The following is a 109,630-nucleotide window of genomic DNA, read 5'->3' as shown; positions in this document are numbered from 1 at the left end:
CTCCGTGGCTCAGGTGTTTTTCCACCTCCTCCTTTCACCCCTGATCCCCAGCTCTGAAATCCCTTTTTCATCCCTCTTTGTCCCTCGTTGCCTTCATAATCTCCCAGCTGATTCAAAACTTCTCCGTGGCAGATTTTTTTTCCCTTTTCTTGTGAAAAATGAGGAATATTTTTGTAGGGATGAGAGGATTTAAAACCTTTATCCCTGAACTCCGAGCCGTATTCAGGGAGAAGAGACAACCCTGGAGTCTGGAGGTGGCAATCATTTCATCCAGAGCCATAAATTATTCCAAAGGAATCTCAGACAAATCGCTGAGTCTCCTTGACCGCAGAAGGGGAGAAAATAAGATTTCGGGATGGAAATTTTTTCCTGGGGAGGAATTTTTTCGATAACAAACCCCTGATGTGATGGAAAAAGCAACCCCCGAGGTGAATCACCACCAATTCCCTGCCTGCTCCCTCTCCTTCCCACTCCCTCCTGCCTCTTCCCGGCCTTTCTCCTCGTTTCCCAAGGGATTGAAGCACTCGGGCTCCTGTTATCACCTGGGTTTATTTCGGGTCCTTATCAGAGCTGATAAGAGATTAAGCATTCTGAGGGTTTTTTGTTTTGGTTTAGGGTTTTTTTGGTGGGTTTGTTTGGTTTTTTGTTTGTTTGGGGTTTTGTTTGGGGTAATTTGTTTGTTTGTTTGGGGTTTTTTGTTTGGATTTTTTTTTTTGTTGTTTTGGTTTAGGGTTTTTTTGTGGGTTTATTTGTTTGTTTGTTTGTTTGTGGTTTTGTTTTGGGGTATTTTGTTTGTTTGTTTGGGGGTTTGTTTGGATTTTTTGTTCGGTTTTTGTTTGGTTTTTTTCTTTTTTTTTAATCACTTATAAAGAAATTCTCTTTATTCTCTAAATTCTCTTTATTCTTAATTCCCAATAAATTGCGGATCCCTAAACGCACAGGACACAGCGGGAGCAGTTGGGATCTGGGAGCATTCACTAGCGGCAGGTTTTGGTTTAGGATTAGGGAAGGGCCATGGAAACACCGGATAAACAGGAAAACGTGGAAGGATTCAGGGAAAGCTGGGACCAGCTCTCCCGGGAAAAAGCTGCTCCCGCTTGGGAAGTGACGAATTACAGCTTAAACTTGGGAATCTCGGCTAAGTGATGGAATCCTGGAATGGTTTGTGTTGGGAGGGACCTTAAGGATCATCCCATTCCGTGGGCAGGGACACCTCCCGTTATCCCAGGCTGCTCCAAGCCCCAGTGTCCAACCTGGCCTTGGACATTTCCAGGGATCCAGGGGCAGCCACGGCTTCTCTGGGAATTCCATACCAGCCCCTCCCTACCTTCCCAGCCAGGAATCCCATCCCAAAATCCCACCCATCCCTTTCCTCTGGCAGCGGGAAGCCATTCCCCCATTTCTCCGTATCCTAAGGAGATTCCAAGCGAAGGGCAAGGACCGTGGTTCCTAACCCACCAATGCTGGGAAGATGTGGCCATCCAGGGAAACTGAGGCAGCTGGGAAAAAAATAAAAAGAAAGGATTCATCCCAGGGATCCAAACACCACCTGAGGGTGAGATGGATCAACGGAAAATCCTGACAGGTTCCCACGGTGACTGACAGTGTCCAGAACATTCCTTGGAAAATTAAATCCGCGGCTTAGACCACGACAGGAAGGTGAAATCCCAACTCCAGTCAATCCTTGGACATTCCCACAGTGCGGGAGGAAAATGTTGGATGGGAGCGTAAGGACGTTGTAGGTAACAACTGGAACGGGAAATTTATGGGAATTGTGGAATTGATTTCTTGGAACTGCCCAGAGAAGCTGTGGCTGCCCCTGGATCCCTGGAAGTGGCCAAGGCCGGGTTGGACACTGGGGGCCTGGAGGAACCTGGGATAGTGGGAGCTGTCCCTGCCCATGGAATGGGATGATCCTTAAGGTCCAACCAAAACCATTCCAGGATTCCATCACCGACATTCCCAAGTTTAGGCTGTTATTTATCAGCCCATCCAAGAGGTGCCACTGGATGAGCTTAAAGTTCCTTCCAACTCCGAGAATTCCACGATTTTCCCCTGCAGGAATAAGCTGCCCGAAGAGCAGAGCACCACCTTCTCCTCAAGGACACCCGTGGGATTTGATCCATGCGAAAGATCCCTTTCCATCCTTTCCTGGAAATTCCAGGTGCCCTCAAGCCCATCTCCCAGGAGCCCAGGGAATGTGGGAATGAGGGCCCAAGCTTTTCCAGGGAATGTGGGGTTTGTAGGGAGCAGGCAGTGGAGCAGGCGATGGGAGAGGAAGAGGAATCTCGTTATGGAATCCAGAGCCACCGATGGAAGGAGAAGGGAACGTCGGGAAGAAAAAAAAATAAATAAAATAAATAAAAAACGGAGGTGGGGGGGTGGAAAAAAAAAAAAATAATCAAAAGGCCCAAACATCTCCGGGTTTGGCGGAGAAACTCGGCACAAAGAGAGCCTTTTTGGGAAAGAAAGACAAAGCGCTGCCTTTGCTGGAATTCAGGGACACAGACGCCTCTTTTTTGGGAATTGTTTACACCTGGACACCAGGGAGGGAACGGAACAGCCAAAAAAGACTGAGGGAACGTTGGGGGGGAAAAAAAAAAAGAAAAAAAAAAATCCGTGTCGGGCCTGTGGGTTTTGTTTTATATGATTTGTTTATTTAAATGGGGTTTTATTTTTTTTTTTTTCCCCCCCGATGAAGCAGCCACTGTTTGAAGAGCTGGAGCGTGGCGGGATCAAGGAACATTTTTAGGTCAGTGGTAGCTCTATTTATCATTTTTAAGACAAATTTGATTATCCCGGTGGGAATTCAGGTCTTCAGGGAAAGCTGCCCAGTTGTCATATTAATCATTGCTTTTAGTGTTTTCCTTAGGCTTTGGGGTTTGGGTTTAATAGGGAATATTCATTTTTTTTTCCCCTTTTAATTTAGCTTTCAGTTGCCCCAGGGCTTTGGCCTGGGAACCTTTGGCAGAGTGTTTTTCCCTTCAGTTCCAGCCCTGGAATTCTGGGAAAGCCGTTCATTCCCTTGCTGTGGGTCCATCCTTCCTCCCGCTGGTGGGGAACTGGGATCCAGGGAATTCTTTCTGGGAAGGAGAAGAAGAAATAAAGAGGGGGGAAAAAAATAAAATATTTTTTTTAAAAAAAAAAAAAAAGGTCAGATTGAAAAGAAACATTTTACAGTTCCAAGTGCGGATCACACCACGTCGTCGTCCTTCCAGTGGTTTTGTGGGACACTGTTCCCTTTTTTTTGTGTTATCCTGGAATCCTGGAAAGGTTTGGGTGGGAAGGGAGAGTAAAACCCACCCATGGGCAGGGACAACTCCCGCTATCCCAGCTCCAAGCCCCGTCCGACCTGGCCTTGGAGATTCCAGGGGGAAGTGGGATTGGATTGAGGGAGGAGGAGAGCGGAGGCCACCAACACTTTCATCCTTACCCAGCGCATCCCAGCGCTCTGTGCAGGGACACTGGGAATGAAAGAAACCTTTGGAAAAGTGGGAATCACCATCTTTGGAAGAGCTGGATCCTCAACAGCAGCAGAGGAGTTTGGTTTAAGGATGCTTCTGGCTCAGGGATCTCCGCAGAGTGGAAAACCAGGAGAGGAAAATCCAGCTGCGGCAGCGCCGCCGTTCCCGCTCCCTGGAATGAGAACAGGAAAAGAGTCGGGAAAACAGTCCGTAAAACTTAACTAGCGGCCATACTTAGGAGAAATTAGAGGAAACAGCCCCACATCCTGTGGAATTCGCCGTTGCCAAAGCCTGCGGAGCCCAGCCCCAGGGCCGGATTTAGAAAGGGAGCGGAGAACTTCAACGGCCGAAAAGCGTCGGGCAGGAAAAACGCTCCGTGGCCGCAGGAGTGAAGCCTCTGCTCGGGCTGGGATCGGGGCGGGAACGCCCCAGGGATCCCACGGAAATGTCTCCGTTACAATTTCGGACGTGGAGATGTCATCAGCGCTACGATTACAGCGCCAGCAGCGCCCGGGGGATGCGGGGCGGGAGGCGCATCCCAGGTTTCGGAGGCAAAATCCATCAGCCCTCAGCTAAAGCCGCCTAAAGTTGAGCTTGGAATAATCCAGGTTTTAAGCTCAGCCCCGTTCGCTGCGCGAGAGGTCACAGGGGAGAAATTCAGGAATTTTTTTGCCCCTTTGGAATGAAATGGCGCCGCAAGGGATGGGGTGGGAACATCCAACTCGTGGTTGCAGCACATCCCGCAGCAGTTTTGGGTGCTGCTCCCAATTTCCTAAATGTTTTCCATGGATTCCCTTCACGGTCCAGGTGCTGCCGTGTCTGATGGTTCCCACCACGAGCAGAAGTTCCAATTCAGCTCCCGCAGAACGGTGCTGGAATCGGCCCAGGGATTTAGGAGGCAGCAAAGCCACGAGCTGAGGAAAACAGCAAGCCAGAATTCCCAATGTCCTCTTCCCAAGCATCTCTCCCAGTTTTTTGGACCTGCCCCGTCACGGCTTCATCCCTCTTTTCCCTCACTCAAGGTTAAAGCCATGGGAAACACGTTGCAGGCATATAAAGAGGTTTAGGCTCAATTTTAGGGATTTTTTTTTTTTTCACGGAAAGGGGGGTGAATCATTGGAACAGCCTGCTCAGGGCAGTGGTGGGATCGCCATCCCTGGAAATGTCCCAGAAAGTGTGGATGTGGCGCTCGAGGACGCGCTGCGACGGTGAACGTGGTGGCGGTGCTGGGTTGATGGTTGGGCTTGGTTTTAAAGCCCTTTTCCAACCTTAACAACCCCAGAATTCCATGATTTGCTGTCTGTGGGATGCGCAGGCCCTTTTTCCTGGCTTGCATGAAGTCTAAAGACAATCTTCCTTTCTTCCCTTTTTTCCCTTTTCTCCCTTTTCCCCCTTTTTCCCTTCTTTCCTTCTTCCTCTCTTCCATTCTTCTTTTCTTCCCTTTTTCCCTTTTTTCCCTTTTTTCCTTTTTTCCTTCTTCCCTTCTTTCCTTCTTCCCCTCTTCCCTTTGTCCCTTTTTTCTTTTTTCCTTCTTCCTTTTTTCCATTCTTTCCTTCTTCCCTTTTTCCATTCTTTCCTTCTTCCTCTCTTTCCCTCTTCCTTTTGTCCCTTTTTCCCTTCTGCACTTCTTCCCTTTTTTCCTCCTTCTTCCCTTCATCCATTCTTCCCTTCTTCCCTTCTCCCTCTCCTCCATTCTTTCTTTCTTCCCTTTTTCCCTTTTTTCCTTTTTTCCTTCTTTCCTTCTTTCCTTTTTTCCTTTTTTCCTTTTTTCCACCTTCTTCCCTTCTTCCACTCTTTCCTTCTTCCTTTCTTCCATTTTTTCCTTCTTCTTCCCTCCTTCCCTTCTTCCCTTCTTCCATTCTTCCTTTCTTCCCTTCTTCCCTTTTTCCCTTTTTTCTTTTTTTCCTTTTTCCCTTTTTCCATTCTTTCCTTCTTCCTCTCTTCCCCTCTTCCTTTCTTCCCTTTTTTCACTTCTGCACTTCTTCCCTTTTTTCCTCCTTCTTCCCTTCTTCCATTCTTCCATTTTTCCTTCTTCCTTTCTTCCCTCCTTCCCTTCTTCCCTTCTTCCCATCTCCAGAGGTTCTCCTCACACAAACAGAACCTTTGTGTCTCCAGAAGTCCCTGTGGCCCCCACAGGAAAATCCCCATTAATTGGGATAACGGGTGATTGCTAAATCCATGAAAACATCCTGCCCTCGGTTCTTCCCGGTGTTCCGAGCGGGACCATGAGGATGGTGAGTGGGGCAAAGCAGATCCCAGACGGGGAAGGATTTTCCCTCTTCATTCCATGAAAATGGGGGTTTATAAGAGGCACTAAAACGTCCGAATAATCCCGGTGGTGTGGACGGAGCGGCTGCTCTTTGTCTCTCTTCCAGGACAAGCCATTATCCCAGCGCTTCCCTATTTTTAGGAAGGGAGAACTCATTTAGGATGGAGCTCTCAGTGGAAGACCTGGAATGACAGAAGGCCGGAGCCCCTGAGGTTGGAAAAGCCCTCCAAGATCGCGTCGAACCCTTCCCACCGCTGACCATGTTCCCAAGTGTCCGTCCAGAGGGACAGCAAATCCCTGCAGGAATGGGGACTCCTCCTGGATTCCACCAGTCGGCACCAGCCTGGAATTTGACTCACCACAGATCCCGGACATGATCCCTCTTGCCCAACAATGGGATCAGGAGATAAAAGCCGGATCTCCCGGGCTATTCCACACAGATTTCCAAGAAAACCTTCGTGACTCTGCTTGCAGGATCCAGCACACATCAGAGCAGGGACAGAGATTATCCAACCATGGAAAACATTCCCCATTTCCAGAATATAAAACGCCGTTCAGACCAAGGCCCAATCGTTTAAAAACAGTTTTTCCAATGCAGAGGCTTCTCCCAAGATCCAGGTCCTGCCCGGATCTCCTTCGGGTGCAATTTAGATGATCCATGCGTTTCATCTCCCGAAATCCCTGGAGAAGCGACCGCGTGCGCCGCCGCGCTCCGTGTCCGATACCCAGGCTATTTTTTATGAGTTCCATGCTCGTGGAAGCGAGATCCGAAATTGGAATGTCGTCTGCTATTTGATCCCGCTTCCCAACTTTCTGACATCTCTTTTCCCCCTGATGTATTCCAGATGACTACGACGAATCCCGGGAAAACATCCGCGGTTTATTTAACAAACCGAAGGGGATTTGTTATTTTCATTTTCCTGAGGGCTGAGGGAGGCCTCTGGCCAGAGTTTTTCCATGTTTTTCCTTCCAAACTCCTGGCACTTTGTTGGTATCAAGATGTCCGGATGCCTTTTTTTTCCCCCTTCCCTGGATCCGCCCGCTGAGACTCCTCACTCCGTGGTGTTGATGTGCACACGAACTCCAAAATTCCCCGGATTTTACAGCTCCCGTGGCGTTGCGGTGTTGGGTTTCATAAATCGCGCATCACCTCGCCTCGTATTCCCGGCTTTTGGAGTGATTCAGAGTCGCGGGGAGCGGGAATTCAGGATCTGGGAAGATGCTGACAGGACCACTCAGAGCCTGAGCCCCGCTGAGGCTGTTCCCGAACCGTCCGGGGAATCTCCTGTCCTGCTGGAGACGGGATACAGCAGGAATGTGCATCCGGAATGTCCCCACAGCACCAGGAGGCTGAGAACGCGCAGTCGTCGCGCTCGAGTTGGGCCAGAGGAGTTTGGGCTGGATTTGGGGAAAAATTTCTTCCTGGAATGAGGTGGAGTCCCCATTCCTGGAGGGATTTAAATCCGTGTGGATGCGGCACTTGGGGACAAGGTCGGTGGTGGCCTCGGCTGTGCTGGGGACAGTTGGACTCGATACTGGAGATCTTTCCCAGACGTAACGATTCCGGGATTCTATCAAGGATCCAAAGAGCTCCACCACACCAAAAATGGGGGGAAGCTGGATCCTGCTCGATCCCAGTCTGGATCTTGGGCGTGGCCCCTCGGCATCCTGAGCATCCCAATCAGAAATCCTGCCACGGAGCACATCCGGGTGCTGAGGCTGGATAAGGGGGAAGAGTTAAACACCTCATTCCAAAGCTGATTCCCGCCTCGGGCTCCTGCTCAGAGCCAGAGGGGATCACACAGGGATTCCCTTCCCAAAGGTGGGATGTGACCCTCTCCGGCTCTCCCAGCTCTTCCCAAGGGGCTGAGCTTGGAGCTCGTCCCCTTCCCACTGCTGCTCCCAAAAGCCGCCGACGGAAAGGAGCCAAGGCTGAGCAAGAGAGGAGAAAGGATCCAGGGATGATTCCGAGCCCCAGAGAATCCCTAAGGAAAAAAGGAAGTTGGAAAGGAGACATCAATATAATAATAGTAGTAGTAATATTAATATTAATATTGATAATATTGATAATATTAATATTAATATTAATGTTATGTTAATGTTAATGTTAATATCAATTATTATTGATTGATATAAAGTCTATATTTTATTATATTATTTATTTTATTATTTATTATATTATTTATTATATGATATATATTATTGATTGATTAATTATATTTATTAATATTAATATTAGTAGTAGTAATAATAGTAATAGTAATAGTAATAGTAATAGTAATAATAGTAATAATAATAATAATAATAATAATAATAAATGATAAAATTTCTTTGGTCCCCTGTGGATGTTTTTAAAGCACGGCCAAACCAACCATCGAAGATTTTCAGAGCCCTGAGTGAAAAGATAACTCACAAGACACAGAAATGGAGAAGTTAAATATTCCGACGGCAAATCCCGGGATTTCATTCCGGCCAAAGGACTCTCCCAGAGTGTCCGTGTTATCCAAGCAATGCCAAGAGAGCAACGAGGAATGAGGTTTCTTGGGAAGAGTCTGGTTACAAGGCCATGGAGGGGCAGGACACAGGGAATGGGTTTGAGCTGAAAGAAGGAGATTTATATGGGATTTTGGGAAGGAATTCCTGGCTGGGAGCGGGAGGAGGGGCTGGGATGGAATTCCCAGAGAAGCCGTGGCTGCCCCTGGATCCCTGGAAATATCCAAGGCCAGGTTGGACGTTGGAGCTTGGGATGGTGGGAGGTGTCCCTGCCGTGGCAGAGGCAGGGTGGGATGATCCCTGAATCCCCTTCCATCCCAAACCATTCCAGGGTTCTGTAAACGCACCCATCCCACTCAAAACCCCTGATTTCCTGCAGCTGAGCCTCCACCGACGAAAGCCAAGAAAAATCACCCAGAATTTGGGCCAGCATCAGGAAAAAAGAAACCAAGAAACATTTGAAGCTCACGAGTCCCTGTCATCCCCGCGCATTACGAGAAACAGAGATCAGCTTGGTTTCATTCATCCGACAGCTGGAACTTTTCTTCTTTTTTTTTTCCAAATGGATGAGTTTCAAACAGCTGCCACAAGCCCAAATTAACTCCCAATGCGTGATCCATGAGAGCGGGTGGATAAATCACCCAGGAATGATGACGGCCACGTTCTCAATGGGAAGAGAAATGGGTCCACGGCGTTTTTTTTCAGGGATGAATCCCGAGATTTGGCGAGAGGAGAGGTGGCCAAAAAAATCCACTGCTCCGACAGCTCCAGAAATGAGCTGCTCCTTTCCCAGTCACCAAAACTCGGCTGGGGTTTTGTTTGCCATCGTAACCTTTCTCCATTCACCCCGAAATGTCTCCGCCAACCAGGGAAACGTTGTGCAGAGCCCAAATCCTGCCTGGATTTGAAAGGATCCCAAAATCGGAGTCATTTGCCATGTTCTGGAAGGAATCCCAACGGAGCAAAGTGAAAAGAAAAGGGTTCGCGAACGGGGTTTTGCTGCTTTGAGGAGCACGGGGCTGGTGGGAGCATGGAATGCTGTGGATCTTCTCCTGCTCCTCGGTTATTCCTGGATGGATGTGATTCCAGGAGATTGTTGGAACCCTGGGCTCTGAGAATTCCAGGATTTCCGTGCTGCCAGGCTCTGACCCCCCAGCAAACCCTGCACTGACCTGAGGCCGTGGAACAGCTCCCAAAATGGAGTGACAGCGCTGGGATTGTGGCTGTGGAGTTCAGTAGAAGTGTGTGACAGCACAGGGTGCAAAACTCAGAGCCGGAGGGTTCGGAATGCAGGAACAGAGATAAAGCAGGATGCAGGATTTAGGGCAGGGGCTGAGTCCTTCTTTTTCACCTCCTTCTCCACGGCTCTGGGTGGGATTTTGGAACTGGGCAGAAAAATCCGCACTGCGGGCCGGGGGTGGTTGGAGATTGGGTTAAAAGTGAAAATAATTCAGGTGCCATCTCGTAATTGGACAGTTTGTGCTTAAAAGTCCTTGTGCAGAGTTAGAGACAGAGCCATTTTCACTTTGTGAGCCAGAACTCACAGCTCGTGAGACTGTGACAGAGATAAGAATTAATAAACTGAGTCCAAACACAAAAACTGCGTCTCCCGAGCGTTTAATCCCGGCTCTAACAACAGAAAAAGGAGATAACAAGACCCATAGCACAGCATCTCCCTGAGTGTGGCCCTAAATCCCAGCTGGAGAATGTGGGAGAAATTGAGAGATAAAGAGAAAACTGTAGGAAAAGCCGAACTGGCCAAATGTCCCCTTTACCCTTCCCACAGCACCGAGTCCTCCAGCCCAGTTCCTCCCTTTTGAAGGAAGCTCCTTTGATTCCTGAGCTGGAACAGAGACTGGACAGAACACAGCTCGTGAGACTGTGACAGAGACAAGAATTAATAAACTGAGTCCAAACACAAAAACTGCATCTCCCGAGCGTTTAATCCCGGCTCTGACAGAGGAAAGAAGACAAAAAACCCCACAGGAGATGGGATGAGAGGTCCCAGTTTTGCTTTTCTCAGGATCCCCTCCAAGTCCTCTCCCTGTTATCAAACTGGGCCGAGGGGGTGGTTGGCGTCTCCCAGACTGGTCTCCCTGAGCAGGTGGCCACAGAAATCCCACAGGAGGCCAAATTCCCTCCTTGCCATGCCTGTTCCTGTCTCGACAGGAGGAGAAGTTGGAATATTGGATTTTTCCACTCCAAAATTCCTGCCAAGACATCGGAGCAGCGTCGTTTTGAGGGGAAAAACTGGAATTACCTGGATCAGCCTGAACTCCTGGTGTGGAGGAGGAACCCCACACTTCCCAAATCCCCGGAGCTGTTGTTTCCCTCAGGGACAAGAGAGATCAGGTTTGGCTTTTTTGTCTTTGTCATTCCAGCCATGAATTCCAGGGAAGAGGCCACAGTCCATCCCTGATGACGTCATGGAGCCAGGGCCCTTCCAAAAGAACACGGGATGAGCCATGGAAATGGCAGCTCCAAAAGGGATCGGTGCAAATGGACCCAAAAATGTATCCTGGAAAGGATTTGGAAAGAGAGAGGGGATTTGGGGGAAACTGTGTTTCATCCACATGTGTTTGGAGAGAAAATCCCTGGTGTTTGTGTACAATGGGAAGCATCCATGAAATCCCAGGATTGCCCCAGGCACTGGTCCCAGGGTTGGGATGAGACGTTGGAGCTCCAGAGCTTTGGTTCTGACGTTCCCAAAAACCGGGGCCAACAATCAGATCCATCCCCGGTCACTTCGCTGTGCTACGGTCACGGAAAAATCAGCCGGGAATTTAAGGGGGAGCGGGAAAAACTCTGGTTTGGGTGGGAAGGGATGGTAAGGATCATTCCATTCCATGGCCACGGACACCTTCCGCTATCCCAGGCTGCTCCAAGCCCTGTCCAACCTGGCCTTGGGCACTTCCATGGATCCAGGGACAGCCACAGCTTCTCTGGGCATCCCGGTGATGGTGTTCCATCACCTTCCTTATCTGCTGTCCAGGAATTTTCCAGAGCTCCTCCTCAGCCGGAGCATCAGCCCAAGGGATTGGTTCGGTCGTGGTTCCCACACACGGATCTCAAAGTGCTTTAGTCACCTTCGGGATCCACCTCCAAGCTTTTGGGAGCGTTAAACGAGGAGCAGCCGCTTCCCAAAGCTCCCTCAGGATCCGTGTGGAATCTCCAGCGGTTCCCCGGGGAGGCCAAATTAAAGCCGGACCTAATTAAACACAACCACGGAATCATAAACTCACCGAGTTGAGCGGCCGGGCTGGAATGACCTTGAGGATCATCTGCTCCCAACCCCTCTGCCGTGGGCAGAATTCCCATTATCCAGCCAAGCTGGAGCAGGGCCTGGTGCGAGGATTTTATCTTCTTTCCTTCTCCGTGCTAGAGCCGGGCTCAAGACACGGGAGCCGCGGTTTGTGCTGGGATCCGGTGTTTGTTAATCCCTGCCTGCGTCACAGCCTCGCCGCCCCGAGCTCAGCCCAGCGAGGGGGAGAGGGGAGGTAAAACCTCCACCAGGTCTTTCCAAGACTGTCCAGCTGCGGAATTCCGCCCAAAATTGTTCTCGCTGCAAACCCAGCAACCAAGCACTTGACGCGGAATTTACCGGCCAACCACAGAAAACCAAAACCATCCCAAGTGTTGGGGGTTAGGTTCAGGTTTGGGTTTTTTTTTTTTCTTTTCTTTCTTTCCTTATAGAATTTTTCCTCCCCATAAGTTGCTAAGAGACCAAATACCGATGATTCAAGGGAGCTTGACCCACACAAAAGAAGTGGCGAGGGTGGTTGATTCCTTAAGTTCGGAGGAGGGAAAAGCTCGGGGAAATCCGGGAGCTGAGGGTGCTTCCTTCCTGCTCTCGGCATCGGAGAGGACGGTCGGGCGAGTGCTGGCTGCACGGAGCCCGCCGTTAACGGAGCCTGGGAATTCTATCATCTCCCGGAGCTCGCAGGGATTCGGAGTTTTTCGCCTGCCCTGCTGGATTTTGGGTCAGCCCCATCCAGCCGTGGCGGTTTCTCCAGCACTGCTCACTTTTCCTGCCGGGACATTTCCCTGCCGGGACATTTCCCTGCCGGGACATTTCCCTGCCGGGACATCCCCCTGCCGGGACATCCCACCGTTTCCAGCCATCAACCCCGGAGTTTTCCACCGTTTCGGCTCGGTGCTCTCGGGATCCCAAGGGATCAGACTGCCCGGGATTTGTGAGACAAAGCCCCTCGAGGTCCTCGGTTCCGTGTTATTGTTATTATAATTGCTGTCATTGTTTGTTTGCCCTGTTATATTTACTAGTAAAGGACTGTTATTCCTTTCCCCATAGCTCAGACCGAAAAACCTCTTTAATCTTCCAAATCATAATAACTTGGAGGGAAGGGATTGGAATTCCCAATTCCTAGAGAGGCCCCGCCCCTTCCTAGCAGATACCTGTCTTTTCAAACCAAGACTCAAAGCCACAAAGAAGGAAGAAGAAGATGAAGAAGAAGGAAGGAGGAGAAGAAGAAGGACTCAGACAATGTGCAAAATCCTCCCTCTTTGCCCCACGAAATTCCCAAATTCCAGTTTTCCACCCCGTGACGTCACATCCAAACCACACACCCACAGCCCCCCGTGCCTTCACTGGATTTCGGGATCCCGTTCCACTGCCTCCAGTCGGATTTGGTGCCTGCCTGAGCATCGTGAAACCTGAAATTTCCATCCTCCGGAGCTCCGGCAGCCCGGGGTCCTGCAGGGAGGGAGAGCTCACAGCCACGGAACGTCCGTGATCCCAATCCAAGGGCTGGGATGCTGCCGACGTTCCCTCCAGCCGTGGCAGCATCTCCTTGGGCACATTTTTGGCCCCAAATACTCCGGAGGCCGAGGAAGAGGGAAGGGCTTTGCTCGTCTTCCACCGGTTCACGGCGGGAATTGTCGGGACCGGGTGGAATTCCTTTGTCATCCCTGCAGGGAGATTCCCTGCGAAGGGACCAACTTCCCTGGGCTTCCCGCCTCTTTCCCGCCAGCACAAATGGCAGGGAACAGGAGAGGGGGATAAATTTCGGAGCATCTGAAATCCAGGATTTGGTACCCCGGGCAAACAGAGCTCCTCGATCCCGAGCGGGAATGCAGGGGAGGGGAGGGAAGCTGAAGGAAAATAAATAATTTCTGGCCGCTCTGAATCAAAGCCTGTTACAACCAAAACAGTTCCCTGCTGCAGCGGGGCCCTGGGGGCTCGTTCCCAAAAAATTATGTGCGCGCTGGAAGCCACAGGGAAAAACTCTGGGATGGAGGAGACCTTCCCGGTGTCCGAGGGAGCCAGGGAATGCTTTGAATCCAATGTCTCTGTCCAGGCTCTCCCGGAGCTTGTGCAGCCTCTTTGTGCAGAGTCCAAGCCGGAGTGGGCTTAATCCCGCGGCTCCTGCTGCAGATCCTGCCCCTGGGAATGCCCGGAGGGGAAAAAACGGGAAAGGAAATGAGGATTTGGGGGGCTAAATTGAAATGGGAAGTGGACAAGAGAGCATTGAAGGAGGTTGGAGGGGAAAAAACCCTGGGCGCAAAGGGCAGCAAGGAGCCCCGATCCCGGTTTGTCCGAGAGCGTCCCCTGATTTCAGGGGAATTATTCCTGATTTACGGGAATTACTCCTGATTTTTGGGAATTATTCTGGATTTACAGGAATTACTCCTGATTTTCGGGAGCGGTAGGTGGACGTAGGCACGAGAACGCGGCAGTAAAAACGGGAATTCGGAAACCTCACGGTGAGGGATCTCATGAGGTTCAGCGAGGGCAAGGTCCCGGATCCAGGTCAGAGCAATCCCAATCCCAAACACGAGCGGGGTGGAGAACGGATGGAGAACCCCGAGGGGAAGGGTTTGGGATGATCAGGGATGAGGGGCCAGGCCAGAGACACCCCTGCCCCATGGCTGATCCCAAGGGTGGGACACAGGATTAGGGAATGGGGAATTCTGCCCCTCTGCTCCCTCAGGTGATTCCCAACCTGCAGAGCTGCTCCAGCCCTGGATCCCAACATCCTCAGGGCCTGGAGCTGCTGGAGAGATCCAGAGGAGACCCCGCAGCTGCTGCAGGGCTGGAGCCAGGCTGGGAGAGCTGGGAATGTTCCCCTGGAGAGGAGAAGGCTCCAGGGAGAGCTCCGAGCCCCTGGCAGGGCCTGAAGGGGCTCCAGGAGAGCTGCAGAGGGGCTGGGGACAAGGGCTGGAGGGACAGGACACAGGGAATGGCTCCCACTGCCAGAGGGCAGGGATGGATGGGAGACTGGGAAGGGATTCCTGGCTGGGCTGGAATTCCCAGAGAAGCCGTGGCTGCCCCTGGATCCTGGCAGTGCCCAAGGCCAGGTGGGATCACCGTGGGACAATGGGAGGTTTCCCTGCCCTGGCTGGGGTGGATTGGGATGATCCTGAAGATCCCTCCCAACCCAAACCATTCCAGGATTCCGTGGGAAGATGGAATGTCTGGGATCACCTCCCTAAGAGCCACGGATTGATGCAGAATATCCAGACTTTTTTCCAGGATAAAAGCTGGAAGCTGCGTTTTTCCTCTGAGTCCTTCAGCACCCCGGGGTCTGCGAGTGCCGAAGTGACAGCAGCGCCCGTCACAGGGATGGGATTTGGAGCAAGACCTGGATCCTGCTGATCCAGAGGATCCCAAGAGCAGATCCCACACCACCAATTCCCAGTCTGCGGGGAATCCACAGGAAAGATCAGGTCACCAGCAGGACAAAGTAGGAATTCCCCAAATTCTGGAGAACCCCCCAGGGCAACCTGCGCTCCAGAAATTCCAGGTAAAATCCCTGGGCACCTCGGATTTCCTGGGAGGATGGAGAGGAGAGAAAACAGGGATCAAACTCAGCCACCTGGGAACCCGATTTCCCTCTTTTTTTCCCTCTCATGGCACAAAATTCCTTTCATCCTGGACATATTCCGTGTCCTTTTTTGTGGATGTGGAGTTTGTTCTCCCTCTGTGACCTTTGGGATCAGGCAGTGCCTGATTTTTAACCCCAAAAAGAGGAGGGAATTCAGTCAGATCCCAAATTCTGATGGAGATGTCACTGAAAGCAAAGAACCGGGAGACAGCGATGGATCCGAGGATATCCAGAGGTTCCTTCCAAGCCCAGTCACTCTGATTTTCCAGCACAAATCCACGAAAGGAGGAAGAATCCTTCCAGACATAAATTTAAAAAAAAAAAAAAAAATTTAAAAAAAAAAATGTAACCAAACCTCATTTTCTGTTGGATTCTCCGGCAACGGGGACATTCCAATGGAGTGGAAGTGGAATGAAAGGAGAAGCCGGGAACCGGAGCTGAATAACCTCGGAGCGGTTACAATGGATCCTTGTCCCGCCGCTGGAATGCGGCCGGGAGGTGCCGAACAAGGAACCGCTCATTCCCTCGGTGACAGATAGGATTTCACGGCTTGGTTTTATGGGATGTGGCCATAAATCCATGGATTCTGCACGCCTGGAACGGGGCTGGGCTCCTGCTTATTCTTCCCCTGTGGTGAGGAGTGAGGAACCAGCTGTGGGCAGATGTGGCACCTTCCAGGGAAGAGACAGGCTCCAAGGGATGATCCGGCACGGATCACGTGGAATTCTGGCAGGACGGAGCTTTCCAAGGATTACAGAGAATCCCTGGAGCTGTTCTTGATTAAAAGGATGAGCTGGACTTAAGACAGGACGAGGAGTCTGGGCCAGCTTTGCCTCGGGCCCATCCTGGGAAAATCCAGCTTGTCCTGCCTTGCCCAGTCCTGAGAGCGGAGAAAATTCCTTGGGAAACGGGGAAGGAAACGGGATTTTTTTTCAGCCTGTAAAATTCCAATTCCAATCATCATCATCATCAATATTTATTTATTCAGGTGGAGGATTCAGGTTCCTTGCAATGTCCAACACCGATTTTCCTGGGATCTCCAAACTCGGCATCAATCCCGCTAAGGAGAGGTTGGAAAAACAGAATGTATTGGGACGAAACAACGTTCCCACCTGGAAAGGCTTTGGGATGGGCGTGAGGAATAACTGTGCGGCAAAACCCCGCAGCTCCTAAATCCAGCTGCAGAGCTGCCGGATCCAGCTTTTCCCTGAAAAACGGGGATTTGGGGGAGCTCCTGCCAGGGATGGATAAAAGGGGACGGGCTGGAGCTCATCCCAGTTTCCACAAGTTTTATGGATACTGCTGAGGAAGAGAACGGGCAGAGAGGAGCCTGGATTGGGATGGGGACACCGGAGGGCTCCTGCAGGTCCTTGGAACTGGATTCAAGAAGGAATTGAGGAGGAAAATTATCCCGGAGCACAAAGGTCGGACCCGTGATTTTTTGAGGGGTTTTCCTCGTTTTTTTTATGACGGATAACTTGGCCGTTGAGGATGGAATGAAACAAATCCAGTGGGAATCTGGTCTGGGAGTCAAAGGAGAGACCCGGGGCTTCCGAGCCTTTCATTCCCTGCCTTTATTCCCTTTTTCCCGCTCCGTTTGTGGTGGATTATGGGAACAGAGGCCCCGTCCTTTTGGAGCCCCCTCCTGCCAGCTGGAATTCCAGGGAGGCAGAGAAACCCTTCCAGGAATATCCGAGAAGGTGAGACGTGCTCAGACGTGATCCCCGTAACTCCAAAAACAACCCTTTCCTGCCAGTGGGACGGAGCCAAAATGTTGGATTCGGGAATTCCCACAGGATTTCAAGGACACCTGAGCCACCCTGGGCTTTCAGCTCCGGCAAATCCCAGATTTTCTCCTCGCCAAGAGGAGCTGGCACAATTCCTTGAGCTCCACATCCTTTTGTCCTGAAGGAATCGTTCCTGGCAGGAGTTTTGCCTTCCCTTTCCTGCTTTTCCAGGTGAAATTCAATCTCCAAGCTCCTGTTGATTTTCTGCAGGCGGCTCCCAACGTTTCCTTCGGGATACGATTCAGGAGCCGAGCCAAAAGGCAGGAAAAGCCACAATAAAAATTCCGATGGAAAATTTTACCAAGCTTGGAGTGAACCCGGGGATTTTAAGGAAAACCTCCGGGCGTTCCCGCAGCTTCCCAGCCACCAGGAACAGCCAGGTTTTCCCATTTTGGGAAGAGCAAAATGTCCTCCAGGAGCTTTCGAGCTTCCAGGGGACAGGAGAAGGAACCTTCCCTCGAAATTCCCAGCTCCAGACTCATCCCAGAAAGTTGGGAAGTTAAACTTTATAGTCTGGAACGATCCTTCCACTCTTCCCACTTTTCTTGCCGGGAGCCAGAGCTGCTTCCTTGGCCTCCCTCTGCTTTTCCTGGCCCTGATATTCCACGTCTGCAGCTCCGGGAAAGGGAAGCGTTTAAATAAATCCGATGATGGGATTGATCCTGCAGGAGCCGAAGATCCATCTTGAGGCAAACCCGAGTGCTTTTCCCCGGAGTTTCTTGGGAACGCTCCACGTCCCGGCAGTCTTTGACTCCGCCGGGATTTGGGTTGTGCTCCCTGTGTAAAACAAGCGCTAGGCAATCCCGGAATTCCAGGATTTGGGTTGGGAGGGATCTGGAGGATGATCCCATTCCCACTCCTGCCGTGGGCTGAGACACATCCCGTTATCCCAGGGTGATCCAGCCTGGCCTCGGACACTTCCAGGGATCCAGGGGCAGCCACGGCTTCTCTGGGAATTCCAGCCCAGCCAGGAATCCCTTCCCAATATCCCATCTAACCAGTGGGGAATCCATTCCCCGTGTCCTGTCCCTCCAGCCCTTGTCCCCAGCCTCTCTCCAGCTCCGAGTTTTCCCTGGATCGTTCTCTTCTCCAGGTTGAACATTCCCAGCTCTCATTCCCAGCCTGTCAATATTCCCAGCATTTCCAATTCTTCTACTGGAATGACTCCACCAGCAAAATCCCGGCTCCGGTTTTCCATAACTTCTGCCAGCAGGAAGAGGAATTTCTGAGGGAAACAAAGGTTTGACCCAGCCGTGGGATTGTGAGGATGGGAATGGGATCAGTGCTGGAGGAAAACGGGTTTTATTGGGAATTCTCAGCCTCTTGGCCAAGGAAGACCCTTTCCAAGTTGGGGGCTGCAACCTCTGGAACATCTGGAACCTCAAACGCAGAGCCAGCGAGAATTCCCAAAAAAGACGAGGGGAGAGATGAGGCCGGGAAATTTAAAAAAAAAAAAAATAAATAAAAAAAAAATTTCCTTTGGGAATTATCAGAGTTCCTGGATGACAAAACAACCCGAGGAATAAAAGAGAAACAATTAAAAAAAAAATATTTTAAAAAAAAAATAAAAAAAATCCCCAAAATTCCCAAAGTGGAGCCAAACCCAAGTAACAGCAGCAACTTTCCTGCTCCCGCCTTGAGTCTTGTTTTTTGGGACAAGGAGGGATGGAATCCCTCTTTTTCCTTGGAACGGGCTTCCCAGAGCTCCTGCTAAACCGAATCCCTGCTGTGGTTTGGAAAACGGGTCATAAAAACACCCAGGAGGGAATAAAAACACAACAGAGCCCCACAAATGCCTGGTTTTCCAAAGAAAAAAAAAACAAAAACACAAAATAAAACAAAACAAAACCTGCCCAGGATATTCCCTGCTCCAAGGGGAAGTGAGGCAGGGGAAAAAATTCCATCTTTTCCCGAGGGTTTGCAGAGGAGCGGGAAGGAGCTGAAGGGATCTGAGCTCCAGCCCCGGGATTCTCCACAGGAAGGGCAGAGATGCCCTCTCATGGGAGATCGTGGAATTATCCCTCTAAAATCCCCTCTTCCCAGATTTTTAAAGGAGTCTGTGCTCGTGGAAGTGGGAATCCGTATTTCCCGACTCTCCTTTGTAGGGTTTTGGGAAGGAAAAGCCGCCCTGGAATTTTCACTGCCCGGCCCGAAGCTGCAGATCCCGGTTTTCCTCTCAATCCTTTTGCTGGGAAAGGAGAAAGAAGGGAAATGTTGAGCCTGTGGAATGATAAAAGTCTTGGGAAGGACGGGAATTGTCCTTTAATAAACGATGGAGAGGAATCATGGGATGAGTCCTGCGGGTGCCACCGTGGAACCACCGATCCCGGTGAAACCAGGGAGAGTTTTCCATGCGGATGGAAAGAGCGGGAAGCGCCAGCTTCCTTCGGCTGCTCGGGATCGGGACACGCTCCACGAAGGAGGAATTTTATACCTGAGATGTTTTGGGACGTTAAACCAGCCGAAGGGGGTTCATGGGCTGGGAGGTTTTGGCTTCCCAGAAATTCCTCCAGGCTGGGAATCGACTTGGGAATAGGAGAATTCCGGAGTTAAGGGCATTCACGGCTCCACACTGCGCGGAAAGGATTGGATTGAAGCTGAAGGAGAGCAGGATGGATGGGATACTGGGAAGGAATTCCTGGCAGGGAGGGCAGGGAGGGACTGGGATGGATTTCCTGGAGAAGCTGGGGATTAATCATGGATTAATGCTGAATAATGGATTAATGAGTAACGATAGGAGAGAAACGGAGCAGCCTGGAGGGAAAACTTGAAAGAAAAAAAATTCAGCTTGGTCTTGGATGGAGGATTGGGAAAAGCTTCTGCTGCGTGGCTGAATCCCAGAATCCTGGAATGGTTTGGGAAGGAAAGGGCTGAAAGCTCATCCCATTCCCAGCTCCCACTGTCCCAGGCTGATCCAAGCCCCGGTGTCCAACCTGGCCTTGGGGACTGCCAGGGATCCAGGGGCAGCCACAGCTGCTCTGGGAATTCCAGCCCAGCCAGGAATCCCTTCCCAATCTCCCATCCAGCCCTGCCCTCTGGCACTGGGAGCCATCCCCTGTGTCCTGTCCCTCCAGCCCTTGTCCCCAGTCCCTCTGCAGCTCTCCTGGAGCCCCTCCAGGCCCTGCCAGGGGCTCGGAGCTCTCCCTTTGTTCTCCAGTCTGAAGGGACAAAGAAAGGGATAATCCCGACGGGATACCGGATTTTGGAGGGGTTTGGACAGCCTCTCCCTGTTCCTATCACTATTCCCATTCCTGTTTCTATTTCTATCTCTATTTCTATTTCTATCCCTATCCCTGTCCCTGTCCCCATCTGTATCCCTGTTCCTATCCCTGTTCCTATCCCTGTTCCTATCCCTGTTCCTATCCCTGTTCCGATCCCTATCCCTATCCCTACACCTATCCCTATCCCTATCCCTACACCTATCCCTATCCCTATCCCTATCCCTATCCCTACACCTATCCCTATCCCTATCCCTGTCCCTGTCCCTATCCCTATCCCTACACCTATCCCTGTCCCTATCCCTATCCCTATCCCTATCCCTATCCCTATCCCTATCCCTGTCCCTGTCCCTATCCCTATCCCTATCCCTGTTCCGATCCCTATCCCTATCCCTGTCCCTATCCCTGTCCCTGTCCCTGTCCCTGTCCCTGTTCCTATCCCTATCCCTATCCCTATCCCTATCCCTGTCCCTATCCCTATCCCTATCCCTATCCCTTCCCTATCCCTATCCCTATCCCTATCCCTACACCTATCCCTATCCCTATCCCTATCCCTATCCCCATCCTGTCCCTGTCCCTATCCCTGTCCCTGTCCCTGTCCCTGTCCCTATCCCTATCCCTATCCCTATCCCTGTCCCTATCCCTATCCCTATCCCTATCCCTATCCCTGTCCCTATCCCTATCCCTATCCCTGTCCCTATCCCTATCCCTACACCTATCCCTATCCCTGTCCCTATTCCTATCCCTATCCCTGTCCCTATCCCTGTCCCTGTCCCTGTCCCTGTCCCTGTCCCTGTCCCTGTTCCCATTCCTCTGGATTTTGCCTCGCTCATTCCCAGGGCTCTGCACCTTCCCGGGATCAGCCCTCCCCAGCCTTTCCATGTTTGTTCCCGCCCTGCTGTATCCCAGACCAGAATTCCACCGGGATGGTCTCTTCCTGACCCAATTCCAGCACTCCAAGGCCTCTTCCCACCCCCTCACCCATGGAAAAGTCTCTTTGCGGGGAGCTCCAGGAAAAGGGAGAGAGAAATCCTTGGAGCAGAAGGTCTGTGAGGGTTTTTCCCCCTCGCTCGTTCCAAATCCCGCTCTCCCTCCATCCCAGGAAATCCATCTTTTCCCTCTGCTCCGGAGATGGGAAGGAGCTCCTGGAGAACTTTTCTCCATAGGCAAAGCATTCAGAATTCCGACTTAACGAGGAGATTTTACAGGCTTCCAAACATTCCCTGGCTCCAGGCTCTCCCCCTGTGGTGGATCCCGAGGCCAACGCTTCCATGGGGGAATTATGATTTTGAAAAATTCCATTTGAAAGATCCCAAGGGAATTTATTAAGACTTCCTGTAAAAGGACAGGGAGTTTAATACAGAGGGGAGGGGGGGAAAAAAAAGAACAGGAATTTTGATTTCCAGCAGAACAGGGCTTGGCTTCATAAACGAAATTCCCTCACGGTCTCCCCCATCCTGTTCCCATCCCATTTTCCCCCCCCTCCTCATCCCATAAAACAGGGCCTGGGATCAATGCCCCGTGTGTATGGAAATAGAGAGGAATCCTGTCATTCCCAGGTTTTTCTGTGGGATGTGTCACGGAGCCGGGGCAGGGCTGGGAAGGGCACAAATCCTGGGCTGGCTGGAACGGGGAATTCTATATTTTTTTTTTTGCCTTGCAACCAAACTCTTCCGGGATTCTGGAATTCTGTGGGACACAGCCGGAACACTCCCGAAATCCAATGCGCTTTTCCTCACATCATTTATTTCCTCTTCTCCTTTCCGTTTTGTGTCGGGATTTCCAACCCCTCATTCCATAGGGAAGGGATCTCCCTCCATCCCGATCCACCCCAACAACCGGCGGCCGGTTTCCCTGCTGGATTCGATGGAATCCCAGGATTGCGCGAAGCAGGTTTTTTTTCCCAAAGGAATTCATTTACCTCCCCAAATCGATTCTCCCAATAAATCCCGCCTTTCCACAGCCAGGAATTTTTCCCCTCCACTCCAACCCCCAGCCCTTCGATCCCCTCATCCCTGGATTCCGAGGAGATCGGGATCCGACCTTCCCTTTTCCAAAGCAGCTCCTCAATAACTTGGGGAGTCCTGGCGCCTCCTCCTCGGCTGCTTCCAGGGCTCACTCCAAGATTCAGGAATCGTGTTTCACTCCATATTAATGCCTGAAATTTTATTATCCCGGGATCATAAAGAGCCCAGCTGCCGATGGCGGCCCCGGCCTCGGTAATTTCACCCCTCTGAATTCCCGGGATTGGATCCAGAGTTCCTCCGTGGGCGTGTGGAGGGAGCCCTCTGCAGATGGACGGATAAATTCACCCGCTCACAGGAAACATTCCCAGGAATCTGCTTTCCTCCCCACAGGCAGATCTCCGGGAAAGATGCTCTGGTGGGATACCAGGATCCTGGATCGGCCCTTCCCAAGGCCAGGTTAGCCTCCAAGGAAAAGTTTGGTTTATTCGGGATGTGGGATTCCCCCTTTTCCTGACCTTTTTCCTGCTCTCACAGAGGAGAGACCCGACAAGGCTCAGGAGCAAGAAGGGATCGGATCCAGGATTTCCTGAAGTTTTTCCTCATTTTGGCGAAGGATGCACCAGGATTTGGCAAACTGCTCCTTCCATCATTCCCTTCTCCCTAAAAACTTGGTTAGACACGGAATCGTAAAATCCTGGAATGGCTTGGAAGGGACCTCAAGGATGATTCCATTGAGCAGGGACACCTCCCACCATCCCAGCCTGCTCCAAGAGTCCAGCCTGGCCTTGGACACTTCCAGGGATCCAGGGGCAGCCACAGCTTCTCTGGGAATTCCATTCCAGTCCCTCCCCACATTCCCGGCCTGGAATTCCTTCCCCAAATCCCATCTAAGCCCCTGGAGAACAGGGAAGAGCCCCCGTGCTGGTTCAATCCCCAACAGCCCCTGGTTTTGGAGCAGGGATCAGAATTTCCCGGGACTGCAATCATGGGAGCAGGGAAATGCAGCCCTTTCCCCTCCCCTGAGGTGTTAATTCCCAATAAAACCCTCGATCCGGAGCTACCGGAATTCCTGCGCCTGCTGATGAGTTAATTAAACAAATTGTCCATGGAGCGGCGGCTGGAACAGAGTAGAACAGCGGGATAACGAGGGGACACCACGGGGACATCGGGAGAGGAGCCTCTGGAAGTGCCGGGCACCATTTGGGATTTCCAAGGACACCCGAGGACGGTTTAGGAATCTAAAATTCCCTTTCCACCTGAATTATTCCACTGGAATTTTTCTCCACTGGGCTTCTGAGCACCACCCGATGAGGGGCAACCGGAGATCCTGGATCTTGTGTCATCCCAAATTTCTCGAGCCTTGGGGGCACCTCCCTGTCACTGGACAGCAGGAAATCCGGGACACCCCGGAATTCCGGAGGTGTGGAGCAGGAAGAGATGACAGAGGTAAGGAGAGGATCCCGGAAAGGACAGGAACGACGAGGATGGCAGGGAGAAGCTCCAGCCAGGAGCAGGAAAGTGAGGAAGGAAGCCAGGAGCGGGAAAAAAATCAGAGGTTTCCTTGTGGAAAGATATCCAGAATATTGGAGAGGGTTTTCCGAAAGTCTGGGAGCAGCCTGAGCACATCCCAACCCTCTGGGTGCGGTTCCAGCTGAAAAAGCAAATCATGGAGAAGCCACCATTCCTCAAAGGCGCCCAAGAGGTGGGAGAGGGACAGCAGAGCAGGGGCCAGGGGATCCAGGTGGATTTTTCCTGGAGGCACTCGGCATCTCTGGGAACAGCAGGACCAACGCTTCCCGAACATTCCTTGGGGTGGAAAGGAATTCCCTGCTCTCCCGGCAAAAATTTCGGGAGGTTTTGGGCTTGATGGCGCACGAAAGAATTTGGGATTGATTGGGCTGGAGTAGGAGATGACCATGGAAGGGGATGATCCCGAAGGTCCCTTCCAACCCAAAGCATTCCATGATTTCGTGACGATTCCGGCACGGAAAAGGACGCTCTGCCTCGGAATTCTGCCGTAGCCGGGACCGAGGTGGAACAGAACTCGCCCCAGGACATTCCCAACTCCCATCTTCCTGCTGGGCCAAGGATAAACTCCAGCAAAATCCCGGCCCCTCGTCCCACCCCGCTTCACAGCTCCGTGGGGAATCCAGGGATAAAGCTCCCGTCCGTCCCAACACAATCCCGCCCTGGAATCTTCTGCTTCTCCAAACGCACACAACGGGACTGCGGGGAGGCGGCGAACGAGGCTGGAATAACTCCAGGGGAGCAGCGGGAGGGGCCCGGCATGCGGCTGGAATTAGCGGAGAGGGGAATTGTAAACAACCGGGGAAAACGTGCCTGAAATTAATTTTTAGGGCCGAATGGGATTTTGCTTGGAGCGGAGTCAGGAACGGGAATCTTTCCAGGGCAGGAGGAGGAGGAGGAGGAGGCGCTTTGCATAAATTTGCATCCTGACGTTGGCTGGATCTTCCCGGGGGGGTCGGAGCTGGGAGCGGGAGTGCGTCCCTGCAAGGAGGATTTGGGAATTGCGCGGCCGCAAGGAGGATTTGGGAATTGCTTTAGTCGTTATCCGCGGCTCCCCTCGGGAAGATTTAATGGGGACACAGGCACCTTGAAGCCTGGATTCTTGGAATGGCGTGGGGTGAAAGAGCGGGAAAGGGAAGGACGTTGGTGTTGTCATGTGTGAAGGGGAGGGGATTTTTAATTCCATAGGGATGGGAATTCTGATACCCCCCCCGCCCCAGGATGGATTGAAGGCTGTGGAAGAAGGGATGAGGTGTTTTGGGAAGAGAAATGATCACAGAATAGGATCAGGGAATGGTTTGGGATGGAAGTTCGGGATCATCCCGCTCCACCCCTGCCATGGGCAGGGACAACTTCCACAATCCCAGGCTGCTCCAAGCCCCGCCCAACCCAAACCATTCGGGTCCCTTCCACCCCAAACCAGTCTGGAATTCCATCATTCCATGATCCCGTGAGCAATCACAGCAGGAAATTCCTGCCAGATCCCCAAACCCCTCAGTTTTCCCTGATGCTCATCCCGGCTGATTTTGAGGAAAAGCCCGGGAATTAAATCATTCCCTATTGATTAGGCTGTGCTTTAATTTGCAATTATGTCCATTTACCTCCCATCCCGCTTCACGTCCTGCTTGGAAAATGGGATCCGCATGGATCTGGATCAAACTCACCAAAGTCAGCAGAAGTTTTTCCCTGGATTTCCAAAGGCTCCGGCTCTGCCTCTTTATCCCTTCGCAGGGAGGTGCCTGGTTGGAATCTCCACCTCCAAAACGCCAGCAGGGATCAAAGGAGCGTCGAGAAGGTCCAAATTCCTTCGCTCCATTATCCCCACAGGATGAGGAAGGATTTCCATCCTCACTGGAGGCAATAAAATCATCCCCATGGGATCACTGGGAGGTGGGAATGTTCGAACACGACTTCCTGACAAATTTGAAGGTTCTTCATCGTCCAGACTCAAAGGTCCTTCAACAGCCAGACTTCTCCTTCATCATCCAAACTCAAAGGTCCATCATCCAAACTTCTCCATCATCATCCAAATTCCTCCTTCATCATCCAAACTTCTCCTTCATCACCTAAACTCAAAGGTTCTTCATCATCCAAATTCCTCCTTCATCAGCCAAACTTCTCCATCATCAGCCAAATTCCTCCTTCATTGTCCAAATTCCTCCTTCATTGTCCAAACTTATCCTTCATCATCCAACTCAAAGGTCCTTCATCAGCCAAATTTCTCCATCATCAGCCAAATTCCTCCTTCATCTCCCAAACTTCCTCTTCACCTCCCAAACTCAAGGATCCTCCATCATCCAAATCCCTTCTTCATCATCCAAACTTCCTCTTCATCTCCCAAACTTGTCCTTCATCATCCAAACTTCTCCATCATCAGCCAAATTCCTCCTTCATCATCCAAACTTTTCCTTCGTCACCCAAACTCAAAGGTCCTTCATCAGCCAAATTCCTTCTTCATCTCCCAAACTTCTCCATCATCAGCCAAATTCCTCCTTCATCTCCCGAACTCGAGGATCCTTCATCATCCAAACTTCTCCTTCATCTCCCAAATTCAAAGGTCTCTCATCAGCCAAACTTGTCCTTCATCAGCCAAATTCCTCCTTCATCATCCAAACTTCTTCTTCATCTCCCAAACTCGTCCTTCATCATCCAAACTTCTCCATCATCAGCCAAACTCAAAAGTTCATCAGCCAAATTCGTCCTTTATCTCCCAAACTCAAGGATCCTCCATCACCCGAACTTCTCCTTCATCTCCCAAATTCAAATGTCCCTCATCAGCCAAACTTATCCTTCTTCATCCAAACTTCTCCGTCATCTCCCAAACTCGAGGATCCTTCATCATCCAAACTTCTCCATCATCAGCCAAATTCCTCCTTCATTGTCCAAACTTCTCCATCATTATCCAAACTTCCTCTTCATCTCCCAAACTCGAGGATCCTCCATCAGCCAAATTCCTCCTTCATCTCCCAAACTTCTCCTTCATCTCCCAAACTCGAGGTTCCTTCATCATCCAAACTTCTCCATCATTGTCCAAACTTCTCCTTCATCTCCCAAATTCAAAGGCCCCTCATCAGCCAAACTTCTCCTTCATCATCCAACTCAAAAGTCCTTCATCATCCAGACTTCTCCATCATCATCCAAACTTCTCCTTCATCTCCCAAACTCGAGGATCCTCCACCAGCCAAACCCCTCCTGACTTCCACAAGTTTTAGGCAGCGAAGGGACAAAGGAGAGCAGAATCCTCACGGGATTGAGGTGTGGAGTTACCTCCCAGCGGGACCTTCAGAGGAACCTTCCAGATCCTTCTAAACTCCACCCCACATCCCAAATACCTGTCCCAGCTTCCCAGCGGGGAGAACGTGGGAAGAAGAGGAGCTTCTCCTGTACTTCAGGCCTCCCCGAGACTTCCAGGCATTTCCACTAATAAACTTTCCAGGCCGTCTTTTTCTTTGGCACAATCCGACCCCAACTCCAAACGGAGACCAACTGGGAATTTTTTGTCTTCCCTGACTCCGAGCGTTGACAGGCACGGGAAGAGCCTCCTCCCTACATCCCCAACCGCCGGAGCGTTTTGGCGCTCCCGACTTTTGCTCCATGTGGAGACACGGACGGGTCCTTCAGGAATTCCACACTTCAGCTGCTCCTCAGCTTTCTGAAGGACACGATCCCAGTAGCTCCGGTGCCCCCAGGAAGCGTTTTGGAAAACATCAAGCCAGGACGACTCTGCCAAGTATTCCCGGGGCGAGAACCACCCTCAGCTTCCCAAACATCCATAATTCTCCGTTAAATGCAGAGGGAATGCCAAGCCCTTCCTTCTTTTCATGTCATTATTTTTGGGAACAATAGGTCAAAATCCCGCAGCCGGGCAGCTGGAAAGGAAACGCTCCCGGGAAAAACCATTCCTGGTGCTACCTGGGTGGGATGAGCTCATCCAACTTCCACTTTTCCTCAATCCCGCGGATGTCCCGGAGGGAAAAAAAAATCCTTAATAAAAGCAGGGAATTGTTATTTTTAGTTACATGTACAGTCTCCAAACGCCTCCAAGACGTTTTATTCCTTCCAGCTCCATCCGCCGCAGATGGAGCCCGGGAAGGGCCGTGGGAGGTTGGGCTCCCGTTGAAAATTCCTTTTTATTGGACGTTTTCTGCTCTCCAACAATCACGTCATAAATTCAGCAGGACTTTTATGGGAACTCCCGGGGTGTTTTTATTCCAAATATCATAATACGAGGGAGGGTGGGGGGGGGGGGGGAAAAAAACACTACAGAGCTGGAAGCAGCTCCTGGTTTTCTTGTTTTAACAGGGATTTTTTTTCTTTTTTAAAGGAAGAACCGCTCCGAACCAACGGCAAAAACTCTTCAGGAGCGGCCTCGCTGGGCCAAGGAAAGGGGTTGGGGTTCTGGAATTTTCTGCTGGAAAAGGGTGCCCAGGGATGGGATTCTGCCCCTCTGCCCCCTCAGGTGATTCCCGACCTGCAGAGCTGCTCCAGCCCTGGATCCCAACATCCACAGGGCCTGGAGCTGCTGGAGCGATCCAGAGCAGGGCACGGAGCTGCTGCAGGGCTGGAGCCAGGCTGGGAGAGCTGGGAATGTTCCCCTGGAGAGGAGAAGGCTCCAGGGAGAGCTCCGAGCCCCTGGCAGGGCCTGAAGGGGCTCCAGGAGAGCTGCAGAGGGGCTGGGGACAAGGGCTGGAGGGACAGGACACAGGGAATGGCTCCCACTGCCAGAGAGCAGGGATGGATGGGAGATTGGGAATTGGGATTCCTGGCTGGGATGGAATTCCCAGAGCAGCTGTGGCTGCCCCACAGTGGGATGAATGGGATGGGAAGGATGGAGGAATTGATTTCCATGGAATAATCAGCAGCTTGGTTGCCGTAGGGAATTCCGTCATTCCCACTTTTCCTGAGGGGAAAGCAGGACGTGAATTCCCAATAAACGCTGCCTGGTTTTTCTCCCCTTTGGAAAACAAGGGTAACAAAGGAAGAACTTCCCCGTTTTCCACTTGGATGGAAGCTGAATCCAGGGATGGTCAGACCATTGGATAATCCCGAGGGTTAGGAATTTGTAGGAATTCTTGAGAGGGATTTAGGGTTTGGTGCTTCTGGGGCAGGGAAGAGTGATTGGGAGAGATGGGAATTGGGAAGGAATTCCTGGCTGGAATTCCTAGGGAAGCTGTGGCTGCCCCTGGATCCCTGGAAGTGTCCAAGGAAAAGCTGGATCACCCTGGGACAGTGGGAGCTGTCCCTGCCATGGCAGGGGTGGCACCGGATGGGATTCAGGATCCCTTCCCACCCAAAGCATTCCATGATTCCATGAGCTTGCAATGGCCAAAGGGACACGAGTTCCACACTCCCCATCCATGAGGGATGGACATGGGATGAGGAGAGGAGAGGACAGAAGGAACCGGCTCCAAGTTTGGACTTCCTCTGAACTTCCTTGGAGCGACCAGAGGCAGAAAAGCAGCTGGAAGTGGGACATGGGCAGCAGGAGCGGCTCTCCATGCAGGAATTCCCTTTGGATGTGACAGACCCTGATCCCAGCAGGAATGTGCTCCTCCCTGCCCAGGGCTCCGGGAATTCGGAGCAGGTGCCGGAGCAAATCCCACGGGCTGTGTCCAGCAGAGGCTGCACCACCACGCTCCAACACCCAGATCTTCCATTCTTCCTGCCGCAGGCGTGGGCAAACTTCCCAAGGCAATTCCTGCAACGTTGGCTGGAAGAGCTGAACAACAAACAAACGGGGCAGGGGGATAGAAGGATGGAAAAGTCCCGGGATAATTATCCCGGTTGGAATTTCACTGGAGACACTGGCCAGGTGCCAGGGCAGGGGGCAGCTCTGCAGCAGGGGGAGGGTCTCATCCCTTTGGAAGGTGCCAAAGAATTCCAGGAGCTGCCCATCCCCACCCCCTCAGAGGCCATTTCCGCTCCCAATTCCCACATCCGAGTATCCTCTACGGCAGGGAACATCCCATGGGATCCCTACTGCCACGGAATTCCCAAACCCCAGCCATCAACCACCCCAGAGCATCTCAGGGAGCCCCCCGGAAACAGCCAAGCATTTTCCAAGCATCCCAAATGTTTGAGGAAAAGAAAAGCATTCCCAGCAGCTCTGCTCAGACATTCCAAAGGAAAAATACCCGGGAACCTGCTTTGGAAGCCTGGGACCCATAGAGTCCCAGGGACAGCAGAGGGATTTGATTCCAGAAGCAACAACGATCCCAAATCCCACCCCGGAGCTGAAATCCCACAAACCCTCGGTTTGGGCAGAGCCCGGCCGGGAACGCCACAAAAGGAATTTCAGCAGCTGTCAAAAAACTGGGAATTCCTTTCATGTCCCTGCAGCAGATGGACACTTGGAAGCCGGACCTCGGCCGTGGGTGTGACCACCCCGAAAGCACGGCCTGGAGGGCCCAGGGATGGGGATGAAGGCTCCTCTCCCGTCATCCCAGCAGGTTGGAGAATCCCAACCCCTCCAGCACTCCGGGGCCACTCCTGCTTCGTGTCACGGAGCCGTCAGAGGCTCCTCCAAATTCCAGCCCACCCTGGTGCCTTTTATCCCGGCCAAGAGCATCCCAGGGCCTGGTTTTTATAGGACAGAGGGATGTCAGAACTTGCAAGGCCGGAGCGCGGAGAACACAGGAGGGAATCCCATGGAAAGAGGCAGGAGGTGGCATTTCCAAGGAGGAGAGAAAGAAACATCCCAGTTTTTAAAAGGCCAGAATGTTGGCGGGGGATAATCCAGAGGGAAGGGCCGGGAGGATCCTGAGGGATGGATTCGACCCCGGTGTCGGTTTGGGGCCGTGCCGGTGCCGTCCACGTTTTCCCGACAAAAGGCAGCGAGATCAGGCTCCAAAACAGCCAGAGGAAAAGAGATTTTCCTATGGATGAAGGATTTTCCATACAGGGATCCCTGTCCCATTCCAGGATCATCGTCCCGTGCTGGGATCCCTGTCCCACACTGGGATTTTTGTCCCATGCCAGGATCCCTCTCCTGTACAGAGACCCCATTCCTATGCCAGGATCCCTGTCAGGATCCGTGTCCCTCACTGGGATCCCTGTTCCACACTGAAATCCCAGTCCCACTCCATGATCCCTGTCCTGTGCCAGCACCCCAATCCCATTCCAAGATCTGCGTCCCGTGCCAGGATCCCACTCCCATCCTTGGATCCCTGCCCTATGCAGTGATCCCAATCCTACACCAGGACATCAGTCCCACACCAGGATCCCACTCCCATGCCAGGATCCCAATCCCATAGAGGAATCCCACTCCCATGCCATGCTCCCAATCCCGTGCCATGCTCCCAATCCCATGATGAGTTCCCGTTCCCATGCTGGGATCCCATTCCCCTATCAGAATCCCAATCCCATGCCAGGATCCCATTCCCATGCCAGGATCCCATTCCCATGCCAGGATCCCATTCCCATACCATCATCACACTCCTATGCCAGGATCCCATTCCCATGCCAGGATCCCATTCCCATGCCAGGATCCCAATCCCATGCCAGGATCCCATTCCCATGCCAGGATCCCAATCCCATGATGGGTTCCAATTCCCATGCCGGGATCGCACTCTCATGCCAGGATCCCATTCCCATACCATGATCCCATTCCCATGCCAGGATCCCATTCCCATGCCAGAATCCCATTCCCATGCCAGGATCCCATTCCCATGCCAGGATCCCATTCCCATACCATGATCCCATTCCCATGCCAGGATCCCATTCCCATACCATGATCCCACTCCCATGCCAGAATCCCATTCCCATGCCAGGATCCCATTCCCATGCCAGGATCCCATTCCCATGCCAGGATCCCAATCCCATGCCAGGATCCCAATCCCATGCCAGGATCCCATTCCCATGCCAGGATCCCAATCCCATGCCAGGATCCCATTCCCATGCCAGGATCCCAATCCCATGATGGGTTCCAATTCCCATGCCGGGATCCCATTCCCACACCAGAACCCCAATCCCATGCCATGATCCCACTCCCATGCCAGAATCCCATTCCCATGCCAGGATCCCAATCCCATGCCAGGATCCCATTCCCATGCCATGATCCCACATCTGTCCAGGGCTCTGGGGTTGATCCTCGCCTCATTTCAGCCTGGGATAAAAGTGGAAAACACACGGGAAAGGGAAAATCCAGGATATTTCATTTGAGGTTTTGTCCTAAATCAAAACTGGGATTGTTCATTTCCAAGTCAGCTTTTCCGAAAATTATCCCTTCAGGAACTGGGAGAAGTCGTGCCCGGAACTGGAGCCAGTTTAAAGGGAATTTTTTCCCTTGAAAGTCAATGAGGGGAAAATCTTCTGCTTCCCACCTTTGGTCTGGCTTCAGCCAGGGATGGATGGATGATGGATGGATGGATGGATGGATGGATGGATGGATGGATGGATGGATGGATGATGGATGGATGGATGATGGATGGATGGATGGATGGATGGATGGATGGATGGATGATGGATGGATGGAGGAATGGATGATGGAGGGATGGATGATGGAGGGATGGATGGATGATGGATGATGGATGGATGGATGGATGGATGGATGATGGATGGATGGATGGATGATGGATGATGGATGGATGGATGGATGGATGGATGGATGGAGGGATGGATGGATGGATGGATGGAGAAAGGGATGGATGGAGGGAGAAAGGGATGGATGGAGGGATGGAGGGATGGATGGATGGATGGATGGATGGATGGATGGATGGATGGATGGAGGGATGATGGATGGATGGATGGATGGATGGAGGGAGGGATGGATGGATGGATGGATGGAGGGAGGGATGGATGGATGGAGGGAGGGATGGATGGATGGATGGATGGATGGATGGATGGATGGATGATGGATGGATGGATGGATGGAGGGATGGATGGATGGATGGATGGATGATGGATGGATGGATGGATGGATACATGGATGGATGGATGGATGGATGATGGATGGATGGATGATGGATGGATGGACGGATGGACGGATGGATGGAGGGATGGAGGGATGGATGGAGGGATGGATGGATGGATAAATGGATGGATGGATGGATGGATGGATGATGGATGGAGAAAGGGATGGAGGGATGGATGAATGATGGATGGAGGGATGGATGGAGGGATGGATGGATGATGGATGGAGGGATGGATGGATGGAGAAAGGGATGGATGGATGGATGGAGGGATGAGAATTCCAGCTGGCAGCATCCCAGTCAGGGACGCAAAGCCTGGCTTTATCCGGATTCCAGCTGTTGGGAACAGCCGGACACGGCACACTTTTGTGCATGGAGATCTGCTGACATCTACAGGGCATTCCAGAGACTCCACGGCTCCATGGAATCAGGGAATTCCAGAACGATTTGGGTTGCAAGGGAACCTCAGGATCATCCCATCCATCCCAATTCCATGGGCAGTGACACCTCCCACTATCCCAGGCCGCTCCAAGCCCGGTCCAACCTGTCTTGGACACTTCCAGGGATGGAGCAGACGCAGCATCCCCTGATGGAACCTTCCCACGGATTTTCCAGAAATATTTTGCCCCAGCACAAGGGTGAGGGGCACTTGGATGTCTCCCATCCAAGGAAAAATGGGGAAAAACACCAAACACACCCTATAGGGAGATGGTCGGGCTCCCAGCCCAGGGGTTTTCCAGTCAGAGAATCCGGAAGAAATCTAGAGGGAATCCGGAGGGAATCTGGAGGGTATCCAGAGGGAATCCGAGGGAATCCAGAGCCTGGCCCAGCTGGGGGCAGCTCTCCCGCTGCTCCATGGAATGTCCCCGTCCCTGTTGTCCCCACGCACCTGGAATGGCCTCAAACACCGGGAAAGGGAGAGCCAAGGAGAAGGAAGGAAGGAAGGAAGCTGGGAATGGAGGAGGAATCATGGAATTTTCCAGCTGCTCTTTGCTCCCAGGCATCCCCTGGAAGGAGGAATGGGGCTCTGGCAGTTGGGAAATCCGCATGGAGGAGCATGGAGCAGTGGGAAGCAGCAGATCCTGGCACAGGGACAAGGATCCATCGCCCTGGGAATGATCCACCGGGAAAAAAGCAGCAGGATGTGGGAATTACCAGGAGCAGCTCTTCTTATCCCAGCTGGAATCTTGTGTTGGCACCAGATGTTTCCCCTCGGGATGAAACTCTTCCGAATCACATCCAGAGGGTTCCGGCACCATCCTGCAAGGTCTCCCAGAGACACAATAAAGTTTTCCAGGGAAAACGCAGGATCAGCTTGGCAGATCCCACCCGCTCACCTTTTCCAGAGGCACAGGGTCGGGATCACCCCGGGAACCGGGATCACACAATAACTGGGATCAGCCCATCCCAGGAATTGTGCTGGACCTGCTGTAGCCACCTCCAATTTCCATGGATTCAATCCCACAGCTCCTCCTCCAATTTCCATAGCTTCAATCCCACCATTCCTCCAATTTCCATGGATTCAATCCCACTGCTCCTCCTCCAACTTCCATGGATTCAATCCCACTGCTCCTCCTCCAACTTCCATAGATTCAATCCCACCGTTCCTGCAATTTCCATGGATTCAATCCCACTGCTCCTCCTCCAACTTCCATGGACTCAATCCCACTGCTCCTCCTCCAACTTCCATGGACTCAATCCCACTGCTCCTCCTCCAACTTCCATGGACTCAATCCCACTGCTCCTCCAACTTCCATGGACTTAATCCCACTGCTCCTTCTCCAACTTCCATGGATTCAATCCCACTGCTTCTCCTGCAACTTCCATGGGTTCAATCCCACTGCTCCTCCTCCAACTTCCATGGATTCAATCCCACTGCTCCTTCTCCAACTTCCATGGGTTCAATCCCACTGCTTCTCCTGCAACTTCCATGGATTCAATCCCACTGCTTCTCCTGCAACTTCCATGGATTCAATCCCACTGCTCCTTCTTCAACTTCCATGGATTCAATCCCACTGCTTCTCCTGCAACTTCCATGGGTTCAATCCCACTGCTTCTCCTGCAACTTCCATGGGTTCAATCCCACTGCTTCTCCTGCAACTTCCATGGATTCAATCCCACTGCTCCTCCTCCAACTTCCATAGATTCAATCCCACTGTTCCTGCAATTTCCATGGATTCAAACCCACTGCTCCTTCTCCAACTTCCATGGATTCAATCCCACTGCTCCTCTTCCCATTCCTCTGCAGAACAAGTGACAACTTTTTCCACATGGAATTGTTTTATTAGGAAAAGATCCGTTAACAATAAAAAACCCCAAGAGGAGGAGCTCCTGGAGGGTCGGGAAATTCCGGGAGCAAAGCAAATCCCACGTGAAACAAACTGCTGGATGCAGAGCAGCCAACAGTTCCCGAGCCACATTCCCGCAGGAATTCCGCGGCTGGCCGTGCACATTCCCAAATACTCAGAGCCTCAAGGAGTCTCTGCACAGGAACAGGAGCACCAATCCCTGGGAAATGATCCTGCTTTTCCAAGGGCTGTTGGCATCTCCCTCCTTTCCCAACGAGCCTGGATTGACCTTTCCGGCCCCATCCCGGAGTTTTCCCATTTTTCCTTGCTCCAAGGAAGTTCCAGCTAACTTGGGGAGTCTTTCCTGCTCCCATCAACCCCCCACAATCCCAGGGAGCTTTTCCATGGAAGCTCCTCAGCAGCCGGCCAGGCTCCTTGGATCTGCCCCTCCTCCGGGCACGGCAGGATTCGGGAATTTCGGGAAAAGCGGTCCCAGACTGGGAAGGGATCTGAGGGACGCGGGGTGGGCGCGAGGCAGATCCGGAGCCCGTTCCCGATGGATTCTCCTCAGTCGGAGTCGCTTCCCTCCTGCTTTGCCGATCCCACCGCCGACGCCAGCTCCCCCTCCTGCCCTTTCAGGCGTTCTCCTGCCGGGAGAAAAGCCATGGAGAAGGGATGGAACGGCTGGATCGGGAGTGACCCGGTGCGCGACCCCGAAACCCTTCCCTTGGCACATCCCAGGTGCTCCTGGAGCCTTCCTTGGGAAGCTCCATGGGACCAACATCTTCCCACACGGATCGTGGAATCCGTGAGAGCTCCCAGCATGGATCACGGAATCCCTCTGGAACGATCCACCCCATTCCCACGGCTCCGGAACGCACGGATCAGCTCCGCGATGGCTCTCTGCGTCCTCTTCTCCAGCTTTTCCAGCTTCTTGGACACATCCCGCTTCAAATCCCTGGGAGGAGAGTGACAAGGTCGGGGACAATTCCGTGGCCAGGCAGACACCGCCTTTCCCGGTGGGAATTCCTTCCCTTTGCCGAGCGCCACCACTCCAAACCCAACCCACCCCTCGGTGACAAGCATTCCAAAGAATCGGCAGGAAAAGGGAATTGTGCCTGCCTCCACAGCCAGGCGGGTTTTCCGATTCCGTGGAATCACGGAATGCTTGGGGGTTGGAAGGGCCCTTAAAGATCCGCTCATTCCAACCTCCCACGGGATTTTCCTGGCATTTTTAACCCTCAAATCGGGTTTTCCTGGATATTCCCAGCACAGCCTCAAGGTGTTGGAACCCCTCCCCGCTGATTCCTGCACCCTTTTCCCGGGAGCAGCATTCCACAGGCACTCACCAGTCGGGTTTCCTGGGAGCCAAGTTTGCCAAATCCTAGGGAAGGAGAGGAGACATCAGTGAAAGCCAAAGGCAACATTCCAGCCTGGACCTGGCACGGAGCAGCTCCGGATTCCCAGATCCAGATTTCCAGCTCCGGATTCCCAGATCCAGATTTCCAGCTCCAGATTCCCAATATGGATTTCCAGCTCCAGATCTCCCAATCCAGGGTTCCAGTTCTGGATTTCCCAATCTGGACTTCCCAATCCGTATTTCCCAATCCAGTTATCCAGCTCTGGATTCTCAGATCCTGATTTCCAGCTCTGGAATCCCAATATGGTTTTTCAGCTCCAGATCTCCCAGTCCAGGGTTCCAGCTCTGGATTTCCCAATCCGGACTTCCCAATCCCGATTCCCATATCCGGATTCCCATATCCAGATCTCTCAATCCAAATTTCCAGCTCTGGATCCCCAGATCTGGATTTCCAGATCCAAGTTTCCCAATCTGGATTTCCCAATATGGACTTCCCAGATCCAGATTTCCAGCTCTGGATTTCCAGATCCGGATTTCCAGCTCCGGATTCTCAGATCCAGATTTCCAGCTCCGGATTCCCAATATGGATTTCCAGCTCCAAGTTTCCCAATCTGGATTTCCCAATATGGACTTCCCAGCTCCAGATTCCCAGATCCAGATTTCCAGCTCTGGATTCCCAGATCCTGATTTCCAGCTCTGGATCTCCCAATCTGGATTTCCGGTTCCGGATTTCCAGTTCTGGATTCCCATATCTGGATCTCTCAATCCAGATTCCCAGCTCCCAGTTCCCAGATCCTGATTTCCAGCTCTGGATCTCCCAATCTGGATTTCCAGCTCCAGATTTCCCAATCCAGATTTCCGGCTCTTAATTCCCACGTTTAGACTCCCACCAGACTTCCAGCTCCAGATTTCCCAGATCCTGATTTCCAGCTCTGGATCTCCCAATCTGGATTCCCAGATCCAGATTTCCAGCTCTGGATTCCCATATCCGGATTTCCCAGATCCTGATTTCCAGCTCCGGATTTCCCAAGAATTCCAGCTCCAGCTTTACCTACCACCTCATCAATGATGGGCTCCGGCTTGGCCGCTTCCAGCTGCTCCTTCACCGTGTCCTCCACTAGATGGGGAAACAGGATCAGTGTTGGAAAACCGGGAATTCCACCAGCGCTCCAGGCTCGGCTCCCAAAAGCTTCCCTAAAACCCCATTCCCACAGCTTTCCTCAAAAACCCGGCGCCCGCAGGTGAGAACATCCCTTCGGCATCCAAACCCTTCCGGAGACTCCTAAAAAAGATCTGGGAATGACGGAAATCCCACAAACAGCACCGGCAGCTGGAAGCTGGTTGGGATCAAGGCCTCTTTTCCCAACATCCAAAGGTCTGGAATTTTCCTCTCCCGGACTCACTTCCAGGCCTGGGACACTTTGGAGGAGTCAAGCTCCAGCCCAGGCCATGGGGAAAAGGTCTGGAGATATCCGGGATAATGGGAAAACACTCATGGAAAAAACCACCCACGGAGGGGCCGCGGCACCAGGGAGCACATCCCACTCCAGCACATGGATCTCGTGGAATCAAGGACAACTTCAGCTGGAAAATCCCTCCTGGATTGAATCCAAACATTCCCAGCATTGCCAAGGCCAGCAGCGCCCATGTGCCACATCCACGGGGATTTCAATCCCTCCAGGAATGGGGCTCCACCATCGTGGAACAGCCGGGATTTTCCCAGTATCCAACCTGGTTATTCCCTCTCTTCCCGTCCCTGTTCCCTGGGAGCAGATCCCGATTCCCGCCCGGCTCCCGTCAGGGAACTGTGCAGAGCCAGGTTCCTCCAGAGCCTCTTTCCTCCAGGATAACATTCCCAGCTCCCTCAGGAATTCCTCAGCTCCGTTCCCTTCCCTGGACACGCTCCAGCCTTTCCATATTTTTCCTTCCACATGGAAGCTTTAAGCTCCTACAAAAACACAAGGGAAGGGCAGTGCCAGAATTCCCAGCCATTCCCAACCATTCCCAGCCCTCCCTTTTTATTCAGGGCATTTTCCAAGGGATTTATGCCAGGAAAACTCCACATTTCAGGATCCAGGGAATTCCCCCACTTCTCCCTCAGGTGATTCACGGAAGTTCCGGGGTGAGGAAATTCCTGCCCCAAACGCCCTCGAATCCGGACTGAGATTTCCTTCAAGGTAAGTCCAACAAAAACCGGCCGGAATTTCCGGGAGGCTCTTCCCGGGCGGCTCCTCCGAGGGCGAATCCTTGGATTTAGTGTTCCCACCCCTCTTGTGCAATGCTGGGTGTGAGGGCGACGGGATCAGATATTCCAACCCCTCCGGGCTCCCTCATCCCGGCGGATCTCCCACCTTTCCCAAGCCCTCGCTTCCCTTCCCACATTCCCGGTTTTTCCCACCTGAGGCCGGTTTGGCCGGGGGCAGCTTCCTCTTCTTCAGCTCCTCATCCTCGGGATCGTAATTCCGCAGCTTGATCTCCCTGGGAAAAGCGGGAAGAGCAGTGAGAAAAGTCAGGGATGGCATTCGGGAAATCATGGAATTGTCGAGGCTGGAAAAGCCTCCGAGATCATCCAATCCACTGATCCAGCCAAAGCCACCACGGATCCGCATCCCCAAGTGCCACATCGATGGCTTTCAAATCCCACCAGGAATGGGGATTCCCATTCCCCATTCCATGAGGAATATTCCCAATATCCAGCTGAGCATTCCCTGGCACAGCCTGAGGCCATTCCCTCCTGTTCTGTCCCTGTTCCCCGGGAAAAGATCCCAAATCCCACCTGGCTCCGATCTTTTGGGTCTAAAATCTGGGAATCTCAGGATGGAAACACCAGGGAAGATCCAAAATCATGGGAAAAAAATTCCTTCAGGGAAAGATGGGGGAAAAAAAAAAAAGGATTATTTAGGATACAAGGCAGTTATCCAAGTGTTTCTGGAAGTGCTAAAATCAGGGAGCAAATCCCAGCTCCGGAATGAATGGATGGTGGAGCTGAGGGAATGAGGAACCCAAACATCACCTGGGAGTTTTTCCACGTTTTCATCTCCTCCGGGAAAGCTCCGGAGTCGGGATTGAGCCACAATTCCACGGTATTCCCATTTGGGCTATAATCGGACACCCTCATTCCCATGGGTGATTCCTCACCAGAGCCAAACCCCGTGAGCCTCAAGAGGAATTCCCAAAAAAGCCACGATCCTGGAAAATCCAGCTGGCAGGAGCTCGTCCCACCTCCAGGACGCTCCGGAGGCCGCGGGATCCATGGAACAGCTCAGCCCCCAGGGATAACGGAGGAGGCGAAGTTCATCAACCGCCGAGTATGGGAAAAATCGGGATAAACGCTCCGAGAGAAGCCGAGGAGGTCGGGAAGCAGAGGAGCAGGTTTTTATGGAAAATTCAACCTTGGAAGTCCGAGCGGAGAGCGGGTGGAGAATCCAACCCTTCCCGATCCACCCCACTCCTGCTGGAACGGGAATCTCCCGGCCAAGGATCTGAGCCAGAGTTCCCTGGGAGCGCTGGGAACACCGGGATGCGCTCCAGGACCTCGCTGAGGTGAATGATGGAATTCGAGAATGGAAGAGACCCTTGGGATCCGGGCCACGGGCTGGGACACCTTCCGTGATCCCAGGGTGCTCCAAACCCCACCCTTGGACATTCCCAGAGATCCAGGGGCAGCCACAGCTTCTCTGGGAATTCCAGCTCAGCCCCTGCCCACCCTCCCAGCCAGGAATTCCTTTCCCAAAAAGGAATCGGGAGGATTTGGGGAGTGCAGCATTCCAGAGGGAATCGATGCACCCTGCCGGGGGTTTGGGTCGGGAATATCCCAAATCCACGTTTCCCTCAGGCCCGGAGCTCCTGGCTGAGGGAGCAGGAGGGATCCCAGCTTTTTTTGGGACGAGGCCCTTGGCACCGGCACGCCGGGAATGTGCGGAATGCCCGGAGTGTTCCCGATGGAAACCAGGCCCCTCCGAGCCTGGCTTGTGCCTCACTGTTCCAGCCCCGAGGGTTTCACGGAACAAACAATTCCATGGATTTTTCCACGCCTCCCGGCTGGCCAAATCCTGCCAAAATCCAAAATCCTGCCAAAATCCTTGTGGCAGGAGCACCGGGAATGGCTCTGCCACGAAAAGCCGGAACGGGAATTTCGTCCTGTGTCACGGGCTCCTTGCTCCTGTCGTTATTCCCGAAAAGTCACCCGGGAGCTGCTTCAGGAGCAGCTTCCCAGCTCCCCGAGGATGAGGCAGGAAACCTCCATGAACAGCAGGGAAAATCTATGGAGGTGATGGAATCATCCTGGAACGGGCTGGGCTGGGAGGGATCTGAAGGGTGATCCCATTCCCACCACATTCCATGGGCAGGGACACCTCCCACTGTCCCAGGGTGATCCAAGTGTCCAGCCTGGCCTTGAACGATTCCAGGGATCCAGGGGCAGCCACAGCTTCCCTGGGAATTCCATCCCCACCCTCCCAGCCAGGAATTCCTTCCCAAGATCCCACCCAAATACCTCTTTTTCCAGCGGGAAGCCATTCCCTGTGTCCTGTCCGTCCATCCCGTGTCCCCAGTCCCTCTCCAGCTCTCCTGGAGCCTTGGAAGGGGCTCTGAGCTCTCCCTGGATCTTTCCCTTCTCCAGCTGAACATTCCCAGTTTTCCCAGAGCAGAGGGGCTCCAGCCACGGGAGCAGCTCCATGGGATTCTCTGGATTTACTCCAGCCACGGCACCGAAGGAGGAACAGGCAGAGATCCAGGAGAATCCACCCCGAAGGAAAAGCTCTTCCCTGGAAAATCTGCTCCTGCCCAAGCTCCCGAGCGTGTCCAAACCCGTCCTGCTCCCGGAGTGGCTCCAGAAGGAAGGAATCCCAAAAAATTCCCACCGAGCTGGCCAGGCCGGTTGGTTTTCCAGGATGTGCTCCCTGCTGGAGCAAAGGCTGGGAGACATCCAGGCGCTCCTGGAGAAGATCCCAGATCCAGCAGGATTCCCGTCGCTTCCCACAGGGTTTTCCCAAGCACCAGGTGGACACCGGGAATTTCAACCTCCATTAAAAATGAAAGGAAAGCGGGACAAGCCCCACATTCCACGCGGAGCACGGGATCCTGCTGGAGCTGGAGGATATTCCCAAAGCATTCCCAGCCCGGCCACGCCGGGAATCCCGACGTTGGAACGAGGACAAGCCTCGTCCAGGTTTTCCTGCCGCTCCTCCGGGTTGGGATGGATCCAAACCCAACTCCCAGCCTGGAGGTTCAACCCAAAGGAGCCCTGGAGGCACCTTGGGAGCACCGAGATGGCCGCGGGATAACCTCAGGAATTCCCAGGATCAGATCCACAATCCCAGCACGGAGCCAGCGCGAGGATTGGGAGCAGAAAGGTGCTCCGGACCCGCTGCCGTTCCCGGGAATTCTCCCCCAGGAAGTCTGAGCACCCAAAAATTCATTCCCAAAACGCCGGCGGTGAGGGGTGAATCCCCAGGAATGATTCCTGGAAAAAAAGCGGAGCGCCGGGAAGAGCCAAGGAATGCGGAGCCAAGGGCTGGAAGGAGCAGGGCGTCACCCCTGGAGGCTCCCGGGGAAATTCCAGGATCATCCGCAGCCTCTCCACAGGTCTGGGATCAAGGGAAGCTTCCCTAGGGATGGATCAGCTCCATCCAGAGGGAAAACCCACAGCGTCCTCCAGCTCCAGAGGCCCAAAACATGGATCAGAACCTTCGGGATGGAAGGAATTTTCCCAGCCCGGATCCCAGAGCTCCCAGCTTCCAGGGGGATTCAATCCCTGTTTTCCAGATTGGAGCAAAATGTGGCAGTTCCCAGCTTTGCCCACTCCCATTCCCATTTCCTGAGCACATTCCCGATGGGAAGGGACCCCTGGGATGCTCCATGTCCGTGTCCAAGCGGGAGCAGATCCCGGGAAGCGTCAATCAAATCAACTCCTCCTGAATTTCCTCCGGATTTTTTTTTTTTCCCGCCCCCATTCTTTTCCTCCTCCTAAACCCCTTCCCTGAGATTTCCAGGGAATGAAGGGAATCACGTCCTGGATTCTCCTGGCCAGCCCAACCCCCTGCCCTCCACCTCCGGAGCAGAATCCCGAGGGATTTGGAGGCAGGGATTAACAAACAAAAGCGCTGCGGACCTGCCGGGTGACATTCCAGAGGGAGGAATTCCTGAGGGAGATCAGGTTTCCCAACCCCCGCTCCTCCCCCGAGCCAGGAGCTGGAACTTCCAAGGATAACTCCGTGTCCAAGCCCAGGGCTGGCTGCGCATTCCCTTTTTCCTAAAGCTGGAAAACTGAGGAATATTTTTTTTTTTTTTTTTTAATCCCATCCCTCTCCAAGCTTTTCCTTGGATTTTTTAGCTCCGTTTTCTGACCAGCTCCGTTGGCACGAGGAGCCCAATTCCAAGGCTCGGCTCTGCGGGATGGGAATTCCAGGCTCCAGCAGGCCCCCGATTCCCAAATCCAGCGTTTTTTACCCCGCGGGAAGGAGGCGGAAAGGCCGAAATCCTCCCACACCCTTTTCCTGGGAAAGGCGGAGCAGCGGCTCCGCTTCCTGCTCCACGCAGAAATCCAAACGCTCCCAATCCAAAGTTTTTCACCGTTCCAGAGAGAATTCCCAGAGCGTGGATCAGGGGATCAGAGCTGGAATTCCTGGGGAGAAGAGCGGGGCTTGACGGGCTGGGAATTCGCGGGAAAACGAGGAGGGGAGAAACGGGATGGGGAGGTTGGAGCGGAGCGGGAACAAAGCGGGAAGCGGCCAAAAAAATGGGAAAAGCCTTGGGAAAAAGCAGAGCCGAGGGGAGCTTTGTCCTCCCTGCAGCCGCTGGAACAGGAAAGTTGGGAATCTCCATCCCTGTGGAAGCGTCCCAAGCCAGGCTGGACGGGAGCAGCCTGGGATAGAGGGAGCCGTCCCTGCCCACGGAATGGGATCATTCCTGAAGGTCCTTTCCCACCCAAACCATTCCAGGACTCCATGGAATGCCTCCCCCTGGGAATTTTTCCCTGCTCCAGCTTTCCTGGCAGCCCTGGGATGCCACGGGGAGCAGGGGGGGTGTGGGTGGGAATCTCCTGGAAAAACGAGCAGGAGGGGAAAAATGTGGAGGAGGGGGTCGGAGAATCCCAGAATTCCCGGATGGATTGCTGGGAAGGGATTTAGGGATGATCCCATTCCATGGGCAGGGACATTCCCGCTATCCCAAGCTGCTCCAGGCCCTGTCCAACCCGGCCTTGGACACTTCCAGGGATGGAATTTGATGGCATTTCCCCACATCCCAAATGGTTGAGAGGGAATTCCCCAAATCCATTGAAAACCAGAGGGAAAAGCAGGAAAAAAATATCCTTGGATAACTCCACGCCCTGGCAGGGACCTCCAGCTCCTTCTTCCCGGAGTTTTCCCTCTCCAGCCATTCCCAAGGCTGGAATTAGCCGGGAATATGGAGCCTGGGGAGAATCCTGGGGACCCAGAGAGCTTCCAAGCCAATCCATCCTGGAATTCCACACCTGGATGGGCTGGGATGGAGCTGAAGTGAAGCAGCCAGGAGAGAAAATCCCGGGATTTTGCTCCAAACAAACCACGGGATCGTTCCCTGAACCACCACATTCCCTATCCCACAGAATTCCTTCCGCCTGGAAAAGCCAGCCCAGCTCCTGGAAGCGCTTTGGAGGGAGATTCCAGCCAGCAGGATTCCTCCTTTCCCAAATCCAGCCGAAATTCCAGCAGATTTTTCCCCCTTTTCCCCAGGCCAGGAGTGCCCAGCAATTCCCTTTTCCACAGGGAGATCCTTGGGAAATCCAAATCCAAGAGGAAATCAAGGGATGGGCTCTTCCAGATGCAATTCCCACGGGAAAAAGCGGACATCCCACAAGAAAAGCAGAAGGAAATCAAAAGTTGGGAATTATCCAGGCAAAATTTGGGATTCAGACATTCCCATGGAGCAGATTTTGCTGGAATTTGCCTTGGGAAATTCCCTCGGCATCCCAACGAAACAGGCTGAGATGGGAAAGGTGGAAGAGCAGGAAAATCCACCGGGAAGCGAAGTTTTCCCAAAGGATCCCAAGGAATTCCCAAAAGAATTCCACGAATTTGAGGAGAAAGCCGGGATGGAATTTCCCCACTCCGCCTGCCACTTCCTCGGATTTTCCAGGAAATCACCCCGAGGCAGGGGAAGGATTTTTGTGTCTGGATCTGGCAACGGATGAAGGAAAAAATCCACGGAAAAATTTCATTCCCTGGCGCTGCTGAACACCGGGAATGAAACACCGGGAACGCCACAGATCCCTCCAGGCGATTCCCAGCAGCGATTCCCAGGATAAAATCAGCCCAAACCGGGAATTTTTTGGGGGGGGGGATTTGGAGGATGAATCCCTCTCGTTCCAGCCGGGCCTGGATCCGCAGGGGTTGGAAAACCAAGCCGGGTTCCGTCGGCTCCGGAATCCGAGAGCTCCCGATCCTTTTCATTATTCAGGAGCTTCCCGAGATGCCGAGCTCCGGTTTCACCCGGCGCAAATTCCAAGCACGGAAAAGTTCCCTCTCCACCGAGAAACTTGGAGCTTCCAGCCCCAAATCCGCGTGGGATTTTCTCCGCCGGGATTTGCTTTCTCCCCAAAAAAAAAAAAAAAAAAAAAAAAAGGGTTTTCCTCATTTTTTTTCCCCTGGTTCACTCCTCCCACAGAGGGATAAATTTTTTAAGGGATAAATCCACGGGAACAGGGCCGCATTCCACGTTTTCCACCCAAATTTGTGATCCCAAACAAAGACCTGGTGGGATTTTTTTTTTTCCCGGCCTTTGGAATCAGCCGGATCTGCCTCAGCTGGGATTTCCAGGGAAAACAGCCACAAAAATCCACGGAAAACCAGCAATCCCTGCAGGAATGGCTGGGAATTCAGGGAAGCTCCCAACATTTCCTGCTGCCTCAGCCTCAGGTTCTTCCTCCACCCCTCATCCCGAATTATTTCCACCGGATTCCTACGGAAAATTCCCGTTTTCCTATTTAATTTTAATTTCCTATTAGAGAGCCGAGGGAAAAATCCTCCCCGGGAAACACATTCCAGAGGGAAAAGCGGGAATGAAGAAGGAATCACCTGTGCTTGATTGGCTCCTCTTCCTCATCTTCTCTGGGAACTTTGGATTCAGGTTCTTCGCCCTCTTTGTTCTGGGGGGGAAAAAAAAAAAAAAAAATCCGGGATAATCCCTCAGATTTTGGCTTCTCTGGAAAACCGGGAGAACAAACAGCCCCAAAATCCTCCAGGATCGGGATATTTTTTGGGAATTAGAGAAGGGATAAGAAAGGATTTAGGAACGAGTGATGAGAAGCCATGAAAATCTGGGAATTCAAAGAGCGGGATTTCCCTTTTTTTTTGCCCTCCCGAATTTATGGTTTGGGATGGAAAACATGGAATTCCCACAGGGAGCAGGACGACAAAGGAATTCCAGCTCCAGGAAAAGGCTGGAGCGAAATCCAGTTTCTATGGAATAAGTGAAAGAGGCTCCGTTGGCAGCACCAGATCCCGGGAAAAGCAGCGGAATTCCCGCTTCCCTCCATTATCCAGGGCAGGAACAGGGATGGAATTGAGCCCAGGAGGAGCTGGGAATGAGCAGCCATGGAATTCTGGAATCCTGGACGGAAAGCAACTTCCCAAAAAAAGCAGGAGCAGCTCCGGATTTCCCAGGGATGGCAGCGGGGATGGACACGGCAAACTCTGCTCGGCTCCACTGATCCCGACTTTTATTTCCATGGGAAAATCGTTGGGAATGAGGAGATCTCAGCCCTCTGAATTCCCAACTTTTCCCAAAGGCACAAAAACCTCGGATGGGAAGGATGATCCCATTCCACAGGCAGGGAATTCCCATTATCCCAGGCTGCTCCAAGCTGGCCTTGGACGCTTCCAGGGATGAGGCAGCCAGGGAATTCCCTGGGAATTCCATCCCAGCCGGGAATTCCTTCCCAATATCCCACCTCTCGCTGCCCTCTGGTACTGGGATCCACTCCTACCCCTTATCCCAAATCCCTCTCCAGGATCCCGGAATTATCCAGGAATGTTTCCCAAACTGCTGACTCATTCCCCGGATCCCCCTCCATCCAAGCTCCGCTCCACAATCCGGGTTAAAAATTACATTCCCAACAAACAGGGAAGGGAGCCAGGGGCCGGAATTGTTCCGGTTCAGCTCCCGCTCCAAGGGCATGGAAAACGTTCCCAGTTTTTTTCACGGGGAAAACCAATAAGAATCATCCCTAAAATCCCGATTTCTGGTTTAATTCCCTGGGTTTAAGTCCGTTAAGACTTTGGGATAGTCCCAGGAATTCCCTGCTCCTTCAATTCAATAAAAACTGGGAAGAGCCCTCTGGAATTTTCTGCCGGAGCTCCGAGCTGGGTAATGTTTAGCTGCCCTTGAATCCATGGAATTCCAAATCCCTCCCCACATTCCTCTCCTCATGCTCCAGAGCCTGCATCCCCCTCGCTCCTGCTGGAATCTTATCCAGAGGCTTCCAAGATAAGGAAATACTTGGCAAAAATATTCCCAAGGAGCCCTGGCAGCTCCCACTCCTGCTTTTCCCTGGCTGCTGGAATTTTGGGATATTCCAAGCTTCTCCAAAATTCCCCATTCTGGCTTCTTTCCCATTAAATCCAAAGGTTTTTTAAATGCTTGGGGATATTCTTAGAAAATCAAGGGAAAAGTTTTCCAGGGAAGCTGTGGGGGGAAAAATGGCAGGAAAAGAAAATGGCAGGGAAAAAACAGAGGGAAAGAAAAATGGCGGGAAGGGGAAAAAAAGCGAGGAAAAAAGGGCGGGAAAAAAAGGGCGGGAAAGACAAAAAGGGCGGGAAGACAAAAGGTTGGAAAGGAAAAAGGGTGGGAAAGGAAAAAACGGTGGGAAGACGGAGCAGGGAAAAAACAGAGGGAAACAAAAATGGCGGGAAAAAAAAGGCGGGAAAGGGGAAAAGGCGGGAAAGGAAAAAACGGCGAGCACAGCTCTGGATTTCCCAGGGATGGACACAGCCAACGCTGCTCAGCTCCACTGATCCCAGTTTTTATTCCTATGGAGCGGGGCACAGGTGGGAGGAAGGAGATTGCGGCACTCCCGAATTCCCAGAGGGGAATTCCCAACACTTCCTAGGCACAAAAGGCTTGGATGGGAAGGGATCCTAGGGATCATCCCAATCCACGGGCAGGGACAGCTCCCACTGTCCCAGGGTGATCCAGCTTTTCCTTGGACACTTCCAGGGATCCAGGGGCAGCCACAGCTACCCTAGGAATTCCAGCCAGGAATTCCTTCCCAATTCCCATCTCTCCCAACCACTCTTCCCTGCCCCAGAAGCACCAAACCCTAAATCCCTCTCGAGAATTCCTACAAATTCCTAACCCTCGGGATTATCCAATGGTCTGACCATCCCTGGATTCAGCTTCCATCCAAGTGGAAAACGAGGAAGTTCTTCCTTTGTTACCCTTGTTTTCCAAAGGGGAGAAAAACCAGGCAGCGTTTATTGGGAATTCACGTCCTGCTTTCCCTCAGGAAAAGTGGGAATGACAGAATTCCCTACAGCAACCAAGCTGCTGATTATTCCATGGAAATCAATTCCCCAATCCTTCCCATCCCATTCATCCCACTGCGGGGCAGCCACAGCTGCTCTGGGAATTCCAGCCCAGCCAGGAATCCCAATTCCCAATCTCCCATCCATCCCTGCCCTCTGGCACTGGGAGCCATTCCCTGTGTCCTGTCCCTCCAGCCCTTGTCCCCAGTCCCTCTCCAGCTCTCCTGGAGCCCCTTCAGGCCCTGCCAGGGGCTCGGAGCTCTCCCTGGAGCCTTCTCCTCTCCAGGGGAACATTCCCAGCTTTCCCAGAGCGGAGGGGTTCCAGCCCCGGGAGCAGCTCCAGGATCTCCTCTGGATTTGCCCCAGCAGCTCCAGGCCCTTCCTGCCCTGAGGATCCCATCCCTGGATCCGTGGGATCCCACCTGAGCCGTTCCCCTCCTATCTCCAAATCAACGTTCCCGGGCTGGAATTGTTGGGAAGAACCTCCAGGAATGTTTTCCAAGGTGAAACATTTCCCGTGCTCCAACCCCGGGAGCCTTCCCCAAAAAAAAAACCCCAAAAAAAAACCACCCTGGATAGGGAACGGATCCTTCGGAGCCCTCCGGGTGTTTTATCCTGGCTGGAAAAACTTCTCCGGGCTCCGTTTCCACAGCAACACTTTTCCCAAGCCTTCGGCGCGCGATCACGAGGAGCTTTGCTCCGGAAAAACAAATCCCAGTATGGGAAAAAAAAAAAAAACAAACACAAAAAACAACGGGAGAAGCGAGGACGGAATTGCGGGGCCGCGGATTTTTGGGAAAGGGCGGAAAAGTGGGAAAAGCCTGTGGAAAGGAGCGGTGCCGGCCCTTCCTCCCGCTGGGAAGGTGTGGAGGAGCAGGGATGTGGCTCTGGAGCAAATCCAGCCGGGAACAAAAGCTTGGGAATTTGCCAAAAGGAATTTTTCCGGCTCGAGGAACAACGCAGGGATGAGGGAAGGAGCAATGGGAGACCCTTAATTCCCACAAAACCACGGGAAGGCTCCGGCTTTTCGAGGATTTGGGGATCAAATAGGACGAGAAGGAGCTGTGGAGTTCTTGGATTCGGAATTTTGGGATGGAAGAGGGAATCTGAGCCTGGAATTCCCACAGCGATCCCGCCTGGATTTTTGCTGAGGGAACCTTTGGGAATATCAGCAGCGTCCCCCACAGATCTTAAAAGGAGAGGAATTCCCGGGGATTTTCCTGGGAAATTCCCTCGGAGGGGAATTTGGAGCCATCCAATCCCAGAATTTCACAGCAAGGGCAAAAGGAAAAAGGGAAAAGCTGGAAAACCAGGATGTGCCCGACGGGAAATCCCAAGCATCGTCCCAGCAAGGAATTTTATCCTTAAATTACGGGAAAAATCTCTCATCCCCCACTTTCTACAGGAAGAAAGGAAAAGTGGGGATCCCAAAGCAGGAATTCCTAAATTCCCAGATTTTCCCTTAAATTCTCTGGATAATCCTGGAATATATTCCCACAAAAAGCTTTCCCACAGCTCAGCCTCTGCCAGATTCCCGAGGGAATCCGAGCACTGCAGACAAAAGAGGCTGCTGAAGCAGCTTCCCATTTTTCCATGGAATTTCTAAGCAGGAATCTCCTCATTCCATTGATTTATTCTCCTCTCCTGTATTTTTTTTTTTTTTCCACCTAAATTTTTTTGGAGATTTTTCCCTGAGGGAATCTGATCCAGAAACTGAGGGAGCAGACAGAAAAAAATTCCCTTTTTCCCTGTTTTTTGGTGCCTCCACCCCTGAGAAAATCCCAAAAAAAACCCTGGATTTTTCCACAGGCAAGACCCAATCCAGGTTTCTCCACGAACATTCCCATTGTCTTCAGTGGGAATAAGCCCAAATTCCATCCACAAGACATGGGAACGACAGAAAAACTCCAGGAAAAGCGGAATTCCTTAACATAAGGGATGCAAGAAACAGGGAGAATTGGGATATTTCCGGGATATTTTCCTTCTTTCAGCTTCTCCCTAATTTTTAGGAAGTCCTGGACTTCCAAGGATTTTTTTTTTTTTTTTTTTCCTTGAAATGTTTCCCAGAGATCTCAGGCTCGGGATCATTTGCTTTCCCTGGATTTCTGGAATTAGGGCTGGAAAACAAAGGGATGAGCTCTCAAAGGGAACGGAACCAACCAGGAATAAAGGAAAGGGATAAAAGCCAGGGAAAGCCTTTCACAGCTCCCAAAAAATAAAAGCAGGAAAAGCTTCCCAAGGACCTTGAGCTGCTCCACAATAATTGCTGGAATTTTCACCAGCTCGGGATCGTCCTGGGGTGGCTCCTCCTGAAATATCCAGCATTTATTCCCGTTAAAACCTGGAATTCCTGCCGGAATCCCAGCCTCAGCTTTGCTTCCCTATGGATTTCAGGCCTGGAACGTTCTGGGTTCCCTGCTCATGGAATTGATGAGCTTTAAAGCTCCTTCCCAAAAGAAACCCAGGATTTGGGAATTCTGCCAGTCTTTAATAAATGCAGGAATTTCAATCCAAACCTTTCTCACATCACAACAGAATTCCCAGATTTCTTTCTGAGGGTTGGGAATGGCTGAACACTCCCAGAATCTTCCAGGAGGATGGAAATTCTTCCTTCCCTCTGGAATGACACTGGATCCACCCAACTGGAAAAATTTCTTTCCCGCCATTTTATTTTCCTTTCCCGCCATTTTCTTTCCACCCTCCGCTTCCAATCCTTGGAAAATCAGAAATTCTCCATTAAAAACCAAACTTTTCCACAGGAGTTGATTGGAATTCCCTGCCCATGGAACTGGATGAGCTTTAAAGCTCCTTCCCAAAAGAAACCCAGGATTTGGGAATTCTGCCAGCTTTAATAAAGCAGGAATTTCAATCCGAACCTTTCTCACATCACAACAGAATTCCCAGATTTCTTTCTGAGGGCTGGGAATGGCTGAGCTCCCCCAGAATCTTCCAGGAGGATGGAAATCCTTCCTTCCCTCTGGAATGACACTGGATCCATGCAATTGGAAAAATTCCTTTCCCACCATTTTATTTTCCCTGCCATTTTCCTTTCCTGCCATTTCCTTCCCACCCTCAGCTTCCCATCCTTGGAAAATCAGAAATTCTCCGTTAAAAACCAAACTTTTCCACAGGAGTTAATTGGAATTCCCTGCTCATGGAATTGATGAGCTTTAAAGCTCCTTCCCAAAAGAAATCCACGATTTGGGAATTCTGCCAGCTTTAATAAAGCAGGAATTTCAATACGAACCTTTCTCACATCACAACAGAATTCCCAGATTTCTTTCTGAGGGCTGGGAATGGCTGAACACTCCCAGAATCTTCCAGGAGGATGGAAATCCTTCCTTCCCTCTGGAATGACGCTGGATCCACCCAGTTGGAAAAATTTCATTCCTGCCATTTTATTTTCCTTTCCTGCCATTTTCTTTCCACCCCCAGCTTCCAATCCTTGGAAAATCAGGAATTCTCCATTAAAAACCAAACTTTTCCACAGGAGTTGATTGGAATTCCCTGCCCAATGAGCTGGATGAGCTTTAAAGCTACTTCCCAAAAGAAACCCAGGATTTGGGAATTCTGCCAGCTTTAATAAAGCAGGAATTTCAATACGAACCTTTCTCACACCAAGACAGAATTCCCAAATTTCTTCCCTGAGGGCTGGGAATGGCTGAGCTCCCCCAGAATCTTCCAGGAGGATGGAAATCCTTCCTTCCCTCTGGAATGACGCTGGATCCACCCAGTTGGAAAAATTTCTTTCCTGCCACTTTATTTTCCTTTCCCGCCATTTTCTTTCCACCCTCAGCTTCCCATCCTTGGAAAACCAGGAATTCTCCATTAAAAACCAAACTTTTCCACAGGAGTTGATTGGAATTTCCTGCCCAATGAGCTGGATGAGCTTTAAAGCTACTTCCCAAAAGAAATCCAGGATTTGGGGATTCTCCCAGTCTTAGCAATGCAGTAATTCCAATCCAAATCTTCCCCACATCACAACAGAATTCCCAGATTTCTTTCTGAGAGCTGGAAATGACTGAACACTGAATCTTCCAGGAGGATGGAAATTCTTCCTTCCCTCTGCAATGACACTGGATCCATGCAATTGGAAAAATTCCTTTCCCGCCATTTTATTTTCCTTTCCTGCCATTTTCCTTTCCCGCCATTTTCTTTCCACCCTCAGCTTCCCACCCTTGGAAAACCAGGAATTCTCCATTAAAAACCAAACTTTTCCATAGGAGTTGATTGGAATTTCCTGCCCAACGAGCTGGATGAGCTTTAAAGCTACTTCCCAAAAGAAATCCAGGATTTGGGGATTCTCCCAGTCTTAGCAATGCAGTAATTCCAATCCAAATCTTCCCCACATCACAACAGAATTCCCAAAATTCTTCCCTGAGGGCTGGGAATGGCTGAGCTCCCCCAGAATCTTCCAGGAGGATGGAAATCCTTCCTTCCCTCTGGAATGACACTGGATCCACCCAATTGGAAAAATTCCTTTCCCACCATTTTATTTTCCCTGCCATTTTCCTTTCCCACCATTTTCTTTCCACCCCCAGCTTCCCATCCTTGGAAAATCAGAAATTCTCCGTTAAAAACCAAACTTTTCCACAGGAGTTGATTGGAATTCCCTGCTCATGGAATTGATGAGCTTTAAAGCTCCTTCCCAAAAGAAATCCAGGATTTGGGAATTCTGCCAGCTTTAATAAAGCAGGAATTTCAATACGAACCTTTCTCACATCACAACAGAATTCCCAGATTTCTTTCTGAGGGTTGGGAATGGCTGAACACTCCCAGAATCTTCCAGGAGGATGGAAATCCTTCCTTCCCTCTGGAATGACACTGGATCCACCCAGTTGGAAAAATTTCTTTCCTGCCATTTTATTTTCCTTTCCTGCCATTTTCTTTCCACCCTCAGCTTCCAATCCTTGGAAAATCAGGAATTCTCCATTAAAAACCAAACTTTTCCATAGGAGTTGATTGGAATTCCCTGCCCAATGAGCTGGATGAGCTCTAAAGCTACTTCCCAAAAGAAACCCAGGATTTGGGAATTCTGCCAGCTTTAATAAAGCAGAAATTTCAATCCAAATCTTTCCCACACCACGACAGAATTCCCAAATTTCTTCCCTGAGGGCTGGGAATGGCTGAGCTCCCCCAGAATCTTCCAGGAGGATGGAAATCCTTCCTTCTGGAATGACGCTGGATCCACCCAATTGGAAAAATTTCTTTCCCACCATTTTATTTCCCTTTCCCGCCATTTTCCTTCCCACCCTTGGAAAACCGGGAATTCCCCGTTAAAAACCAAAGAGCTGCTTGGAATTCCCTGCCCTAGGAATGGGACGACCTCTAAGGTCCTTCCCAACAAAGCATTCCAGGAAATAAGCGGGAGAAGCAGCCGAGAATTCCCAGCGGGAACGCCGGCACGGCACCCGTGTCTCCACCGCTCATCCCGCAGGGGCTCCGTGTCACTCCTCATTTCCACGGATCCCATCCCAAAGCTCCGGCAAAAAGGGCAAATCCAGCTGGAATTGCGGGAGATGAAAGGAGCCCGGGATGAGGTTTGGGATCCAAAGGAGCCTTTGATCCTTTTTTTAACGGAGAGGGATGAAAAGAGGAAATTACGGGGGAAAAAAAAAAATCTCTGTGTCCATTGCCATGGAGATGGGAATGGCAGGGGAGATTAAGGAGCAGCGGGAAAATCCGATCCCGGCAATTTTCTGCCGGTTTTTTTTTTTTGGGAATTAACCCTCCCGTGGAAAAATCCTGGCGGGAAACGGGGAGATCGTACTCAAGGAAAAGAAGGGGAATCGTTGGAGTGGTTTTCCCATGATTTTGCCTCCTATGGTGACGGGAAAAGTTATGGAATCCTGGGATTCTTGAGGTTGGAGAAGACTCGGAGATGGAGCCGACCGTTCCCAGCACTGATCCGGGTTCCAAGGGCCACATCCACAGGGATTTCAACCCCAACCGGAATTCCAGCCCTGCCCCGGGAGCAGCATCCCAAATATTCTATGGAGGGGGTGAGGGCTGGGAAATCCTCTGTCCCATTGTATCCCAAAGAACCGAGGATCCCAAATATCCCAAATAACTCAGGATCCACGTGGGACCTTCTGACTTCCCCAGCCCTATTCCTATTCCCCCCAAATCCTCAAATCCCATCCCACCACATCCCAAAAAACTCAGGACCTGTCTGGGATCTTCTGACACCCTCAGCCCCATTCCAGTTCCTCTGGGACCCCCAAAATCCCCAACTCCCACCCCATCACATCCCAAATAACTCAGGATCCACGTGGGACCTTCTGACTTCCCCAGCCCTATTCCTATTCCCCCCAAATCCTCAAATCCCGTTCCACCACATCCCAAATAACTCAGGATCCGTCTGGGATCTTCTGATGTGCCCAGCCCCATTCCAGCCCCTCAGGGACACCCAAAATCCTCAAATCCCGCCCCATCACATCCCAAAAAACTCAGGATCTGTCTGGGATCTTCTGACACCCTCAGCCCCATTCCAGTTCCTCTGGGACCCCCAAAATCCCCAACTCCCGCCCCACCACATCCCAGATAACTCAGGCTCCTCTGCCTCTCCACGGGCCCGCTCCAGCCCCTCCGGGCCCCCTCCGAACGCTGTCCCCGCCCTCGCAGCGCCCATCCCGGCCCGACCTGGAGCGTTCGCTGCCTCAGGGCCTTCAGCCGCTCCCGCCGCTTCAGCGCCTCCTCCTCCAGCCGCCCTAAAACCAATCCCTCGGCCTCCTCCCCGGCTTCCATGCCGCCGCCGGGCGCCGCCATCTTGTCGCCCGCGTCCCGCCTGCCGTACAGCGCGCGGCGCGCATGCGCGGCAGGCCGGGCGTGCCGAGCGCCGAGCGTATCGATGGGAGCAATCGATTGAAGGGGGGGTCGTGGTTTTTTTTGGGTGGGGGAGGAGGTAAAAAATGATCCATTAAATATTTGGAAATGCTTCAGAAGGAGAGTAAAAAGGGGAAAGAAGCCGAAACCGTCGAGTTTTGTTCGTTCAGGGTTTTCTCCTGAAGGGAGAGCAAGGCTCAGCCGCGTTAATTAGCGTTAATTATTTGGTGGGGGGGGGGGGGGGGGGGGGGGGCTTTGCCTTCCTCACCCCCTTTATGAACAGGGGAATGTGGGAATAGGAAGGAAAAGCAGACGGGGAACTGGGAACGGGCGCTTTCCCCGCTCCCCAGCAGGTGGAGGGGAGTCCCCGCCCCCCCCTACACCTGGGGGAGGTGCCAGGGCTGGGATTTTTTTTTGGGGGGGGGGGGAGGCGGAGCCGCCGCTCGTTCCCGGCCGGGCCGGCCCCGGGCATGGCTTCCCGGGAGCGGCTCTGCGAGCTCTGGATGCTCTACTTCGCCAAGGTGAGCCGGGCACCGGGCACCGCGCACCGCCACCCGCGGGCGGGCACTGGGGCGGGGACACCCCCCCCCGCGACCCCCTTTGGCTGCGCCCCCTCTGTCCCCGCTTCCCCCGAGCTGTGTCCCCCATCCCCTCTTGTCCCCCATTGTCGCGTCCCCCCCTTTCGCTGTGTCCCCACCCCCGCCCGGACTGCGCTGTCACATCCCGAGGGTCCCCAAACGCCCCCCACCCCCCTCCCCACGCGGGTCCCCAAACCCCCCCCCCCCCGTTGTCCCCTGCCCCCGCCGTTGTCACCTGCGGCGTGTCCCCAAACCCGCCGAGCCCCCCCCCCTCACCCCGCGGTGTCACTCGTGACCCCCCCACAAACCTCGTTTGGGGACCCCCCGCCCATCCCGCTCCTCCTTTCCCGCAGGGAATTTGGGGTCCCCTCGCCCCTCTCACGCTTCCCCGGGGGGGGTTTGGGGGGGGGTCCCTCGAGCCCCTCCCGGGAGGGTTTTTGGGGGGGTTCCGCGTGTCCCCTCCGCTCCCGGCGCCACCGCCCGGCGACAGGTGCGCGGTGACATTGGAGCGGCGACAGGGTGGGGACAGCGGGCTCTGAACGGGGGGGGGGGCGGTGTTTGGTTTTGGGGACCCCCCCCCACCCCGGGCAAGGTCTGGGCGATGTCCCCAAGGGGGTGGGGGACACCCCGCGCCCCCCCAAAAGCGCCTCGCGCGTCGTTTCGTCCTTAAACGCCCCGAGTGTCACCGACCGGTGTCACCCCCCCCCCCCCCCCCCGCCGTGACCCCCGTGGGACCCCCCCAAAAAACCCCGCGGTGTCCCAGGGAGGTGGCCGGGGACATCCCTGGGTTGGGGACATCCCTGCCGTGTCACCCGGGAGCCCCAAAACAGGGTGACCCCGCTTTTGGGGGGGGCTGGACGGGGACACGTGCTGGGACATCGGGGGACAGGTGACACGGGGACAGGTGGCACTGCGTGGGGGCGGCTGTGGCTGTGCGGGGACAGGTGCCACCACACCGGGGTGACCATGGCCGTGTGGGGACAGGTGTCACATTGTCAGGGTGTCCTTGGTCCCATGGGGACAGGTGCCACCACACTGAGGTGACCATGGTTGTACAGGGACAGGTGCCACCACACTGAGGTGACAGTGATCATCCAGGGACAGGTGTCACCCCGCTGAGGTGACCATGGCTGCACAGGGACAGGTGCCACCACACTGAGGTGACAGTGGTCCTTTGGGGACAGGTGTCACACTTTTGAGGTGACCATGGCCTTGTGGGGACAGGTGCCACCACACTGAGGTGACAGTGGTCCTTTGGGGACAGGTGTCACACTTTTGAGGTGACCATGGCCTTGTGGGGACAGGTGCCACCACACTGAGATGTCTGTGAGTGTGCAGGGACAGGTGTCACATTGTCAGGGTGTCCCTGGTCCCATGGGGACAGGTGCCACCACACTGAGGTGACCATGGCCTTGTGGGGACAGGTGTCACATTGCTGAGGTGTCCACAGTGACAGGTGCCACCACACTGAGGTGACAGTGGCTTTGTGGGACCAGGTGTCACATTGTTGAGGTGTCCACAGTGACATGGGGACAGGTGCCACCACACTGAGGTGACCATGGCTGTATGGGGACAGGTGTCACATTGTTGAGGTGTCCACAGTGACATGGGGACAGGTGCCACCACATTGAGGTGACCATGGTTGTACAGGGACAGGTGCCACCACACTGAGGTGTCCCTGGTCATCCAGGGACAGGTGTCACCCCGCTGAGGTGACCACGGCCTTGTGGGGACAGGTGTCACATTGTTGAGGTGACCACAGTGACATGGGGACAGGTGCCACCACACTGAGACATTTGTGGGTGTGCAGGGACAAGTGTCACATTGGCAGAGTGTCTCTGGTCCCATGGGGACAAGTGCCACCACACTGAGGTGACCATGGCCTTGTGGGGACAGGTGCCACATTGTTGAGGTGACCACAGTGGCATGGGGACAGGTGCCACCCTCCAGCCTGGGAGCTGGCTGGGGACAGGTGCCATCATCGGGCGGGTGTGTGGTGGCAGGGGACAACCGTGGGGACCCGTGCGGTGCCACCGGGCTCTGGTGGCCCTGCAGGGTCCCATCGCGCTGTCAGGGCGCTCGGAGGGGACCGGTGCCACCCACGGGTGTGTGGGGACAGGTGTCACCTGTCAGGGTGTCCCTGTGCCACACCGGGGACACGGCCGGAGCCCAGTGTCCCCTCCTCGGCCAGGCCACGGTAGCAAAACCCTGTGGCCTTTGTCACAGCGATGTCCCCAAGGGCCCGGCTGGGGCAAGGCAGGGGGGACATGGCCCGGGTGGTGGCGGTGGCCCCTCGGTGGCGGTGTCCCCTCGGTGGTGGCCCTGTCGCTGTCCCCCCGCCGGTGTCTCGGGGAATGGCCGCGTTATCTCGGGTGGCTTCCGACCAGGACAGAGCTCCTGTCACCGGCGCTGGCAGGGGACAGGGCTGTCCCCAGGGGTGGCCGCTGCTGTCCCCCGGGGGTGGCCGCTGCTGTCCCCAGGGCTGGCCGCCGCTGTCCCCCGGCGCTGGCCGCTGCTATCCCCAAGGGTGACCGTGCTGTCCCCAAGGGTGGCCACTGCTGTCCCCAAGGGTGACCGTGCTGTCCCCAAGGGTGACCGTGCTGTCCCCAAGGGTGGCCGCTGCTGTCCCCCGGGGGTGGCCGCTGCTGTCCCCCAAGGGTGGCCGCTGCTGTCCCCCGGGGGTGGCCGCTGCTGTCCCACCCCTCCAAAGGGGGCGGCGGGAGCGCGACCCCAGCGCCAGCACTCGCAGGGTCACTCGGTGTCACCGCGCAGGGGGTGACATCCCGCCGGATTGGTCACTGTCGCTTTTTGCGGGGCTCCCGGGCGATGGGCGGCGTTCCCGGTTCGGGGTTCCCGGTTCGGGGTTTCCCGGTTTGGCATCCCCGGCTCGGTTTTCTCGGCGTTCCCGGTTCGGGTTTCCCGGCTCGGCATTCCCGGTTCGGGGTTCCCGGCTCGGTTTTCTCGGCGTTCCCGGTTCGGGTTTCCCGGCTCGGCATTCCCGGTTTGGCGTTCCCGGCGCTCCCAGGCGGCTCCGCGCCGGCCGAGCCCAGAAGCCGCCGAACAGGCTCTGCCAGCCGGGAACCGCCTGCGACAGCCCCGGGGTGGCACCGGGAACACCGGGAACTCGCACCGGGAACACCGGGAACACACACCGGGAGCACCGGGATCACCGGCACCGGCCTCGGGAACACCGGGAATTCGCACCGGGAACACCGGGATCACCGGCACCGGCCTCGGGAACACCGGGAACACACCCCGGGAACACCGGGAATTCGCACCGGGAACACCGGGACAGCCGCTCCGCGTGGGCGCAGAGGGAATTTCGGGACCCCAACTCCGGGATCGGGATGCGGCTCCGAGTGGGAGCCCCGGGAATTTTGGAACAGCAGCTGCAGGTGGGAGCACCGGGAATTTCGGGGTGTAGCTGCAGGAGGGCCCACCGGGAATTTCGGGGTGCAGCTCCGGGTGAGAGTTCCGGGAATATCGGGGTGCAGCTCCGGGTGGAGTTATTGGGAATTTCGGGGTGCAGCTCCGGGTGGGCCCACCGGGAATTTCGGGGTGCAGCTCCAGGTGGGAGTTCCAGGAATATCGGGGTGCAGCTCCGAGAATATCGGGAAACCAGCTCCGGGAGGACCGACCAGGAATTTCGGGGTGCAGCTCCAAGAGGGAGCACCGGGAATATCAGGAAACCGACTCCAGGAGGGCCCACCGGGAATTTCGGGGTGCAGCTCCAGGTGGAGTCACCGGGAATTTCGGGGTGCAGCTCCGGGAATTTTGGGAAACCGGCTCCAAGAGGGCCGGCATTTCGAGGAATTTTGGGGTGCAGCTCCGGGTGGAGTTATTGGGAATTTTGGGGTGTAGCTCCGGGTGGGCCCACCGGGAATTTTGGGGTGTAGCTCCAAGAGGGAGCACCGGGAATATCGGGAAACCAACTCCAGGAGGGCCCACCAGGAATTTCGGGGTGCAGCTCCAGGTGGAGTCACCGGGAATATCAGGGTGCAGCTCCGGGAATATCAGGAAACCGGCTCTAGGAGGGCCCACCGGGAATTTCGGGGTTCAGCTCCGGGAATTTTGGGAAACCGGCTCCAGGAGGGCCGGCATTTCGAGGAATTTCGGGGTGCAGCTCCGGGTGGAGTTATTGGGAATTTCGGGGTGCAGCTCTGGGTGGAGTCATCAGGAATATCGAGGTGCAGCTCCGGGAATTTTGGGAAACCGACTCCAGGAAGGCCCACCGGGAATTTCGGGGTGCATCTCCGGGTGGGAGTTCCGGGAATTTCGGGGTGCAGCTCTGGGTGTGCCCACCAGGAACTTCAGGGTGCAGCTCCAGGTGGAGTCACCGGGAATTTCGGGGTGCAGCTCCAAGAGGGAGCACCGGGAATATCAGGAAACCGACTCCAGGAGGGCCCACCGGGAGTTTCGTGGTGCAGCTCCGGGAATTTTGGGAAACCGGCTCCAGGAGGTCCGGCATTTCGGGGTGCAGCTCTGGGTGGGCCCACCGGGAATTTCAGGGTGCAGCTCCAGGTGCAGTCACTGGGAATTTCGGGGTGCAACTCCAAGAGGGAGCACCGGGAATATCAGGAAACCGACTCCAGGAGGGCCCACCGGGAATTTCGGGGTGCAGCTCCGGGTGGAGTTATTGGGACCTTTGGGGTGTAGCTCCAGGTGGGCCCACCGGGAATTTTGGGGTGCAGCTCCAAGAGGGAGCACCGGGAATATCGGGAAACCAACTCCAGGAGGGCCCACCAGGAATTTCGGGGTGCAGCTCCAGGTGGAGTCACCGGGAATTTCGGGGTGCAGCTCCAGGTGGAGTCACTGGGAATTTCAGGGTGCAGCTCCGGGTGGGAGTTCCAGGAATATCAGGGTGCAGCTCCGGGAATATCAGGAAACCGACTCCAGGAGGGCCCACCGGGAATTTCGGGGTGCAGCTCCGGGAATTTTGGGAAACCGGCTCCAGGAGGGCCGGCATTTCGGGGTGCAGCTCCGGGTGGAGTTATTGGGAATTTCGGGGTGCAGCTCCGGGTGGAGTCATCAGGAATATCGAGGTGCAGCTCCGGGAATTTTGGGAAACCGACTCCAGGAAGGCCCACCGGGAATTTTGGGGTGCATCTCCGGGTGGGAGTTCCGGGAATTTCGGGGTGCAGCTCCGGGAATTTTGGGAAACCGGCTCCAGGAGGTCCGGCATTTCGGGGTGCAGCTCCGTGTGGGCCCACCGGGAATTTCAGGGTGCAGCTCCAGGTGCAGTCACCGGGAATTTCGGGGTGTAGCTCCAAGAGGGAGCACCGGGAATATCGGGAAACCGACTCCAGAAGGGCCCACCGGGAATTTCGGGCTGCACCTCCGGGTGGAGTTATTGGGAATTTCGGGCTGCACCTCCGGGTGGATACCCCGGGAATTTCGGGCTGCATCTCTGTGTGGATACCCCGGGAATTTCGGGCTGCACCTCCGTGTGGATACCCCGGGAATTCCGTCCCTCATCTCCGGGCCGGGTGGGCGCTGCCCCGCCGGGAATTTTCGGGGTGCTGTGACCCGCCGAACCCGACGCTCCCGGGACCGCGTTTTGGGGTGGGATTTTTCAGGGCACGCCGGGATCTCCTGATGCCGCCAGCTCGGGTCCATCCCCCGGGGGCGGGGGGCTCAGGGACCGGGGGAGGGGATGTCCCCGAAGCGTCCCCGGTGTCCCCGAAGCGTCCCCGGTGTCCCCGAAGCGGGGCCGGCAGCGGGGCAGGAAGCGCCGTTGGGGCCGCGGGGTGACTTGGCATTTCCTGAGCTCCGGGCTTGGTTTTTGCTTTTGGTGGCTTTGCACAAGCGACAAAAAAAAAGAGAAAAAAAAAGGGGGGGCCCCCCTCCTGAGCACCCCCTCACAGTCCCCACAGCCCGTTCCGGCCCCGCCGCGCTCCCACGGCTGGCGGGTGATGGATGGCCGGGGCCACCCGAGGGGACAGGTAGGGGATTTGGGGACCTGGGGACACCCCCGGCGGGTCCCGAGGGGTGCGGGAGCTCGGGGAGGTGGATTTTTGGGGTGTCCTCCCCCTCCCCGGCGTGGTGGCGGTGTCTGGAGGGGGGGGGGATCCCGGAAAAGGAAAGGGGGGTTTGGTCCTTGTGGGGTATCCTGGGATGGGGGTGACCCCAGGGTGCTGCGTCGGGGGGGGTGCACGGCGGCGGGGGTGACCCCAAATTGATGCATTGGGGTGCTCGGGGACTGGGGTGACCCCAAGGTGCCACCTCGGGGTGCTCGGGGACAGAGGTGACCCCAAGGTGTCTGATTGGGGTGCTCAGGGACGGGGGTGACCCCAAAGGTGCCACACTGGGGTGCTCAGGGCCTGAGGTGACCCCAAGGTGCCCGATTGGGGTGCTCAGGGACGGGGGTGACCCCAAAGGTGCCACCTCGGGGGGTTCAGGGGTGGGAGTGACCCCAAAGGTGCCACCTCGGGGTGCTCAGGGTTCCGGGTGACCCCAAGGTGTCCTGTTGGGGTGCGCAGTTCTCTGAGTGACCCCAAGGTGCCCTATTGGGATATTTAGGGACTGGGGTGACCCCAAAGGTGCCCTGTTGGGATATTTAGGGACTGGGGTGACCCCAAGGTGCCCTGTTGGGGTGCTCAGGGACCGCTGTGACCCCAAAGGTGCCACCTCGGGGGGTTCAGAGACTGGGGTGACCCCAAAGTTGCCTCACTGGGGTGCTCAGGGTCTGAGGTGACCCCAAGGTGTCCTGTTGGGGTGCTCAGAGGCTGGTGAGACCCCAAAGGTGCCACCTCGGGGTGCTCAGGGTTCCAGTGACCCCAAAGGTGCCACCTCGGGGTGTGTTGGGGTGCTCAGGGACTGGTGTGACCCCAAGGTGCCACCTCGGGGGGCACAGGGGTCGGAGTGACCCCAAAGGTGCCACCTCGGGGTGCCCAGGGACAGAGGTGACCCCAAAGGTGCCACCTCGGGGTGCTCAGGGACTGGTGTGACCCCAAAGTGCCACCTCGGGGTGCCCAGGGATGGGAGTGACCCCAGAGGTGCCACCTCGGGGTGCCCAGGGATGGGAGTGACCCCAAAGGTGCCACACTGGGGTGCTCAGGGACAGAGGTGACCCCAAGGTGCCCTATTGGGATATTCAGGGACTGGGGTGACCCCAAAGATGCCCCATGGGTGTCCTCAGGGACTGGTGTGACCCCAAGGTGCCACCTCGGGGGGCACAGGGACAGAGGTGACCCCAGGGTGCCCTATTGGGATATTTAGGGACTGGTGTGACCCCAGGGTGCCCTGTTGGGGTGCTCAGGGACTGGTGTGACCCCAAAGGTGCCACCTCGGGGGGCTCAGGGATGGGAGTGACCCCAAAGGTGCCACCTCGGGGTTTGTTGGGGTGCTCAGAGACTGGTGTGACCCCAAAGGTGCCATACTGGGGTGCTCAGGGACAGAGGTGACCCCAGGGTGCCCTGTTGGGATATTCAGGGACTGGAGTGACCCCAAAGATGCCCCATGGGGGGGCTCAGGGACTGGGGTGACCCCAGAGGTGCCACCTCGGGGTGCCCAGGGTTCCGTGTGACCCCCAAGGTGTCCCCTGTGGTGCCCAGGGACAGGGGACACCTGAAGGTGGCACCTCGGGGTGCCCAGGGCTGTGGGTGGGGGTGCCCGGCCTGGCTGAGTCCCTGTTGTCCCCCGCTGTCCCCCCCTGTCCCCATTGCACAACCCCGGCTGGGCCGGGCAGGGCCCGCTGCGCCCTGATTGGCTGCAGGGACAGGTGCTCTGCGAGCTGATTGGCCGGGGAGTTCCACAGGCTGGGCTCTGATTGGCTCAGCACCTCCGCAGCTTGCGCGGCTCCGGCTGCTGATTGGTCAGCAAGTGCGCAGGTAGTGCTGTGCTGGGCTCTGATTGGTCAGCGAGTGCGCAGGTAATGCTGTGCTGGGCTCTGATTGGTCAGCGAGTGCGCAGGTAGTGCTGTGCTGGGCTCTGATTGGTCAGCGAGTGCGCAGGTAGTGCCGTGCTGGGCTCTGATTGGTCAGCGAGTGCGCAGGTAGTGCCGTGCTGGGCTCGGATTCGTCAGCGAGTGCGCAGGTAGTGCCATGCTGGGCTCTGATTGGTCAGAGGCCTCACGGGTCGTGCGGTTCTGCGCTGTGATTGGCCGGCGGCTCCTGGGGGTGTGTCACACACCTGAGTGGGCGTGGCTGGTTCCTTTGGCTGTGATTGGCCGCTTCCTGTGAGGCAGTGGCCACAAAGGAACACGATTGGCTGCTCCCTGTGGGGGCGGGGGCCATGAAGGAACACGATTGGCCGCTCCCTGTGGGGCGGGGCCCGTGCAGGGCTGTGATTGGCTGCTGGCCCCAGCCCCGCCCTCTCTTGCAGAAGGACCTGTCCTACCTGCAGCAGTGGCTGGAGGCCTTCGTCACCAGCTTCGAGAGGGTCATCGCCCTGCCCTCGCTGGAGCCCCGCAGGTGGGACCCCAAAACCCGGGGGGACCCCGCTGAGTGACCCCAAACAGCCCTGAGTGACCCCACTGAGTGACCCCACCCATGGATGACCCCCCTGAGTGACCCCAAACACCCCTGAGTGACCCCAAACAGCCCTGAGTGACCCCACCCATGAATGACCCCACTGAGTGACCCCAAACACCCCTGAGTGACCCCAAACAGCCCTGAGTGACCCCACTGAGTGACCCCAAACACCCCTGAGTGACCCCAAACACCACTGAGTGACCCCCCTGAGTGACCCCAAACAGCCCTGAGTGACCCCACTGAGTGACCCCACCCATGGATGACCCTGCTGAGTGACCCCAAACAGCCCTGAGTGACCCCACCCAGTGACCCCAAGCACCCCTGCGTGTCCCCAAACCCCCCTGAGTGACCCCAAACACCGCTGAGTGACCCCACTGAGTGACCCCAAATGCCCCAGAGTGACCCCATCAAGTGACCCCAAACACCCCCGAGTGACCCCTGTAGGTGACCCCACCCCCAGCACCCCCAAATCCTGGGGTGTCCCCAAACCCCCCTGAGTGACCCCCAGCACCCCAGGCTGACCCCAACACCCCTGAGTGACCCCAAACACCGCTGAGTGACCCCGCTGAGTGACCCCACCCATGGATGACCCTGCTGAGTGACCCCGAACACCCCAGGATGACCCCACCCAGTGACCCCAAACACCCCTGCGTGTCCCCAAACCCCCCTGAATGACCCCCCCCCGAGTGACCCCTGTAGGTGAACCCCCCCCAGCACCCCCAAAAGCCTGGGGTGTCCCCAAACCCCCCGAGTGACCCCGAGCCCCTCCGAGTGACCCTCAAAATCCTGGGGTGTCCCCAAACCCCCCTGAATGACCCCCCGGCTGACCCTGAGCCCCTCCAAGTGACCCCCAAAATCCTCGGGTGTCCCCAAACCCCCCTGAATGACCCCCCTGAGTGACCCCCAGCACCCCTGAGTGACCCCAAACACCCCCGAGTGACCCCACTGAGTGACCCCCAACCCCCCAAGATGACCCCACCCAGTGACCCCAACCACCCCCGAGTGACCCCCCTGAGTGACCCCAACCACCCCTGAGTGACCCCAAACACCCCAGAGTGACCCCAAACACCCCTGAGTGACCCCACTGAGTGACCCCCAACCCCCCAAGATGACCCCACCCAGTGACCCCAAACCCCCCTGAATGACCCCACCGAGTGACACACCCCCCCCCCCGCAGCACCCCCAAAATCCTGGGGTGTCCCCAGACCCCTCTCGGGGCCCCCGAGCCGCGGGGTGCCGGGGGCGGCGGCGCCTCATCCGCTCCCCGCGGTCGGATCCATCCGGTGCCGCGGGCGGTTTGTTTTTTTGGGGGGGTGACATCCTGCACCCCGATCCCGCCCAGGCCGGAGGATCCGGGCTCGGAGATCCCGGCGCTGCCGCGGGAGGTGCTGCAGGTGCTGAGCCAGAGGCTGGGGCACAGCGTGGCCTTGGGGACGCGGGACGGGGACAGGGCCACCGGGCTGGGCCAGGCCCTGCTGCTGCTCAAGTTCTTCATCATCATCTGCAGGTGCGCCCCCAGAAACCCCACAAACCCCACAGACCCCACAAACCCCACAGACCCCACAAACCCCCCAAACCCCACAGACCCCACAGACCCCCCAAACCCCACAGACCTCACAGACCTCACAGACCCCACAGACCCCACAGACCCCACAGACCCCACAGACCCCAGAGACCCCAGAGACCCCACAAACCCCCCAAACCCCACAGACCCCACAGACCCCCCCAAACCCCACAGACCCCCCAAACCCCACAGACTCCACAAACCCCCCAAACCCCACAGACCCCACAGACCCCACAAACTCCACAGACCCCACAGACCCCACAGACCTCACAGACCCCACAGACCCCACAGACCCCCCAAACTCCACAGACCCCACAGACCCCCCAGACCCCACAAACCCCCCAGACCCCACAAACCCCACAAACCCCACAGACCCCACAGACCCCACAGACCCCACAAACCCCACAGACCCCCCCAAACCCCCCAAACCCCACAGACCCCACAAACCCCACAGACCCCACAAACCCCCCAAACCCCACAGACCCCCCAAACCCCACAGACCCCACAAACCCCACAGACCCCACAAACCCCCCAAACCCCACAGACCCCACAGACCCCACAGACCCCCCAAACCCCACAGACCCCACAGACCCCACAGACCCCACAAACCCCACAGACCCCACAGACCCCACAGACCCCACAGACCCCACAAACCGCTCCGTGCCCCCCGTTATCCGCCAGCTCCTGGTCCCGTGTTCCTGCCCCAGGTTTGTCCCAAAGTGTCGGGCGGCTTTGGGGACGTGCAGCCCCCACCCCAAAAAAAAAAACCCCACAGAATTTGGGATTCCCCCCACCCCAAATCGCAGCACCCCCTCTAAAGTGCGTCCCGCCTTTTAAAATAACTCATAATATTTTCATTAATATCTGTTAATTTCATATATTATACTGTATTCGTGTATACCCTATCTATTCATTGATTTTGTCAGTTAATAAATTTTATATTGATTAGTGGGTGTTAATTAATACGTATATATTAGGTTTTATGTGTATTCCTTTAATGTATATATACGTTAATTTTCATTAATATATTTTATATTTATTTAATGGGTGTTAATGTATTATATATACATTATATATATCATTATATGCATTATGTATATTTACATAATATCTATAATTATATACATTATATCCCATATTTTATATTTTATATATTCATTTAACATATATATACATTAAATGCTATTAATATCTTTTATATTGATTTAATGGGTCTTAATTAATTCATATTATATATATACACACATACATACATATATTATGTATTCATTTTGTGTATATATACATTAAATGCTATTAATATATTTTATATTGATTTAATGGGTGTTAATGCATTATATATCTATATATATAATTTTTATATCTTAATTTAATGTATATATACATTACGTTTTGATAATATCTTTTATATTGATTTAATAGGTGTCAATGCATTATATATCTATAGATACACAAATATATTAATTTTTAATATATATTCATTTAATGTGTAAACATACATTAAATTTTATTAATTATATATTCATTTATAATTGCAATGGTAATTGGTTTTAGTTTTTTAATAGTTGTTATGATGCTGCAAAAGAATAAACATTTTTTAAAATGTAAGAATAAAAAAAATAACGTTATTGCCCCCCCCAAAAATTCAGTCTTTCCACCCCAGTGCAGCGTCCCTGCAAAAGAGCGTCACATCTCTAAAAATAATAATTAGAAAATAATTATTTTTATTAATAATAATTATTGTTATATTAAATATAATAAATACAATCGCGTATAATAAAATAATATAAAAATATAAAAATTGGATAAATTTTTTTCCCCAAAAAATTCCATCGTTCCCCCCCCACAATTGCATCGCATCTCTAAAAATAACAATATTACATGTTATTTTTTAATTAATAACAAAAACTAATAATGTAAAGTAATACAATAAAAACCGTTTAAAATACAATAATAATGTTAAATAGCGTTTTGCCCGCCCCACGCACTTTATTCCCTCCCAAATTCCCTCCCTCCCCTTCCCAAATTTCCTCCCCCCAGCCGGTGCTGGATGAATTCCCGATGTTTTCCTTCCTTCCAGGAACCTGGAGAACATCCAGCCCGACAGGAGCCCCGGCTGCCTCCCGCACGTGCTGCGGCTGCTGCGGCTCTGCGGGAACCAGGTGGGAACGGGAACGGGAATGGGAACGGGAACGGGAACGGGGATGGGAATGGGAACGGGGATGGGAACGGGAATGGGAACGGGGATGGGAATGGGAACGGGAACGGGAACGGGGATGGGAACGGGAACGGGAATGGGAACGGGAACGGGGACGGGGATGGGAACAGTAATGGAAATGGACATGGGAATGGGAACGGGAATGGGAATGGGAACGGGAATGGGAGCGGGAATGGGAATGGGAACAGGCGTGGGAACGGGAACGGGAATGGGAACAGTAATGGAAACGGACATGGGAATGGGAAGTGGGAACGGGAATGGGAGTGGGAATGGGCATGGGAATGGTGACGGGAATGGAAACAGTAATGGAAATGGACACGGGAATGGGAACAGTAATGGGAGTGGGAATGGGAATGGGCATGGGAATGGGAACGGTAATGGGAGTGGGAACAGTAATGGGAACGGACACGGGAATGGGAACGGGAATGGACATGGAAATGGTCATGGGAATGGGAACAGTAAAGGGAGTGGGCAGAGGAATGGGAACGGGAATGGACACGGGAATGGGAACAGGAATGGGAATGGGAACAGTAATGGGAGTGGGAATGGGAACAGTAAAGGGAGTGGGCACAGGAATGGGAACGGGAATGGACACGGGAATGAGAACAGGAATGGGAATGGGAACAGTAATGGGAGTGGGAATGGGAACGGGTGTGGGAACGGGAATGGGAACGGTAATGGGAGTGGGCACAGTAATGGAAACGGACACGGGAATGGGAACGGGAATGGACATGGGAATGGTCATAGGAATGGGAACAGTAAAGGGAGTGGGAATGGGAACGGGAACAGGAATGGGAACGGGAATGGACACGGGAATGGAAGTGGGCACAGGAATGGGAACGGGAACAGGAATGGTCATGGGAATTGGAACAGTAATGGAAGTGGGCATGGGAATGGGAATGGGAACGGACACGGGAATGGGAATGGGAACGGACACGGGAATGGGAACAGGAATGGACACGGGAATGGGAAAAGGAATGGGCACAGGAATGGTCATGGGAATGGGAACAGTAATAGGAGTGGGAATGGGAACAGGAATAAGAATGGGAATGGGCATGGGAACGGTAACGGGAGTGGGCACGGGAATGGGCATGGACACGGGAACGGATGCAGGAATGGACACGGGAATGGTCATGGGCATGGGAACGGTAATGGGAGTGGGTACGGGAATGGGCATGGACACAGGAACGGACGCAGGAATGGACACGGGAACGGTAATGGGAGTGGGAACAGTAATGGAAATGGACACGGGAACGGGAACGGGAATGGGAACAGTAATGGAAGTGGGCACGGGAATGGGAACGGACACGGGAATGGGAACGGACACGGGAATGGGAACAGGAATGGGCACAGGAATGGTCATGGGAATGGGAACAGTAATGGGAGTGGGTACAGGAATAGGAATGGACACGGGAATGGGAATAGGAATGGGCACAGGAATGGGAGTGGGAATGGGAACAGGAATGGGAGTGGGCACGGGAATGGGCACGGACACAGGAACGGGAGCTGTCATAAAAATGGGAGCAGAAATGGGCGTGCAAATGGGGATGGGAACGGTCATGGAAATGGGAATGAGCATGAGAATGGGAGTAGGAGCTGTCATGGGAATGGGAACAGTAATGGGAATGGGAACGGGCATGGGAATGGGAACTGACACGGGAATGGTCATGGGAATGGACGCTGGAATGGGAATGAGCATGGGAATGGGAATGAGAATGGGAATGGTCATGAAAATGGGAGCAGAAAGGGTTACGGGAATGGGAATGGGAGCGGGTATGGTCATGGGAATGGGGACAGTCATAGAAATGGGAATGGTCATGGGAACAGGCACAGGAATGGTCATGGGAATGGGGACAGTAATGGGAGTGGGCACGGAAATGGGAACGGACACGGGAATGGGCACGGACACAGGAACGGGAACAGTCATAAAAATGGGAGCAGAAATGGGCGTGCGAATGGGAATGGGAATGGCCATGGAAATGGGAATGGGAATGAGCATGAGAATGGGAGTAGGAACAGTCATGGGAATGGGAGCGGGTATCGTCATGGGAATGTGAACAGGAATGGGAACGGACACAGGAATGGTCATGGGAATGGACACTGGAATGGGAATGAGCATGGGAACGGGAATAGGAACGGACATGGGAATGAGAATGGGAACGGTCATGGGAATGGGAGCAGAAACGGGCATGGGAATGGGAGTGGGAGCAGGTATGGTCATGGGAATGGGAACAGTCATAGAAATGGGAATGGTCGTGGGAACAGGAATGGGAATGGACACAGGAATGGGAATGGGAACAGTCATGGGAATAGGCACAGGAATGGTCATGGGAATGAGAACAGTCATAGAAATGGGAATGGTCATGGGAACAGGAATGGGAATGGGAGTGGTCATGGGAACAGGAATGGGAATGGGAGTGGTCATGGGAACAGGCACAGGAATGGTCACGGGAATGGGAGCAGGAATGGGGATGGGAGCAGTCATGGAAATGGGAATGCTCATGGAAACAGGCACAGGAATGGTCATGGGAATAGGAACAGTCATAGAAATGGGAATGGTCATGGGAACAGGAATGGGAATGGGAGCGGTCATGGGAGCAGGCACAGGAATGGTCACGGGAATGGGAGCAGGAATGGGGATGGGAGCAGTCATGGAAATGGGAATGGACACAGGAATGGGAATGGGAGCAGGAATGGGGATGGGAACCGGGACAGTCATGGGAATGGGAACGGTCATGGGAACAGTCATGGAAATGGGAATGGGTGGGGCCTGATTGGCTGGGGAGGGGCTCAGCACTGATTGGTCACTGAGTCCATACGTTATGTGAATCTGGGCCCTGATTGGTCGGGAGCCCTACGGGTTGTGCTGTGCTGGTATTTGATTGGTCTGTGAGTCCACAGGTTGTGGGACTGAGTTCTGATTGGCCAGCGTCTCTATAGGTTGTGTGATTCTGGATGCGGATTGGTTAGGGAATCCAGAGGTTGTGCTGCTCTGGGATCTGATTGGTCAGCACAACCATGGGCTGTGTGATTCTGGATTCTGATTGGTTGAGAGCTCTACAGGCTGTGCTGCTCTAGGATTTGATTGGCCAACAGGACTCTGGGTTGTGTGATTCTGGATGCCGATTGGTCCGTGAGTCCACAGCTTGTGTGATTCTTGATGTTGATTGGTTGAGAGCAGTACCGGTTGTGTTGCTCTGTAATTTGATTGTTTCGTGACTCCACAGCTTGTGCTACTCTAGTGCTGATTGGCCAAGAGCTTTGTGGTGCCAGGTGCTGATTGGTCAGTGCAGCTCTCAGTTCTGATTGGTCAGCAGCCCTACAGTTGTGTGGCTCTGGCTGCTGATTGGTCAGCGCATCCCAGCTTGTTCTGCTCTGGGCTCTGATTGGTTGATTGATTGATTGATTGATGATCCCATTCTCCCCCAAAAGCGGAGTTTTTCCCCCCAAAAAAAACTCATCCCATTTTCCGGAGCGTGTCGGGGATTAAAGCTCGGCTCTCCCGGCAGCTGCGGAGCATCCCGGGGGACGAGCAGAGCCGGGCACAGCTGGAGAAGGGGACACAGCTGGAGAAGGGGACACAGCGGGAAAATGGAACACAGCTGGAGAAGGGGACACAGCTGGAGAAGGGGACACAGCGGGAAAATGGAACACAGCTGGAGAAGGGGACACAGCTGGAGAGCCGGGAGAATGGGGCACAGCTGGAAAATGGGACACGGCCGGAGAAGGGGACACGGCCGGAGAGCCAGGCACAGCTGGAAAACCGGGCACAGCTGGAAAACGGGATGCTCCACGCCCTGCACCTCTGCGAGTGCTTCCTCGACCCCTACCAGACCTGGCGTCGGCAGCTGAGCGGGTGAGGGACGCCCCCGAGATCCCAAAATCCCTCCCCCATCCCGGATTTCCGCCCCCCCTCACCCCTCTCTTTCCAGGGAATCCGTCAGCGCCCAGGAGAAGAGCAAATACAAGTTCGCCCCCGCCCCGCTGCCCCCTGAGTTCGGTGCCTTCTTCCAAGGTAAAAGCGGGATTTGGGAAAGGGGAAGGTCGGTGTGGGATCTGTAAGTGTGGAGGGTGGGATCAGGGAATGTTTATAGGATCCCATGGAGGGATTCAGGGGTAGGTATTGATCCAAGGATCAAAAAGGATCCCACACCTGCTCCGGGTTATCCCACACTTATCCCACAGATCTGGGATCCCACACCTGCTCCGGGTTATCCCGTGCTTATCCCACAGATCTGGGATCCCACACCTGCTCCGGGTTATCCCATGCTTATCCCACAGATCTGGGATCCCACACCTGCTCCGGGTTATCCCGTGCTTATCCCACAGATCTGGGATCCCACAACTGCTCCAGGTTATCCCGTGCTTATCCCACAGATATGGGATCCCACACCTGCTCCGGGTTATCCCGTGTTTATCCCACAGATCTGGGATCCCACACCTGCTCCAGGTTATCCCGTACCTATCCCACAGATCTGGGATCCCACACCTGCTCCAGGTTATCCCGTGCTTATCCCAGAGATCTGGGATCCCACACCTGCTCCAGGTTATCCCGTGCTTATCCCAGAGATCTGGGATCCCACACCTGCTCCAGGTTATCCCGTGCTTATCCCACAGATATGGGATCCCACACCTGCTCCGGGTTATCCCGTGCTTATCCCACAGATCTGGGATCCCACACCTGCTCCAGGTTATCCCGTGCTTATCCCACAGATATGGGATCCCACACCTGCTCCAGGTTATCCCGTACCTATCCCACAGATAATGGGATCCCACACCTGCTCCGGGTTATCCTGTGCTTATCCCACAGATCTGGGATCCCACACCTGCTCCAGGTTATCCCGTGCTTATCCCACAGATATGGGATCCCTCACCTGCTCCAGGTTATCCCGTGCTTATCCCAGAGATCTGGGATCCCACACCTGCTCCAGGTTATCCCGTGCTTATCCCACAGATCTGGGATCCCACACCTGCTCCAGGTTATCCCGTACCTATCCCACAGATCTGGGATCCCACACCTGCTCCGGGTTATCCCGTGCTTATCCCACAGATCTGGGATCCCACACCTGCTCCAGGTTATCCCGTACCTATCCCACAGATCTGGGATCCCACACCTGCTCCGGGTTATCCCGTGCTTATCCCACAGATCTGGGATCCCACACCTGCTCCAGGTTATCCCGTACCTGTCCCACAGATATGGGATCCCACACCTGCTCCAGGTTATCCCGTGTTTATCCCACAGATCTGGGATCCCACACCTGCTCCTGTTATCCTGTACTTGTTTAAGGGTTATTATAGGATTCCAGGACAAATGTAGGATCCTGTTCCAGGTTTATCCTACACCTGCCCCAGGAATTTAGGATCCCGCAGCAGCTCCCATGTCCTGGGAAGAGGAGCAGGAGCCCAAAGCAGGAATTAAGCCCAGCAGGGACCCACAGAAATTAACCCAAAGGGGAATTTTTCACAGGGAAGCCCCAAAAATCCCCTTTTAGAGGCAGCGCCGTTACAAAAATCCCCTAAAACTCCATCCCGTAAATCCCCAGCTGACCCCGAGTTCGGCAGAAATCCCCTTTTTGGGGGAAAAATCCCCTTTTGGGGGGACAAATCCCCATTCTTGGCACAGCCAGAGCTGGAAAACCTGGAGCATCCTCATCCTCTCCATCACCGGCACCCCTGTGGGGTGGGTTTGATTGGAAAGGAGATTTTTCCCTATTTTTTGAGGTGGAAAAAGGATTTTTCCCTGTATTTAGCTAGAAAAGGGCCTTTTTCTGTTGTTGTGGGTTTGAGGGGGTGTTTTTTTTGCTGTTTGCTCCTCTGATGAAATCTTCCCTTCCTCATCCTCACAGAGAGTTTCCAAGCTGGGAAGCAGCTCCCGGAAACGATCCAGCTCCGGATTATCCATCTTTTTGGAGCCATCCTCTCCGGATCCAAGGTACCCTCGGGAATCGGCTGGGGAGGAGTCGAGCTCCTCACTCCAGGGATAAACCCCAAAGTTTTATCCATTCCAAGGCTGGAATTAAACCACTGAATTTTTCCAAGGCTTTTAAAAACCCTGTTTAACGTTCCAGCCTTAAAATCGGTGGGATCCGCTCATAAATGTTAAATTAAGTGATTAAATTGAAGAATTAAATTAAGGAAATTAAAATAAAATAAAATGAAACAAAAAAACATTTAAATTAAATAAATGTATCTATTCTTTTAAAAAATTAAAATTAATTAAGATTACTTAAATAGTTTATTAAATTAAGAATTAAACTATGAAATAAAACAATTAAAATAATAATGCAAAACTAAATAATTAATAAATAAATAATAAAAATAAATAAAATATAATAAAAAACTAAATAAAATAATTAAATAAAGTAATAAATACTCGACTAAAATAAATAATAAAATAAAGCAAAATATGTAAATTGTTGAAATAAATTATTAAATTATTGAATTAAAATGTTTTTAAATTATTGGATAATTGAATATAATGGTTAAATCAAATTAGTTAATTGAATTATATTCTTGAACTGTTCAATCGAATTGTTTAAATTAACTAAATAATTAAGTCATGGGAAGCTTTCAAACTGAAGCTGCTCCTTCCCTTCCAGTTCACCTCTGGGCTGGGAGCTGGAAAATCCTTGGATTTACAATTTGGAGCCGAAATCATCTTTGATTTCCACAGCGATTAAAAAAAAAAAAAGTTATAATAATAATCCACTTAATTAATAACCCCAAAATTGGGCTTGGAATCAATTCACCACCCAAATCCGCAGCGCCGGAGCTCTCGGGGTCGATAAACACCGGGATCAATACTGGGGTCGATAAACACCGGGATTGATAAACACCGGGATTGATACCGGGCTCGATAAACACCGGGATCAATACCGGGATCAATAAACACCATGATCGATACCGGGATCGATACCGGGCTCGATAAACACCATGCTCAATGCCAGGGTCGATAAACACCGGGATTGATAAACACCAGGATCGATACCGGGGTCAATAAACACCGGAATCGATACCAGGGTTGATAAACACCATGATCCATACCGAGGTCGATAAACACCATGATCCATACCGGCAGTTGATAAACACCATGATCCATACCGGGGTCGATAAACACCGGGATCGATACCGGGGTCGATAAACACCGGGATCGATACCGGGGTTGATAAACACCATGATCCATACCGGGATCGATAAATACCATGATCCATACCGGGGTTGATAAACACCGGGATCGATACCGGGGTCGATAAACACCAGGATCCATACCGGGGTTGATAAACACCGGGATCGATACCGGGGTTGATAAACACCAGGATCCATACCGGGCTCGATAAACACCGGGATCGATACTGGGATCGATAAACACCGGGATCGATACCGGGCTCGATAAACACCGGGATCGATACCTGGCTCGATTCCTGTCGCCACGGGCGGCGGAATTCCCGAGCGTTCCCCAAAATCCCGCAGCCCAACGCGCTCCAGGCCATCACCCCGGCGGCGCTGGAGGCGCTCCTGGGGGTTCTCCAGCGGGGCGGCAGCGGCGCTCCCCCGTCCCCGGCGCTGCTGGAGGCCGCGCTGCGCTCCGTGGTGGCCGCCGTCCACGTCCTGCACGGCTCCAGCCCCGGCGCCGGCCCCGTGTCCCTGCGGAGCCTCCTGGACGGATACTTCAGGGTGCTCAACTCCGACCTCCCCGCGGCGTCTCTGGCTCCCGAGGCGGCCGGCGGCCTCATCGCCCTGCGGGTGCTCATGTTGGGTAGGTTGGGAGCGGCGCCGGGGACTGGGGATGCGGGGACGGGGCTGAGCCGGGCTCTCTGTCCGCAGACGCCATCCCGGCCATGCTGAACTGCCAGGACCGGCCGGTGCTCCAGGCCGTGTTCCTCAGCAACAACTGCTTCGAGCACATCATCCGCCTGCTCCAGAACAGCAAGGTGCGTGGCAGCACCTCCCTGTGCCCGGCCTCATCCCCGTCCTCGTTCCCCGTCCTCGTTCCCCGTCCTCGTTCCCGTCCTCGTTCCCGTCCTCGTTCCCCATCCTCATTCCCCATCCTCGTTCCCCATCCTCATTCCCCATCCTCGTTCCCCATCCTCATTCCTCATCCTCGTTCCCCGTCCTCGTTCCCCATCCTCATTCCCCGTCCTCATTCCTCATGCTCGTTCCTCATCCTCGTTCCCCGTCCACGTTCCCCATCCTCATCCCCCATCCTCATTCCCCGTCCTCATTCCTCATGCTCGTTCCTCATCCTCATTCCCGTCCTCGTTCCCCATCCTCGTTCCCCATCCTCATTCTCCATCCTCATTCCCATCCTCATCCCCGTCCTCGTTCCCCGTCCTCGTTCCCCATCCTCGTTCCCCTCCTCATCCCCATCCTTATCCCTGTCCTCATCCCCGTTTTCATCCTCATCCTCATCCTCATCCTCATCCTCATCCTCATCCCCGTTTTCATCCTCATCCTCATCCCCATCCTCGTTTCCATCCTCACCCTTCCTGATGCTAAACAATCCTGAGATTGGGTGACATCAAGTTTGGACACCTTCATCTCCTTCCTTGCCATTTCCTTGCCATTTCCTTGCCATTTCCTTGCCATTTCCTTCCCATTTCCTCTTTAAGTGACCCTGGGACAGGCATTTTGCCCTTGGTGACACCAGGGTTGGGCATCTCCATCTCCATCCTCACCAATCCCAGCTCTAAATTATCATGGGACACGGTGGCGTGTCCCTTTTGGTGACACCAGGGTTGGGCATCTCCATCCCTTTCTCCATCATCTCCATCCTCACCATTCCCAGCTCTAAATGATCGTGGGACAGAGTGGCATTTCCCTTTTGGTGACACCAGGGTTGGGCATCTCCATCTCCACCATCATCTCCATCCTCACCTTTCCCAGCTCTAAATTGTCATGGGACATGATGGGGTGTCCTTTTTGGTGACATCAGGGTTGGGTATCTCCATCCTCACCTCTCCCAGCTCTAAATGATCATGGGACAGGGTGGCATTTCCCTTTTGGTGACACCAGGGTTGGGCATCTCCATCCCTTTCTCCATCATCTCCATCCTCACCATTCCCAGCTCTAAATGATTGTGGGACAGAGTGGCATTTCCCTTTTGGTGACATCACGGTTGGGTATCTCCATCATCTCCATCTCCACCCTCACCTTTCCCTAAATGATTGTGGGGCAGGGTGGCGTGTCCCTTTTGGTGACACCAGGATTGGGTATCCCCTCCCCATCTCCATCATCTCCATCCTCACCTTTCCCAGCTCTAAATTATCATGGGACATGATGGTGTGTCCTTTTTGGTGACATCAGGGTTGGGTATCTCCATGTCCATCCTCACCAATCCCAGCTCTAAATTATCATGGGACACGGTGGTGTGTCCCTTTTGGTAACACCATGGTTGGGCATCTCCATCTCCACCATCTCCATCTCCATCCTCACCTTTCTCTAAATGATCATGGGACAGGGTGGCATTTCCCTCTTGGTGACACCAGGGTTGGGCACCTCCATCCCCATCTCCATCTCCATCCTCACCTCTCCCACCTCTAAATGATCATGGGACATGGTGGCATTTCCCTTTTGGTGACACCAGGGTTGGGCATCTCCATCTCCATCCTCACCTCTCCCAGCTCTAAATGATTGTGGGACAGGGTGGCGTGTCCCTTTTGGTGACACAAGGGTTGGGCATCTCCATCATCTCCATCATCTCCATCATCTCCATCTCCATCCTCACCTTTCCTAGCTCTAAATGATCATGGGACAGGGTGGCATTTCCCTTTTGGTGACACCAGGGTTGGGCTCCTCCATCCCCATCCCCATCCTCACCATTCCTGGCTCTGAACGATCCTGGGACCCATCCCTGGGGTGGGTGGGGACCCTCCAGAAGCGCTTCCCCGTGTCCCACGCCCGCCCCGTTGTCCCGCAGCTCTACCTTGGCGGCTCTCGGGAGGCGGCCGACGCCGGGCGCGAGGCTCCCGCGCGGAACGGGGACGGAATCCCGCAGGTACCGTCCCCCCCGTGACCCGACCGCCGCCCGTGTCCCCTCGTCCCCGCCTCCCAGCAGCTCCCCGTGTCCCCGCAGGTCAGCGCCGGCGGCTCCGACGCCATCGCCGTGCACGCCCTCGGGGTGCTCGCGGCCATCATGAGCAACTCGCCCTCGGCCAAGGTGGGCGGGGGGCGTCCCCTGAAGGGGGGGGGGACGCGCCCCAAAAACAGAGGGATTTGGGTGTTTTCGCGGGGGCTGAGGCGGCCTCAGCCCGAGGAGGGGCTCAGCTGCTGTCCCCCGTGCCTCCAGGAGGTGTTCAAGGAGCGCATCGGCTACGCTCACCTCTACGAGGTGCTGAGGAGCCAGGGCCAGCCCACGCAGCGTCTGCTCCAGGAGCTCCTCAACATGGTGAGCGTCCCCACTTCTCCCGACGCTGGGAAAAGCTCTGGGTTCCTGTGGATCTCGAGCCCCGCCGTCCTCTCCGCTCCGCTGGTTCCTCAGCGGCTTCCTCCCCGAGGGGTCCTCTTGGGCTTGGAGTTGCGCTTGGGTTTGGGAGTTTTTGAGCCCTTTTGGAGGTGGAGCTGCTCGCTCCGGTGCTGCTGGACACGGGAGGGACTCCAAGGTGCTTCGTGCGTGAGGGTCTCCGAGATCCTTGGTTCCCGGAGGCCTCCAAGGCAATGCACAGGGATTCTCAGTGCTCCAAGATTCTGGATGCACAAGGATCTTCAGAACTCTTGGTGCATGAGGGGCCTCCGAGATCCTTGATGCATGGAGGTCTTCCAAGATGCTTGGGGTCCCCGAAATCCTGGATGCGCAGTGTCTCCAAAACCATTAATCCACAAGGATCTCCAAGATCCTTGATGCATGGAGTTCTCCAAGAAGCCTGGGGTCCCCGAAATCCTGGATGCACAGTGTCTCCGAAACCATTAATCCATGAGAATCTCCAAGATCCTTAATCCATGAGGATCTCCAAGATCCTTAATCCACGAGGATATCCAAGATCCTTGATGCATGGATGTCTCCAAGATGCTTGGGGTCCCCAAAATCCTGGATGCACAGTGACTCCAAAACCATTAATCCACGAGGATCTCCAAGATCCTTAATCCTCGAGGATCTCCAAGATCCTTGATGCATGGATGTCTCCAAGATGCTTGGGGTCCAGTGTCTCTAAAACCATTAATCCACGAGGATCTCCAAGATCCTTAATCCACAAGGATCTCCAAGATCCTTGATGCATGGAGGTACCCAAGATCCTCGATGCATGGAGTCTCCAGAATCCTCCATGCGCAGGATCTCCGAAAGGATTGATGTGTAAAGGTCTCCAAGATCTTTAATCCGTGAGGGTCTCCAAGACCCTTGATGCCTGGGGTCTCCAAATCCCGGGTGCCTGGGAATCTCCAAGGTTCTGGTCTGCACAAGGTCTCTGCCGCCAGCCCAGGGATGGATCCAGCCCTCTCCAAGCGCTGGATCTGCACCGACCCCGTCTCGTGTCCCCGCAGGCAGTGGAGGGTGACCACAGCTCCTTCCCGGTGCCCGCCATCCGCAACGAGCAGCCCCTGCTGATCCTGCTGGCCTGGCTGCCGGCGCTGGAATGCCGGGATCTCCAGGTGTTCCTGTCGGCCCGGCTGCGGCGGCTCTGCGACGCCTCCCTGCCCAGCCGCCTCACCTGCGTCGAGGCGGGCATGGTGGGCTCGCTGCTGGGCGCCCTGGCCGCCGAGCCGGCTCTTCCCGGCGCCTGCTCCCAGAACCTGCTGGAGCTGCTGCGCTCCCTGGGCAGCCTGTCCATCCGGCCCGGCGAGCTGCGGCAGCTCCTGCGGCTGCTGCGGCGGGAGCGGGGCCGGGGGCCGCACCCCTACGCGGCTCCGGTCATCCGGGCGCTGTCGGGCATGGCCAGGGGCGAGGGATCCCCGCGGGCGCTGCAGAGCTTCGACCTGAGCCCCGGCATGGCCGGAATCATGGTGCCCACCGTGCAGAAGTGGCCCGGCGGCGCCTTCGCCTTCCACGCCTGGCTGTGCCTGAGCCAGGAGGAGCCGGAGCCGCCGGCGAGGCCCAAGAGGAGGCAGCTCTACAGGTGACGCTCGCCGGGGAAGGGGCGGCACCGCCGTCCCCAACCGTGGGGTTTTTTTTTTTTTCCCACGTTTGTTTTTTTTCTTTTTCCCCCACGGTTTTCTCCACCAGCTTCTTCACGGCGGGCGGGACGGGCTTCGAGGCGTTCTTCACCGCGGGCGGCGTGCTGGTGGTGGCCGTGTGCACCAAGAAGGACTACATGACCGTGGCGCTGCCGGAGTTTGCCTTCAACGACTCGGCTTGGGTGGGGATCTCGTCCCTTTGTCCCTTGTCCCCGTCGGGGACACCACGGCACCCTGACGTCCCTCTCCGTCCCCTCCGTCCCCCCAGCACTGCGTCGACATCGTCCACGTCGCCGGCCGCCGGCCCTTCGGCCAGAACGTCGTCAGCATCTACGCCGACGGGCAGCTGCGGAAAACGGCGCAGCTCCGCTTCCCATCCCTGCACGAGGTTTGGGGGGGATCCTCCCGGCGCCCGCCCCGCGCCCCTCCGCGCGGCCTCGCCGCCGGCTGAGCGCCGTCCCTTCTCCCCGCCAGTCCTTCACCTCCTGCTGCATCGGCTCCGCGGGTCACCGCACCACCACCACCGCCGCCACAGCCGCCGCCGGCCACCCGCCGGCGTCCCACGGGCCGGAGCTGCTCTTCCCGCAGCACCCGGTGCTGGCACGCTCCCAGTCCGTCCCCGCCACCCTCGGTCCCCACTCCTGGACCCCCGCGCAGCTGCCCACGGAGGGGGTGGTGGCCACCATGGCGGCGGGAAGCCAGGACACGGAGTGGGGCAGCCCCACCTCGCTGGAGGGTCACCTGGGCTCCGTGGCCATCTTCTGCGAGGCCCTGCAGCAGGCGCAGGTCAAGGCTCTCTTCTGTGCGGGTACGTCGGGGTGGCGCAGGGAGGATGTTCCCCCGGGGGCGGTGGCCGGGATCTCCTGCTCCGTGTCCCAGCTCACCCCGGTGCTGTCCCCCAGGCCCGAATGTCACATCCCCGTTCACGCTGGAGGGCGACCTGGTGGAGCTCGGCAGTAAGCTCCTGCTGTACTACACGCCCCAGGTGAGGAGAGCCGCCCCGCGCTGGGGACAGGGACAGCAGGGACGTGTCCAGGAGCACCGGGGTGCTCCCAGGGTGTTCTCTTCCAGGCCTGCAGGAACAACATCTGCTTGGACCTCTCTCCCGGGCACGGCTTGGACGGCAGGCTGACGGGACACAAGGTGGTCAACTGGGACATCAAGGTAGGCTGGGGACAGGGTGACCTGTCCACCCCATGGCCTGGGGACAGGACCCCCTGGACCCTGCGGGGACTCTGCCCGTGCTGTTGGATCCACCATCTGTCCAGGGTGGGCACCGCGGGCGGTGCAGGGGAGCAGGTGACTTTTGGGGGGACCCCAGGTGCCACCAACCTCCTCCAGGCTGCTGTCACCACCCAGCAGAGCCTCTCCCCTCCCTCCCTCCCTGCCCCAGGACGTGGTGAACTGCGTGGGTGGGATGGGAGTGCTCCTGCCCCTGCTCGAGCAAGTGGTGTCCAAGACGGAGGAGCCCGAGGACGAGCAGGAGGCCAACGACCTGGTGGGGCCGGAGCTGACGTCCTCCAGGAACGCCCAGGGCATGCTCATCCCGCTGGGAAAGTCCTCAGGTGAGGAGCTCAGGGCGCGGGAAGCAGGAGCTGTCCCTCTTGGGTGGCTGGAGGTGACCACGGAGGCGTTCCTGGACCTGTCCACCACCACGGGCAGGAGGAGATTTCACCTGAGCCTCCAGGAGTTACGGGGTGACGGAGGAACCTCTCGGGATGTTGTTACGACCCAGCTGGTCACAAGCAAAGTTCTGGGGAGCTGAGGGTGGCTCCGGGAATGGTTGGAACGCGTCTTCTCCCCATGCCCAGCTGCTCATTCCCAAGCTCAAAGCAGCGAGGGGCTTCCACCTCCTTAAATCCGGAGAAAACAGGAGAACGGGTGAAAATCTGGGAGAGACGACAGCGTTGGGAGTTCCAGGAAGGGCTTAGGTTGTTCCCAGGGCTCACAGGTGCCCGGTGCCCTGCAGAGAGCCGGCTGGAGAGGAACAGCGTGGCCGCCTTCCTGCTGCTGCTGAAGAACTTCCTGCGGAACCACGCCGTGAACCAGGAGAGCCTGGTGCAGTGCCACGGGCCGGCCGTCATCGGAGCGCTGCTGCACAAGGTGCGCCGGAGGCTCCCGAGATCCCCCTTCCCACGGGCGCCCGGCCGCTCCCGAGCGTCACCCCGTCACCCGTGGCAGGTCCCCGGCACGCTGCTGGACATGAGCGTCCTGATGGCCTCGCAGATCCTCATGGAGCAGGTGGCTTCCGAGGGCAGCGGGCTCCTGCTGCACCTCCTCTACCAGCACCTCCTCTTCGACTTCCGCATCTGGAGCAACTGCGACTTCGCCGTGCGCTTAGGTGGGAGCCGGGAGCGCCGCGGAGCGTCGGTCCGGCGCGGCCCCGCCGGGGTCCTGACGGCTTCTGCCCGCAGGTCACATCCAGTACCTGGCCAGCGTGGTCAAGGACCACAAGCAGCGCGTCCGCAGGAAGTACGGGGTGCAGTTCGTCCTGGACTCCATCCGGACCTACTACGGGTGAGCTGCGGGGCCGGGATCCTGGAATGCCGGCGGAAGGGGGGTTCCACGCGGGGCTGGAATCTTGGAGCTCATGGGGGATTCCTCATGGGGCTGGAATCCTGGAGCTGTGGGGCTGGAATCCTGGAATGCTGGCGGAGGGGGTTCCACACGGGGCTGGAATCCTGGAGCTGTGGGGCTGGAATCCTGGAATGCTGGCGGGGGATTCCACATGGGGCTAGAATCCTGGAGCTGCAGGGGTTCCACGCGGGGCTGGAATCCTGGAGCTGCGGGAGTTCCACGCGGGGCTGGAATCCTGGAGCTGCAGGGCTGGAATCCTGGAATGCTATCGGGGGATTCCACACGGGGCTGGAATCCTGGAGCTGTGGGACTGGAATCCTGGAATGCTGGCAGGGGATTCCACGCGGGGCTGGAATCCTGGAGCTGCGGGGCTGGAATCCTGGTGCTGCAGGGCTGGAATCCTGGAATGCTATCGGGGGATTCCACACGGGGCTGGAATCCTGGAGGGGTGGGGCTGGAATCCTGGAATGCTATTGGGGGATTCCACGCGGGGCTGGAATCCTGGAGCTGCGGGGCTGGAATCCTGGAATGCTATCGGGGGATTCCACGTGGGGCTGGAATCCTGGAATGCTGGCGGAGGGGGTTCCACACGGGGCTGGAATCCTGGAGCTGCGGGGCTGGAATCCTGGAATGCTATCGGGGGATTCCACGTGGGGCTGGAATCCTGGAGCTGTGGGGCTGGAATCCTGGAATGCTGGCGGGGGATTCCACACGGGGCTGGAATCCTGGAGCTGCAGGGCTGGAATCCTGGAATGCCATCGGGGGATTCCACGTGGGGCTGGAATCCTGGAGCTGTGGGGCTGGAGTCCTGGAGTTGCAGGGGGTTCCACGTGGGGCTGGAATCCTGGAATGCTGGTAGGGGATTCCACACGGGGCTGGAATCCTGGAGTTGCAGGGCTGGAATCCTGAAATGCTATCGGGGGATTCCACACAGGGCTGGAATCCTGGAGTTGCAGGGGGTTCCACGTGGGGCTGGAATCCTGGAATGCTGGTAGGGGATTCCACACAGGGCTGGAATCCTGGAGTTGCAGGGGGTTCCACGTGGGGCTGGAATCCTGGAATGCTGGTAGGGGATTCCACATGGGGCTGGAATCCTGGAGCTGCAGGGGCTCCATGCGGGGCTGGAATCCTGGAATGCTGGCAGGGAGTTCCACACAGGGCTGGAATCCTGGAATACTGGCGGGGGGTTCCACGTGGGGCTGGAATCCTGGAGCTGTGGGGCTGGAATCCTGGAGCTGCAGGGCCGGAATCCTGGAATGCTGGTGGGAGGTTCCCCATGGGGCTGGAATCCTGGAATGTTGGCGGGGGATTCCACGTGGGGCTCTAATCCTGGAGCTGCAGGGCTGGAATCCTGCAGCTGCAGGAGGTTCCATGCGGGGTTGGAATCCTTGGGCTGCAGGGATTCCACACGGGGCTGGAATCCTGGAATGCTGGCAGGGGGTTCCATGCGGGGCTGGAATCCTGGAATGCCGGCAGGGTGGGCTTCACCCCTGGGTGCTGTGGCTTGGCTAAACCCCGTTTCTGTGGGATAATATCCCTCCTCCCAGAGCACGGGAGCGTTGCGTGTGGGGTGGGGGCGGTGCACCCTGCCCTATCCTCAAGCTCCAAAATCTGGCAACGCCCCGACCCGAACGCGCGGAGCGTGCCGAGGGGCCGAAGATCCCCGGAGCTCCTCAGGCTTCGGCGCTGGGATTTGGGAAGGGCGGCGAGGGACGCGTCCCCACCCCGCGCCCTGTCTGTCGCTCAGCACCTCCAGGGAGAAGACGGCGGCCGCCGAGGACATCAGGACGGTGCAGACGTCCCTCTTCGGCCTGGTGAAGGATTTCTTCTGCAGGAGCTTCTCCGGCGAGGAGATGCAGAGCTTGCTGAACTACCTGGCCGGGGCACAGGACGAGCAGCAGGTGCGTCCCCAAACCCCCTCGGCAAGGCCGTGGGCTGGGGACGGGAGGCTGGGAGCGCCGTGGGCAGCCCGTCCCCGTGTCCCGCAGGTGTGCGGGGCGCTGGAGGTGATCCACAGCCTGCTGAAGGGCTCGCCGGCCCAGGAGCAGCTCTTCGCCTTCCTCTTCGAGCCGGGCCACGTGGAGCTGCTCTTCTCCCTGCTGGTGCAGAGGAAGTTCTCGGATGAAGTGAGGGAAAGGGTCTTCAAGGTAGGGCGGTGTTGTGGTTTCAGGCAGATTTTTGTGATCGGGGCGCACAAAGCAATCACATGGAGACGAGAGGTTTGCAGGGCAGAGAGTTCCTCCAAGAGAGCCAAGGCCGAGAGACTCTCTGCCTGTTTATTTCTTACTTTTTATACATTTGTGGCTCTGGCTGTGGATTGGCTTCTGGAGTTTTCACCTCCCAGCCAAATGGCCAGACCAGCTGTCAGTTACAATTGTTTTCAGGTTAGAAATATGCAAACAAAAGACAGGGAATGAAAAACGAAGGATTTGTTTCTGTTACATCTGTGAGAAAAAGCAGAAACTGCTCCTAATATTGTACAGCAGCTAAAAAGTCTGACTCAATTTTATGAACAATCAAAAGGCTTTAAAAAAACTCAGAAAAACCAGGGTGACAGATTTTGGGAGAAAACCCTCCCACGGGGCCCCCCCGTCCCCTTCCCCAAGCAGTTTGGGAAAAAAATTCCTCAGAGAGAAGCGGAGAAAACCTGTTTATGAAACAGGCAAAGCACTCCCAGCACAACACCCGATGGCAAGAGCTTCGTGCCGCTTACGGAGGGAGAACAAAGTTAAAAAAGAGAAAGTCTCCTCTTGAAGATAGTCACTGTGCTCCATTGGGAGAAAAGGAGATGTGCAGGGCTGCTCTTGGTGGGGTGGGTCCCCTGTGGAGGCCCCCGGTGCTTCCCCAGGTCCTTAGTCCGGAGAGGTTGGAACAGTTCCGAGGAGAGGGGAAAAAAAGGGAAGAAAAAAAAGAGAAAAAAAAGCTTCAGCTATTCTACAGCGTCTAACTTCGCTAACTAACTGCCGGGGACAAAAAAACAAGAGAGCTTCTTTAATCCTGCAGTGTTCCGACTCCCCCTCTTCAAGGTCACTCCGAGGAGCAGAGTTCTCCTGGGATAAAACAAACGGCGCTTCCCCTCCCTTGCACCCAATAAACGATTGGGGGATACACAGTCACCCCAGGACACAAACTTAAAAAGAGAAAGTCTCCTCTTGAAGATAGTCACTGTGTTCCGCCGCTCCGTCTCCGCTGGCGCTGGGAGAAAAGGAGATGTGCAGGGCTGCTCTTGGTGGGGTGGGTCCCCTGTGGAGGCCCCCGGTGCTTCCCCAGGTCCTTAGTCCGGAGAGGGTGGAACAGTTCTGAGGAGAGGGCAAAAAAAAGGAGAAAAAAAAAAAAAAGAGAAAAAAACCTTTCCGCTATTCTACAGCGTCCAACTACACTAGCACTAAACTAACTAACTAACTCCCTGGGGAAAAAAAACAACAGAGCTTCTTTAATCCTGCCGTGTTCCAACTCCCCTGCTTCAAGGTCACTCCGAGGAGCAGAGTTCTCCTGGGATAAAACAAACGGCGCTTCCCCTCCCCTTTGCACCCAATAGACGATTGGGGGTACACAGTCACCCCAGGACAGGCGGGGTCCCCAGCGTCCCCGGCGCGGGTGTCACGGCCGGCTGGGCTCCTCTCGCTTGTCCCACCAGGTCCTCTACAAGATGCTCAAGTACGAGAAGGTCCCCGAGCGCAGCAAGAGCCGCCTGAAGCTGAAGGACGTCGGCTACCACGGGCTCATCTCCTACCTGAGCGACGTTCCCGGCTCCGTGCTGCTCTTCCGCTGCCTGTCGGAGCAGGTCCTGGGGGCAGGTACGGCATGCCAAAAGAACCGTCGCGATCGCGTACCAAAGAACCGTCGCGACCGCGTGCCAAAGAACCGTCGCGATCGCGTGCCAAAATAACCATCGCGATCGCGTGCCAACGAACCATCACGATCGCGTGCCAAAAGAACCGTCACGACCGCGTGCCAAAAGAACCGTCGCGATCGCGTGCCAAAAGAACCGTCGCGATCGCGTGCCAAAGAACCATCACGATTGCATGCCCAAAGAACCGTCGCGATCACGTGCCAAAGAACCGTCGTGACCGCGTGCCAAAAGAACCGTCGCGATCGCGTTCCAGCGCACCATCGCGACCGCGTGCCAATGAACCGTCGCGTCCACGTGCCAAAGAACCGTCGCGATCGCGTGCCAAAGAACCGTCGCGATCGCGTGCCAAAGAACCGTCGCGATCGTGTGCCAAAGAACCGTCGCGACCGCGTGCCAAAAGAACCGTCGTGATCGCGTGCCAAAAGAACCGTCGCGATCGCGTGCCAAAGAACCGTCGTGATCGCGTGCCAAAAGAACCGTCGCGATCGCGTGCCAAAAGAACCGTCGCGATCGCGTGCCAAAAGAACCGTCGCGATCGCGTGCCAAAAGAACCGTCGCGATCGCGTGCCAAAGAACCGTCGCGATTGCGTGCCAAAAGAACCGTCGCAATCGCGTGCCAAAGAACCGTCGCGATCGCGTGCCAAAAGAACCGTCGCGATCGCGTGCCAAAAGAACCATCGCGATCGTGTGCCGAAAGAACCGTCGCGATCGCGTGCCAAAGAACCGTCGCGATCGCGTGCCAAAAGAACCGTCACGATCGCGTGCCAAAAGAACCGTCGCGATCGCGTGCCAAAAGAACCGTCGCGATCGCGTGCCAAAGAACCGTCGCGATCGCGTGCCAAAAGAACCGTCGCGATCGCGTGCCAAAAGAACCGTCGCGATCGCGTGCCAAAAGAACCGTCGCGATCGCGTGCCAAAAGAACCGTCGCGATCGCGTGCCGAAAGAACTGTCGCGACTTAGTGCCAAAGAACCGTCGCGACCGGGTGCCAAAAGAACCGTCGCGATCGCGTGCCGAAAGAACCATCGCGATCGCGTGCCAAAAGAACGGTCGCGATTGCGTGCCAAAAGAACCGTCGCGATCGCGTGCCAAAAGAACCGTTGCGACCGCGTGCCAAAGAACCGTCGTGATTGCGTGCCAAAAGAACCGTCGCGATCGCGTGCCAGCGCACCATCGCGACCGCGTGCCAAAAGAACCGTCGCGATCGCGTGCCAAAGAACCGTCGCGATCGCGTGCCAAAAGAACCGTCGCGACCGCGTGCCAAAAGAACCGTCGCGACCGCGTGCCAAAGAACCGTCGCGATCGCGTGCCAAAAGAACCGTCGCGATCGCGTGCCAAAAGAACCGTCGCGATTGCGTGCCAAAAGAACCGTCGCGATCGTGTGCCAAAAGAACCGTCGCGATCGCGTGCCAAAGAACCGTCGCGATCGCGTGCCAAAGAACCATCGCGATCGCGTGCCAAAAGAACCATCACGATCGCGTGCCAAAGAACCGTCGCGACCGCGTGCCAAAGAACCGTCGCGATCGCGTGCCAATGAACCGTCGCGATCACGTGCCAAAAGAACCGTCGCGATCGCGTGCCAAAAGAACCGTCGCGATCGCGTGCCAAAAGAACCGTCGCGACCGCGTGCCAAAAGAACCGTCGTGTCCGCGTGCCAAAAGAACCGTCGCGATCGCGTGCCAAAGAACCATCGCGTCCGCGTGCCAAAAGAACCATCGCGATTGCATGCCAAAAGAACCGTCGCGATCGTGTGCCAAAAGAACCGTCGTGTCCACGTGTCAAAAGAACCGTCGCGACCGCGTGCCAAAAGAACCGTCACGATCGCGTGCCAAAAGAACCGTCGCGATCGCGTGCCAAAAGAACGGTCGCGATTGCGTGCCAAAAGAACCGTCGCGATCGCGTGCCAAAGAACCGTCGCGATCGCGTGCCAAAAGAACCGTCGCGATCGCGTGCCGAAGAACCGTCGCGATCGCGTGCCAAAGAACCGTCGCGATCGCGTGCCAAAGAACCGTCGCGATCGTGTGCCAAAGAACCGTCGCGATCGCGTGCCGAAGAACCGTCGCGATCGCGTGCCAAAAGAACCGTCACGATCGCGTGCCAAAGAGCCGTCGCGATCGCGTGCCAAAGAACCGTCGCGATCGCGTGCCAAAGAACCGTCGCGATCGCGTGCCAAAGAACCGTCGCGGTCGCGTGCCAAAGAACCGTCGCGATCGCGTGCCAAAAGAACGGTCGCGATCGCGTGCCAAAAGAACCGTCGCGATCGCGTGCCAAAGAACCGTCGCGATCGTGCGCCAAAAGAACCGTCGCGACCGCGTGCCAAAAGAACCGTCGCGATCGCGTGCCAAAGAACCGTCACGATCGCGTGCCAAAGAACCGTCGCGATCACGTGCCAAAGAACGGTCGCGATCGCGTGCCAAAGAACGGTCACAATCACGTGCCAAAGAACCGTCGCGATCGCGTGCCAAAGAACCGTCACGATCACGTGCCAAAAGAACCGTCGCGATCGAGTGCCAAAAGAACCGTCGCGACCGCGTGCCAAAGAACCGTCGCGACCGCGTGCCAAAGAAACGTCGCGATCGCGTGCCAATGAACCGTCGCGATCGCGTGCCAAAAGAACCGTCGCGATCGCGTGCCAAAAGAACCGTCGCGACCGCGTGCCAAAAGAACCGTCGTGTCCGCGTGCCAAAAGAACGGTCGCGATCGCGTGCCAAAGAACCATCGCGTCCGCGTGCCAAAAGAACCATCGCGATTGCATGCCAAAAGAACCGTCGCGATCGCGTGCCAAAAGAACCGTCGTGTCCACGTGTCAAAAGAACCGTCGCGACCGCGTGCCAAAAGAACCGTCACGATCGCGTGCCAAAAGAACCGTCGCGATCGCGTGCCAAAAGAACCATCACGATCGCGTGCCAAAAGAACCGTCGCGATCGCGTGCCAAAGAACCGTCGCGATCGCGTGCCAAAAGAACCGTCGCGATCGCGTGCCGAAGAACCGTCGCGATCGCGTGCCAAAGAACCGTCGCGATCGCGTGCCAAAGAACCGTCGCGATCGTGTGCCAAAGAACCGTCGCGATCGCGTGCCGAAGAACCGTCGCGATCGCGTGCCAAAAGAACCGTCACGATCGCGTGCCAAAGAACCGTCGCGACCGCGTGCCAAAGAACCGTCGCGATCACGTGCCAAAGAACCGTCGCGATCGCGTGCCAAAAGAACCGTCGCGATCGAGTGCCAAAAGAACCGTCGCGATCGCGTGCCAAAGAACCGTCACGATCACGTGCCAAAGAACCGTCGCGATCGCGTGCCAAAGAACCGTCACGATCACGTGCCAAAAGAACCGTCGCGATCACGTGCCAAAAGAACCGTCGCGATCGCGTGCCAAAGAACCGTCGCGATCGCGTGCCAAAAGAACCGTCGCGATCGCGTGCCAAAGAACCGTCGCGATCGCGTGCCAAAAGAACCGTCGCGATCGCGTGCCAAAGAACCGTCGCGATCGTGTGCCAAAGAACCGTCGCGATCGCGTGCCAAAAGAACCGTCGCGATCGCGTGCCAAAGAACCGTCGCGATCGCGTGCCAAAAGAACCGTCGCGATCGCGTGCCAAAGAACCGTCGCGATCGCGTGCCAAAAGAACCGTCGCGATCGCGTGCCAAAGAACCGTCGCGACCGCGTGCCATAAGAACCGTCACGATCGAGTGCCAAAAGAACCGTCGCGACCGCGTGCCAAAGAACCGTCGCGACCGCGTGCCAAAAGAACGGTCGCGACCGCGTGCCAAAAGAACGGTCGCGATCGCGTGCCAAAAGAACCGTCGCGACCGCGTGCCAAAGAACCGTCGCGACCGCGTGCCAAAAGAACCGTCGCGACCGCGTGCCAAAGAACCGTCGCGATCGCGTGCCAAAGAACCGTCGCGACCGCGTGCCAAAGAACCGTCGCGATCGCGTGCCAAAAGAACGGTCGCGATCGCGTGCCAAAAGAACCGTCGCGATCGCGTGCCAAAGAACCGTCGCGACCGCGTGCCAAAGAACCGTCGCGATCGCGTGCCAGGGGCGCTGCCGGCTTCCCGCCGGGATGGGCCGGGATGGGGCTCGGGTGGCTTTTGGGGACAGCGGGGAGATTCCCACCGCTCTCCCTGCTGGCTCTCCTCGTCCACAGACCCTCCCAACTACAAGGACCTGGTGGCCGTGGTGTCCCTGTCCCACCGGGCTGAGCTGAGCATCCGACTCGACATCTGCCGCAAGGTGAGCGGGGCTGGGCGTGGCGGGAGGTGACAGAGGTGACCCAATGGGAGGAGACAGAGGTGGCACGATGGGAGGAGACAGAGGTGGCACAGCAGGAAGTGACAGAGGTGGCACGATGGGAGGTGACAGAGGTGGCATGGCAGGAGGTGACAGAGGTGGCACAGTGGGAGGTGACAGTGGTGGCACGATGGGAGGTGACAGTGGTGACACAGCAGGAAGTGACAGAGGTGGCACGATGGGGGGTGACAGTGGTGGCACTGCAGAAAGTGACAGAGGTGGCACAGTGGGAGGTGACAGTGGTGACCCAATGAGAGGTGACAGAGGTGGCCCAGCGGGAGGTGACAGAGGTGACTCAATGGGAGGTGACAGAGGTGACCCAATGGGAGGTGACAGTGGTGGCACAGCGGGAGGTGACAGAGATGGCACAGCGGGAGGTGACAGAGGTGGCACAGCAGGAAGTGGCCCAGTGAGAGGTGACAGTGGTGGCACAGTGGGAGGTGACAGTGGTGACCCAGCAGGAAGTGACAGAGGTGGCACAGCGGGAGGTGACAGAGATGGCACGATGGTAGGTGACAGAGGTGGCACAGCAGGAGGTGACAGTGGTGGCACAGCGGCAGGTGACACAACAGGAGGTGACAGAGGTGACACCCCCGTGCTGAGCTCCATGGACACCCAGCCGTGCCCAAAAAGTGGTGGCCGTGGGGATGGTGGTGACACGGATCTGCCAGCATGGAAGTGGTGCAGCTCCAGCAACCCCTGATGGGTTTGGAGGATCTGGGGTGCTCCTGTTGCTGGGATGGGTCCATCCGTCAAGAGCTGGGGCAGCAGCAGCCAATGTCCTTCCTCCTCCTTTTCCTCCTCCTCCTTTTCCTCCTCCTCCTCCTTTTCCTCCTCCTCCTCCTTCTCCTCCTCCTTTTCCTCCTCCTCCTTTTCCTCCTCTTCCTTTTCCTCCTCCTCCTTTTCCTCCTCATCCTTTCCTCCTCCTCCTTTTCCTCCTCCTCCTTTTCCTCCTTTTCCTCCTTTTCCTCCTCTTCTCCTCCTTCTCCTCCTTCTCTTACTTCTCTCTTCCTTCTCTCTTCCTTCTCTCCTCCTTCTCTCCTCCTTTTCCTCCTCCTTTTCCTCCTCCTTGTCCTCCTCCTTTTCCTCCTCCTTGTCCTCCTCCTTCTCTCCACCTTTTCCTCCTCCTTCTCCTCCCGCTGCAGCTCTTCCACCTGATCTACGCGCAGCAGGACCTGGTGAAGCAGCTGGCCCGGTTGGCGGGCTGGCAGGACACGCTCACCAAGCTCTACGTGAAGGAATCCCGCGAGTGCCGCCGGCGCAGCCCGGAGCCTCGGCGCCTCTCCGAGCCCTCGGGCAAGGACAGGCTGAGCCCTGCTCCCGCCGACCTGCCGGAGCTCGACGTCTTCCTCCCGCTGGGCTACGAGCCCTCGGACCAGGAGCTCTCCGAGGGCTTCTCCGACCACTCCGTCTCCCCGAGCGGCCGCGCCAAGTCCTTCCGCTGCTACAACTTCAAGTCCTTCGACTCCTCGGACCGCGCCAGCCGCTCGTCCTCCAACCCCGGCGACGGGGCCGCCTTCGACGGCGTCTACCACCCGCTGTCCCCCTTCTCCACCTCGCCCTTCGACCTGGGGCTGGACCTGGCCAGCACCAGCTCGGCGGCCACGGCCGAGAGCGGCGCCCAGACCCCGGCCAGCGTCCCCGGCACGCCCTCGCCCCTGGAGAGCTTCAAGCCCTTCCCGGGAATGCGAGCGCGCAAGAGCTCCAGCCTGTCCAACGTCCTGGACGAGAGCAGCTGCCAGGACGCGCTGCCCAGCGACGACGTCTCCAACACCAGCAACCCCCAGGTGAGCCCCCCCCGAAACCCCGACGCCCGCCGTGGCGGGGCACCGCCGGCGCTGTTACCCTGTTTTTTTCTGAGGTTTTTTTTTATTAGCCTTTTGAATTTCACAAATGGAGTCGGATCTTTTAGTTACTGTGGAATATTAGAGCGGTTTTCTACCTTTTCCCGCAGGCGTAACGTAAACAAATCCTTTGTTTTTCATTCTCTGTCCTTTGTTTATTTTTCGCTTTTTATACATTTGTGGGTCCGGCAGAAGGTTGGCTTTTTGGGGTTTCCACCCCTCAGCCTCAGTGGCCAGACCAGCTGTCAGTTACAATTGTTTTCAGGTTAGAAACATGCAAACAAAGGACAGAGAATGAAAAACAAAGGATTTGTTTACTTTACATCTGCGGGGAAAAAGGCAGAAAACCGCTCTAACATTCCGCAGTAACCAAAAGATCCGACTCCATTCGTGAAATTCAAAAGGCTAACAAAAAAACTCAGAAAAACCAGGGTAACACCAGGCGCCTCTCACCTCCTTCCCCCCCGCCGGCAGCAAACCCCCGAGGAGGAGCTGTGCAACCTCCTGACCAACATCATCTTCTCGGTGACGTGGCGCGGCGTCGAGGGCTGGGACGAGGCGGCCTGGAGGGAGCGCGGCCAGGTCTTCTCGGTGCTCACCAAGCTGGGCGCCGCCTGCGAGCTGGTGCGGCCCCCGGACGAGATCAAGCGCAGGTGAGGCCCGGCCGCGGGTCCCGAGGGCGGGTCCCGAGGGAAGGGCGCGCTCCGGAGCTCCCGCTGTCCCCGCAGCCTGCTGGAGATGATGCTGGAGTCGGCGCTGACGGATCTGCGGGAGGCGGGCGCGGCGGCGCTGCCGGGGCTCACCCACAACGCGCTCAGGCTGCTGCGGCTGCTCCAGGATTTCCTCTTCTCCGAGGGGCACGGCAACCAGGCGCTGTGGAGCGAGAAGGTGGACGGGAGGGAGCGGGGGGGTGTTCCTGATCCCGAACCCCGGCTCTGCCGATCCCTCGTGGTGACCTTGGCCCTAAACCCAGCCCCGCCTGCAGAGCCTGAATGTAACCTCAGATTTAGTCCTAGACTGAAATCAAAGCCTAATCCCAACCTTGGGAACTAACCTCAGCCTCCATCCTAGATTGAAATCAAAGCCTAATCCTCATTTTAGATAAGGCAGAGGTTACTCCCTGTTATCTTAAATCAAACCACAATCCTAATCCTTAAACCTTAATCCTAAACTTTAATCTCAAACCCTTACCGTAAATACAACTCTTCGTCCTCTAAACCCTGAGCCTAAAGCCTAAGATTAACTCATAAACTCTAAACTTAACTGTACCTCCTAAACCACGATCCTAAACCTTAACCCCACATCTTTGTCATGAAGCCCAACCCTCAAACCCAATCTTAACCCTAACTCTTTCTCGACCCTGACTCTTTCCTAAACCTAAACCCTAACCTTGACTCCCAGCCTGCAATCCCACTGCACTTCCAACATCCTAATCCTAAACCTTTGTCCTAAAGCTCAACCCTCAAACCTTAACTGTAACTCTTAAACCTAAACCCTAACCTTGATTTGCAGCCTGTAATCCCACTGCACTTCCTACATCCTAATCCTTTGTCCTAAAACTCAGCCCTCAAACCTAACCTTAACTGTATGTCTTAAACATAAACCTAAACCCTTGACTCCCAGCCTGTAGTCTCACTGCACTTCCTGCATCCTAATCCTAAACCTTTGCCCTAAAGCTCAACCCTCAAACCTAATCTTAGCTGTAACTCTTAAACCTAAACCCTTGACTCCCAGCCTGTAATCTCACTGCACTTCCAACATCCTAAACCTCTGTCCTGAAGCTCAACCCTTAAACCTTACCTTAACTGTAACTCTTAAACCTAAACCCTTGACTCCCAGCCTGTAATCCCACTGCACTTCCAACATCCTAATCCTAAACCTTTGTCCTAAAGCTCAACCCTCAAACCTAATGTTAACTGTAACTCTTAAACCTAAACCCTTGACTCGCAGCCTGAAATCCCACTGCACTTCCTACACCCTAATCCTAAACCTTTGCCCTAAAGCTCAACCCTCAAACCTAATCTTAGCTGTAACTCTTAAACCTAAACCCTAAACCCTTCATTCCCAGCCTGTAATCCCACTGCACTTCCTGCATCCTAATCCTAAACCTTTGTCCTAAAGCTCAGCCCTCAAACCTAACCTTAAGTGTAACTCTTAAACCTAAACCCTAACTTCAACTCCCAGCCTGTAATCCCACTGCACTTCTTACATCCTAATCCTAAACCTTTGTCCTAAAGCTCAGCCCTCAAACCTAAACCCTTGACTCACTGCACTTCCTACATCCTAATCCTAAACCTTTGTCCTAAAACTCAACCCTCAGACCTATTTTAATGTAACTCTTAAACCTAAACCCTTGATTCCCAGCCTGTAGTCTCACTGCACTTCCAACATCCTTATCCTAAAACTTTGTCCTAAAGCTCTACCCTAACCTCAGCTGTAACTCTTAAACCTAAACCCTTGACTCACTGCACTTCCTACATCCTAATCCTAAACCTTTGTCCTAAATCTCAACCCTAACTCCAACCCTCTACCCCAGCCCTAATCCTGACCCCAGACCCTTCTCCCCATCCCCAACCTCGCGCCAAACCCTGACCGGTTCGTCACGCGCCGGGCTCCACCCTGACCCCAAACCCGACCCCGAGGAGTTTTAGGGATCCCCACTGACGGTGTCGCCCCCAGATCTACGAGGGGGTCAGCGGCCTGCTGGACAAGCTGGGCGCGTGGCACCGCCCGGCCGACGGCGCCCCGGAGCTGAAGGAGATGGCGCAGACGGGGCTGCGGGTGCTCCTGGGCTACATCCTGCTGCAGGACCCCCAGGTGGGCCGGATTGTCCTGAAAAAAATCCCAAATCCCACCCCAAAAACCCCAAATCTGTCAGTCAGGAGCTCCCGGAGTTCTCTGCGCAGCTCAGCCAAATTGAACTCTTTAAAAATCCTTAAAAAAACCCTTTAAAAATCCCAAATCCAACCCCAAAAACCCCAAATCCGTCAGTCAGGAGCTCCTGGAGTTCTCTGCGCAGCTCGGGCGCCTTTAACTCTTTAAAAAAAAAATCCTGAACTCGACCCCAAAAATCCCAAATCCGTCAGTCAGGAGCTCCCGGAGTTCTCTGCGCAGCTCAGCCAAATTGAACTCTTTAAAAATCCTTAAAAAAAACCTTTAAAAATCCCAAATCCAACCCCAAAAACCCCAAATCCGTCAGTCAGGAGCTCCCGGAGTTCTCTGCGCAGCTCGGGCGCCTTTAACTCTTTAAAAAAAAAATCCTGAACTCGACCCCAAAAATCCCAAATCCATCCCTGAGGAGCTCGCAGAGTTCTCAGTGCAGCTCAGCCAAATTGAACTCTTTAAAAATCCTTAAAAAAAAACCTTTAAAAATCCCAAATCCCACCCCCAAAACCCCAAATCCGTCAGTCAGGAGCTCCCAGTGTTCTCTGCGCAGCTTGGGCGCCTTTAACTCTTTAAAAAAAAAAATCCTGAACTCGACCCCAAAAATCCCAAATCCGTCCCTGAGGAGATCCCAGGTACCTCAGGCACTTTTAACTCTTTCCCCTCCTCCTAAAAAAGTCCTAAAAAAATCCTAAAATTCCCAAATCCATCCCCGAGGAGATCCCGGAGTTCTCGGTGCAGCTCAGCCCAATTGAACTCTTAAAAAATCCTGAAAAATCCCAAATTCAAGTCCAAAAATCCCAAATCCATCAGTCAGGAGCTCCCAGTGTTCTCTGTGCAGCTCAGGCACCTTTAACTCTTTAAAAAAAAATCCTAAATTCGACCCCAAAATTCCCAAATCCAAGCCCAAAAATCCCAATCCGTCAGTCAGGACCTCCCGGAGTTCTCTGTGCGGTTCAGCCAAATTGAAGTCTTTAAAAATCCTTAAAAAAAAAACTTTAAAAATCCTAAATCCACCCCCAAAAATCCCAAATCCATCCCTGAGGAGATGCCAGGTACCTCAGGCACCTTTAACTCTTTCCCCTCCTCCTAAAAAATCCTAAATCCAACCCCAAAAATCCCAAATCCATCCCTGAGGAGATCCCGGAGTTCTCTGTGCAGCTCAGCCAAATGGAACTCTTTAAAAATCCTTAAAAAAACCCTTTAGAAATCCCAAATCCAACCCCAAAAATCCCAAATCTGTCCCCGAGGAGATCCCGGAGTCCTCTGCACAGCTCAGCCAAATTTAGCTCTTTAAAAATCCTGAAAAATCCTTAAAAAAAAAAACTTTAAGAATCCTAAATCCACCCCCAAAAATCCCAAATCCGTCCCTGAGGAGATCCCAGGTACCTCAGGCACCTTTAACTCTTTTAAAAAAATCCTAAATTCGACCCCAAAATTCCCAAATCCAACCCCTAAATTCCCAAATCCATCCCCCGGGGAGATCCCGGAGCCCCTTTGTCCCCTTGACTTATTAAAGAAAATATGAGTATTGATCTATTATCGATACCCAACTGTGACGGACAAAAACTCTCTGACAGTTTAAAGTTAGAAAGTTTATGTTTATTTTTAAGTGCGAGATAGCTCCCAAATTCACACCGCAATTTACAGGTGATCGCAGAGCCCTTTTATTTACAAAAGCATTGAATGCCCAAAACACAAATGCGTGTTCACAACCCTGGTATGGTAATTAGCTCAAAAGCTATTAAGGATGCGTGGTTTGTCCTTTGAAATGGGTCAGTGGTCCTTTTCTTCAGGAGGGGTCCCCAAAATGAGGAAGTAAAGAAGTCTTCCTCGCTCTGACCTTTCTACAATTTCAGTGCAAATGCGATAAATGATAAAGGAACCTTTGGTAGGACTCCTGTTTCCTGTCTTCGTGACCGTTCAATGAGTTTCTGGGCAGAGGAGGCCAACAATTGTCTTCTGTTCCTAAAAGCTATTTATTAGTTTCTATACTCTTCATTATAAACACAGCTAACCAAACATAAAATTGATAAGTTATCAGTTGTTCTAATACAGAACCCAATTTCTCTCAGTTAATTACTAACTTTTAATCCCAGCAAAGCCCACCTATCTGTTGGAGCCCAGGGCGTTCCTTTGGCTGCCCTGGAGGGTCAGGGACCTGGGCAGGGGGGTCTGGGACCCCAGCCCAGAGCTCAGAGGGACACTGGCTTTGATCCCAGTCCATGGGAAAGGCTTCCTGCACTGCGGGAAGGATTGCAGGGCACAGGAGTGTGAAAGATTGGAGTTTAGCTCATCACAGGGTGAGAAAACAGTAGGTTTGGGTTTTTAGCATTGAAGTGAATGGGGGCAAGATGGAGGATTTGGGGCGTTGTCTCCTGCCTCTTCTTTCTTCTTCCCTCACTCCATTTTCTGCAGTGACGGTGGCACAAAGGAGTTTAAGGAGATTGGGTCAAAGCAGGGACGAGCTTTTTAGTACAAGTGATAGGTATTGGCAAATAATGATAAATAAAGAACAGGTAACAATTAGTATAAAAGATAAAGCCACAGCCCAGTGGGGAGGAGTCACCAGATGCCCGAGCAGCTGCACAGATCTTTGTGGGGCACTGAGAAAATTGTAAGATAAGAAACAACAAACAAAGCGCGCAACCTTGAAAAACCAGAACCTGAAGACTCCATCTCTTTTTCACGTCCGGCTCAGAGCTTTTGCAAAAAGCAAAAGGGCCCTGAAACCACCTGAATCTCAAAACAAAAAACCCGAGACCTATCTACTTCGGTTAATCCCGGCGAAGCTCACCCTTAATTAAAAACCTTAAACCCCGTCTAGGAAAAAAAAAAAAAAATTCCTCAATCCCCTAAAAGTTCACGCCTCGCCCTCAGCTGCACTCTCCCGCCTACGTGAAGCTGCACAGCCTCCTGCAGACGGCTCCGGCGCCGCGGAGGGATGAAGCCTTCTACCTTCTGGGGAAGCTGGAGACGCCGCTGCGGCGCTCCCTGCGCTCCGGCCCGGACGCCTTCTCCCGGCTGCTTCCCGTCGTCCGCACGCTCCTGGACCGCTGCTACGAGGTGCTGCAGCTGCAGCGCTTCCTGCCCTCGCTGCCGCCCACCAACGGCAGCCCCAGCTTCTACGAGGATTTCCAGCTCTTCTGCGCCACGCCCGAGTGGAGGGCGTTCATCGAGAAGCACGTGGGTGGCGCCGGCGGGGCAGCGGGGTCGTCGTGGCGGGCTGGGGGGGAGCTGGGAGGACGGGAGGCGAGCGTGTTTTTTTTGGGGGGGAAACGTGTCTGGGCTCGTCCAGGTGCAGCCCGGCATGGCGCAGTTCGAGGTGGACACGTTCGCCAGGGGCCACGACCTGATGTCCAGTTTCTGGAACGCCTGCTACGACGCCATGATGAGCAGCTCGCAGCGCCGGGAGCAGGAGAAGGCGGCCAGCCGCAAGCTGTTCCAGGTACTGCCCGCTCCTCGTCGCCGGGGTGTCACCCTGGGGCCTGCTCTTTGTCCTGGGGACACGTTCCTCACCCTGAGGATGTCGGTCTGGGTGCTCCTCAGCCTGGGGACACGTTCCTCACCCCAGGGATGTCACCCTGGGGCCTGCTCTTTGTCCTGGGGACACGTTCCTCACCCCAGGGATGTCACTCTGGGTTCTCCTCAGCCTGAGAACATGCTCCTCACCCCAAGGGTGTCATCCAGGGGATGTGCTCCACCTCCTGAGGACACTGTCCTCACCCTAAGGATGTCACTCTGGGTTCTCCTCAGCCTGGGGACATGTTCCTCACCCCAGGGGTATCATCTAGGAGCTGTGCTCTTTATCCTGTGGACACTCTCCTCACCCCAGGGGTGTCACTCTGTGTTCTCCTCAGCCTGGGGACAGGCTCCCCATCCCAGGGATGTCACCCTGGGGCCTGCTCTTTGTCCTGGGGACACATTCCTCACCCTGAGGATGTCGGCCTGGGTGCTCCTCAGCCTGGGGACACGTTCCTCACCCCAGGGATGTCACTCTGGGTTCTCCTCAGCCTGAGAACATGCTCCTCACCCCAAGGGTGTCATCCAGGGCATGTGCTCCTTATCCTGGGGGCACATTCCTCACCCTAAGGATGTCACCCTGGGTGCTCCTCAGCCTGAGAACATGCTCCTCACCCCAAGGGTGTCATCCAGAGGATGTGCTCTTTATCCTGAGGACACTCTCCTCACCTTAAGGATGTCACCCTGGGTGCTCCTCAGCCTGGGGACATGTTCCTCACCCCAGGGGTATCATCCAGGGGATGTGCTTTTTATCCTGAGGACATGCTCCTCGCCCTAAGGATGTCATCTGGGGGATGTGCTCTTTATCCTGGGGACATGTTCCTCACCCCAAGGATGTCACTCTGTGTTCTCCTCAGCCTGGGGACACTCTTCTCACCCCAAGGATATCATCTAGGAGATGTGCTCCTTATCCTGAGGACACATTCCTCACCCTAAGGATGTCACATCTGGGGGATGTGCTTTTTATCCTGGGGACGTGTTCCTCACCCTAAGGATGTCATCTAGGAGATGTGCTTTTTATCCTGGGGACACTCCGCTCACCCCAGGGATGTCACACTGGGTTCTTCTCAGCCTGGGGACAGGCTCCTCACCTGGATATCACCTCACGAGGATAAAACACCTCCCAAAAAAAACAGCTTTCACCAGATATACCAGAACACGCATTTTTAGGCCGCATAGTCCAATACACCCCTGTGGTCGTCCCCGTCGTCACCCCGCTGCGCTTCCCCCCCCTCGGCAGGAGCTGGTGCTGGAGCCGGCGGCCAAGCGCGGCAAGGCGGAGAACGCCCGGCATGCCAACGTCCTCAAGCAGGCCAACAACCAGCACGGCACCGTGCTCAAGCAGTGGCGCTCCCTGTGCCGCCTGCTCACCTCGCCCCGCTCCGCCTGGGCCGACCGGTGAGTCCCCAGCCTGTCCCCCGGGGGGACGGGTGGCGCGGCCCGGCGCGCCCAGGGGCGCCTCACCCCTCCCGGCCGTCCCCCAGGAACCCGCCGGAGGTTCGCTGGAAGCTCTCCAGCGCCGAGACCTACTCCCGCATGAGGCTGAAGCTGGTGCCCAACCTCAATTTCGACCAGCACTTGGAGGCCAGCGCCCTGCGGGACAACCTGGGTGAGGTGGTGGCACCTGTGGTGGCGGCACTGTGGTGGCGGGCACTGTGGTGGTGGCACTGTGGTGGTGGCACCTGTGGTGGCACCTGTGGTGGTGGCACTGTGGTGGTGGCACTGTGGTGGCGGCACTGTGGTGGCGGCACTGTGGTGGCGGCACTGTGGTGGTGGCACCGTGGTGGTGGCACCGTGGTGGCGGCACCGTGGTGGTGGCACCTGTGGTGGCGGCCCTGTGGTGGCGGCCCTGTGGTGGCGGCACCTGTGGTGGCGGCACTGTGGTGGCGGCACTGTGGTGGTGGCACTGTGGTGGCGGCACTGTGGTGGCGGCACTGTGGTGGCGGCACTGTGGTGGCGGCACTGTGGTGGTGGCACCCGTGGTGGTGGCACCTGTGGTGGTGGCACCCGTGGGACCCCGTCAATGCCGCCAGGGTTGGGCGGGGAGGTGTCACGGGCGGCGTTGATTTCGGGGCCCCGGCTCAGGTGGGCGGTGGGTGCTGCTGACCCCCCTCCTCGTTTCAGGAGCCGACCACCTGCAGAACCCCGCCGAGTCCCTGCCGCTCGCCATGGCCAAGGAGGCCAAGGTGAGCGAGCTGGAGGACGACCAGCTGGCCGAGGAGGACCTCCCTGTCCCGGACAGCCAGTGAGTGACCGCACCCCCCCTGCCCCAGCGCCGGCTCGGCCGGGCCGGGGGCGTCACCGGAGCGTCCTCACGCCGCTGCGCCGCGCAGGGCCGAGCCCAAGGAGCAGAGCCAGCGGGAGAAGCTGGTGGTGTCGGAGGACTGCGAGCTCATCACCACGGTGGCCGTGGTCCCCGGGCGCCTGGAGGTGACGACGCAGCACGTCTATTTCTACGACGGCAGCAGTGAGAAGGAGGAGACGGAGGGAGGTAAGGGCGGGCGCCGGCTGAGGGCTGTGAGGAAGCCCTGCCCGGCCCCATCCCTGCCTCGGGAGTGGCGGGGCGGTGACGCCTGGGGGGGGTCTCCGTGTCCCCCGCACCCCTCGGCAGGGATCGGCTACGACTTCAAGCGCCCCTTGTCGCACCTGCGCGAGGTGCACCTGCGCCGCTACAACCTGCGCCGCTCCGCCCTCGAGCTCTTCTTCATCGACCAGGCCAACTACTTCCTCAACTTCAGAAAGAAGGTGGGGAGGTCTCGGGTTTTAGTTCCGTGATTCAGGTGGTTTTAGAGCCCTTTTGCTTTTTGCAAAAGCTCTGAGCCAGACGCAAGAAAGAGACGCAGTCTTCAGGTTCTGATTTTTCAAGGTCGCGCGCTTTGTTTATTGTTTCTTATCTTACAATTTTCTCAGTGCCCAGCTAAGGTCTGTGCAGCTGCTCGGGCATCTGGTGACTCCTCCCCACTGGGCTGTGGCTTTATCTTTTATACTAATTGTTACCCGTTCTTTATTTACCATTATTTGCCAATACCTATCACTTATACTAAAAAGCTCATCCCTGCTTTGACCCAATCTCTTTAAACTACTTTGTGCCACCGTCACTGCAGGAAATGGAGTGAGGGAAGAGGAAAGAAGAAGCAGGAGACAACGCCCCAAATCCTCCATCTTGCCCCCATTCACTTCCACACTAAAAACCCAAACCCACTCTTTTCTCACCATGTGATGAGCTAAACTCCAATCTTTCACACTCTTGTGCCCTGCAATCCCTCCCGCAGTGCAAGAAGCCTTTCCCATGGACTGGGATCAAAGCCAGTGTCCCTCTGAGCTCTGGGCCGGGGTCCCAGACCCCCCTGCCCAGGTCCCTGACCCTCCAGGGCAGCCAAAGGAATGCCCTGGGCTCCAACAGGGAGGGACCCGGGAACCCCCCTCATCCCCTCCCAGACCCCTCCCAGGGATGTGCCCGAGCTCCGGGCGCTCCACATCCGTGTGTCCCCGCCAGGTGAGGAACAAGGTGTATTCCTGCATCCTCGGCCTGCGGCCGCCCAACCAGACCTATCTCGGCAGCCGGTCCCCCCAGGAGCTGCTCAAAGCCTCGGGGCTCACGCAGGTACCGGCACCACCGTCCCCATCCCCATTCCCAGATGGAAAAGGAGAGGGTGACAGCGCGGGGTGGGGATGGACAGGGAGAGGGGATATCGGACATGGACATGGACATGGACAGGGGTTTGGGAATTGGGGTGGACATGGACAGGAGATCGGGGATGGACATGGACAGGGGGTCAGGGATGGACATGGACAGGGGTTTGGGAATTGGGGTGGACATGGACAGGGTTGGACATGGACATGGACAGGGGGTCGGGGATGGACAGGGGGTCAGGAATGGACATGGACAGACATGGACATGGATGGGGGATCAGGGATGGACATGGACAGGGATGGACACGGACAGGGGTTTGGGAATTGGGGATGGACATGGACAGGGGTATCAGGGATGGACATGGATGGGGGTTTGGGAATTGGGGTGGACATGGACAGGGTTGGACATGGACATGGACAGGGGGTCAGGGATGGACACGGACAGACATGGACATGGACAGGGGATCAGGGATGGACACGGACAGGGGTTTGGGAATTGAGGATGGACATGGACAGGGACCAGGGATGGACAAAGACAGGGGTTTGGGAATTGGGGATGGACATGGATGGGGTATCAGGGATGGATATGGACAGGGGATCGGGGACGGACATGGACAGAGATAGCTGTGGATCTGGGAGTGGCCATGGGACCGGGGATGGCCGTGACCATGGACACGGGATGAAGTTTGTCTGTTGGGATTGGCCATGGGACCAGGGGTGGCCGTGGGGTGAGGGCAATCATGGGACAAAGGACAAAAGTGGCACATGGGATGGTGTGAGAGCAGGGACGGCTACGGGATGGGGGTGGCCATTGGACCAGAGGTGACTGCAGAACCAGGGATGGCCGTGGAGAGCGGGGACAGCTTTGGAGCCAGGAGTGCCGAGGGACGGGCGCTGCCGTGCGGTGAGGGCTGTCTGCCCTCTCTCCTCCCTCTCCTTCCTCTCCAGAAATGGGTCCTGCGGGAGATCTCCAACTTCGAGTACCTCATGCAGCTCAACACCATCGCGGGCCGCACCTACAACGACCTGTCCCAGTACCCCGTGGTGAGCCCCCCGCGTCCCCCGCCGTCCCCACGCTGACCCGCCGTCCCCCCGCACCTCACCCACCTCCCGCCACGCCCCTCTCCACCCAGTTCCCCTGGATCCTGCGGGATTACGTCTCAGAGAGCCTGGACCTCACCAACCCGGCCGTGTTCCGGGACCTGTCCAAGCCCATCGGGGTGGCCAACGAGCGGCACGCCCGCGACGTCAAGGAGAAGTGAGTGCCCACCCCGAACCGTCAGGGAGGGGGGTCCTCCGGGGCGGGGAGCGCCCGGCTGGCTCCCTGCGGACCCCCCGTCCCGCCCGGCCCCGCAGGTACGAGAGCTTCGAGGACCCCACGGGCACGGTGGACAAGTTCCACTACGGCACTCACTACTCCAACGCCGCCGGGGTCATGCACTACCTGATCCGCACCGAGCCCTTCACCACGCTGCACATCCAGCTGCAGAGCGGCAGGTGGGCTCCCGGCGGGCGGATCCGGCCGAGGGGACAGCGTTGGGGGGGGACCCCACCGGATCCACCCCAGGTGTCCCGCGCCCGCCAGGTTCGACTGCTCGGACCGGCAGTTCCACTCGGTGCCGGCGGCGTGGCAAGCCCGCATGGAGAACCCGGTGGACGTCAAGGAGCTCATCCCCGAGTTCTTCTACTTCCCGGAGTTCCTGGAGAACCAGAACGGTACGGGGAACGCCGTTGGGGCCGCCGGGGGAGCGCGGGGAAGGGGTCGGCGTTCCTCGAATGTCCCGGTCCTGCCCGCAGGCTTCGACCTGGGCTGCCTGCAGCTCTCCAATGAGAAGGTCGGGGACGTGGTGCTGCCGCGGTGGGCGCGGTCCCGCGAGGACTTCATCCGGCAGCACCGCAAAGCCCTGGTGAGATCCGGGGAGCCCTTGCGGCCCTGGGGGGGGGTCGCGTTCTGGGGTAATTCCCAGCCCAGCCTGACGGTCCGTCCTCGGACAGGAGTCGGAATACGTCTCCGCGCACCTCCACGAGTGGATCGACCTGATTTTCGGGTACAAGCAGCGCGGCCCGGCCGCCGTGGAGGCCCTCAACGTCTTCTACTACTGCACCTACGAGGGTGAGGTGTGGGGCAGAGAGGGAAGGGGACACCGGCCGGAGGTGACCGTGACCGTGATCGTGACCGTGACCGTGACTGTCCCCGTCCTCAGGGGCCGTGGACCTGGACGCCATCACCGACGAGACGCAGCGCAAGGCTCTGGAGGGCATCATCAGCAACTTCGGGCAGACGCCCTGCCAGCTGCTCAAGGTAGCTCAGACCTCCCCCCCTCCAAAACCAGCCCCGTTTTTGGGGTCTCCCCCCGTTCTGACGGGTGCCCCGCGCCCCCAGGAGCCCCACCCCGCCCGGCTGTCGGCGGAGAGCGCTGCCCGCAGGCTGGCCCAGCTCGACACCCGCTCCCCAAACGTCTTCGAGAACCTGGGGCAGCTCAAGTCCTTCTTCGTGGAGGTGAGGACACCCCCGGGGGTCCCCGGGCGGGGCCGGGGTGGCCAGGAGAGAGGGGGTCCAGCAGGTGCCGTGTCCCCGCAGGGCATCAGCGACGGGGTGGCCCTGGTGCAGGCCGTGGTCCCCAAGAACCAGGCTCATTCCTTCATCACTCAGGGATCCCCCGACATCCTGGTGAGCGCAGGGAAACCGAGGCACGGGGACGTTTTGGCGGTCCAGAGTGGGGTCCAGGACCAAACCTGGCAGGATCCCGGCAGCGAGAGCGGTGTCACCTCCCGTTCCCCTCCCTCTCTGCCCAGGTCACCGTGAGCGCCAACGGCTTGCTGGGGACCCACAGCTGGCTGCCCTACGACAAGAACATCTCCAACTACTTCAGCTTCACCAAAGACCCCACCGTCACCAGCGCCAAGTGAGTGGCTGGGGCGCAGGGACGCCGGGGACGGTCCCTGGAGGTGCCACCAGCCCCGCGCCACCTCCCTTCCCCGCAGGACCCAGCGCTTCCTGCAGGGCCCCTTCGCCCCCGGGGCCGACCTGAGCTCGCGCACGCTGGCCGTGTCCCCCGACGGGAAGCTGCTCTTCAGCGGGGGACACTGGGACAACAGCCTCCGTGTCACCTCGCTGGCCAAAGGCAAGGTCGTGGGGCACATCAGCCGGCACATAGGTACGTCCCCCTCCCTCGAGGATGATGAGGATGATGGGGCTGTGGCGGGTGACACCACGAGGGGCATCTCCCAGTGTCTCCATGCCCTTGGGGACAGTCCCTGGCAGCATCCGCACCCCAAAACCCACCCTGGAACGGGACCGGCAGCAATTCCACATCCAAAAACCCGTCGCGGTGCCACCCCGTGGGGTCAGGGTGTCGCCTCACGGCGTCCCTCTGGCCGTCACAGATGTTGTCACCTGCCTGTCACTCGACCTCTGCGGCATCTACCTCATTTCCGGCTCGCGGGACACCACCTGCATGGTGTGGCAGGTCCTGCAGCAGGTGAGGGCTGGAGGAGCAGGAGGGGAGCTGGTGGTGGTCACTGCCAGCGGGTCACTGACGTCCCCGTGTCCCCAACGCCCAGGGTGGCTTTTCCAGCGGCTTGGCTCCCAAACCCGTGCAGGTGCTGTACGGCCACGACGCCGAGGTGACGTGCGTGGCCATCAGCACCGAGCTGGACATGGCCGTGTCCGGCTCCAAGGTGAGCTGGAGGGGACCGCGGGGCGGCCGTGGGGTGGGCGCTGCCACCGCCACCGTCACGCCGTGTCCCCTCTCCTCGGCCAGGACGGCACCATCATCACCCACACCGTGCGCCGGGGTCTCTTCATCCGCTCCCTGCGGCCGCCCGGAGAGAGCTGTCCCCCGGCCGTCCTGTCCCACCTGGCCGTGGGGCACGAGGGGCAGGTGGTGGCCCAAACCGCCGTGGGGCAGCCCTCCTGCTCCAAGGTACGTCCGGGTGTCCCCATTGTCCCCTCCCGGCCACCGGCAGCGCCGTTGGCACCGCGCTCCTTCCCGCGCTCCTTCCAGGAGAGGTTCGCGCTGCACCTGTACTCGGTGAATGGGAAGCTCCTGTCCTCCGTCCCGCTGGACCGGGAGGTGACAGCCATGTGCCTGACCGAGGACTTCGTGGTGCTGGGGACCTCGGAGTGCGGGCTGGAGATCCGCGAGCTCCAGAGGTGAGGGGTGGCTGTGCCCTGTCCTGTCCCAACCGTGCCCTCAGGGTGTCCCAATGCTGTGGTGTCCCCATGTGGTGGTGTCCCCAGGCCGTGGTGTCCTGTGTGTTGGTGTCCAATGCCATGGTGTCCCAGTGCCATGGTGTCCCATGTCGTGGTGTCGCAATGCTGTGGTGTTCCAGTGCCATGGTGTCCCAGTGCCATGGTGTCCCCATGCCATGGTGTCTGATGCCATGGTGTCCCAGTGCCATGGTGTCCCCATGTTGTGGTGTCCCATGTGATGGTGTCTCAATGCCATGGTGTCCCAATGCCATGGTGTCCCAGTGCTGTGGTGTCCCAGTGCCATGGTGTCCCCATGCCATGATGTCCAATGCCATGGTGTCCCCATGCTGTGGTGTCCCCATGCCATGGTGTCCCACACCACTGTGTCCCCAGGCCATGGTGTCCCATGTGCTGGTGTCCAATGCCATGGTGTCCCAATTCCATGGTGTCCAATGCTATAGTGTCCCAATGCCATGGTGTCCCAATGCCACGGTGTCCAATGCCACGGTGTCCCAATTCCATGGTGTCCCAATGCCACGGTGACCAATGCCACGGTGTCCAATGACATGGTGTCCCAATTCCATGGTGTCCAATGCTATAGTGTCCCAATGCCGTGGTGTCCCAGGCCATGGTGTCCCATGCCACAGTGTCCCAATGCCGTGGTGTCCCATGCCATGGTGTCCCAATGCCACGGTGACCAATGCCATGGTGTCCCAATTCCATGGTGTCCAATGCCACAGTGTCCAATGCCGTGGTGTCCCAGTGCTGTGGTGTCCCAATGCCACGGTGTCCCAATGCCACGGTGACCAATGCCATGGTGTCCCAATTCCATGGTGTCCAATGCCATAGTGTCCTATGCCACGGTGTCCCATGTGCTGGTGTCCAATGCCATGGTGTCCCAATTCCATGGTGTCCAATGCTATAGTGTCCCAATGCCGTGGTGTCCCATGCCATGGTGTCCCAATGCCACGGTGTCCAATGCCATGGTGTCCCAATACCACAGTGTCCAATGGCATGGTGTCCCACGCCACGGTGTCCCAATGCCATGGCATCTCTCATGCTGTGGTGTCCCCCATGCCCTGATGTCTCTGTGCCATGATGTCCCACACCATGGTGTCCAACAGTGTCCCACTGCCATGGTATCCCACTGCCGTGGTGTCCCCACGCCATGGTGTCCAACACCATGGTGTCCCATGCCATGATGTCCCAATGTGATGATGTCCCACGCCATAGTATCTCATGCTGTGGTGTCCCACACCATGGTGTCCAACGGTGTCCCACACTATGGTATCTCCCACACCGTGGTGTCCTCTGCCAGGTGTCCCAATGTCACATTGTCCCATGTAACACCAGTGTCCCAATGTTGTGGTGTCCAATGCCATGGTGTCCCAATGCCATGGTGTCCAATGCCATTGTGTCCCACACCTTAATGTCTCCTATGCCGTGGTGTCCCTCACCCTGATGTCCCTCACCCTGGTGTCCCAATGCCATTGTGTCCCACACCCTGGTGTCCCGTGCGCGGTGTCCCACACTGTGGTGTCCCATGCCATGGTGTCCCACACCCTGGTGTCCCAATGCCATGGTGTCCCAATGCCATTGTGTCCCTCACCCTGGTGTCCTAATGTCATTGTGTCCCACACCCCGGTGTCCCTCACCCTGATGTCCCGTGCGTGGTGTCCCAATGCCATTGTGTCCCACACCCTGGTGTCCCATGCGCGGTGTCCCACACTGTGGTGTCCCATGCCATGGTGTCCCACACCCTGGTGTCCCACACCCTGGTGTCCCAATGCCAATGTGTCCCCTCACCCTGGTGTCCCAATGTCATTGTGTCCCACACCCTGGTGTCCCTCACCCTGATGTCCCGTGCGCAGTGTCCCAATGCCATTGTGTCCCTCGCCCTGGTGTCCCAATGCCAATGTGTCCCACACCCTGGTGTCCCTCACCCTGGTGTCCCAATGCCATTGTGTCCCACACCCTGGTGTCCCTCACCCTGGTGTCCCAATGTCACTGTGTCCCTCACCCTGGTGTCCCGTGCATGGTGTCCCAATGCCATTGTGTCCCTCACCCTGGTGTCCCACACCGCCGTGTCCCACACCCTGGTGTCCCTCACCCTGATGTCCCAATGCCATTGTGTCCCTCACCCTGGTGTCCCTCACCCTGGTGTCCCAATGCCAATGTGTCCCACACCCTGATGTCCCTCACCCTGGTGTCCCAATGCCATTGTGTCCCTCAGCCTGGTGTCCCAATGCCATTGTGTCCCTCACCCTGGTGTCCCAATGTCACTGTGTCCCTCACCCTGGTGTCCCGTGCATGGTGTCCCAATGCCATTGTGTCCCTCACCCTGGTGTCCCAATGCCATTGTGTCCCACACCCTGGTGTCCCTCACCCTGGTGTCCCAATGTCACTGTGTCCCTCACCCTGGTGTCCCTCACCCTGGTGTCCCTCCCCCTGGTGTCCCAATGTCACTGTGTCCCACACCCTGGTGTCCCTCACCCTGATGTCCCAATGTCACTGTGTCCCACACCCTGGTGTCCCTCACCCTGGTGTCCCAATGCCAATGTGTCCCTCACCCTGGTGTCCCTCACCCTGGTGTCCCAATGTCACTGTGTCCCACACCCTGGTGTCCCACACCCTGGTGTCCCTCACCCTGGTGTCCCACTCCGCCGTGTCCCACGCCCCGGCTCGTGTCCCCAGCCTCAGGGCGGCCGTGCCCCCCGTGCCCATGCGGGTGGCCGTGCGCAGCGTGTCCGTCACCAAGGAGAAGAGCCACATCCTGGTGGGGCTGGAGGACGGGAAGCTCATCGTGGTGGGCGCCGGGCAGCCCGCCGAGGTGAGCGGGACCCCCGGGCTGGCCGGCGTGCCCTGGGGCTCCCCGGGGTGGGGACATCGGGGTGGCCTCTCCAGAGCTGAGGGGTGGGGAAGGGGATGAGGATCGGGGAGGAGATGGTGGAGGAGAAGGGGATGAAGATGGGGCGGGATAAGGGGTTTTGGGAAGGGCGTTGGGATGGAGAGGAGGATGAGGATCTGGAAAGGGTTGGGGATGGTGAAGAGGATGAGGATGGTGAAGAGGATGGGGATCTGCAAGAGGATGAGGATGGTGAAGAGGATGAGGATCTGGAAGGGGATGGGGTTGGTGAAGATGATCAGGATCTGGAGGAGGATGGGGATGGTGAAGAGGATGAGGATCTGGAAGAGGATGGGGATCTGGAAGAGGATGAGGATGGTGAAGAGGATGAGGATCTGGAAGGGGATGGGGATGGTGAAGAGGTTCAGGATCTGGAAGGGGATGGGGTTGGTGAAGATGATCAGGATCTGGAGGAGGATGGGGATGGTGAAGAGGATGAGGATCTGGAGGAGGATGGAGATGAAGAGGATGAGGATCTGGAAGGGGATGGGGATGGTGAAGAGGATGAGGATCTGGAAGGAGAAGAGAATGGGATGGAGAAGTAG

At 55.5% G+C, this 109,630-nt stretch overlaps 3 protein-coding genes across 3 annotated transcripts; 1 reads left to right on the top strand and 2 right to left on the bottom strand.

Annotated features, from left to right (window-relative positions):
* Window positions 1-34,746: 34,746 nt before the first annotated feature.
* CCDC12 (coiled-coil domain containing 12) lies at window positions 34,747-54,409 on the bottom strand. Its single transcript, XM_040091445.2, has 7 exons — window positions 54,271-54,409; window positions 45,181-45,251; window positions 38,523-38,602; window positions 37,180-37,241; window positions 36,114-36,148; window positions 35,646-35,722; window positions 34,747-35,411 (listed from the first exon to the last, which is right to left on the bottom strand). The coding sequence occupies exons 1-7, from the start codon at window positions 54,394-54,396 to the stop codon at window positions 35,332-35,334; spliced, it is 531 nt and encodes a 176-aa protein (XP_039947379.1). The 5' UTR covers window positions 54,397-54,409; the 3' UTR covers window positions 34,747-35,331.
* Window positions 39,846-44,640, bottom strand: LOC131378462 (uncharacterized). The gene is made up of 2 exons (XM_058424255.1): window positions 42,473-44,640; window positions 39,846-42,391 (listed from the first exon to the last, which is right to left on the bottom strand). The coding sequence occupies exon 1, from the start codon at window positions 43,696-43,698 to the stop codon at window positions 42,727-42,729; it is 972 nt and encodes a 323-aa protein (XP_058280238.1). The 5' UTR covers window positions 43,699-44,640; the 3' UTR covers window positions 39,846-42,391; window positions 42,473-42,726.
* A 479-nt stretch (window positions 54,410-54,888) lies between the features above and the next one.
* On the top strand, window positions 54,889-109,109 carry NBEAL2 (neurobeachin like 2). The gene is made up of 53 exons (XM_040091443.1): window positions 54,889-54,974; window positions 63,354-63,442; window positions 64,845-65,009; window positions 67,147-67,228; window positions 70,794-71,140; window positions 71,217-71,299; window positions 73,131-73,216; window positions 74,755-75,040; window positions 75,109-75,272; window positions 77,339-77,440; window positions 77,570-77,668; window positions 78,760-79,331; window positions 79,439-79,571; window positions 79,658-79,777; window positions 79,864-80,197; window positions 80,292-80,374; window positions 80,461-80,553; window positions 80,783-80,954; window positions 81,359-81,492; window positions 81,571-81,730; window positions 81,804-81,906; window positions 83,714-83,867; window positions 83,955-84,113; window positions 85,604-85,763; window positions 89,961-90,046; window positions 91,249-91,890; window positions 92,422-92,600; window positions 92,676-92,835; window positions 94,627-94,764; window positions 97,711-98,016; window positions 98,129-98,278; window positions 99,593-99,750; window positions 99,837-99,961; window positions 100,477-100,597; window positions 100,686-100,843; window positions 100,964-101,097; window positions 101,849-101,956; window positions 102,934-103,029; window positions 103,119-103,243; window positions 103,342-103,482; window positions 103,571-103,701; window positions 103,783-103,892; window positions 103,981-104,098; window positions 104,190-104,287; window positions 104,369-104,485; window positions 104,567-104,656; window positions 104,782-104,891; window positions 104,971-105,143; window positions 105,373-105,467; window positions 105,550-105,666; window positions 105,750-105,911; window positions 105,993-106,141; window positions 108,875-109,109. The coding sequence occupies exons 1-53, from the start codon at window positions 54,924-54,926 to the stop codon at window positions 109,107-109,109; spliced, it is 8,463 nt and encodes a 2,820-aa protein (XP_039947377.1). The 5' UTR covers window positions 54,889-54,923.
* The last annotated feature ends 521 nt before the right edge of the window (window positions 109,110-109,630 follow it).

Source organism: Hirundo rustica (genome assembly GCF_015227805.2).
Source record: "Hirundo rustica isolate bHirRus1 chromosome 1 unlocalized genomic scaffold, bHirRus1.pri.v3 SUPER_1_unloc_3, whole genome shotgun sequence".
NCBI lineage: Eukaryota > Metazoa > Chordata > Aves > Passeriformes > Hirundinidae > Hirundo > Hirundo rustica.
The sequence above is the reverse complement of the archived record's forward strand: the minus strand, read 5'-3'. Positions and strand labels throughout refer to the sequence as shown.

Bases quoted from the DNA above. Each gene is read 5' to 3' on its own strand.
- CCDC12 (XM_040091445.2), bottom strand. From the start codon at position 54,396: ATGGCGGCGCCCGGCGGCGGCATGGAAGCCGGGGAGGAGGCCGAGGGA. The intron at 45,252-54,270 runs GTCGGGCCGGGA...TTTCCCCCCCAG, and splicing joins TGAGGCAGCGAACGCTCCAG to AACAAAGAGGGCGAAGAACC. The intron at 38,603-45,180 runs GTGATTCCTTCT...CGCTTTTCCCAG, and splicing joins GAGGAGCCAATCAAGCACAG to GGAGATCAAGCTGCGGAATT.
- LOC131378462 (XM_058424255.1), bottom strand. From the start codon at position 43,698: ATGTGGTGGTTCAGGGAACGATCCCGTGGTTTGTTTGGAGCAAAATCC.
- NBEAL2 (XM_040091443.1), top strand. From the start codon at position 54,924: ATGGCTTCCCGGGAGCGGCTCTGCGAGCTCTGGATGCTCTACTTCGCC. The intron at 79,332-79,438 runs GTGACGCTCGCC...TTTCTCCACCAG, and splicing joins AAGAGGAGGCAGCTCTACAG to CTTCTTCACGGCGGGCGGGA. The intron at 79,572-79,657 runs GTGGGGATCTCG...CCGTCCCCCCAG, and splicing joins CCTTCAACGACTCGGCTTGG to CACTGCGTCGACATCGTCCA.